At 39.5% G+C, this 139,761-nt stretch overlaps 1 protein-coding gene across 1 annotated transcript; it reads right to left on the bottom strand.

Moving 5' to 3' along the window:
* Positions 1-18,760: 18,760 nt before the first annotated feature.
* On the bottom strand, positions 18,761-114,263 carry LOC127192738 (E3 ubiquitin-protein ligase CBL-B). Its single transcript, XM_051150038.1, has 15 exons — positions 114,078-114,263; positions 96,951-97,107; positions 91,867-91,988; positions 88,232-88,369; positions 85,021-85,108; positions 82,457-82,588; positions 70,826-71,029; positions 58,372-58,557; positions 56,540-56,902; positions 49,639-49,733; positions 41,560-41,706; positions 39,068-39,165; positions 36,289-36,429; positions 30,376-30,498; positions 18,761-19,941 (listed from the first exon to the last, which is right to left on the bottom strand). The coding sequence occupies exons 1-15, from the start codon at positions 114,185-114,187 to the stop codon at positions 19,682-19,684; spliced, it is 2,364 nt and encodes a 787-aa protein (XP_051005995.1). The 5' UTR covers positions 114,188-114,263; the 3' UTR covers positions 18,761-19,681.
* Positions 114,264-139,761: the final 25,498 nt, after the last annotated feature.

The raw sequence follows: 139,761 nt of genomic DNA, 5'->3' as shown, positions 1-139,761 counted from the left end.
CTTAAACTGCCATCTTATGGGCAGGACCTGACTATTGTAGTCCTGACTCACAACAGCTGCTGTTGTTTGGGTAAGACTGGGGCAGTAAACACAGATATGGGAGAGAAGCTTAGGGTGTCTTGTTGTACCCGAGGAGGCTAATGTCACTTGAGGGCTCCTAGAGGAAAGGAAGTCATTGCCTTTAGTAAAGAGGCCACAGTGAGTTACTCTTGTTCTAGTAGACAGTCATTCCCATGTCAGGTGAAGAGTCTATAATAGTTAAAACGAATGGGTCACAAAGCAAACATAAAACAAAACAGACGTAAAAGTAGGGCAGGGACTTGTTGTGAGAAAGAATATGGATGGGAGGGTTGTGGTGGCAGGAAGACATACATGTATGAAATTGTCAAAGAATATATTAATAAAATAAAGAAATACAAAAACTTAGAAAAAGGAATTTGAATTTTTAGGAGAATAGAAAGATAGATGTCTTCTGTAAGTGAAATGAATCTGGTTACAAAGGAACCTGTAGACTTGGTGGTAAGTGGCCTAGTCAAGTAATCCATACCTAATCAGATAATTGGTCTGGAAGTAGTCTTGAGTGCCATGCTACTTGCACTGTCTTTCCACTGTGGATACACGTAGATCCTTCTTCATTTCAGTAGTCACTAAAATGTCACCCACCACAAAGGTCTCTGAGTACAGATTGCACATTTTTCCCCTCTCCAGAGACAAATCTATTATCCTCTACCCTACCATACTATTGTTCATATTTATTCTTTCAGGTATACCTTTCATCTAATTTGCTTATTTTGTTGTGTCACACAATTTCCCCTGAAATTCAATACCCAAAACAAGTGCATGGATTTTTGGTGCATCTTTAGCTTCTAGTTCAGTCCCTGATCTTAGGTATTCAATGAATATTGTAGAAGTATTGACCAAACCAAAGACCAAAACATTTATGAATAAATGAGTAGACAGTAGAGAGCATGAAATTGTGTTCTGCCTGAATTATTAGTGACTCGGGTCCTAGGGTTGTTGAAACCTTCATGTGGATAGCAACTTCAGATTCATCTTTGAAAAATGCTGGCATAGAACTTCAGGTAGGCATTACAGTTGAAATGTAATGATAATCAAATTCCATTGGCCATTTTTACCTGGTTATTATTATTTATCATTTTTATTGAATGGATGCAAACAATACAAGTTTCACATACAATATTATCTCATGTATTTACAAAAGTTTAATGAGATGATACTCATGTTCTATATTTCAAAAAATTGAGTCATATGCAAGTTGAGTCACAGTTCACAAAGTCATAGAACTGGCAGATAAAATAAACTTCAGAAATCTTAAAGGATACATGGCAGAATTGCTCAAGGAAAGAATATGGTATCTACAGAGTAATTGAGTCAGATTATCCAGAAACACTGAAAATAAGTCTCAAATCTACAAACTAAACTACTGAAGCCATTGAAATTCCTATGTTATCATATGAGGTGTAATTGTAGTACATATTCTCTAGCTTTTTGTGATAAAAAATCTTAATTTTAGGGGTAGAATTAATTGATACATGGTTAGGTTACTTCTCTGTACTTAAATTAACAAAATTAATGATTATTTTTTAAATCTCATTATTTTATTAACTACTAAGAAGTAACATAAGACTGCTATTTTCTCCCAGGGATGGTATTATTATTCAATCCCATCAGAAACGCAATGATTACTGGTTACTGAAATTTAATAACTTCCATTGTACTTTTTTGTTACACAGATCTCTTAGTTTCTTCTCTGTTTCAAGTGCAGATTCTGTCTATTGAAAAATAGTATGTTATTGAACGTGAGTAAAGCTTGTTTTCCATAGGTGAAAAGAATTTTAGTTATTAAAGCCCACACTTTATATATTTAATTTGCATTTTTGAAGTTAATTTGGGAAGTGCTACGATTAATACCTTAATGCCTTTAACCATTAGACAAGACCAACACATAATTTTTCTCCTCCTTAAAGCACGTGAATTCTTTGCAACCTTACAGATATTTTTAAATTTTTAAATTTTTTATAATTTATTCACATTACATCCTAATTGTAACCTCGTTTTTCATCTCCTCCAGTTCCCATCCTCCTTTCCTCTTCCTCCCATCTTCCTCCTTTAGCCCTCTGAAAGGAGGAGCCGTCCTTCCCCACCATCTGACCCCAGCCTATCAGATTTCATCTGGACTGCTTGCATCTTCTTCCTCTGTGGCCCAGCATGGTCACCCTGCCAGGGCTAAGTAATCAAATAGCAGGCACCAGAGTCCATGGCAGAGATAGCCTCTGCTCCCCTTACTAGGGGACCCACATGAAGATTGAGCTGGCCATCGGCTACATCTGAATAAAGGGTCTAGGTTCTCTCCTTGCATTGTCCTTGGTAGGTGAGTCAGTCTATGTCCAGATTTGTTGCCCTTGTTGGTTTCCTTGTAGAGCTCCTGTCCCCTCCTGGTCCTTCTGCTGATAGTGTTGGGGTTCTGCAAATGACCCCTTGAAAGGAACCGCTTTGGATTCCAAAGAGAGCAAGCAGGGAGTAGTAAGGTCAGTGAAGAGATTTCTCTGGAGTTCCCTGTCTTACTTAACTGACAGAACCTCCAGGCGGCATTCGGTTGTTCAGAATCTTTCCATGAGATCTTGTCAGTCAGGACAGACAGATGTAGTCGATAAGAAGGAACACTAGATTTGAGACCATTCCTAAGCCTAGGAAAACTACTATTCTTCATGATCATAAACCCTCACTAGAATACTCTACTTTTTCCACATCCCTCATTCCTGCAACGAAGGCATTTAAATTTCTGATGCGCTCATGGGTGCCCAATGTTCTTCACTGCTGCCGTGATGAGATGTTTGTATACTCTCCCCCCCCCCACACTTATAACCTGCTGTGAGTTTATTTTATAACAATCAGCAGATCTTTAAAAGGGAAAGGCGAGTTACTTTGTGCTAACGAAAGTAAAATATATTATGTTATAAAGCATAAATGAATGGGTATAAAATGAAATTTTACCATTTTAAAACTATTTTCTTTGTTAGCTATTACTCACCTGAGGTAGAAGGTGGAAAAACAGGTTAAAATCAGGTACTCAGTTATAGCAGACTATTTATTTGCTATGAATTATCAATTTTCATTCGCACAAATTTGTAAGAAATCTATGAGTTTTACCTTCAGCATTCTGTATTTCCAAGTTAAAACCATATTTGAAGCATGTGTTCCACCCTAGCATCTCCTGACCCTATCCTGTCCATGCCATATCCAACCTCCAGGCCCAGTCTCATCTGTGGTCTGTCACATCCCTGTAAGTCTATCCACTTGACTCCACTTTGCTTGTTCCCTCTCCAGTCCTCAGACCTAGCCCAAGTCCCACATCCAACACATGAATGTCATGGGGCAACGAACTGTTTTTCATTGGAGCCAAGGTCTATTCTTCAAGAAGGAATCTATGGAAGGTAGTGTGAGTCTGTGGAAATATCCATAGCTTGGACAAGTCATAGGCCCTACAAAGGAAGCAACCAATGTTGTTATGGTAATTGGATATGTTGTACTCATCAAGATGTCTTCTTAATATTTGATTTGTGCCCATGTTTTAGTGCTGCTGTCATGTGCACGTGTAAGCCCCCTTTCACACTTAGCCATGGTTATTGTAGAGATTTACATTTGGTAACAAGAATAAGTGAGTGTTGAATACTAAACCCTAAATGGGACATCAATGTCACTTCCTCCAAAGTTCAGAGAACATCATAGAAGAAGGGCCAATTAGAATGTATGAGCCAATGGACAGGAAAGAGAGTTTTGAAATGGTATTTTTTATGCATTATATTGTTGTTGTAGTAAAAACAAAACAAAACAAATAAACCAAAACAGCAGCTATGAAAATTTGCACAAAACTGGGTCTGTCAACATTCCATCATGAATGGGATGGATCCTAAAGGTTTCTACCCTTCCTGGAAGAGGTATTGGCACCTAATGGTTATTGGGGAAGAGGGAGGGATTTTCTTCAATGGTGTAACTGCCAAATTACACCTGGTAACTGGTAAGTTGTTTATCCTCTTTTTAACTACTCCCCAACGTACTCAGGTAAGTAATGTTAATAAAACTCATAGGCTCACAAGATGATCAACAGTAATAAGAACAAAAACCCACGGAAGTAGAAAGAAGACTAGTTGGAATGTGAAAGGACTAGCAGGAGGGATGGAGACAAGAGCAGAAATTAGGTGAGTAAACCTAAGCAGATATATTCTATGCTTATATGAAAAGGTCATATTGGACACTCAGTGTGTATAATTAGTACACACTAACAAAAGCATAATAAAAAGGAAATCTTATGATATGTGCTTACTATATAATTGTTCATTAATACTTAAAGGAAACTATTTCCAGGATCCTAGTGGATATAAAAATTCACACTTAAATTCTTTACATAAGAGTTCCCTGTGTATTTTAAGAAATGTCTCAATTGTTTGTAATGTAATGTTAATGCAAACTGAATACGTGTGTTGGATTGTTTAGGTCAAAGGGATAATTAAAATGCATGTTCAAGTTCAGTCCAGATGCAATTGAAAATTTTTAAAACAATATCTTCTATTCATAGTTGTTTGAATCTATGAGGGTGAAACCCAAGGAGCTAAAACAGTATTTTTATTCATTTCATCATTTATATATAACCAACTAAAATATAAGTGTCTTTGTTTTCTATGTTAGTGTCACATTACTGTGAAAACAACAGTTCAGAAGTAGTAGATATTCATTTTGGTTCATGGTTTCAAAGATTTATGCCCACAGTAGCTTATCCATTGTTATTGTGGACCTGGTATCAAGTAGGTGGTCATGGTGGGGGCTGTGGAACAGAGCACAGGTGCATATGGCATGGTGGGCAGGACACCAAGAAAGCCAGAGGAAAGGGATGGGATCCTACTATGCTTCCAAGGGCGCAGCTAGGGTGACCATCTTCTGACAACTAAACCTTACTTCTTAACATTTCTAACATTTCTCAATACATCATTAGTTCATGTATGGAAGTACATGAGCTGTGGGCTGTATTTAAGATCCAAGCTGTAGCAGACATTATGGTGCAGTTCAGTCACTTATGTAAGTGCTGTTTGTCTCCAAAGACTTGACATCCTACAGGACTTTAATTTGTTTTTTTGTTTGTTTGTTTGTTTTTAATCTGGCTGTTAGCTAGCAGAGAGCAATAATGTGGCAGATATTGAAAAAAAAAAACTCTTGCTGTAACACTAAAGAAGAGAAAATTCCAGAGTGTGAATTAATCCCAAAAGAGTATGTTTAAATATTGAGGGAATAGTCAACCAAAGACTGCTTCTACTTGAGACCTGTCCCATGGGAAAGAATCAATCCCTGACAATAATAATGTTATTCTTCTATGCTTGAAGACAGTAACCTAGCATAACTCCTCTGAGAGGTTTCACTCAGCAGCTGATGGGAACAGATACCAATACCCACAGGCAAACATCAGACAGAGCTCAGGGAGTCCTATGTAAGAGTTGGGGTAACGATTGAGGGAACAGGAGGGCTCAAGGACTCCACAAGAAGACCTACAGAGTCAACTAACCTGGCCCATGGGGGCTCACAGAGCCTGAACCACCAACCAAAGAGCACGCATGGACTTGTCCTTGGCCCTTGGCACATATGTAGCAGATGTGCAGCTTCGTCATCATGTGGATCCCCTCTCTGACTCTGATGCCACCCTTTGCATCTCGTTCCCCAAAATGGGCTGCCTTGTCTGACCTTGTGGGAGAGGATGCACATAGTTCTTCAGGCACTTAAAGTGCCAGGGTGAGTTGGTACTCATGTGGGACCCCTCCCCTTGGTACATTTACACTATGGAATACTACTCAGCTACTAAAAACAAGGAATTCCCGAAATTTGCGGACAAATGGATTGATCTAGAAATTATCATAATGCGTGAGTTCACCCAGAAGCAAAAAGAGACAAATGGTATATACTCACTTATATCAAAACACTAGTCCAAGGGATACGTACCATGAAAAACTTTACTTACCAAGAAAGTGGGTCAGAGGAGAGGACATCCTATTGAGACTTTAGGCGAGAGTAGCATGGAAGAATGGGGAAATAGTAGGATCCACAGGGTCCTGGAAACCTACAAGAAGAACTTTATGACGGGCAGATCTGGGTCCTGGGGTCCTCCTCAAACTAAGGCACCAGCCAAGGCAGTAAACTCCGAACCCTACCAAGACCTAGCTGACAAACATGATATTCTCCACCGTTGAGTGGAGAGTGAGATCTGACTCTCAGAGGAACTCTGGTGCCCCTTTTCTGACCACGCCCCCTGGATGGGGAGGCCTGGCGGCACTCAGAGGAAGGATAGCAAGTTACCAAGAAGAGACTTGATATTCTAAGAGCATATATGGGGGGGGGGGAGGTCTCCCTCAACCACAGACATAGGGGAAGGGAGAAGGGGGGAAGTGGGACGGAGGGAGGAATGGGAGGAAACAGGGGAAGGGCTAACAATCGAGATGTAATATGAATAAATTAATAAAAAATGTAAAAAAAAAAAAAGGAAGGAGAAGGGGAGATGGGGGAGGAGTATGCAAAGGGGGTTACTGGAAGAAGAGGAGGTGGGGCTGAAATCAGGATGTAAAGTGAATAAGTAAATAATTTCTTTTTTAAAAAGTACTTATAACTGGGCATGGTGGCACATGCCTTTAATCACAGCACTCAGGAGGCAGGGAGGCAGGAATATGGCTGTGAGTTCAAAGCCAGACTGGTCTACAAAGCGAGTCCAAGACAGCCAAGTCTACACAGTGAAACTTTGTCTTGGAAAAAAAGAAAGGTACTTCTCAGAGGATGTATGTGGCTGAGGAAGGGTAACTGAACAGCACCATCCTGTGTCAAATGTCAGCAATAAAAAGACTCTTCCCACTTATAAGTAGATACTTAAGTCCTCCCAGTAGAACTAGAAATGGCTGTTTCCCTAGTGATATGTTTAAACATGATTTATTCCCTCCAAAGTGCGTGTTAAAGTTGAATACTCACTTTGAGGCATTAGAACAGAAATATAATCTGACTACAGTGTTTAGAGATTCTGCCTTTTGGAATCTATTCATATTAGAAAAGTCTTGGAGGATGGAGAGCCTTTCCTCACTACGGATAGCTTAATAGAAGGGAAAAGACCTAAGGAGCCTTAGGTGAGCACCTTTTGAGATATTCCATGTGGTACCCTAAATTGCCTCATGATTCTACTGTAAGAAAGCCATACCCAAATGCTTCCTGCTGGTTTGCACTTCTTGGACCTGGGCCAGACTAAGCCACTCTACATTAAAACTTGCCAAGCCTTTGGTATTGTGTTATTGGCAATAACACATACCAAAGGAACTCAGTGGGAAGGTGGGCAGATCCTTGGTGCCTTTCCATTTCGTTCCTTCAAAGGAGACCTATGCTAGCTCACACAATGACTACCGAGTAGTGCAGATTAAATTACAGTCTCACATTCTGCCTCCCAATTTCTGTAGATTTCACTCATCAGTATTACCCAGATGAGTCACATTTGTGTCTCTTGAAATTAAAATTTGACCCTGGAGTGAATTTCTGGTGTTGGATTTGTTTCTGTCTTTTACATATCTTTCCTCTCCTCTGGAGCGTCATTTCATGTCTCTGTCTTGCGTGTCCCACCCCCTTCCTCTCGGTGCAGTTGTGTCCTTGTCTTTCCTTCTCTTTCCTCTGATTTACTTTCTTTCGGGGCTCTGTCAGCACTTTAGCATCTAGTGATGGATAATAATGTCTTGTTCTCCTGCTGTAATTGCTGCATCAAGACAGCGGGCACAGCAGGCTGCCACAGTTTAACAGTATTGAGGGAGCAGATTGCTGTGTGCTGATTAATTGACAAGGGGTGACTCAAATGAGGATGTGACTCTGTCCCAATGCCTCAGTTCCTGGGGTAGAAACAGACCCGACAACCCTACGCTGCTAAGATGACAATTCACAATGGACAAAACAAAGGCTCCACATCGCAGTGGTTCTCAACCTTCCTAATGCTATGACCCCCTATTATAGTTCCTCACGTTGTGGTGACCCAAAACTGTACAACTATTTTGTTGCTACTTCATAACTGTAATTTTAATACTGTTATGAATCATAATGTAAATATCTGACTGGCAAAAAAAGTTGTTAATGAAATGAATCCTAATGATAGTCTGTTATACTCACAGATCGGGGCCTAGCTCAGTTGTCACTAGAAAGGCTTCATCCAGCAACTGATGGAAACAGATGAAGAGACCCACAGCCAAACATTAGGTAGAGCTTGGGGAACCCCAAATAAGAGAGGGAGGAAGTATTGTAGGAGTCAGCTGGGTTAAGCATCTCACAAGAAAACAAACAGAATCAACTAACCTGAGCTCATTGGAGCTCACAGACTTAACCACCAACCAGGAAGCCTGCAGGGGGAGGCCCTCTATTCATATGTTATAGTTGTGAACCTTGATCTTCTTGTGGGACTCATAACAGTAGAAACAGGAACCCTCTCTGAATCTGTTGCCTGCCACTGTGACCCTTCCTCCTTACTGGCTTGCTTTATCTAGCCTTAATAGAAGAGGAGGTACCTAGTCTTTTTTTTTACATTTATTATAATTATTCATCTTTACAACCTGAATATTATCACCTTGCTTGTATCTTCCCATTCCCACCCTCCCTCCCTCTTCTGCTCTAAATTTCTGATACAAGCGGACCTCCTCCCCCACCATTTGGCCACGGCCTATCAAATCTCATCCTCATAGCCTGCTTCCCCTTCCTCTGTGAGCCACTGGGCTTCCCCACCAAAGGGAAGTATATAGTCTTATTGCAACCTGATTTACCATGTCTGGTTGATATCCACTGAGGCTGGCCTTAAAAAAAAAAAAGAAACAGAGTAGTGGGTGTTGGGAGAGGTAGGAGAGAGGAGGTAGTGCAAGGAGGAAATGAGAGGAGAAGGGAAACTGCTGTTAGGAAGTAAAAAAAAAATTAATAATAAATCTGATATTCAGGATCTTGCCACTCACACACTGAGAACCACTATCTTATAGTATTAGTTAGTTTTGAAGTGTTCTTTCCTAACTCTTCAAGGCAGTGCCTTGTGATTCCAAAGCTCCTTTAACTAAAAATCAGTTGTTTTTGTTTTGTTTTGTTTTGTTTTGTTTTACTTTGTTTACAGAGAGAAGACAGGTAATGGAGAGTTTGCTCTTCTTTCTCAGTCACTGTGAATAAGAAATACTGCAAGTAGACCAGGGTTACAGACCATCTTCCATTCAACCAGTTCACACGATGCATCCCATGTCATACACACTCATACCGTTAATACAGATATTTTCAAAGTTAGTTATATGAGAGTGATGACATTTCCGTTGGGCCCAAAACAGTATATGTTGCATGTACAAAAACCAAGTATGGAAGCAAAACGGTTACCACTAAGCTTACAGTTAAAATTTTAACACTACCTGGTACTATTTGGTTTATAGCTAGTTAGACTATCATCTATATCTATCTATCTATTATCTATCTATCTATCTATCATCTATCTATCTATCTATCTATCTATCTATCTATCTATCTATCTTTCTAACCTTGAGGAAACTTAACTGTGTCTAAACATTCAGTGGGGAACAGAATGTGAATGCTGGCTTGTCTCACAAGATGTCAATAATAAGCTGCAAATTTAATTTGTATAACTAAAAAAAAAAAAAATGCTGTAAGAACTCTATACTCCTCAGAAATCCAGGCATGCTTAGATCTGGGCAGAACTCGGTGCCTATCTTATCAAGACAAAACATCAATCAAGGAGAAGAGAAAGACTCCCTGAAGGCCTTTTAAGGCCTCTCTACCTATGAACATGTCTCCGTCTCCTCAATAATGCCCCGAATAAGTTCACACGTGGCACACAGAATCTACAGGCTTCTCCAACCAGGCAGATTTTGTAGCCTTAAGATAACAGGAGAGAGTGCAAAGCCAGAGGCAGTGGCTAATCTTTAGGTTTCCAGAATTTAACACTGAGGGATTTAGAGCAAACTGACTGCCTTGATGGAAATAAAAGGTCACTCATCTTGCTCAGAATGAAGCCAGTAAGTGCTTAAAGTTAATCTCCCTAATAACATGAAAGTCAGCAGTGTGTTTAGCTGAAAGTTGGTGCAAAAGTCTACAAGAAATTCTGCCTGAAGTTTTGCTAACTTCCAAATTCCTGCATTGCTGAAGTTTAGTTAAACGCATACTAAAGATTCTCATGTAGCTTTCTGAATCATTACTAGCTATCACGGACAGATTTAAGAGTCTCTGGCATATGGCTTGAGGTTACCCTAAAGTTTTAAAAAAATATATTTTATTAATTTATTCATATTACATCTCAATTGTTATCCAAGCCCTTGTATCCTCCCATTCCTCCCTCCCTCCCATTTTCCCCTTACTCCCCTCCCCTATGACTGTGACTGAGGGGGACCTCCTCCCCCTGTATATGCTCATAGGGTATCAAGTCTCTTCTTGGTAGCCTGCTATCCTTCCTCTGAGTGCCACCAAGTTTGTGGTCTTCACGACCACAGTTGAGCAATATTTTTATGTGTGACATTTTCCCCATCTAGATCTAGATTTGAAAAGGTGTAGGACATACCAGCCAAAAGTTCTGATATAGATATAGATGGGGCCTGGAGATTACGTTATTTGTCATTGCGGTTCACAAGTAAAATGTCAATCATCAATCAGATTTCTCTGAGTGAATATGTATGCTCTGGCTTTATGTGACAGCAAAACTAATAGCGGAATGGTGTTTCAGAAAAATTACAAAAAAAAAAAAAAAAAATCGATGGTGAGAAACTTAGTGTGAACTTTCCAACTCAGATAATTAAAGTCCTTTAAGAAGGCTCCCAGGATAGAATTAAATGTGGAAAGATGCAGTGTAATAACACGAGAACAAAACTGAATCCGTTATAAAGTTCTGTTTCTTGCTCCTTGAAAAATATTTAAAGGATGTCATAATATATTCTGTGTAATTATCAAGTATTTGCACATCCTTATTAGGTGCATTATGCTAACTCAATACTTATTTGCAACATGTAACACTCAAATCAGAGCAATACCCATTTCTGTTTTCAAACACGAATCGTCTTTTTGTGTTGGGAATATCATAGTTTTCTAACCATTTAGAGAAACATCACAGATCATTCTAACCTGTAATTTACTTCCTAGCCTGCAGGGGAGTGAGAAGTGACTCCTCTACTCTGTGTCAGTGGTCCCTTTGGAACTTGTCCCTATCGCCCGTCCCACTTCTCCTGCTCTGTCCATTGACTAGTATGCAACCCTGTTCTTCTCCATTATTATCTTACTAATTTCCATAAAGGAGTGAGATGATGTGGTATTTGTCATTCTCTGGCCAGCTTCTTTCACTTGACATAAAGTACCTGATAAGGATATGCACGCATTCTATCTTAATAATAACAGAAGGTATTGTTATGTCCACTAAACACAAGAGAGTCAGTATAGTTTGGTTATAATAATTTACCTCCTGTATTTTATATGCAATAGTTGAATTGTTGAGTTACATAGTAGCTATACTTTGTTCCTTTTGGAAACCTCTACTGTTTCATATACTGACTGCACCAGCTTAGGTTTCACCAATAGCTAATGTAAACAGGATGAGATGGCATGGCATCCTGGATATGATTGCTCTGATTAGTGAGTTCAGCAGTTTTAATAGACTTTAGCCATTTTTTTGACTATTTTTGAGGAGTGTGTGTTTCACTCTTTATTTACCCCGTGCCTTATTGGATTACCTATTTTTTCCCTATGTTTGTCTTTAGTTCTTTATGTACCTTGGTTGTCAATACCTTGTCAGATGAATCGATCAAATTATTTTTCCCATTTTGGACATGCGCACTGGGACATGCAGGCCCAGAGCAGGGAGGAAGCAATGTACCATTGCCAGTCTCAGGGCAGATTTTCTGGGTTTGGACACATATCAATCTCACTCTTACTCTGGAAAGGCTCCCTTGGTCATTCACATATATATATACATATATATATATGTATATGTTTGTATACATATACATGTGTAATATTTATATGTACACACACACGCATATATATATACATATTAACTTCACAAGACTGAGGAGTAACTGAGATGTACCAATGTCAGTTCCTCAATTATATAGTGTTGAGAAACCTCACATAGTTCTTGCAGACATACTAGTAAACCATAGCTCACTGCCACTGTAGACCCTTGTCCTCATGCAGCAGAATGTAGAGCATGCTCTCATCTTCCCAGCAAGGTCTTTGCCAGTCCAAGCCTTCTAATAGGATCATGTGATCTTTTGCTAGGCCCTATGCAGAAATTGTTTCTGGCAATGATTCTTAGAACATATTTGAGTTCCCTGAATGCAGCTGAGTGGTTATTTTTTTAGACTAGTCAGCTCCTCAAATGGGTGGCAAATGTTGACAGTACTATCGAAAACTCCTGCAGCTGAGCTGGCTAGTATATCCTTATGATCATGAGTGATAGACAGTTGCCCCCTGGAAGTCCTCTTGCCTCTTTATCTTAAGAATATTGTTCTTTTCAAAATGTGAAGAACTGTGGGCAAAGGCACACAATGTCACTTAAATTTATATGTCGATCGTCATAAGATGAAGGACTTGTGGTATCTGCTCATTTTTTTTTTCAGGTGAAACAATTTTTGTATCCATCACATCAAATCTGAGAATGTTAGACTTTAAAACTTAGCTGATGAACACACAGATTAACAAGAGCCCTCAGCAGTGTTGAGTCTGTTTTGCAATTCCATGTGTTTCCTGTAGTATATTTCAGCAAACATCTTGACAGTTCTTCTAAGCCAATGAAGCTTGAATGTCCCGACTTATATCTGGGCAGATTTTAATCAACAGTAGAGGGTTTGGTTACTTTTGAATTTTCCAGGTGGAAAGAATTTGTGTGATCTTTAAAAGGGAAGTAAGTGCTCTTGATACCATCTTCAACTCTGATTGAATTTAATCTAAGGGTTAATACCACAAAGGATTGATGAGTCATGAGCTGAAGTGGCAGTGGCCCTCAGAGATGGGAACAAGAACATTGGTCTTTTCAGAGTTCTGAAGTGACGGTGAGAGGCACAAGTGTCCTTATGTGTCATTAATGTGAAATGCAAACTGTATTCAAGCTGAATTTGCAGTGTTCTTACCGTGACAAGTTTATAGCCTCTTACCGATTAATAGCACAGCTGCCAAAAGTGCTTCTGTGCCTACATATTGAAGCTTCACAAATGAAACAGATGTTTTCCTATTTAACCTGTGAGAATACATATTTGTCCTCCTTTTCTTCTGTATTAGATTTTCACTGAATGAAGCCATTACGATTTTTGTTGTTATTGTTGTTTTGTTTTGTTTGTTTTCCTAAGAAACTGTAGGCTGAAGCATGTTTTTCCTTTTCTCCTCTTTAATGAACACACTAAATATGAATGTTAAAATTGGCATTTCTACATGCTCAAAATGGCTAGCTAGAAGACCAGTTTGATTAGCAAGATGCATGAATCATCCATTTTCAAGAACCTGAGCTCTTTACCACAATTGCTGTCTGCTCCTCTTCACCTGAGTCTGTTTTACCACCTGCTGACCAATTAACAAAAAAACTTGTGAAGAAATAGACTTTTTACTAAATAGATATGTATTTATCTTCTGAAGTCATATCTGCTGTGACATAGGTAAAGGTCACTCATTCTCACTTTCGTTTCTCGCCTATAAAGGGAGTGCTTAGAGCTTACATCATTTCTCTGGGTTTCACTCTCATGATTAATGTGTGGGATGAACTTAATGGTAGAGGATGATCTCCTCTTGTCTGTTTTCAGCATCTCATGAAAGGAGGTTGATGGTCTCTGGTTTACCCATTTTCTCTAAGTGCAAAGAGAAAGAATGACGAATACTGTGTCTGAATCACAGCTTCGAGCTTAAGAATTTTGAAAACAAAATACCAACTTTCCCAAGCCCCATCTGCTATATAAATGTTTAATTGTGTTAGTGCAAAGGAAAATGCCCAATAGACATACATTAGTCTTACTGTCAACCATTTTTTTCCTCCCTTATTTTCTTCGAAATTCCAGGTAAGTAGACATTCCACACTGCACCTGATTAAACATTTATATGAATAAATGCATTGGTACTGCTAGTTTTGATTCATGTCTAATAATAGCCTTGGGCCTAGGCACTTGTGATTAAGTTTAATTTTCTTTAAAAATATCTTGCTCTTACATTGGAATAGTTCTTTAGGGAAACAGGTTCCACTTGAGATTGATTGCAGGGTGCTCATTGGTGTTCTAGGTGAGCTGCTGCCAGCTGTTCCATTTCATGGACCCTATATTTATTTCATGAATAAGCTAACCAATAAAGCTGGGAGAGTTTACCGAGGAAGAAGAAACCACTGCAGAGAAGGGAGAAATGATGAGGTGAATGCTGTCCAGCTGCCTAACAAGAAAGGGATTCCTGAAGAGACTGGGAGGGATCAGCTAGGGTTTGCTCTCAAGGGCTGGGGAGAACTGAACTTTTCTGGGATAATATTTCCAGAGAAATCAAGTGGACCCCCCTCAATCTTAGCATCTTTCTGGGGGAAGTGTCTTCTTGGTTAACTCTTATACGATATGACTATCTCCAATGCCCATGTAAGCACAATGCCCATTATTTACTGAATGCTTTGGACATGATAGAGTACCAATGCGGTGAATAATATCTGTCTGTTCTCTAGTCTCTGATTTTGATCCTGTTGTTCCTTGCTTAGTCATAGATATTCTAAGTCAATCTATCCTGTCCACTCTTCCTCAGTTTCAGCCACTACTACTCCACCTTGGAATATAATGACCGAGTGAGATCTACCCCTTTCTCTCACAGTTTCTTCAGGTTTTGGAAAAGAGAAGAGGAGTTTCTCAAGGAGAGAAACATTCCTTCTTCACATGTACTACTCTAGTGGGAGCTTAATTTTTGAAATTTTCTAGGTAGTCTTCAATCATGGGCACTAAGTTCACATGCATGTTTGCCAGGAAGCCATTCATTGGCTTCTCGTCTAATGCATCACAGATCCACTGGCTTGACTCCCTTGCATCTTGTTCATTGACCCACATCCTGAAGCTCCTGGGGTAAGTGAGCCTGGCAGAGGGCCTTGCTCGGGCCTTATCAAGAAGGTTCCAAGCTCAGTGCCTTGACAAGAGTCCATGGCCTCCAGTGTGAAGACAATCAAGGCTTGCCCTTTAGTGGTGGGTAATACTTGCTAAATGACTTACTGCTGGTTCCTCTCTAATTTTATTTTGATTAAACACAGAAGGAATCCCAATATGTCAGAATGTTCTTAAATCTTAGTGTTTTGTGACTTTTTAATAGCTGTTAAATGATTTTTTTCCCTCTCTTTGTCTAGTGAAAGAAAACTAAGGCAGCTTGAGTAATCATGTTAATAGTTTTGTTCATGATGAACGAAAAAAACAGAATTAAAAGAAGGTCTTTCTACCCAGATGACCCCACATACAATTCAGAGCTGTTGTTCACGTACTGGGAACCCTTTACTTTGCTACATTCTCCACTTGCAATGAAACAAATGTGCTTCTTTATATGTGAAGAGTTACTCCATTGCTTTGTGATCACAGCCTTGGTATTGTATGAAACATAAGAGAAGGCATGCTCAAGTCAGCTCAGAGAAAAGGGCAGAACAGGCTCACAGAGGTAATACTTAGCTGTACTGGAAGAATTAGCCAAGCTAGCAAAATGGAAAGGAGACACACATTAGGAAGGATAGGCAAGAACAGACACGAACATTGTGTAGGCAACTGCAAGCTAAGCGGAAAAAGAGGGACCATTTCAGGAGAAAATAAAGAGGCATAAAGAGGCATACAGACAAGGAATAGCCAGTGAAAGAAGCTGTAAGGGACTGTATAGTAGTATCTCATCTCAATGTGTGAATTCAGGGGATACGAGTATTATGGTGCATGGGTTTTCACATGTCCAAGTTAATTTTGTAACATTTTGCTATGATTCTTGATATGGACTGAGTTCCCTGAGTAGGCTACCTCACGAAGGCAGCTGCCACTGATTATTTGCTAGCACTTGAATTCATTCATCTTCTTATCAAACATCTACTCTTTATATGGCTGCTCTTCCCACTTTAAGTCTCCATTGCTCTCTCCACGGTATATACTAGCCCGTATCCAGGAATTACAACTGTGAAGACTTTAAAGGATGGATGCTAATACCAACCAGGAAGTTCCCATTCATTATCCAGTGTAACCTTCCCCAAACTAAGCTTTCACTGATAATGGTCCTCATTACGTGTAACCGTAAATACTGACTTTCAGCTCTTTGGCACAACCGAAGTTTAGCATGCCTTTACATTACATGGGTGAGTTCGGTACCTGGGGACTAAGTCATTTTCTAGGGTGGATATGTCTGCTCACTATGCCCAAATAACTCTTTAATGTCATTTACATATCCTTTAGAAAAATAACAACAGAGATATGCTCTCAAAGAAATATTTGTGCTCACTTGAAAAATAACATACAAATTGCATTTGTTAACATTCATTTTATAAAATACCTTAAAAGAACAGATAAAGTACTTGAGGTTACATATCCAGAATTGAAAAAGAATGAATAAAATATAAATTAATTGGACACATAACTATTTTGCCACATTAGACAAGTTTTTAAAAAAAATGTATTTCAAAATAATAAAAAATGGGAACTGGGATGAAAATCTTTCTTTCTATTGCTGTCTTTCTCCAAAACATCTTCGAAGCTCTAACATTCCAGGTTTACAGGCAGTACCTGCATTGATATTTAAAATATATCATATTTTAATTCCAAGTCAGTCCATTTGAGACATTTTGAATCCAGATGAGATTAGTCAGTGCAAACTAAAGCTTCAAGTTGAAAACCCGAGAGGCAAAGTCACGTTCAAACTGCAGGAAATGCTTCTGGAACTGAACAATTAAGAAGTTCACATTATGAAGAAATCTTTGCGTGTGTCCTTGTTGTGGGAAATACTGAGTTAGCAACTAGACCTGTGGAGGTTGTAATTGGGGCTCTATTGTGCTGTGGGCAGAGGGAAAGTGGGAAAGGGCTAACAGCTGTAATTGTGGAAGCAAGTTCAAGTTAAGAATTAGAATGCCTGGATTTGGTTCTAGAAAAAGTGGCTGTGATATACCAGATACCAAGAGGTTGTGGTGGTGGTGGGGGCAAAGAAAGTCTCCCTCCCTGAATTCTGGAAATACAGTTACTGGAAAACCACTGGAGATGGATCCCAGGTAGGAGCTAAAATTGGCCAAGGTTTAATTGTATCTATTATATTAAACACTGGCTTAAGGGTGATTCTATTATCAAATCTTGGATATTGGGAGGAATATCTGATTTCTGGAGCAGGGGATCAAAGTACGGAGCATTTCAAACTATTAGCCAATAGACATTTAGACAATGAAAAACAATTTGAATTATTTTCCAAACAAATTCTGTGAGTTTTCATGTTTCCTGTCTGCACTGTCTTATGTGTGACTCTCTAGACTCAAGTTCCCTAATAAAAAAAAGTGGCACCTGTTACTGAGTAGAAGATTCAGAGATCTTGGTACAATCCAAAAAAATAATCACCCCTACCCGCCAACCTTAGGTACAAATAAACTGTGCCACCATATCTTCAGGTTTCAAACTCTTGTTGACATTTTCTTGTGATATCTAAAAGTGGATGAGAATACGCTGTGGCTCCCAGTGTCTTGTTTTACAACCACTCCCAATCTAATCAGGCTGTTCTAACAGTGTTAGGACAACAAAGGGGCAACTTTGGGTTTTAGGCTATGGTGATCCCTGGCAAGCTACATGACCGCCCAAAATATACAGCACTGTATCAATATCAATATGAAATCAGAATTTATAGAACAAGTCAAAATCACAAGCAGATTAATAAAACAACAGCCAATTGTAAAAAGTATTAAAAAAAAAAGTGTTCTCGCATTCATACCTCCTCACAAGAATAGGGTCGAAGGAAATTTAAAAATACCCCTCTGGTGGCAGAAGCAACAAAGGACCATCTGAACACATCGAAAATATGCAAACACTAGAAATTCTCAAGCCCCACGGCAAAAGATGGTGTTGGATCCCTTTCCTTCCTGGGCAAGCATGGCTTTGTGCGTAAGTCTTGTACAAGGCCAACCCTACCAGATCTATCTGAGGTTCTCTCTCGTTCTCCTTGGTCAGGATTTAGGCCTTGTCATGTGAGGCATCTCTGTGTGTCATGCTGGCTGTGGGGTAAAGGTTGGTAAGAAACATCTGTAAACCTACAACTAAGTCCATCTTTAGGAAGTATCAAAATGTGGCCCAAGCATTTTGCATTTTGATCCTTTTCTTCCAGTACAAGGGTCAAGAAAAACCCTGCAATGGCTGAGGAATTCTGAAGCCCTGACGTCAACTTTCTAGGCCTCTTTCATCAGATTAGAGACGTTTACCATCAAACACACACAAGTAACATGGCGGAGTCAGTCTGTGAGAGTTTATGCACACTGTAGATGGTCAATAAATGCTTTTAGATTAAAAAAAAATGTAACACCACAGCTTCATCTGACTGGATGAGGCAACACAGAGCGATCAATGAGAAAACTGACAGAGGGAACAGGAATTCTAATTTGCCTGGAGAAATGGTACTAAGAGTTTTGCAAATAACATGGCCCACAGTAGCAGTGACACATAACAGTCAGCAGGGCCCTGTTCCAGTTGGGAAAGGTATGCCCATAACCTGCTCTAAAGGTGTAGTAACATACTGTGAGGCAGCGGCCCCCCTTGCCCAGCTTTCCTCAAAGTGATGCAGGCATAAATATCAGGGGATCTCATTATGGCACGGTGCTACAGCACTGTCTCATGCAAGCATGTGTCCCTGCATCTGCAGTAGTCACTTTTACAGCATTGTGGCACTCCTGGGTCGACAGGAGGGAGAGCATGGAAAACTAAAGGTCACAGAACTTAAGCTAACAAGGGAAGCTCTTTTATATTAGAGAAAAACCCCTTACAAAAGGCAGTTTATTGACAAATAAATGCTTTTTACATTCAGGTTTTTCCGCCACCTCTCAACAGTGATGGTTCCTAAAGAAAAGACTCAGTAGTGAAGACAAGACCACACACATTTTTCTTTTTTCTTTCTGCATTAATTTAAAATGCTGAAAATTAGAACTTTTGGACCATGCTGTGTAAATGGGAGAAATGGAACTGGACTCGGGGACTTGAGGTGGGGCCTGGAGAGAGAGCAACACAAAGCAGTGACTCTGCTGCTGCTGGGGGCAGCAGGAGGTGGGCATGGAAAAGCATACAGCAGACCGGACCGACTCTGTAAAGGGCCTGTCAGGAACACAGTACATGAATCAAAAACAGACAAACTGCAATTCTGCTGACGTGTAAACAAGGAAAAGCATTTCACAGATTTCCAAGTTCAAGGGGGGAGTAAACGTCTTTAAATTATTTTATCAGTTCAACCCTGATTTAAAAGTATGGCTAGCACAAACACGGAAGCCGCAGCGTGGGCATCGTGAGGGAGCTGTGGTCTCCAGAGAAGCCGGACGCCAGGCTGCCCTTCTGGAGATGCAAAAAAGACACCGTGGCTCCTGCGTGCCCTCTCAGTCCTTCTGTCCCATCCTCCTGGAATATTTGTCAGCGGCTTTACCCTTTGGTGTTTGCAGTTCTGGCTGCTATAGATTTAGACGTGGGGAGACGGGAGGGGGGAAGGCAAATTCTCGAAGTATGCTCCTGGCCACTTCCACGTTATTCTGGGCAATCTCTAAGGCTCTCTTCACCTCTTCAAAGGCGTACCCCTCTCCCATGAGTTTCGCAATTTTTGCATCGACGTTTTCCATTGCTGCCTCGGGCCCATGGGCCTTTCTGTGATGGATTTCTGGTGCAGTCCTGCGGGGTCGTGGTTTGGGGGGTCTAGCTGGTGCTTGCGAACCATCTGTGGAGATTTTCAAAGACAGATACCATTGAAACAGTAAGATCAAAATGAACACGATAGAAGCCAATAGTGTTATCTCATTATTTTATGTTACATGCTATTTTTCTTTTTCTCTATAACTATTTTTATTTGTTGGCTATCATATTATAGGTAGTTTATTGTATTTATATGTAATTATATGAATGTATATGTAAAAAATTTTAAAAATGTTTAAAAAAGGATATATATCCTAGGACTAACAGATAGATATGATTCTATAGATATACAAGGTAAAATAGTTAAACAAGGTCTTCAAAAGCCTCAGAGACCTACAGAATATGGCATTTAAAGATACTTTTATTATTCTAAAGATTCTTTGACAATAGACAAGTTAACTCCTGGCAACACCCAGTCTGTCTCAAAGAAGACGATGAGCATCAAAGAACCTCCTTATGGAGTTGACTTCAAATGTGGCAAACAAGCCACTGGGCAAAATGTTCTCGTTTCTGTCACAGACAGAATTCTGCCTAAAAATGGGCAAGCTTGGATACAGGTATAGTCGTCGGCCAAACTCTGCCAAGACAGGGTGAGCAAGTCCTCAATAGCTCCTGCCTCACACATATGTCTGTCAGATATATTGGGCCAGAAGGCTGAAGATGATGCTCCAACGTTAGAGTTTTGGGTGACTGCTTAGGCAGCAAATTGTCTCTGTCATTTTTCTTTTCTTTTTTCTCATTTTGGAAGCTGCTAACCTGCACTTACGGTTCACTCAAGTAATTAAATTTCATTCCTTCTCAAGTCTCTCATGGGGTTGAAGACCAGATAGTTTAGTCTTAGAATTAACCTTAGCTATTTAGGAGTTAAGATGTTTTTAGGTCTAGATAGATGTTTTAATTTGACAGAGATGAGATATGATAGATATGTATTCTTATTCAGAATTTTAGAATCACCAAGATAGGAAAGATGTTTTCTATAAGGTTACCAAGTACAATTAGCCAAAATACCATGAATGTAACATTCATAGAATCCCTGATTGTTTTGTGGTTCTTCTTGCTGTATGTAATTTTTACTTACATGTAATAATATAAGTGCATATGCCAAAAAATATAATCTTTTGAAGAAAAAACATTCCCCAACAAAAGAATTTAAAAAAGAATGAATATAAGGACAACCCCCCCCAAAACAAAAACCCAATAAACACATGAGAGCTCCAAGAGTGTCAAAATAAACAGGTGAGTGAACTGAGGAAGATAATGTGGGCATATGGATAGGAAACCAAGCATATCTTAGACATGAAATGCTCGGAATGGAATTGTCAGCATCTGACAGAATCAAGGGGAAGGAACTTGAACTGGAAGACGTGTCTTTTGAAATACCCTGATTGGGCTAACAAGAAAAGAAGGATAAAAACGCAAGCTCTTTGGCATACCAGTAAATGAAGATAAAAAAACAACAACAAAACAAAAGAAATCCAAATCTACATTTTTGGAATACCCAAAGGCAAGGAGAAAAATTTTGTCAGGAGCAAAAAAATTCATTGACAACCTATGAATAACAGCAAAAGCTACCTTAATCTTAGAAGAGATACGGACATTTGGGTAGAGGGAGGATATAGCATCACAAATATGCATGATCAGAAAGGCTCATCATCAGAGTTTATTACAGTCAAACTGTCAAAGCTTTGTAACACAAAGAAACAGGTTTAAATCTTTCACTGAAAAAGGCCAAAGTCACATTTAAAGGCACCACATCAGAGTCACAGTGAATTTCTGAGCAGCAACTTTATAGGTCAGGAAAACATGAATTGAAAAACTCAGATTTTTGAAAAAAAAAAAATGCTTGCCACAATGACTATGCCAATCCAGGCAACCAAACCCCTCCAAGACAGGAATTATTGAGAAAATCTGTGATTACCAGAGAAGGCTTCCAGGCACGTATAAGAAGTCCTACATCCAGAATTGAAAGAAATATAATCACCATCATGAAAGCATGTAAAATGGGAAACTCCACTGAAAAAGACATACACCACAAAGCAATCGAGCCAACACAGTGAGTCAGTAAAAAAGGTAAAGTACAGAGGCCTGAGAACATTCAAAACACACACATGCATGCATGCAGGCACACAAACTCGATAGTAAAACAATTCCCAGCAACAGGTCACCAAGACTGTAGGAAGCTCGTGAAGTCCTCAGTGAATGTGTACTGTTTGATGTGGGCATGGCCATGTCAAGGACTCCAATGCCTCAGCCCCACAGGAGGGCAGTCTTTCCTAGTAAGGCTCAAAGGGATGAGAAAGCTTTCCTTGGGTCCAGATGGGAATGTTGACGAGTATGTGCAGAAAATGTTTACTGCAGCTTTCTCTCTCCAGGTGTAGACCGTCTGGAAGCTGCTCCCCTACAGAACTGCTCCTGTGGAAATCAGCTAAACCATCTGCTTGCTCAGCTTTATATAACAGGCCCCAGGCTTTGTCTGTGTGTCTTTAGTAACTCCACCTCCTTCTTCAACTGTATATAGTAAACACATGGAGAGTCTCAGCGCTGTGGCTTCTTCAGAGAGCTGAGGCCACCTGATCCCAGCCCTTCTGTGTATGTCTGTGTGTCTGTCATTTAGTCATTCTCTCACATCCCCATTTAAGTCACCTCCCGGAGTCATACAAACACAAACTCACCTCAATCAGGTTGAGGGAAAGGAAGGGTTAGTGATGTTCTAAACAGAAGCCTAAGACAGATAGTACTGGCTACATTTATATCTAAAAATGAACCCAAAGCGAAGAAGAAAATCACCTTATATTGAACAAAGGAGCCACTTAACACAGCAATATGGCTGAATCTATATGAGCTTAATATTAGAATACCCGATTTTATATAACAAAATTATTGGATATGGAAGGCCACACAGCTTTCAATATAGTGACGGTGACACGATTTCAACATCCTGCATCTGTGCAGATGATCCAGATAAAGACATTAATGAACACTAGAGCTCAGCTGTAATGGGAATAAATGAACTTAAAGGACACCCACAGAACATTCTATCCAACAGCTGCAGAACAGACATTTCATTTGCACACTAAATTCTCTCTAGAATGGTCCATGCTAGACCACAAGTCTTAACAAACTGAACATAGGTGAAGTGACACCCTGTATTCTTTCTGATCAAAATGGAATTAAAATTTGAGTTAACAAATGATTCCGAAAATTGTGAAAACTTAATAGAGACCAAAGGTTCTTTTCAACACCCAAGTGGGTCAGCAAGAAAGTTGGGAGCATTGTAAAATGTCTCAAAAGTAATTAAAAGGGGAACAAAATATAGAAAACACATGAAATGTAGCACAAGGCATCCCAAGGCCGAAGAACATGCTATGAGGACCCTCGCAGAACAAACAGCAAACAAACAAAAGTCCAAACCAAAACCACCCCACCGCAAAAAAAAAAAAAAAAAAAAAAAAAAAAATCCCTAAAATAAAATACCCACATAATCTCTAGAACTTAGAAAATCAAGAACAAACCTAAACCAAGTTTAGTCTAAGGAAGGAAACAACAAGGGCTCCAGCAGAAATAAGCACTGGAAAGGATCAACTGAATGAAGAATAGGTTCTTCAAAAACCCAAACCAACATTAACTTCCAGACAGGTTAATTGTGAAAACTGAAAGAAATCAAGGAGCTGCTGTCACCGATGGAAAACAAAGCATTGCAGCCTCAACCAGAGACATGCAATCACAGAGACTCCTACGAACCACCATATGCTAACAAACAGGGAACCTCAGAGATACAAATGTTCACACCTGTAAAACTAGACACTAGAAGTGAACATGGAAGACACAAGAAACGGAATAGAACAATGGTGGTAAGGAGAAAGATCAGCAATGAAGTCTCCCACCAAAGAAAAGCCCAAGATCAGTGAGTTTCACAAACTCTTTTCATTTGATTTTCACAATTTATCGGGTTTGGAACTCTTCCAAGAACCCAGCACTATCCAGATTCCAAAATCAGACAACTATGCAGCAACAGCAAACCTAAACCATTACATTTCTGCTGGACACAGACACAAATATTCCCAACCAAGTGCCATGGAGTCAAATAAACGAGCACGTCACAGAGATCACTCACTGCCATCACACGGGGATTCAAGTTTACTCACCATCATTCAAGTTCGTTGCATCCCTAGAACTAAGACAGTTCACCATATAGAAGTCAATACGCATATACTTACACCGACTGAACAAAGAATGAAAACTGAATGACCATGTTCTCAACAGATGCAGAAAAAGCATTTGATACCATTTAACAGTTCTTTATGACAAAAAGCCTCAACATGGTATGAATTAAACACAATAAATAACCTCTTGATGACATTGGTCTGAGAGGAGAGAAGTGGAAAGTATTTTCTCTGGTCAGGCAGAAGACCAAGGTGCCCACTGTCACCAACTTATACAGTGCAGAACCATAAATTTCAAACAAAATCTAAGCAAGAAACAAACAGAAAGCCATAAAAATAAAGATGGGAAGTAAAAATATCACTTTTTACAAATGATTTTTCTAGGTGCCTGATTTTGTACATAGAACCAATGAGTCCACCCAAAGAATATTAGTAAGCATGACTTCAACGGCGTGCCAGGATACAGAGCCTACAGTCAAGAATTAGTAGCTTTCCACACATAAGCAATTCAATGAAATAAAAAGCATAAAAGCTACAGATAAAATATTCAGGAATGAACTTAACTATGGAAGTAAAACAGTTCTACACTAAACTTATAAAACAATAATTGTAGAAACTGACAAAAAAAAAAAAAAAAAAAAAGAAAAAAAAAAAGTAAGAAAGCCCTCCATTTCCCTGGACTTGGAGACTGCTGTGAAAATGTCCGTAGTATTTAAATCATTCCATAGATTCAAATCAATCTGTAGATTCACATGCAGTCTCCATCAAAGCACCCACACCCTTTTCAGGGAATGGGGAAAAGACCTACTATTCGTATGGAAGCAAAGGCATCTCAAAGAGTCAGAGCAGCCGTGAACAGAAAGAAGAAAGCCAGAGCTTCACACACCAGACAGCAAGATTTATCGCAGAGCCGCAGCAACACAATAGACTTAGAGGCTTAGGGACCTGAGACTCAGAAGGTACACATCTGCTGCCAACCGGTTCTCACAAATTCACTCAAATCTCACACTAGAGAAAGGAAGGTATCTGAATGGTGCTAGGAAAATCAAATATCTACATGTAGCAGATTGAAATCGGATCCCTGTCTCTTACCACTTAACAAAAAGTCAGTGTATGGGAACACGCCAGTGCCACAGATCTCCTTTCTTACTGATGGTGACTGCATTGTGTTTTTCAGTGTATATGTCATCACAAAAACAACAAAATAGATGAGATTCCTTCTGCTATGTAGATGCAAGCTGCTCAGGAACTAAGACCGAGACTATGAGGGATTTCTGACATGAAAAAGGAACAGGGACCCAGCAAGGGGCTCTGCGGAGGTCATGGAGGTGTTTACTCCTTCCAGTATCTTTCATTCCTTTGTTCTCACTGTTGTTCGCTCATGACTGACCCTTTGTTTTATTATAAAGGAACCCCACGAGTGGGTGACAACCATGACATGAGGGTGTGATTTTTGATTATGTCCTACCTTGGTTTGGACTTGGCTACCCAGGGAATCATAACACAAACTTCATTAACAATAAAAGAACAAATGTTTGCATAGTTTACTAAAATTGTTAGAATTGACTTAAACTTTATTGGGCTGACACCTGTTCATGTGGAATCCTGGAGAGAATGATTAAAACATGCTGTTTTTCTTTATTCTATAAATTAGCTTATTTCAGAATTGTATGCATTAATTTATATTTATATATTATAACCATGTTTTAAAGTATAACAGCATATATATTACATAAAATATATTTTATGTCTCTACATAGAAAGAATTATGTATAATATACTTTGTATATTAAATGATCTATACGATCCTCATTTCTAGTTTATTATAATAGTTATAAGAATTTCGATCCTATAGTAAAATGTTTAAGAAATTACATATCATGTAACATTTATTATTCTTATCATTTGGGATATAGACTTTCAGTAATAAGTAAACAGGAACAGTTTTTGAAATAAGCCACAAAACTGTGACTAGTAATTTTCTTATGTTTAATAGTAGTTGATAATTAGGAGAAATAATATGCATTCAACTGAATAAGGAATAAACAGAATCTCAGAATATATTATAATCTTGTTATTCAAATATAAGTAGTTTAAATTAATTCTGGAGTCCATTACTGCTGTAATATTGAATTACTACAGTCTTAGACACTGTCTAATCAACAGACATGATTTCACATACGGTTTTTTAGTGAAACACAAACACACGAAAAATCTTCACATGATACACAGAAAACAGCATGAGAAACTGTTTTAGATCTTCTGGAAAAACACTTCAGCCCTTTAGTTTTAAAACTGAAGCTGCTACATATATGTAGGGAAGCTATGTTCAGCCCGTGCATGTGCTTTGGTTGGTGGTTTAGTCTTGTGAGGCCCTATGGGTGCAGGTTAGTTGGTTCTGTAGGTTTTCTTGTGGTGTCCTTGACCTCTCTACAGCAACTTGATATGCCAGCCACGATAGGTTGGAATCCATGGGAGGCCCCCCCTTCTCTGGGGAGAAAGGGAGGAAGGAGTGGGGAGAGGGAGGGAAAGGAAGCTGCGATCAAGAAGTAAAGTAAATGAATGACTTAGTTAATGAGGAAAAACCTGAAGTCGTGTCCCTGGAGGTTTCCAAGTGGCATCAATTATCAGATAAACTGGTAAAGATCAACCACGCTGAAATTCCACTGTGGAACCAAACCATAGTGTTAAACACAATTTCCCCTGTCACTGATGATCACTCACTGTGCATTTCTAGCCCTGTGTGAATTACAACCAGGATTTCCAGCTGAAATCTCCAAAAAGATTACTAACATAACAAACTGTTCAACAGTCCATCAATTTTCCATTAAGCTAATAAAAAAAATAAAGAAAAAGTATTGCAGTTCATCCCCTTTATAACAATATCTCCTTATTTTGTCAGTATATTTAGAAACAAGATCATTCCACTGACATCTTAGAATTGTTTTCAAGCCCTTGAAGTACCTTTTAACTACTAATAATATGAATTATCTCCTCCACGGGTAACTGCATATAAGAACAAGCATTATGGACTGCTTAAGGAATTCAAACTGCAGCTAAATATATATTATGACAAGAGAAAAGCAGCATCACAATTTTGTAAAGCTTACACATAGCTTTTAGAGATATCATCTACGTGTGAGTAATGTCCTCATATAAAGAATATGTCGATTACTGGCAAAAAGTTGCCCCAATCTAGAAGTATGATTTTAAAATAAGCCAGTGGAATTTTTAAATTTTATTTCTTGTAAATGCTTTGCATCACATAATCATTTCATGAAACACCAATAGTAACATTAGGCTTTCATTCTATAAAATATTTCCTTTGAGAGGAATGAACACACTTGAAGTGCCTTTTAGCTATATAGATGCACTTGATGTTTTTAAAAGGAGGCGTGGAAGATAATGTTGATAAAACTATTTCTGAATTCTTCAGAACTGTTCCTTTCACAGTTTGCTGATGAGTAAGCTATTATCAGGTATTTATACAGCTCTGAAAGATGATAGATATTCATTTTTTTTTCAAGTTAGGAACCACACCAGAATCCTTGTTAGGTCATTTAAAAGGAGCCTTGATAAGAATAAACTGTGAAGGCACACAGCATCCAGGTCAGGACTTACATGAGAACACAATGAAGAGGCAAGCACAGATGTGCAGGTGTGGAAAACTGGCAGGCTGCTTGCTGACAAACACAAGTCAGAAACACAGGGCATGATGGTTCCATGTGTTGCTAGTGTATGTAACACAGGGCATGATGGTTCTGTGCTTTGCTAGTGTGTGTAACACAGGGCATGACGCTTCCGTGCTTTGCTAGTGTTTGTATAGGTTTAGGAAGTCAAATGAAGTATCTGATGATACAGCTGTCTCTGCCTCTCAATATTCTTTATGTCTTAGGGGGCAACTAATTTAGTCTGGTTAAGTGGGAGTTTCTGTGTTTGCTACTCACAGAGCTCTTGAGATTTCTACTGTAATGATTACCTCAACCATACCACTTGAGATCCCACATGCAAGTGATGCTGTTGACTCTACAACACCAATATGTTACTGGGCCAACAACAAAGAAGCTGTGACAACAGGGATGGGCGATAATTCCTCTCACAGAGTGAATACTTCTACTTTAACCCTGAGTTGGAGGTGTTGAATATATTACTTCAAGTCAGACGTAGTGCTTCTGCTAAAGGTGTACTTTAACACTAGTTCAGTAACGGCTTTGCTTTTTATCGTTATTATGAGGCTGGCAGATATTTTCACTCCTTGATTTCCATGCTTTATCCGGCTGTGTTTTACTTGGAACTAGTCTACCCAGATGGATCCGAAAGCTCTGATTGGCTGGATGTGAACTGGCAGACAACATGGACCATAACTTGAAAAGGTTAAGAAGGTTTTCTGCGCTTTCCTAGCCCATACACAAGTGTTAACACCTTTAAGGTTTTTGAGAGAATTCTGCATTTCCTGTATGGCGCCATGGAGGAACTACACTGCTGATGATCCTCAGGGCTCAATAACCTTTATTCAGAGAGTCCCAGGTATGGGACTAGTATGTGTGACAAATCTTTTGTGGACTGATTTGAGTTTAAGAATAAAACTCAAAAATTCTGAAATCAAACAAAATCTACAGCGTTTAAAGCCTCCCGATGTTTGCAAAGAGGAACTGATGATGCTCTGGGACCCACTAGCAGCTTAGCCAAGGCATCCGTCACTAGGGGGCTCTTCCTTGTCCCCATCTACATACTTGTATATGCCGGGCATCCTTCGTGAGAGCTGGGGTGCAGCACTACTGTGGTCTCATGATGTCTCACTTAGATGGTTTCTTTGGAGACAGGGCTTCCCTATGTGGCCCACCCTGGTCTTGACTTTACTGTGCCACTATGCATCTCAGCGTGGGGTTAAACACACTGGAAGGCTCCTGCTTCAGCTTTTGAGTGCTGGGGTTATGGTGGTGTGGCCCTATGCCTTTCTCTTGCTCATGCTCTTCAGTGAGAAGGCCTTTGTGGTGGTGAAGCTGTGAGGGTGGAACTCTCAGGGAGGGATTAAACTCCATACAAAAAGGTACAGCTCTTCATCACGCCTGAATGGGAAGATGGGCACCTATGAAGAAGGAAGCAGGGTCTCATCAGATACCTGATGCCTGGCACAGTTTCTTGTCCTTCTTGGGCTTCAGAATGTAAGAAATGAATGTTGATTAGCATCTAGCCTGTGGCACTCAATGTAGCAACCTGAGGTGGCGCTAACATGCACATGAGACAGAGGGAGAGAGAGAGAGAGGGAGGGAGGGAGGGAGGGAGGGAGGGAGGGAGGGAGGGGGGGAGAGAGAGAGAGAGAGAGAGAGAGAGAGAGGGAGGGAGAGAGGGAGGGAGAGAGAGAGAGAGACAGAGAGAGAGAGGGAGAGAGGGAGGGAGGGAGGGAGAGAGAGAGAGAGAGAGAGAGGGAGAGAGGGAGGGAGGGAGGGAGGGAGGGAGGGAGGGAGGGAGGGAGGGGGGGAGAGAGAGAAAGACAGAGAGAGAGAGAGAGGGAGGGAGGGAGGGAGGGAGAGAGAGAGAGAGACAGAGAGAGAGAGGGAGAGAGGGAGGGAGGGAGGGAGAGAGAGAGAGAGAGAGAGAGGGAGAGAGGGAGGGAGAGAGGGAGGGAGAGAGAGAGAGAGAGAGGGAGAGAGGGAGGGAGGGAGGGAGAGAGAGAGAGAGAGAGAGAGAGAGAGAGAGAGAGAGAGAGACAGACAGACAGACAGAGAGATAGAAACGAGTCAAGCTAATGAATGAGTGATGGAATCTGGGGTAATGACAAATGTTAGAAAGAATTTCTGTCTACATGAGACCCTGCTTCAAAACCCAAACTAACACCAACCAAGCAAAATTCAGAAGCAGCAGCAGTAGCAGCAGCAACAACAACAACGACAATGAAACCCCACATTAAACAATTAATAGTAATATTAGTTTGGTACTAATAGTCTTCATGTGAAATGAACGAACACAGATAGCATGGGCAGCCGCACAAAGAGATTTTTCTGGATTTCTGAAATCTGATGACACAAAGTGGAAGTTAAAAGAAAAAATAATCCTGAAACAAAGACTACGCTGACTATATTTCACACAAAATATTAAGCCTCCTTTTTCTTTCCCTGAGGCAATTTTCTGGATGTTGCTTTCATAATGCACTTTAGAAGCCAAATACAAAGGCCATTAAGAATAAGTAAACGCTTAGGTATAGTGCAGTAAACTAAAGACAAAGGCTAAGAGGCAAAAATGCTGTATAAATATAGGACACAGGACATGGTTGATACTGTGGTCAGCCAACTCACCGGACGATGAAGGGAGCTGGTCGTAGTCCTGGGAGGCTCTGTTGGATTTGACGCTGCTGTCTCCTGGGGCTCTCCTGGCAGGAGGCAATGGAACCTGGCCACTTGCTGGGTCAAAAAAGGGATCTTGAAAATAAAGATAATTCTTTAATTACAAGGATGATCCCCACTGGTTGGCTGAAGGAAGAATTCTGGGACCTCTCTAAGGACTATAGATTTTGATAATGGCTTGAACAGCTAATTTTGAGGACAATGATAACCACTTGACTGTGCAGCTTTCTAATTCATTCATTTGTTCAGGTAAGCTATGCCCTTTTTATTTATCTTTTCACATCCTTATTTAGCCTCCTCTTTTTTTTTAATTTTTTATTATTAATTTATTCTTGTTATATCTCAATGGTTATCCCATCCCTTGTGTCCTCCCATTCTTCCCTCCCTCCCCTTTTCCCCTTATTCCCCTCGCCTATGACTGTTCCTGAGGGGGACCTCCTCCCCCTGTATATGCTCATAGGATATCAAGTCTCTTCTCGGTAACCTGCTGTCCTTCCTCTGAGTGCCACCAGGTCTCCCCCTCCAGGGAACATGGTCAAATGTGAGGCACCAGAGTACGTGAGAAAGTCATATCCCACTCTCCACTCAACTGTGGAGAATGTTCTGATCAGTGGCTAGATCTGGGAAGGGGTTTAAAGTTTACCGCCTGTATTGTCCTTGGCTGGTGCCTTAGTTTGAGTGGGACCCCTGGGCCCAAATCTGCCTATTATAATGTTCTACTTGTAGGTTTCTAGGACCCTCTAGATCCTTCTACTTTGCTATTCTCCCATGCTTCTCTCATCTAGAGTCCCAATAGGATGCCTTCCCCTCTGTCCCAGTTTCCTGGTAAGTGAAGGCTTTCATGGGACATGCCCCTTGGGCTAGTATGCAGATATAAGTGAGTATATACCATTTGATTCTTTCTGCTTCTGGGTTAACTCACTCATTATGATGATTTCTAGCTCAATCCATTTATCCACAAATTTCGGGAATTCCTTGTTTTTAAAAGCTGAGTAGTATTCCATAGTGTATATGTACCAGATCATGGAAACAGCCTAAGTGTCCCTCAGTAGAAGAATGGATAAAGAAACTGTGGTACATATACACTATGGAATCCTACTCAGCTATTTAGCCTCCTCTTAACTTAAATTTCCATCCCCTATTATGTGTTTCAATGAACAAAAGAAAGCTGCCAAGAAGGAAGCATGAAAAGAAGATGCTGCCCACTGCTGCAGCACTTGGGCTCCTCCATCCAGAAGTTAAGACAAACCTGCAAACAGACCTGAAGACTGGAATTTAAAAATGAATTAATGTGTATACAATAATCTGTACATATAAGGTATTTTTATTCATTGTATTGTATTGGAAGTTCCAAAATATGCTGAGACCCAGTCTTCAGGTTGACTCATTAAATAGCAAATCCACTGCAAAAACAAAACAAACAAACAAAAAAACCAAAAACAAACAAACAAGCAAACAAACAAAAAAAACCCACCTCACATCATTACTAAAAATAAAGTTTGTATACATAGTAGAAGTGTGCCATGTAAAATTGTGAGACATGACTTGTAGGCTGAAAAATCTTTTTACTACACATGATGGAGAGAACAGTAGGCTGAGCTGACAAAAGTCACTAGGACAAGAAGCCTGACAGCTTTTAAATCAGCAGTAGGTAGACTTACAGCCTTAGTGCGCACTTTCTTCTGAACAAAGAACACTATCTCTGACATAGTTCACAGACTGCCCCTCCATCCCCTTGTTTTCCTCATGTTAACCCTTGTTTCTGCTGGTAATGTCTCTGAAGTTATTCCAAGTTTCTGGCAGGGCAGGATTTTTCTCACTTACATGGCTTATGTCCTATCTCCTAACTCCAATACAGCAACAGACAAACTGCTCAGCAATTAGCTGTTCTTAATAAGTATTTTATCTACTAAAAATACGTCCATGCAGATGCAGACTTTCCATAAAGAAAGACGGACTATAAATATATACAGTAAGGCTACAGTTTAGTTCATTGGTTAGTCATTTGAAATTGGCCACAGTAATATTTAGACCCTGCTTTCAAACTGGCCTATTTTAAACTAATTTCTGCATAGAAAAGGTAAGCACTACTTAAAGCCATTAGCTAACTAGCATGGCATTTTCTCTTCCTGGGGCAATTGTCCTGGAGCACTGTCGCACCTTCATAGTCTCTACACTTGTTTATTATGTTAGAGGCAACTCCCAGGCTTACCAGCCATGCCTCTATTATTTCTAGACAATGACTGAAAACTTACAAAGTTAAAATATGGATATATTTTAGTGTTATAAATGAACTGCAAAATATACAATTGTAGTTTTAAATGTTTTTCCATTAAACCATTTTACCTAAAAGGGGACTGGATACATTAAATTATTACAACCAATAGCAAGAGTATCTAGGACCTGTCCCACCATGACATGTTCTTCCTTGTTTCCAGCTAAGTTGCTCCGGGTTCGGGACGGGCATGGGGGGTAGGGGGCGAGTGGAGGGGAAAGAGGAGATCCCTGCTGAAAGCTATGGAATTGGAAGTACTGTTTCATAGCGATTGGCACTATGTAGAATAATTACTACAGACACGTGTTATAATTACCAGCTGTCCTCTGATAAGGAAAATTTGAAAACCAATAAAGCTTTGCAGAAGTAAGCTAACTAAGTAAGGCTCATGGCTGTATTTATGATTAAAATACAAATTGAAAATGTGGCAGCCAATGTGTAATTATGAAGTCATATATATTTTTGAGCATGTAATATACACAATGTGACCAATTTGCTAAGAAGCAATGCAGGACTGAGTCTGACGTACAGCGTAGGGCGGTCCTGCCTGACTTCTTACAGCAACTCGCCAGAAGCTGCTGCTGAGCTGGAGAGAGAGGTTCAGGAGTGAGTGCTGCTCTTATCCCTCAACACCTCCCACGTGAACGTGGCGGCCTCTACAAGGGAAGGGCACTGCAGTGGACTGTACTCATCTGAATCCTCTGGCAACTTCCCAGAAGACACGGGCAGCCCGATTAGCCCCATCATGACAACGCTTCAATGGGCTTTGAGTAAATAACACCCACCTAGTCATTTCCCATGGCTGTTGTCAATTGCATGGCATTTCTTTGAGTTTTATTTATGCAGATGCACACATGTGTCAGAGTTAAAAAAAAATACTACCTTTATAACTACTAGATTTTAAATTTGAATTGGGCCTTTAAGATTGGCTATGGACTTCTAAAGAGATTCTAGGTTAGAAGAAAAGTGGGAGGAAGGTAAACTAAGGCTGCCACAGTGGTTCCGTCGTGTGCCCTTCACAAAGACATCCTTACGGGGCGCGATCAAGACTCGAGTGCTGCCCTTGCTTTGTTGCTTAAGCGCAGGCCCTGGCACGAAGCTGCGGATTGCCTATTTCAACCTCCCCGCACAAAGGAATGCGTCCTCTCTTGTTCTTTTTGCTTCACAGAGAGAAAGGCATGTGTGCCAGCCGTTGCCTTGGGTTTGGGGACAGGAAATCGTGGAGCTTTTGTTGAGGACTCTGGCTTTGTTAAGGTTTGATTGGCTTGTCCATAAAGGATGGCTCACGCACGGGAGTGGGAATTATAATTTTGCAAAAAGAAATCTTGTGTGAAAGCCCAAGATGGGAAACACAAAGGAAGAACGAAGCTGAGTCTCTGCATGGGCCCCCTTCCTCCATGCGACTGGAGTCATGAGGCGTCTTTGCAGAAAGGTGGCTCTGCAATCAGAAAACTGACCTACAGAGAAGTCACGGGGTGGTAAGGCTGGCACACTGCGCCAGACTCAGCTGTGCAGCCATAGAAGGTTGGCATAAAGAGCCAGGGATTTAATATAGTATTTTCAGAAAATGCGGTATCTTTTTGTAAGATATCTATCCTGTCTTTAAGTGGGGATATTTTCTCAAGGAACTCAAATCTCAACATGGCAGACAGTTTGAGTACACTCATTAAGAACACACTGGGCAGCAGGAAGACCACAGTAGGAAATACTGGAAGAGTGAGCTGGGCTACCACCTTTTCCCTAGTTTTTCAACTCTAAAAGGAGTGAAGTCAACTGTGCTCTAGTAAGCATGTCTTTCATGATGTGTTTTAGAGTAAAGGACTGTCATTAGCAATGGGTCATCGTATTTCTCTAGAAAAAATGATTAAACATTTCTGAAACATGTAACAAAATATTTTCTGCTACCTCTTGTAATCCTGACTTAGTTGGAAGAGAAGCCACTGTATTGAGGCTTCATGAGTCACGAATATGTTAGCTGTGCGAGAGGAATCCACCAGAAACTGCAAAACCTCAGCAGAAGAATTGTGGTTACATGATTGTCTCATTTTTCTGCTTGGAACAGATGACCTTAGGACACTAGACCTGAGGTAGCATCCTGGGAAACCCTGGGCAGCACGAAGGCACATGGTGTTAATAGTACACCATGAGGCAGAGGAGATGGCTGTCGCCATAAAAACCCAGAATTGGACATTATTCCTTTGATGTTCAGCCATTTGAGGCACAATGTGGCATGTCTTGTCATTCAATTATAGTTTGTGTTTCATAGAGTCTCTCCAAACTTCCTCTATTATTAAGCCATATGAGAGAGAAAACAGAGAAGGAGGGAGAGAGGGAGGGAAGGGGGAAAGGAGAGAGGGAGGGGGAGGGAGGGAGGGAGAGAAGACTAGTGCTAAAGGAGACTAACAGCTACATAGGTTCTCATCAGGGTACCAAGGAAGCAATAACAATCAAAACATTTAAAATACGTCTCATGATTTATCTTCTATAGAAATGTAAAGAAAACATTAAAAAGAGAATAACTTTTGGATTTTTGAAGGTCTCCTGGTGTATTCCAGGAGGACGTCAAACTCACAGTTCCCATGAGTCAGCTTTCAAACTGCTGGAGTATAGGCAGTACACCAGGTCCAACAGGCTGCTTTATCAAAACACATCCAGAAGGGAAGCCTGTCAGGGCACACAGCCCACACACCTCCACCAAGACAGAGTGGGGAGACTAAGGAAGCTGACCGGAAGAGCATGCTACCACATGTGAGCATGTTTTCCTTTGTTTGATAATTCTGCCCGACATAAGCAGAGAGTGTCCTTTAACCTCTTTGCTTTTGTATCTGTTCCACACATATAGAGAAAACTGTATTAGCTTTCCCTTGAAGACAATTACCTAAAACTAGTTAAGACCATATAAAAATTTAGAAGTTATCTTGTTAAGATCTAAAACGTTATGCTTTGAATAAAGTCAGGACATTTAGCACATCTTGAAAAATATTTAAAGTCCACTATTAGAAAAACATTCCACTGGAAATAGGGGACTGAGAACCTAAAGTCTGTGGGGTTCTATTAGCCCAGCATGCCATCATCTGTCCTCCATGGACTCCGCTGGCACCAGAAGGTGCTTGCATTACCTGACACGCAGAGTATGCTCCCTCTGTCTTCCCCTTCGCGTCTTTCTTTTTATTCAACAATTTCCTACATGTACACAATGTTTAATATACAGCCCAGTCTCAGCTCCCTCCCACCAAGCTCCAATCTCTGCCCCACCTACATATATCCAGTCCAACTTTATATCTCACTGTTTTAAAAATAAATACTCAATAACCCACTTAATTCAATTGGTGTTGCCCACATGCATATGGGTGTGGAGTCCTTCACTGGGTCACGGGCAGCCACTATGCTTCCTTATTGCCATCTTTGTGATGTTCTGTCACTAAATGTATCTGGTGTCAAGCAAAGCAGCCAAGCCCTGTTCTCATTACCCAGAAGTCTTTGTGCTAATGTGGCAGAGACTCAGGAAACACTCACAAGCATTTGGCAGCATGATCATAGATGTACTTTGCTTTAAGAAAATAATTCTTTGGCTTTTCACCTACTCCTACCTGAAGGAAGAAGGAAAAGGTCCTGTCCTGAGGAAGGCCGGCTGCTGGAGCCTGGAGGTTTTGAATGTTCAATGAGACTATGTCTTGCAGGAGGCAGGGGAGGAGGGAGGGCTGGAGGGAGGGCATCAAAAGCATCTTCACCTGCATTTACAGAAAAGTCATCATCAACAGTAGAACTTCATTAATCTAAACACACAGTATCAGGCAAAAGCCACGACTCATTTTCCTCTTGCTCCTTCTTAGTTAAAATGTAGGCTTTATTCAGCACTTCACTGACTTTCATAATAGGATTGATTATTTTGTGGGAGAGTGTGGACTGAAAATGTATACACACATGTGCACACACACGTGCACACACACACACACACACACACACACACACACACACACACACACACACCCCACTGAAACAACCCCACAAGAATGTTTTTGTTTCTGGGGCCTTCCTATAAAAAGCAGCATTTCAGGTCATAGATGGGCTCACCCTCATAGTATGAGCACACTAGAACTCCAGACTCAATGCTATCATCAGGGAAACCAGCAAAACAGACATCGCTGAGCAACAAGAGTTCGTGGCCTCACATGAGGAAAACTACACCATGCACAGATAATGCGATGTCACAGAACACTGCCATCCATCCCCTAACATTTCCTCCACTGGACTGTAATTTATTTATATTGGACCAAATGTTTGAGTTACTGTCAAAATATATAGCAAATGCACAAGTGTGTGAGAATGGACTGTTTACTTAGCTGCCATCTCCAGAAGGGAACACGTCAATGGAGATTCTCGTGTGTGCGTGTGTGTGTGTGTGTGTGTGTGTGTGTGTGTGTGTGTGTGTGTACCACACTTTGCTAGACCCCCTAGAGTTTTTTAGCTTGAATCTTTAAAAAAATAAAATGAAATGAATTTAGATTCCAAATATGTATATTAAATGTGCTGCGAGTGAGAGAGGCTATATGTAAACACCTTCACATTCTAATAATAAAAATTCCCATGTATTTAAGAAGAATGAATTAAACATAAATACTTTAAAGTGGATTTACTATTCAATGTGCTTCCCTTGCAAAAATATACAGAATACCTAATCTAATCATCATAAATATTTTTCTAATTTAAAGTATTTGGAGATACAAGAGAGATCTGTTATCACTCCAGGCTCTTGCTGTCATATAATTAAATTCAAGTCTTTTTTCAGCCCCAAAGTATCAGACACCATCTTAGGAATTAAGTGATATGAAGATCAAAACTTAAGGAGCTCAGATTTTATCAAAAGGAGCTAAAACACATTCACAAACATTTATGATTGACAAGTGAAAGTGTTTGATTGGTCTCATAAAGGAGAGTTTATGAGAAGAGAGAAAAAACTACAAGTGGTGTCTAGAGAGGTCCTGACAACCTGTGAAACACCAGAGGCTGGGAAACATATACTCAGGAAAGGGAAATAGTGAGTGTTCTTAGCTGTGCAAACAGGAAGTGAGAACCAGTGCACAGGCCAAGCTAGAGGAAGACCCAAGAGAAGAGACAGGCTGTAACTTCTACTGGAATAGCGAACAGCAAGGTCATCATCTACTTGTGGCTTGCATATTGAACAAAAAATTGCTCTGCTGGAGCAGATGCAAGAACACAAGTCCTTGACACCCGCACAAAGAACTCTATTAAACAATGTAACCTAGATCATAGAGACTTGAACAATGGATCAAGATCCAGTGTAGAGAAAAAGCAAGTAAGAAAACAAGACTGTAGACAGGAAGGTAGGAGGGTCTTAGAATTCAGGCATATGAGGAAAAACAGAACAGAACAAAAACCTCTGACCAATAAAACAGAAGTAAACATATTGTAATTGTACAGTTGAAAATATTGGTCAGTAATGTATATGAGGAAATGAAAAGTTCACTTAATAGTCTTATTGGCCTAGCAAACAATTCAGAAAAGCTTATACACAGACTAAACAGAACTTATTCTTGTTTCTAGAATGAAGTATATATTTTTCCATTAGTTCTGTTAACCTAAAAGGTTAACTGGCCATTTCTTGTTGAAGTAAAGTGTGTTTCATGTTTACTAAGAATTGGAAGGGACCTGGCTTACCACGTTGGGCCATCACTGGAAAGCCACTGAACATAGGCCAAGGGAGTGAGCAGCACTCTTGGGCCCTAAATCCTCATTGAAGGCTAATAGTTTCAGGTCATGATTTTGCTTTAGTTATGTAAGGATGATATAGTGGAAACAGAGCTTAAAGCAAACAAGGTTAAGTATTTTGCTCTGATTATAAAAGTAGTGCATTATTATAAAAAATCCAGACACATTAAAAAACACAGAAGATGCTGTGAAAACCACCTAAAATGCCACAGCTATTAGTTTATCTAGTAGAGTGATGGACACATGAACCCAGGAGCCACTATCACCTGGAGAACCATCTAAATTTAGGCCAGTCTCAACCAGAGTCTACATAATGCTGAAGCCTTCACTCTAATAATGTAGCTATGGAGAGCATGCAGAGTCTGCTTAAGGTGGTTTTAAAGTTTCACCCTAATGGAGGGGTGAGGAGATCATAGTCAGAGGGCATCCTGCTGAGTGAAAAGCCATGCTCTGAGTGGTCCAGGGGTGGAGGCCTGGCAGGTGGTAATGGCACTGGGTCAGAAGCTTAATCAAAAAACAACTCCTGGAGGACAACACAAAACCTTAATGTATTTTCAGTAGGAAAACAGAAGGGAACTTCTCCTTTAAGTTACGACCACTAGGATGTATATGGTGAGGGAAAGTACACTCCATACATACCCTTCAAATAGATGCCTAAATCTGGGATGTTTGATTTCTTCATCTCTGAAGGCGTACCATGAGTTCCGTTCAAGATACAGTGACCGTTATCACAAGACCTAATGTGGAGACCAGAGGGCAAGAATCATTTAAAAGTCATGGTGGGTGTGAGGTGAGGATCACAGAGGGGACAGCCATACCTACTAAGGTAATAAGACTATAAAACAAAACAAATCATCTTCTTTAGACAAAGTACTGGCAACAATATGCAGTTACTGGGACCCACACTTGAAAATCAGATGTAAATGTCTGAAGGTCTTCCTCCTTCTCCAACTGCAAGAGCTACTAAAACAGGTGAAAACCTAAACACATCTGTGCAAGATTTCAGTTGCACCTGACAGAAGCTCTGAAGTGACAGAGACAGATATGCCACATGAAACTACGTAAGGTCTAATGGCCTCAGTATTTGATGACACTGAATGGGTTTGTTTATTCAACTTTAGCATTCTTTGAAATGAAATCATACTAGGGCCTCAGAAGAGAGTAACCACTGTGAAGCATTCAGCAATCTCACTTAAGTTCTGCAGAAAACACTCAAAGTCCTGTAGCTTCTAAACCTATCTCATTTCTGTGAGGAGCAAACGCTGGCTCTTTGCTACCTTAGGGAAGTAATGCCAGCAAAGGCTTCAGGTACACATCAAGTGTTTTAATGCAGGTAAGTATTAATCAGTCAAAAGGCATAACCTTCATGTTGGCATCAATACTGGAGGAAGATGGGGCATGGGAGGGTGTAGCAGGGCCAGGGGACAAAGCACACTTGCTCTTTAGCATCTGAGCTAAGACAGTGAAGTCTTATACTTTCCTTTTGAATTGCTCTGATTTCTTGAGTAAAGTAAAAGTACACATAATGGAAAAGACAGTGGCTATTTCAATAGATACCGCAAGAGTGATTCATCTGAAATTCATTTCTCTTCTCTCTGGTGGCCACTTCTTTTTAACGGGCAAGTTATGGTTCATTTAAGAACAGTTACATATTGAATCTTCATAATGATGATGGATTTTGATGAAACTGAACTGAATTATTCATTTACTATTTCGCTTCCCACATGTTGACATTTTATTTTTCTTGATGTTCCAAAGGGGGAATGAGTGACATACAGGAAAAGGAAGTGCTACTCTGCGGATGACATGAGGTGACATCCATCCAGTGGCTTTCGAGAACAAATTAGATTTAAAAATTGATTACAATTAAACTTAGGGATTAGTAACATTCATTACTTCTTCATAACTGTGGGGAGATGGTTATGATGGATTTCATTCAAATTTAGTTTTAGTATCCAAGAGGTCAGCCACTGAAATATCATCCTCTGTGATGTGGTAATTAAAATTAGATGAATTAAAATTGTATCCTTTGGTCTTACAGTCATGAAAAGAATGAGAATCCCAAAGAAACAACAAAAGATCTTGTTCAATATCAGCTTTTAAAAATTACTACTCATTAGTAAGAGGCAAAGAAACTGGGGTTTGTTAGTGAAGGCATGACCTACCCTCTACTAGCTTAGTGAGTAAAAATGGGGCAGATGACTGGCAGGCTTACAGTCACCTCTCCCCCAGTCATCAGGAGGCCCCAGGCCACACCCACAGTGGCTAAGCAGAGCTGAGCCAAGAATGGATTCAGGAATATGCTGCAAGGGGAAACCTAAGTTCAGAAAATAGGTTTTAAAGCTAGGAATAGATTGCTACATACCTGATGTGTCAGTAAGATAAAAACTATATAAATGATATTATAATTAATTATATTAAATTTTATGCATGAAAGGCCATGATTCTGCTTAAAGACAAAATGATAGTTCAATATGTAAAAGCCACTATTAATAAGTCTTATAAAAGTCAATGCGGTGGACATGTCACAGACCAAGAATGTCTCCATTATAGCGAGGATAACAACAACAACAAAAATGAAAACAGAACTACTGTTTTTATATTCTTACACCATCCAAGAGAAGGTAAACAGTAGTTGGGCAAAAAAGAAGTTACGAGAAGGGACTTTCGGACTTCCCCCAACGGTCTTACGATTTTAGTAGAAGCACATTACATATCAAGAAAGGAAATGAATATAAATTATACTAGGCTTCACATTACGGAAAAAAATTCTAAAGAAGGTTGACCTAGCTCCTTAATATTGGTTTCTAAGGAATAACTTTTCTTCATGATATATATGCTTGGAGCTGATGAAATTCATTAAAATATCTTAGAGGAAATGCATGAATTAATCATCATTATGTATAATGTATAGCTACATTTTATTAAATTGTAATTTGGCTTTTTGGGCGGAGAAGGCAGCAAAATGTTTTATCTGAAATTAATGAAGAAATTATAGAGGAATGATAGGCTAGAAACAGGACTTTTAGCCCAACACATACTATCCAACGGCATACAAACAGCTCCCATGTTTGACAGTATGAAGATGCTGATGCAGATGCAGGATGATACAAGGATGCTCTTTTTCTTACCGAATAGGAAGTTTGACATTATGGCAATGAGATGGTTGTGAATTCAGAGAGACAGGATGGGATGACGGAATCTTGTACTCATCGTCATCTTCTTCTACCGTGTCTCTTGTTTTCTCTGAGAGACAATTTGCTAATGGACCAGTACACCTACCAACAGGGAAAAAAAATCCAAACCTGTTTTAAACATCATAAATATTCAGAGCAGGAAGGTCTGATGTAGCATACACAAATGGCAAAGCTACTCTTATATCAATGTAAATGGAAAGGCCTTAAAATATTAAGATCAATATTCATGCCTATGGTTTTAAAGGGTACAGTAAGAAAAAAGGTAAACTATTAAAAAAGAAAGGGATTTATAAATAAAGCTATAAGAGAAAACGTTCGCAATTATTCAAACCCAAGCAATTAAAGTGTTAGCTGTCCCCACCCATGTAGTGTAAATGGGTGAAGGTGGTAAGAATTAGCTCCACCCACTGGAAGCACGGAGTTCTTGAAAGGTTCGGCCTTGTCTGTGGTTAGTTCCTATAGTTTAAAAAAGCTATGAATGAAAAAACCTAACGCTCTTGTGCACTGATAATTCTAATGCTAGAGTTTCTCTCACAGCACTAAGAACTAAAAATGACCAGAATTAAAAGCAGATAATGAAAGAATTCATTAAACCTTTGCTTTTGAAATGCATCATTTTTATAACTTGCAATACCTAGTTGATACGAGCAGTTACAATGAATAAAATAATTATTTAATACCATGATGAAGTTCAGCTTTTTACTTGATGATATGGGTAAATATATAAAATTAAAGTGAAAAATACTCTACTTCCTGTGTGGAATTTAATTTAACCTTCCTACTGCCCAAGAAATATTTCGAAAGAAATATGTTCAAACACAACTTGACCAACTGGGAGACAGACAAATAGTTTGCAAGACACTAGAAAGACATGGATCCAAATTCATCTTACTTATCATGAACTTCATAGGAAGTGTTTAAAAAAGTGTAATGTTTCAGCACCTTCTGTAGAGGGCGCAAGAGGCCTTGGTACACGAGGCAATCACGCCCATGCATTTTTCATGTTCACTGCTTCTTGCCACTTGCCACAGGTTGAGTGTCTCAGTTTTTCATACTTTTTTTTTTCTTCAAATTTTGGAACATTTACATACTATCCCAGTTGCATATCCCTAATGCCATGGTCAAAAGGCTTTGAATTTTGGAGAACTTTCTATAATTATTTCACTTTCAGGCCAGTGAGGCTGAACAGTTGTTACAATGGAAAAATAATTTCAGAGGTGTTGTATGTGTGTGTGTGTGTGTGTGTCTATGTGTGTATTTGGAAAGATTATTTTGAAAACCCTAATGTTTTAAAATTTCAGCTGTATAGATAAATTTCTAGAGAGTTCAGAGATCAAAGAAAAGTTTTTTTTTTTTTTTTTAAGGAGGTCTCAAAAGCTACTATTTTAATTCTTCTTTGAAGTTTTAAAGATTGATTTTTAAAGCCATGCTTGTTAGAGATACTTTAGGATCCAAACCACAATTAACGGTGCCTGGAAATGTTGTAGCGACAGAAGGTCGGCCATGCGGCCCAGAACACAGGCCTCGCCATTCATTAATAAACCCTAATGTTACAGCTACCATGTTTCCTTGGAAGACACACTTTCCAACCTCAGGCATCAGGTATGGCTCAAAATGATGAAGACGTTTTACTAGAGTAAGAAACAATTGTATTGTGTTGCAAACTCTAAATCCTCCCAAACAGACATCAAGCTCACCAGCTACTGCAAGGACCAGGGTGTCTCCATTGACAGAGGAAAATGCCCCATTTGTATCTATCATTTGTCCCAACATACTTTCAGTCTCAATGCACTCCATACAACTCATGGAAGATACTGCAGAGACTTAAGAGAAGCTTTTACCTAATATTCAATAATGACATTAATGGCAGAAACTTTTATTATCTGTTATAGGTAACTCCAATGATTTAATACTTCCAAAGAAGCACTTCATTATAAAGAAAGAATAACCATTTTTAATTTGTATTACATTTATTATTTATTTATGTGTATGTCCTTGTGCCAAGGTGTGTGGGCAGGCCAGAGGACAACTTGTGGCAATCATTTCTTACTTTCTGCTGTCATCATGTGGTTCCCAGGGACTGGGCTCAGGTTGTCAGGTTTTGTTGCAAATGCCTCTATTCATTGGCCATCTTGTCAGTGCAAGAAATAAACATTTACAAAAATTACACCTGGTGTGGCTAATTCTAGATTTTACCTTCATTGAGAGAAGAAGTTCTTTGCTGGCTAAATGGCACTCGTTGTTTTGTCACACAACCGATGTAAATATGACAGGCAATAATTTTCTAATATTTTATCAAAAAATAAGGGTTCAGTGTTAGAAATCACTAGTTGGAGATTTTATTTGGTTAAATAGATTCTGGTGAGTTATAACTAGAATTGAAGAGAGCTATGTGTTATTTATAATGAAAAATACATCCTGGTAGTTCCTATGTATCATCATTTTAATAAAGTCCTTAAATAAGGTCCTCTACTTTCTCTTAAGTCTAAGGGTTTTAAAATTTTATTAAAACTTTATTTAAAGAACTTTTAAGTTAAAAAAAGTAAAATTATGCAGACCCAAAGTCTATACATTTTAACAAACTTTTGTATAGTGTGAGTGAAGAAGAGGCAGCATAAATGGACTAAGAATTACTGTTCATGTGTTATCTAGACAGTAGACTCAGGGGCGTGGCTACATCAGTCAGTCACTTATATACCTTGAATGACAGATATTATTTTATTTTATTCCTTCAGGACCTCAGTGGGATAAAGCAGGGCAAGCTATTTGGCTGGCTCCAAATTAAAGATACCACATCGTCATCTGGCCACTTATATCCATTACTTCAATAGCGATTTATTACTCTGCATTCTTGCCATGTCTTGAACTCACTCTGCTGCCATTTCTGAGTCATAACACACGCGAATACATTTTTCCAGGTTGCAAAACTATTATCCCCTTAACTTGAAAGCTATCTGAGCTTTCCTAAACACACACTGATTCACTGTCTTAATGTGTGTGCACATGCATGATGTTAAAAGAGGTCGATTTTCAGGCATCACAGTGATATTTTCTGAGGTACTTGGTGAGTATTTACACCTTTCAAATGCTGAAGGCTCACAAATGTATTCCTCCCCTAAACTGCATATTCCCAGAGTGATGTATATAGCCACAGGGCACACTGATTGTTCATGCTATTAGCACTCACCTTTATAACAGACCTCAAATATCACCCTCTCCAAGTGGGGTTCCTTCCTAAGCGGAGCAACCCTTGACACATCAGCTTTCTTTGAAAACAAAAAACAGACCCCTTCACATTTCTCATGTTTATAAAAATCCCCGTGAAACTGGCAACAAATTCAGTAATTTTCTTTGACCTTTTCTATTATATACACTTAGCATATGTCCTTTCATTGATGTGTTTACTATACTGTTATTTTCCTGTTTCTGTCTAGAATTGCAACATGTTTAAGGGAAGACCTTGAGTTCATCAAGGATTACCCTATTTTTGCACATAATTGAGCACTTACAAGCTTTTAGATAAAAATAATGAGGGGGTATTAGAGAAGAAAATGACCAAGCTGGGGGAAAAAAAAAAAGACAGAAAGAGCAACAATTTTCAGAACCTCTACAGACAGAAAAGCATTTCAAATAATATGCCATTTTACTTGTTTTCCATATGGAAGGTCTCTGTTCACTCACTAATGGCAGAAAGTAAAGGCATAAATGTTTTTATTAAAATAAAAGCTCAAGCTGCCATGTTTTACTTCATGATCCTTGCGCTAGACTGTTCTTATCTGAACAAGAAACATCTGTAATTCAGAGAAGCCAAAGCCCAGAGAACCAGCAAAGCAAAATGGTGACATTTGACAACCTTATTTTGTGTCTGCAGCACATAATATTGGCATGAGTTCTACAGTGATTTTGAGGGTCCTTTTACCCTATCGGGAAAAGGCGAGCATGCTGCACCCTCCAGCTTCAGACTAAGCTTTGACTGGCAGTGATGCCACAGATTTGCTTTTAACCTGAAGACAGAGCTGCAACAGCTGTATAGCTGTGCCCCAGGATCAGGCTTCTCACACAGACAACTGGGCTCTCTCCCTCGCTTCTCCTGTGTTTCTGCTTAAAGACACAGAGGCCTTTCCTCAGGACCACATCTAGAGTGACAGCCCGTGTATCATTAGACACCCTGTCCCACATTGGATTTTCCTCCCAGAGTTTAGCTCCAACTGACAACACCCAATGCTCAGACCTGCTTACTTTCTGCTTCCCTCACTAGAGCCCCATTCCCTACTTGCTGGGGCTTGGATCTCATTCTCCCCAGTCTCTGATGAGCACAGCAACAGAATACACATAAGACAACTGGGCACAAATCGGCCTTTCTTCTCAATGCACCTCCAAACTAGGACCTTATCTACTTACAAGATGTGTAAAAAGACCAAACATCATCACCTCCCACATGGTATGAACCCAGTAGTATTGGTTCCAAAGTATATGACAGCCTGTGATGAATATGCCAAAAGCTCAATGTCCACCTATAAACAGAGAAGCCTGGGCAACCGTTCTCTGAGAGCAGTGACATCCCTCAGCATTCTACTACACTGTTTCAGGTGAAAGTATGCCCTCCATTATCGTTTATAATATTGTGTGTGCTCATTTGACAGTACAGTGTGCCAAGGACAATAAACATTTGAACCATTTAGTCTTCTACTTGATTAAACTTAAAAATCAAATTAGTCAAATACAATTTAGTAAGCAAACGTATAATAATTTCCCACATTTATATATAATGTATATATTATACTATAATTTAAATATAAAGTAAAATAATCCACATGAAATTTTTGTCCTCTCTTTTATGAAGTTATAATAAATAGCAGTATCTCAAGCTTTTACTTAAAGCTTTATACTCATAGTTAACTGTCAGAAATATTAAGTAGAAACCATTTAGGAAAAAAAAATCAGAAAATGGATTACCTCTACAAACAATGACTATTTCTTTTCACTTTCACTTTACACTTCCATATTTTCAAAATGAGCTATAAATCACATAATAAGAGTCAAATAATCATCAAGATGAAGATTAGCCTGAGAAGAAATCTCACAGAATATTCTCTGCCCTCAAGAAAACAGGAATCGAGTACCACCATCAACTGCTTAATAATCATACCTTGATAGCTATTTCTAACAAAATAGTGGAAACTAAAGTGTAACTTCTAGCTTGGTAGTTTTATTTTAGCACTGTGGCTTTCAATATTTGTGAGAACTAGAAGTTCATTTTAGACAGTGATTTACAACTTTACTTTGCCTTGGTGTTTGAACATGGACCAAGACTCTAAGCTGGCAACAGGGATCTGAATGGCCAACAACCATATGTCAGTGAGTATATGTTGTTTCCCAAGACCTTTGCTCTACTATCCTCCAATGATGTATGCTCCTTAGACGTGGACCATACAGTGCAGTGGGTCAAAGTAGAGAAGTATTACTATAAGTTATGTGGATATTATCCAGTAGAACAATTTCATTATCAACATTATATCAGATATTATAATAATGTGAACAATATAATGGTTATACAAAAGTATCATAACCATTATAATATTATTAATACTAGTAAGGGCAGTAGTTCAACCCATACTGTCTTTTGCAATAGGATATGGCCAGCCAGCTATAGCAGAAAGCATTCAGGTCACCTAAACTTCCAACATCATTAGCACCACATAGTGAGTAACTGATAACAATTGCTGCAGAGAGTTGAAGCTCAAAGGAATTTAGGTAACATTTAAGTTAAACCTAGAAGTCCAGAAAGGGTATCTACTTCAAAACAGGGCAAGTAATTAATGCTGGAGTAAAGTGTGGACACAACTGCTGACTGCAGAATTTCATGACTTCATAGGAAAAACAGCTATGAGCTAGAGACGTACCGGTGAGTGCCCTTCACTATGATTTTGCTGTTTGTGATGACGTACAGAAGGCCCAAATATAAACAAAGGGAACACAACCCCTTCTCCAGTCATGCTTACACAGGGGAGGGGAGCTAATCAGGAACGGGGCCCATTGCAGCTATTGTTTTCCTAAAAGCCTGAAGTCAGAAGCTACAGACTTCACATGTCTTCCTGAGTGTGCACACGCTAGAATTTACATGGAACTAGACTGTCAAGTATGTTCTCACAAACACAGACTTTGTGACAGAATACTTGTAACTGCTTCTAACTGCTGTGTCTCCTGGACCTGGCCACTCCTGCAGGAAGGGGCTCAGCTTCTCTACTGTCCTCTCAATGGTCTCAAATTCCACTCTGGTGTCATCTCAGGCATCCTGGTGTCTGTGTCCATCCTTGGAGATTCATCCCATCTCATGTATGAACATGTCTCACTGGCACAGTCTGTGATGGCTTTCCTTAAAGAACTAGCTAATGAGCATTGCACTGTTTGGTGCAGTATTCTCTTGTGACTTCACAAATGGTAAAATATTGTTTTCTAGAGTGTATTAGATTTCTGGAAGCTGACATTTAGCATCTCCTTTTTCTTTTTTCTTTCTTTCTTTTTTTTTTTTTTAAACTAAATCTAATGGGTACTCAAGGACTAGAGCTCTGAGGCTTTTAATTATAAGAGAAGACCTTAGCCACGGTCAGCCGTGTGACTAAAAGATCGAGTTCTTGTCTAATATAGGCCGTCAAAACCAACGCATAGCCAAAAAACAAAGGAAAGAAATAAAAAACAGAAAAGAAAAAACCAAAACTTCACGGTTTTACTAGATAAAAACCAAACAATTAAAAAAAGTTTTTTGTTTTTGTTAATTTTCCCTGGGAGTATTCAAAAAGCATAAACCCAGTTTGGGACCTCTAAACCACCCAGTCGTTTGTTTTATAATTAGGCAAACACTATAGTAGAGCACATAATTATTTCTATACAAAACAATAACCTGCAACAGGAAGAATGCAAATCAGTCTTTACTACTATTTTTTAATATAGGGACTCTCTCTGTAGTGCAGGCTGCCCTGGAACTCATTGTTTATCTATCTGAACGTGGCATCAGAGTTATGGCAATCCTCCTGCCTCAGCCTACCAAGTGCTGTAATTACAGGTACACACTACCAGTCCTCCCATTGTCAGTCAGTATCAATTATTGAATGGAAGTTACATGAGTTTTTATAAAAGGGAGAGGCTGAGACATGAGGCTTGAGGAATAAGTGGAGCATGGTCAGTGGGGGTTTGCTTGCTGCATCCAAACCACCATGCAAGACAGGTGTGCATACAATTATAGGGAAAGCATCAGGAATAAGGCAGGAACTCTTCAGGTGGTTAAAAGTCTGTAGGATCTTACTGCTGGCAGAAGAGGACGGAGCGACGAAAGAGAAAGCAAAGCTGGCTTGGGAGCAGGAAGAGGGCTGGGAAAACCAGCAGGGAGGCGAATCAGCTTCAATGATGAGAGTATGTAAGAAGGAGAGTGGGGACTTGGCTAGACATCACCTCACTGCCCAGCATGCCATGTCCCCACTTCCCAGCTTTACATCCATCGATACCAACTGGAGGCAGATATGATGACATCCTGAAGGGTCTTTCAGAAGTCTAGCTGTGAGTCTGGGTTGGCCACGGGAATCTTAAGTGGATAGAAAAAACTCCATAAGGACTATCTACAGATCTTCGGTACTGAAGAGGTTTGAGAAGCAGGGGACTCGGGCTAACTTCACTGATGTCAAACTGGGTACTGGGATAAAGCCAAAAAGGAGGCAGCTGGAGGAGAGAGTTGGCTCTGCAGCTCTCCCCTCTCTGTGGATGGAGGATACACTAAGCTTCCTTGCCCTGTTGCTGTATTATTAGTCTTCTCAGGAGTTTAGTAAGGCTGTAAGAGCTATCATCCGAACTAGGAGGTCTTAAGATATGATACTTGGATTTATAAGTCTGACTAAACTCCTTTTGTCTTAACTGAATCCTTTCTATTCATCCTGCAGTTTATGTACTAAGAACCTCAAAACCATTCTTTTCCGTATCACCATATGTGTACACACAATCTCCAAATTCAGTGGAACTCACTTTATGCTAGGGAGAAGGGTAGTGACTGGAGGCGGAGGGGAAAGCCGAGGAGGAACATCGTATTCTTCACTGGCGAGATGTCCATTGGAAAAGACCTGAAAGTAAATCAAATGGGTTAGCTACTGGACTTTTAACTCCTGGCAAAGCCTAAAACCACAGAAGCTCTTAGAATTTCACATAGCTCATATAATTTTAGATTATTTAGACTAACGCACTATCATAGAGTTTATTCAGGAGTAAGCAGGATAAGTGATAACTTACCATAACTCACAAGATGTTACAATATGATTTTTAAACATAACTGAAAGGCAATGCTATAATTTATAGACATCAGATTGGGACGGCAGATTTTGTTGCAGTAGGGGTTGGTTAGAGAAAGAAGAAATGTGGGCACAGTTCCCATTTTACTCCCCCCAATGCAAACATCTTCCTAAGGCTACTAGGACCATTTTCAGTTTACTGATACCACAGTGTGTGAGTGGACTCAGGCAGGACAGTGTTATGCCCAGGCCAAGCTTCAGAGCCACTTTAGATGAGGAGACAATCGTCCTGGCTTTCCATGTGCGTGTCATCTCTAAATATACTTTTGGTTTGTAAAAACCACAAATAACGGTTCCCTTGTTAATAGGGTGCTATGCAAAGCCAACATTTCATCACTGGGGATCCGTAGCTTCTGGTTTCTGGGTGAAGCAGTAATGCTGGAGAAACTGCCTCAACAACGGGTCTCTGCCTCTCTGATGATCTGGACCTGAGGCAGCTCAACGATGCTAAAAATGGAATGGTGTCTTTGCAATGGCATACTCACAAGACCACAGGCCTTTTGGGGTTTGCAAGTAACCATTAGATATTTTTATCATTTGTTTCTTTTATAAACTCTTAATCCATCTTTAAATGGATGACTGGTAGCAGATCAAGATGGATGAGATGTAACTTCAGTTGGCTTGGCTGAGTAAGTGCAGATCCACTGTTTAACATCTCTTTGTCATACATATTAAACAGTGATGACTATCTAAAAATGCAAAGGACGTTGGGTACCCTACCTATCATCAGATTGAAAGATTACATCTGAGATATAGCGATGCGCCCATCTATTGTAAAAAATCCAATTTTATAGCATTAAAATTTCACTCTAAAACCTAGAGCCTATTTAAGTTCAAATTTTCTTTCCCCAGTCTCCCCTCATTAGATTCAACACTGCAGTTATGCCCTGATAAAACATATCTTTAAATGAAATGATTTTATCATGGGTTTTGACTGAGGACCATGTAACAGAACATGACAAAATTTTTTTGAACTTTGCTAGAGAGGAGAATTTTCCTAAGAGATATGAATCATTACAAAGTTCAATGAAATCCTTTAACATGAAAATGTCTTTTATCTGATGAATACATGCATCCAGCTACAGATGCCAATTATGATGTTGAGTATTTGAAACTAGTCTTCACCAAAATTCTTTGCATTGCTTGATCATACCTCGTCTAAGACTTTTGCAATAAAATCTAGTGATTTTGTCAAAATTACATTTAAAACTTGTGTAAAATGAAAGGTTTGCTGTTTTTTAACTGTGGACTGAGCTGTCCTTTTGGGTAATAATATCTATCATGTTGATACTTGACAAAAGTTTGGTAACAAAAGGGAGCTGTGGAAATAATTCACAGTATTGACTTTAGCTCGACAATAAGCCAACTATAATCTTATAATCAAAACATATGAACACACTTGAACAGGAATGCCAATACCCAAGCGTCTACTGATATGGATAAAAAAGCATGTTTCAAATTTGATAAAGGAGAACTATACACTGACGAGACAATTTACACAATAGTGTGTGTGATACTGAACTTCACAAAGGAAGTCTCCTGACACAACAGATGGCTCAGCTGCTAAAGTGTTTGCTACACAAGTAAGAGGTCCAGAGTTCCTATTTCCAGGCTCCATGTTACAGCTGTATGCATCTGTAACCCCAGCACTATGCTGACAGACCACAGGAGATCACCAGACGGTCCTAGTTTAGCAAATCAGTGATCTCTGCATTCAGCGAAAGGCCCTATAAAGCATCTGATAGACGTGCCAGGGAGATGGCTCAGTGATTAAGAGCACTTTCTACTCTTTTAGAGAACACACGCTCAATATCCAGCACCCATATGATGCCTCACAATTGTCTAACTGTATTATTCTGAGAGCAACCCATCTGATGCTCACTTCTGCCCTCTGCAGGCAACAGGCAAGTACATGATGCACAGACATACATTCAGGCAAAACACCCATAAACATAAAATCTAAACACACAAATACAAATTTAAAGTGGGAGAGTGTTAGAGGAAGATGGAGGCCAGGAGCCTCTGCACACATTTATACATTCATATACATGCATATACAAAAGAATGCCTGTATACATATAAAAACATACAAATACACACACACAAAGAAATAAAAGGATATCATACAGACAACAGAGTTATCATTGGGAAAACACAAAATCGATTACTAAGGTCTTACTCTCTGGAAGGGTAATAACTTACAGGAGTAAGTAACTTCTTCTTTACTTTGTAAAACAAATGACTACATTTCAAACTGTGAAATAGCATTTTATCTAATGGATTAAACAATTACTATTGATAGTAGCTTAAAGATTTCTCATGTCTCTTAAAATTTCAGAGTTTTTTCTTTAAGCGAACAATTTATTTGATGTCTGTACTGTAGCTATCTTTTGTGGAGAATTAATGCCACATCATACCTTTTGGTTTGAAAATATAGTCTTTTATATCTTTCTCATTTCATAGTAAACTCCCTTACACGCTCATGTGCATATAATGTTGGGGCCTCCATGAATGTTGAATGACAACGGCACAGGTGGCCTCAACAGTGGCAGCTCTGACCAGGGAAATTTCTTTGCTATCACTGGAAGAAACATTGGACTTTCTTGAAATACTCTTAGCAAATACACATCATTTGCTTAGTAGCTGGCCTTCCTGTAATCCGCTCTACACTATGTCCCGAGGGTTAAGCATATTCTTAATACCATATAGGAGATTCTCTATAGCTCTTTCTAATTAGGAGACTGGAATTATGCAAGCATGCAAACAGCCAAGGGCTTACATGTGCTGGGACTCCATCCTGTGACACTAATGTGATTGTTTCCAAAAGGTAATTGTTGGAGGATGAAATCTAACATGCAATTCTGAATTCCACGTTCAACCTTACCTATCTGATCAGACCAGAAGTTGTTGCCACTATCTGAGGGCTTGCCATATACCACAAGCATCTAGGTGAAAATAAATATCATTTGTTCTTTAGAAATCTGAAAGACCTGTTTGCAAATGGTGGAAACAAGAGGCTGCATCACTGAAGAAGCCCACGGTGAAGTCCCACCCACTCACTTGAAGGTGTGGTTTGTCTCTGGGCTCAGCCTCCTTCATGACTGTCATCTGTCCACCAGAAAGGTTAAGGATTTACACTTTTAAAGTCCGCATCATGGATTATCTTAGTCTGGAGATATGACTACTTTGAAAGCTCTTTCCTGCATAAAGAACTGAAAAAACTTCATACCGAAACTGGTTTCAACCTGTATTACCCAGGTTTACTGCACATGCCTTTACTCTGTATATACACAACTCTCCTTTCCAAATTAACCTACTATCACGGTCCACACTTCCTAGCTTGCCATATTCCTTCCGGTTATTCCAAGGAGGGAGGGGTGGTTCCCCTGTCTGTCTTCTCTGTCAGCCTCCAGCCAGGGGCCCCTCTTGCAGAAAACTTCATTCCCTTTCTGCTTTCCCTTGCAGGATTTCCTTTTCTTTCTCAGTAAGCTACATATATATGTGTGATTTTCATGCATTTTCTTATTAAGTTCATCACCGATCTGTCTCTTGGGCCGTAGACTGTGCTGCTTTTAGGCTGTAGTTCATTCACAACCCTCGCATTCCCATATTGTGGCCGAACTCAAGCTACACATGCAGCTGAGTGAGGATGACTAAAGAAGCACATTCCCGAAGGCTCAGCCGTGTGGAAGCTGTCCAATCTGGGCTGTGCAGTTTACTGTAAACCCGGCTACCCTAGACTGATTTCCCTGTGTCCCTCTGGGCACCATGTAATCTTAACCTGTATGCTTGGATCCTTTACTTGTGGCTCACAGATTGTCTAATATCAGAAGGACAAACATTTGAGACCCTTTAGCTGTACGGAAAAATATTATATGAAAAATCTGTTCATTGAAGAAGAGGATGCTTGTTTTAAAAACATATTTACCTGTTTGCTTTTATCTGATAGGTATTAGTGCTCACCTGAATGTATGTATGTGTGCCATGAGGGTGTCAAGATATTAATTTTTTATCGAACTACAAAGCAAATGTACTCCTTATTTTATGACTATAACGCCTCCACAATCTAAAGAGTACCTCCTCGTGCGTTCTCCAGCATCACACTGCAAATGAGACCTGTGGACGCAAGGCTCTCCTCTAGAAAACCAGCTCTTGGAACTCACAGATAAGTTTAAGATGATATGTATGAACACGTTCCTTCACCCAAAGTGCAAAAGTCATAATCACAAGAAGGGGATCATGTGACACCCGTATCTAGCGATACCTTCAAAAGATTATTAGACACAGGACCATCTGTAGAACAATGTCACTGCAAGGCACATGACAAGTTAGTGTTTATCACTAAGACCAGCTGGGTCCTCGGACTCTCAAAAGGAACCAGTAAGAATAGATGGGTACAATGTTAATGCCCAGAAGTAAGATCTTCAAGCTTGTATCATCTTAAAATAACTATTGCAAAGAGTTGGTTCAAGCAGCAGTTTTCTTACGACATGAAATAATCTTTTAGTACATAAGCATGGCAATAAAATACACACAATGTAGTTTAGACCTTAAAGAATCTTTTCTTCCCCCTCAGAAGAAGTCAATGATATGACAAAAATAAGGAATTAGGAGAAACGTCTATTCTTTTATTTCATGGTGAAATACTCATGGAGGGAGAGTGGGAAGGAGAGAGAGAGAGAGAGAGAGAGAGAGAGAGAGAGAGAGAGACATGTGAATGAAATCCAAGAATCTCCAAGAGGTTAATTAGAAACAAGATGAAAACCCAGCTCTCAGTGAGCTTCACTAACCGTAACAAGCCTCTATTAATATTTCAGAACTACGGCTAATATCACAAAGTACAAATCCACACCTACAAGAAATCTTCACCCCATTTTTATACTATAACATCTTAAAAATTAACAGCTGTGTTCTAGAAGGGCAGCTTTGTATTTACACTGACTTATTGTAAGGTAATATCTGACAGAACCCAGAAACAAGGGGTCTTCAAAGAATTGGATCTGGTGTTAACTATACTAAGCATTTCTGAAGTCATTCAGAAAACATGGTGTGCCCTGCCGCCTGAGGACAAACAGTCTGTTCAGATGAGAGCTTCTTCCAAGGCTCTTCTCAAGACAATTGTCACCATGCACAAATGAACAGAGGCTAAAGGAGAAACAAACAAAACCAACCCCCCCAAATTTTCTCCAGCCAGGACTCCAGGCTGTGGGAAAGTTCTTTGATGACAGGTTAATGACGTCTAGCTTTTCCTATGTGCTTTCTCCTTACACTTACATTATATTTAGTTAACCTTAAAGAAATCCTTAGGACTCTTCATAATTATAGGAGCTGAGAACAGTGCTATGGAAGGCCACTGGCAAGGCAATCCTGGTATGCAATCGATGCTCCTGTATTTAATATCTTGCCCCTGAGGGCTGACTCTTCTTACCACAGGATATTTCTGATAGACTTACTAGTATTATTAACTATTAGTGTTAATGATGTCACCACACAAAGTTTTCATCATCATGGTGCTTACACACACACAGTGCACAAACACGCACACACACATGCACATGCGCACACACATGCATGCACGTGCACACGCATATTGGAGTACATGACAGTGCATGGCTTCCTTTTTTCACATGAGACAGTGTCCTGCACTCCTGCTGGCCCTGAGTCCCTCTGTAACTGAGGATGATGCCCTTATGCTTCTCAGTCTCCTCCTGGGACTATGCATGCTGTTTCTCCCTGTTTCCCAAAATGTCAAATGGACACATTAAATTCAATCCATAATTTTGAAGAAATAGACAATAATAGCTCTTAAAAGAACATAAAGCTGGGGCCAACTCAGTATTAACTAAAGAGAAGAGATGCCACAGATCTGATCTCACAGCTATGGAGTAAAGCACCAGAAACGATTTCAGGATGGTTTCCTGGGAGACCACCCAGTCGCCGTGGCTGCTGCTGCTGCTCCTTCAGTTGCCTGCACACTTAGAGTCTTTCTTTTCTGAACACAGGTGACAAAGGGTGCTGTTTAAATGAGGACTTAGAAGTGTGGGGATCTCTGCTTTATAAGGAACAGCTTGCTTGGTGAGGAAGCGTGAAGTGGGCCATGTTTTACATGTTGGTGAGAGGTTCAATTCTCTGGGATGGATCAAGTATAGTGTCCTCCTAAACAACATCCCATCCCAAGAAGACTGATCTGTGATACGTGCAGTACACATCATTTCCAGTTCTGACTGAACAAGAAAACTTAGTACTGAACAGTATGATTCTAACAACACTGAGCTATTAGTGGGAGAAGCTCTCAGCAGGACAGTGAGGAAGGGGACCAAGCTCGGTCCAGCTGTCTCACAGGGGCATCGGCATCTTAACTTACTATGCACACAGTCTTTTCCTCATTTCTTTTGTGTTCAACTTTAAATAAGCATCTCACTGCTAAGAACCTGTAGATAATTAATGAGCATTGAGAAGTAGTGTGTTATCCAGTGAAAACAAAAACTAAGCACTGTCCTGCATTTCATACTGGGCACAGAACTTTCGCTGGAAAGCTTGCCAGGCTGCATCTCCAGCTTCTGTGGGGCCCATTTCCTTACCCTGGCTCCTTCTGAAGGCAAATCGTGACGTCTGTGTTTCCGCATAAGGACCTGGTCAGAGCCCATTCTACTGTGTCTTCCATTTAAGTTGGAATTTGCTGTGAGTCCGGGCTTTGGAGAGCCATCCCCGAGGATGCGACATCCCATGACCTGATTACTCCCGAAGGCATCCCGGGGGCACCAGGCTTCAAGAGGCATTGGCTGGTCCCTGGAAGGCACACTTTCACCATGGTGGAAGTGTCTGCTCAGTCTGTTGTCAGGTGGGATTGGGGGCGGCCTCTCTGGCGGGGGCGGGGGATCTCTGAGAGGAGGGGGTGGCGCTGGCAGGGGCTTGTCTTGTTTTCTCACCATGCAGGGAGAAGACTAAAGAGACACAAGAGACAAAACACAAAGCCAAGAAAGAACACCATTTGCACCATGCACTGAAAAGACTTTCAGACTCATATTATCATCGAATTTCATTTTAGTCACCATGTGATACTATTAAATTTCTAATAAGTTTCTACACGACATTTTATAAGTTTCTTTTATTACTAATGAAAAATTTAAAATTAATCAAAAACTTACGTCAAAATATCACATTAAAATTTTTAAACAAATGAGAACCTATATGTAAAAGTTCTAAAACTCATACAAGAAAGACACAGAAAGTTAAAATTATATGTTTTGGCTGCCATTACAGTATCTTGGAAATGATTATTTGTAAATTTCTGTGATTCAAGAGACAGAGGAAAGCCCAATAGCACTACTGTCACCGTTTCTTAACCTTTTAAGAGAGAAATGATTTCAAATATTTAAAGTTTTAAAAGTCCATTTTGCTTTCCTCCTCACAGTACAATGGAAGCCATATGGGCTGTTCGCTTTGGTTGTTTTCACAGTATCAACAGAACAGAGATGGTCTAAATGGCAAAGCACTAATTGATAGAACTGTGAATTTCTGGGTTCCTAACATGAAAAATGAAATTATCAGTCAGTCTAAGTGTGAGAGGAAGGTATATGCTCCCAATGCATGACTCTCAGAGCTTCAGTGTTTATTTATATGGCTAGTTAGTAAATGCTTTATGCTTTTTACATTAGGATATGCCAAGGAACAAGAATTTGCCATATGTCTACATAATTCAAAGTTCTACCCTAGTCAGGAATCACATGTGTTTAAAACCAGGTTTAAGGTAGTGTGAGAGAAGGAAAAAGCATTAAATGTATTGTACTCTTTAGGAATCCTGGACTGTAAGCATATTAGCAAATGGTATTTAAGTTTTTATAAATTTACATTTAATAAAGCAAAATACGCTCTTATTATTAAATTTTAAAAGAATCCACATAAAACTAAAATGAACTATAGGCTTAAGTTAAAATTATGCCTTTAATATTTAACAATAAAATAATTACTGTGCAAATATTGTAATTTGTTGTAATTAATTCCTGGGTTTAAGGAAAGTACATATGATTCTGTCTTCTAAAGTCACCTGAAGCATGGGTGATAGTGTATCACACCTCGAGCCCTTATGCAAATATACTCCCCTCACATTATTCTTGTCACGACATTATGAAAATAAGTGTAAAATACCATTTGATAACAGCATGCAAATTATTATAATGCATATGATGACCTTTTAAATCCATTTTACAGAATAATATACCTTACACTCCTATTTATTTTAGCAAATCATGGGTCTACAGACATGCTCTGAGTAATTATGTAACTTTTATAGTAATTTTATAGCAATAAAGCAAGGGATATGGCAGTAGGCTTGCCATAAACAAAACGAGAAACGTGCCTTAGTTGTTTCTAAACAGTTAAAAGTCTCAGAAAAATGATGGCACTGACTCACCTTCGGGGAGCCTGTGGGGCTGCCACAGGGAGAGCGCACGATGCCTTTCTGAATGAGATCCAGGCGAGGAGGCACTGGCGGCAGGCTGAGGTGGGGGATCTGCAGAGGGTCTGCCTGAGGCTTTCTTCTCTGGGCAAGGGGCGAGGATCCTGGGGATGTGACTGGTGAGTTCTGCCTATCAGTGCACTAGGAGAAAAGCAGAGAGGATGCTGGGTATCTGTGTGTAAAATAGATTACATCCTGACCTTGCTGAGGTATACAGTTGAGCTGGCTGCATGCACACTTGTTAAGACAAACGCTGAATAATAGATATGAAAGGAAAAGACAGAAAGTTTTTCCTCACACCTTGTAGGACGGGCCTCAGAGAAAGGCACACTAGAATGCAGCGCAAACCAATATAGGCTTTCTTCCAGGAATGGCTCTTTGTCCTGAGGAGACCAGAAACACACAGTGCAGCAGCGCTCATCCCTATGTCCTCCTATAACCTTTATAACCTTAAAGAACTATTTGTAAACAGAAGTTCTCTATTCTGAACACTACACTCACTATGTATCAGCCATGGAAAACCACGAAACAAGGTCAGCCTTAAAATAACTAGACATTTAAGACAAACACATTTAAACCAAGTGTTTTTCTTTTTCTTAAGCTTCTATATGGAAAAGAAATCCTCACGTCTTTAAAATTAGTTAAGCAACCCTCAGAAGGTCTGTACTAGTTCTGAAACAGTCAAGATTCTATGCTGCCATGGATAAAGAATGTGGAATATTATTCAGGCGTAAAGAAGAATGATTTATTTTATCTGTGGTGATATGCATGGAAACTCCTATGACCTAAGACAGGCAGCAAAAGACAGATGGTGTGTGTGCTCTATGTGAAAGTGAAAAAAGCTCATTTATGGGAGAGCAGAATAGTGATGGGCACTAGAAGATAGGAAGGGGACAGATGTGTGCTGGGTGATAGGGATGAAAATGCACCCAACAGTATGAACTAGTTCTAGTATTGCATAGGACAGGACATAGATAGGTGATAGGTACTGTCTAAAATGTTCTCACACTGACTTAAGAAAGCAGAGAGCTACAGGCTGCCCGCCAAGGAGATATCAGGAACTGGTGACACTTAAGGCTAGACAGTTAGAAATTCACACGCAAACCAAAGTTGTCACCCTGAGGACAATATGAAAGAGCAGTGTGTTAATTAAAAATAAACAGGAAGAAAAAGAAATCTGAATGCCACACCTCTGTGCATCTTTCTCCTACTGCTTATCTACAAAATTGCATCTACACCAAAATAATATAAACAAAACCCTACTCTTAATATAGGTTAATTAATAAAGTGTTTAAATAAGCACTCAGGGAGGCAGAGGCAGGTGGATCTCTGTGAGTTCAAAGCCAGCCTGGTCTATAAAGTCCAGGACAGCCAGGGCTACACAGAGAAACCCTGTCTCAAAACCTGCACCCCACAAAAATGTTCAAAGAACTTTAAATATTAAAAGAATAGATTAAAACTCTTCTATTAGACACATATGATAAAACGGAAACACTTGGTGGATTATTTGCTCTTACTAACACTGATTAAAACAAAACCATATTTAGAACTAAATTTTCTATGAGCATTTTGTTTCTAAGGAAGAATCTACAATACAGAAATCCCTAGCAACAATGTTAAAAGTAGTTTAGGCATTCACATTTAAAAGTAAGATCATTGTAATTAATAATAATGTTTTACTGGGCATGGTGCCAGCTTCCACATATCTTTTATTTCTCTGGTTAGCTCTCCAATGCAAATAATACACGGTCACTGTGAACACTTTTGGGTTAATCCTTACACATAGATGTTGATGCTTGTTACATACCCAAAGTGCAGTTTCATGCAGTTTTGAGTCTGCTCTGTACTGGTTAGCAATGTACCAAGAGAATGCAACTGCCATCAAATGCCACCCCAGAGCACAGTCCTGAAACTGCCTTTCACGGACATGCTGGCATTTATTAATCATATCCCTGAGGTGAGGACCTGTACTGAGCTCATTGTTTGCTGGTATAAAGTAGCCTAAACATTAGACTCTTTTTCTGTTTTGTTTTTTTGAGATAAGGTCTCTCTGTGTAGCACTGGCTGTCCTGCTTCTCAAGTGCTGAGACTAAAGGCATGCACCACCTCGCTAACATTAGACTTTTAAAGAAAGATAAAGCTTTTACATCACAGGAGAGTAATCAAACTCACTGAGAAATTAACTAATGTGTGTGACCCTAATACACAGAATTTATTGTACAATATCCATAACCATTCACACTGATGAGAATGAACCATTCTTTCAAGTTAAGGGAAGTGAGTAACATATCACTTGTGTATCTTTTTATTTTTTAAGTAATTTGTTCAGATTACATCTCAATTGTTATCCCTTTACTTGTATCTTCCTGATACCCCCTCCTCCTTCTTTCACCCTGTTCCCCTCCCCTAGGGCTGTGACAGAAGGGGACCTCTTCCCCTATGATATGATCACAGCCTATCAGGTCTAATCCTGGTAGCCTGCTTACCCTTCCTCTGAGTGCCACCAGGCCTCCCTACTATGGGGAAGTGGTCAAATACGGAGCACCAGAGTTCATGTCAGAGTCAGTCCTTGCTCTCCACACAACTGGGGCACATGTGCTGTCCATTGGCTAGATCTGAATAGGGGGTCTAGGGTTACTGCATGCATCATTGGTAGAGTAGTTTGAGTAGAGCCCCCTGGGTCCTGATCTTTCAGCCTTGATGGTCTTCTTGTAGGTTTCTAGGACCCTCTGGATCCTTCTATTTCCCCATTCTCCCATACCTCTCTCGACTGGAGTCCCAATAGGAAGTCCCGGCATCTATCCCAATCTCCTGCTAAGTGAAGACTTTCAGGGGACATCTATGTTGGGCTAGTGTCCAATTATAAGGGAGTATATACCATGTGTATCTTTTTGGGTCTGGGTTAACTCACTCAGGATGATCATTTCTAGTTCCATCCATTTGCCTGAAAACTTCAAGAATTCCTTGTTTTTAATAGCTGAGTAGTATTCCATAGTGTACCAGTTTCTTTATCCATTTTTCGACTGAGGGACATCTGGGTTATTTCCAGATTCTGGCTATTACGAATAAGGATCCTATGAACATGATTGAACATGTGTCCTTGTTGTGTGGTGGAACACCTTTTGGGTCTATTCCAAGGAGTGGAATAGCTGGGTCTTGAGGTAGGCCTATTCCCAGTTTTCTGAGAAAGCACCAGATTGATTAGGTCTGTGTTACCTTTAGTGCTGCCCTTGCCCTCAGAACATTGGGATAACCCATCCTTTTTGTTGCAGCTCCTTTCAGGAACCACAGGCCTTGATTTCTGTCTCTAGGATTCCCTTATTAGAAATATATGTCTAAACATGTCTCCTAAGTTCATTTAAAGGGGCAGTGGAGCCTACCTTCTGTGGGGAATGACTTGGGAACTCCAGCCACGTCAGAGCCACCATGGGCTTTTCATGTGTTTATACCTACCAAACTGTTGGCTAGTTATCTGCTTTAGCTACTCTATTTCTCTGACAAAATTCACACTGTGTTTTATTACTTAAGACACAATGCTAGTGACCACCATACAGACTGTAGGATCCACATTCGTGACTTTAATAGAATACCTTCATAGAACAACTTGAAGAAGCAAAGCCTTTAAATTTTCCTGCCTCTTGTTCAGCAATTGCTAATAATCAGGGGGCCTCATCCTATTCTAGTCACTTTTCATTTCATCCACACCTTTAAAGAAAGACTTTAGAAGAACTTTTAATAAGATCCATTATTATGGAAATGGCAAAACATCTGGTAAGGAGCTTCAAGTCCAGGCAGGTTATTATAAAAGTGGGCAGGAGAAAAGCTTCTGATAACTAATGAGAGTTCTAACAATGCAGAGATAATCAAAGTCGTCTTATGATATTTCTAGCAAGATCTCTACTTAATGAATTTTGTATTTGAACAAGGGAGATACTTGTATTATAATAAGGAAGATGAGAAGGACTCAGCGAGTCAATATTTTTCTCTAAATGCATGAAAATTAATGAACAGTGATAATTTTTTAACCACATGGAATAGAATAAAACATTCTAAGTGCATTTCCTTGCTTCCCATTATTATCTTGGTCCTTATTTATTATATTAATTTGTGAGCACACCAAATTAAAAACTGTTTAAAATAGCCTGTGTAGACTACTGTTCAGAAGTTACACACAATGGCAATGTTTACATCCACACTCAAACATTCACACATGGTTATGGTTGAAGCACAGATAGCTAATGTTTCTATTTTTTTTATTATCTCTAGCACTGGTGCCATGCCATTCAAATAATAAGCAAAAGGTTATGTGAAGTACATGGTGTAAACAGGTACAGTCATTTCCTTGTTCTCCACAGTCAAGCTCCAGAAGCCTCAACCTGTGGGCATTTGGAAGAACTCAAAATGAGACATGAAATGACCAGCAAGCATTCACACACTGCTTCTCAGGGAGAACAATGGGAGTGCTCTGCTCTCCCCTCTAGGATGGAAGTTAATCCACTGTGCAGTGAAGGAGAGCTGGTTTCTTGGATACTTCTCGACTGCTATGCTAGAGCACAACGAGCTTATAAAAAGAAGGCATTTCCTGTGGGCCTCGTGGTTTCAGAGGCCAGTACAGTCCATGACATGGCAGGGAGCATGGCAGCAGGTAGGCAGGCATGGCACTGGAGCAGTAGCTGAGAAGCCGAGAGCTTTACATCTTCATCCAAAGTGAGAGATGGGGAGAGACAGAGACTGACACAACACACACACACACACACACACACACACACACACACACACACACACACACACACAGAGAGAGAGAGAGAGAGAGAGAGAGAGAGACAGACAGACAGACAGACAGACAGACAGACAGACAGACAGACACAGAGATAGAGAGACACTGAGACTGGGCATGGTATGAGCTTTTGAAGCCTCAAAGCAACTTCAGTGAAACACCTTCTCGCATAAGGCCACATCTTCCTAAACAGTTCCACCAACTGAGGCCCATGCGGTTATAAACATACGTGCATACAGGAGTCATTTTTATTCAAACCACCACAGCTAGTCTCTATGTTCCACTGGTAACTTCTGGAAATTTTCAGATGTTAGAAATAATAAAGAGGAGGAAACAGGTTATAAACTTACACATGGAGAAACAGTTATGGGATGGATGACTTGACTTTACAGTCTGTCAGGGAAGCAGCCATCAAAATTTCCAGTAGGGTCTATTTTGCTGTAATCCAGAATGTGTCACACGTAGCTCTAACCCCAAGGGCACATCTCTATTAAAGTAATAAACTCTGCTATGCACGCAATGCGACACTGATTCTCCTTGCAGTGCCTCTTGTAGGAGGGTCATGAGTTCCTGGCATGTGAACAGCTGCTATCATCTTCAAATTTCTTTGAAGTTTTACATTTTCCCTCAAACATTTCTCTGAATTTCACAACCTGATGCGAGTATGTGTATGATTTTAATTTAAATTTGCTGTCCCTCCCCCTTCCTGATACGCATCCTTAACTCCTGTTGCAAAACGTAAGTTTCTAGAAATAAGCTGTGCTGAGCGCAGTGGCTTCATATGCCCTTTGGTTCACTCAGCTGCATAAGCAATTTTGAGAAGGCAGGGAAGGCTGACATAGGATTCAGAAATAGTTCCCTAGCAATGGCTAAGAAACAAGAACAGTCTGGGAATTAAAAGAATGTATTTCAGTCAGTGGGAAAACGCTTTCACATATTTCTCTCTGTATCAAGAACTTTAAAAACAACATGCAATTACTATTTTGGAGCCTGTTGTTCTCCAGCAGAGTGCAAAGAATTCTTTATTTTTTTAATTTACTTCCCATACAGACAGTAAGTGTATCATATACTTACCTAAATGACTTACTCCTTAACAGAGTATTTAGGCTACATCTCAGCAGCTTTGTATTTTATCTGAGTTTTAAAACATGAAACATGTTTGAGGAGTAAGTTATTCTAACGTAGTAGTGTACTGAAGGAAGAAGGTGGCATTATCAGGCAGGTGACAAGATAATACAGAATACAACCTGCTTCTTGCTAAATCAATATAATTATACCTTAAGTAAGATGATAAGTAGTAATATCTAAGAAAACTTATGGACATCTCAAGATACTAATATTTAATTCTCAGAGGGATAGCAATATTCTAAGGGGTTTTAACTTGCACTATACAAAATAATAATGTAACAATTGATGCTTAGCATTTGTCATGCATTGACACCATTCTACTGTCTTTAACCTGATCCTTAACACAGGGATACATACATACATACATACATACATACATACATACATACATACATACATACGTATCACAGTGTTCTATCTTCTGTGTGAGTGTGTATCACAGTGTTGCAGACTGTATATATACATGATATGTATATATATTATATTCTATAGCCAGACATGTGGCAATGTGACTCTGAATGATTCAGAGCAGTAGAGGTAAGAACAGCATCAGCAGGTCACTCAGCACAAAATCTTGCTCAAAAGTCCCTTATCAATTGGTCATAAACACCAGGAGTCCCTGAAAATGAGAAGAAGGAACAGTCTTGGCCCCTACGAAGCTCATATTCTGTTAGTCCAGGAGCCCCAGAGTTGAGTGTAAGTATCAAATGCTTGCCTTTCCCATTATGCTATATGTTCAAATAATGTTGCAGCAAAGTGCAGCAGTGCTTGCCAGGTTACCTCTATTGACACACACCATGATGGATGGAGGAGGGGTTCGTTGTTTATGAATACGAAAAGTGCTACTGCTCTGCATGGACAGCTTTAAGACAATCAGGCAACTAAACGTCTGACACGGAGCTTATATCTGAGAAGGGCCTGTTTCACCCATTACTTTACCTGTGGACTGGAGCAGGAGGGGTGGGACCACCCCATGGGCAGGGGAATAGTCTACTCAGTTCCGGCAGCATCCCCTACCCTCTGTCAGGACAGAAACCACAAATGACCCAAGAAGTGAAATTGCCTTGGGTAAGGTTGCATCTCGCCTTCTGGAGGTCTTCACGCCAGTTTTTGCATTATGGCTCCAGCATGAGATTGGGTCTCACTAAAACACTTAAGGGCCAAGTGCTTCCACATCCACTATGAAAACCCAGGAGCTGGACACACTAATCCTTTCTTGAGGATCAGGAAATTTACATAACCTTTTCCTGGTTTATCACCATGAGGGAAGGTAGTAGGTAAATAACATGGTTTTTAAGTGGCACTAATTTTTAATTGATGAGACAACAGTAGGGTTTACATTTTCCTTTAAACATTTCTCTGAATTTCACAACCTGATGCAAGTATGTATATGATTTTAATTCAAATTTGCTGTCCCTCCCTCTTCCTGATACACATCCTTAACTCCTGTTGCAAAATGTAAGTTTCTAGAAATAAGCTGTGCTGAGTGCATCCTAAATTTTGGTGTGGATACAAGCATAGATTCTTTCTGAATAATTGGGAAAATATTGCTGTATTTTCATGTTTCTTTCACTGTATTTATGCATTTTGGTATAGCTATTGTGCTAAGTTATTATAAAGGACTATGAGTTCCTAAAACCAGGCCATACCTCCTGATACAGCTATGTACTAATATTTTATTTTATTTCTTATGGAATTGGGATTGAAACTAGGACATCATGTATGCTAGGCAAGTATATAATAAAAGCTGTTTCTTCTTCTTTTTCTTCTTCTTCTTCTTCTTCTTCTTCTTCTTCTTCTTCTTCTTCTTCTTCTTCTTCTTCTTCTTCTTCCTCCTCCTCCTCTTCCTCCTCCACTTCTTCTTCTTCTTTGAAAATATAATGCTTAATGCCACAGAATTAATTCAGGTTTGTTTATAAGCTGAGTTTATCAACTGCTTCATTTTATATGTGCTTTGCCAATTCTTTTCTCAGATATTTTACATATTTGGTGAGTAATGTGCTACTCGCTTATTAATAATTTGCTGATATCTTTTCCAACATCAAGAAGATATCTGAATAGGAATGGCTATCTTAATTCTCACTGATCACACCTGTGCTAACTTTTGGGACCACGTTACATAGACCCAAAGACCTGGGAAAGATCACAGCTCAGAAATTCAAATAATGACACAGATTTGGAAAAAAAATCTTAAAGTGTGTTCCAGTGAAATCCTAAAATACCTTCCATCTCAGAAGGCAACCAACTCAGTGGTTTACAGAATTGTGGGCTCTTGCTGCTTACTGAAAACATCGCCATTACTAAATATACTTATGAAAGAATGAGAAGGAAGCAATTTGTATGAGCAACTTACAAATACCAGCTGTGAGAAATCTCCATGGTAATAGGAAAATACATTCGGCTTAGTTCTCTGTGGCATGGTGGAAGGATTATTAATTTAATGAAGGCAAAATGCATAAGATAGACAAGAACAATTGCACAATAAAGTCCTCAACCAGTGCATGAAAGGAGAGAAAGATGAGCAATTGAGATGGAGGATAAAAATTTGGATCTTTCTGCTGGGCAGTGATTGAAGTCACTCTTCAGTTGGGAAAACAAGACATTTAAAAAGAAAGAAAAGATGATGAGTCAATCATGATTATAACATGCGAAGAACGTGCATGAAGAGTGGCTTTGTGTAAAAGTTAGTCTTTGTTTATAACCTGTTTACTAACTCATCACTGCATAAAACCTACTGTATTTTTTAAAAAAGAAAATGGAGATAAAAAGATGGGGGGGGGAGAGAATTTGGTCAGGTAACTGCCCTCACAAAGCAGGTGCATGTGGATTTACTAGTTTACTTTAAACAGTTACTGAGTAGGCGTTGGTGAAAGAAACAGTAGGTATGGCTTGGTTTTAGGAACTCATAGTCCTTTATAATAACTTAGCACAATGGCTGTACTAAAATGCATAAATACAGCGAAAGAAACATGAAAATACAGCAATATTTTCCCAATTATTCAGAAAGAATCTATGCTTGTATCCACACCAAAATGTAGGATGCACTGAAAGTTAAATGGCAGAGGTTGGTGAAACGATGCAGAAGTCATGATCTTCTTAACTGCCTAGAGAGAGATTAGTAGACATAAGAGACATTTAAGTAAACCATGACATCAATTAAAACCAAAGAACTGTAGCGTAATTGCATTTCTAAAATATCTGACTGCTGCAAGGCAGAGGAACATTGAAGGTCACACAGACTTATTAAGGGACACAAACCAAGAAAGCCAGAGAATGTCCTCTTGGGGTTAACAACAGAAAGAATTACTGTGGAAATCTCTCATTTTCTCAACAGACACCTACGGGGTGCTAGAGGAAACAAATCAGGAGAGGCCGGAGAGGGTGCTAAGCAGGCCTGTCCCTCAACTTATACACTCTGTTCTCAGTTTGTGTCACTGAAGTCGTATGAGAAGAAGCCCCAGCTTCACTTTAACTCAGGTGAAGCAGCCATGGACTGCAGCTATTGACAAACTGATACAGAACAAGTGGTTTTTTTGTTTTGTTTCATTCTCTTAAGTAGCAAGGTACACAGAGTTCGCACGGAGCCACATTCACATCTCCACGTGGACACTGAAAGAAAACCCACTTAGTTAGGAATGCAGAGACGCCTTTTTCCTAGCTAGAAAGCTTTACCACAGAGGTTGCTTGAACCTCTCCAGCTGTTGCATGTTTCTCAAATACTTTCCTGCCATCCCAGGTAACCTAAGCACTCAAGAAACACTCCTTAAGTGCATCCTGAATCCTATACCTGGGCCAACAAGCTTTCTGAAAGGGCCAGGTAGGAACGATTTTAGGCTCTGAAGATGAAGAGGTAGGAATCAGAGCCTATGTAAGTGCTTCATTGTCACCTCAGTATATCTCACTTGAAGTACAGATTGTTACTTCAAGGGAGAAAGTGTCATCAATCAATACAGGCAGTGTTACAAGCATTCACTACTTTATCCTCACTGTCATTCTGCATCTTTCTTCTTGTTTCTGAATGAGTCTCACAGGACTTGAGATATGGCCAAGCTGGCAGAACAGTGAGCTAGGATGCAGATATCTTCTGGACGAGGCAAGTCTCATCTTCGTGTGCCAGGGTAGCTCTTTTTTACATACTTACGATGCAGGGATTTCTACTATTTGTATTGTGAAGTGTGTCATGGTCCATTCTTTATCTTAGTTAATACAGGTAATAAAATAACCAGTATTTGTGGTCTCATTGACCTGACAATGTGTTAGTCTTAAATCCGTGATCTCCATTGATCCTTTCAACAGATAATGTAGGAAACTGCAGTTGGTGTCCTGCTTTACAAGAAAAAGCCACAATGGGAGGAGTGTTATGTAATTTGCTTAAGAAAGTTCTAGTGCTATCCTGTAATAGAGCAGATATATGGCCCCTTCTCCTTGACGGAAGAATTTTAGTTGGTTGGACCCTCAAATCACAATACTCTTTGAGTCTTCTTACTTCCTTACTTAGCACTTAGAGTTACTGAGGAACAACAACTTCTTCTTGTGCCAAAGAGATCATGTAATTAAAAAACAAAACAAAATGAGATAAAACTCAACAGTTGTTATCACTGATAGACAACAGTCTCTGAGTTAGCCAATGGCAGCTCTGTAAATGTAAGTATGAAGGACCAACATCATTCCAGCCCAAAGCTGAATCGGAGAGTAGTAACACTGGTGATGTTAACAAACCTTCGTATGTAAAAAATCTTTCATGTAAAATCGAGAATGGAATGTATGAGGAATTCTGGGACGGGGAAAATGCAAGAATTTTCTTTCAGCAATCTCTGATACCGCTTTGAATAAGCCATAAAAACGGCCTCCTCTGCACTTTGCCCTAATTGTTTTCCTACTGCATAGCAATGGATGCACAGTGTGAATAGAGAGAAGTGGCTGCTGCAATCGAACAGCACTCCACCTCAGGGGCAAATGGTCCTCCTTAAGGCTATGTTGGAAAGCTTGTAGGCCAATCCGAACTCCAGAGGGATGAGTACTGGAGCTGATTAGTAATGTCTGCAGGAGCCAGGAGGAAGCTGGTTCCCTCATCAACAGATGCTCCCAGAGCAATCAATCCCACTTCTGACTTCCACAGCATAAAGCGTCTCAATATAATCCTAGTTTCATGGGCATTGCTATACAAACAGCACTCTGATAGCTAGGAATCTATGCACTATTTCTGGTTGCTGATTTATTCAACTGGCATGATGATTCTTTTGGAAAGTAAACACTGATGGGCAGTAGCATCCACTCTCAGTTCAATAGACCAGTTTTCTAAACACACAGGCAAGTCTCAAATCAGTAGTCACAGAGATGAATTTTATGTGACTTCTTATAAATTGAACACAAGGATGGCGTTTCTGTAAAGAAAATAAATCTATTGGATACTCTACACATAACAAGAAAGTTAATAAAATGCAATCTTACCATTTCAAATAAAACAACTTCCTTTCTTTAATTTGTCCTCATATTTGTTGGTCTCATTCCTGGAAATGTTCTCTCCTGCCTCTCACAAGGTTTAAAATCAGGTGGCAGCTACCTTAGTAGGTGCTGCTGCTTGATCTATCATTTTGTGATCTGATTGATACTTCCAGTAGTGTTTAAAATTATTTAAATATTTTTTGAGAATATATAATCACAGACTCTCTCCCCTTCTTCCTTCCACACCTTTCCAGAATACCCCTCCTTGCTTGCTTTCAAATTCCTGGCCTCTTTTCTTACTAATTGTTGTTAAATGTGTGTGTGTGTGTGTGTGTGTGTGTGTGTGTGTGTGTGTGTGTGTGTGTGTGTGTATACATATATTTCTAAATATAACTCACTCAGCCTGTATAATGTTACTTGTGTGCATATTTCCAGGGCTGACTGTTTGCTATTGGATATACTACTGGTGTGTTCTTCCCTGGGAATAACTATTTCTCCCACTCTTAGCGTTTCGTAGTTGTCTGTGGGTTTTTGTGGAGGGTTGAGGCTGCAGGGTCCTTTTCCTTTCCACTTTGTCATAGTTATTGTGGCTCTTGTGCAGCTCATGTTTAGGCTGTCAGGCTGGTGAGACTTTATGGAGGTAACTCTGAGATCACAGAAGACAGAGAAATTCCATAGTCCTCTGGCTCTTCCTCCCGAACCCACTTTCTACATGTTCTCTAAACCCTATCTTTTGGTTTACCTTTTGAGAGCACTTATCAGTCTGTTCATAAGCCTTAGATGAGGGGTATGCTGTGGATGTGGTCACTGGGACTAGCCTGCACAGCTCTACATTTCCTTTGGCTATGGTTTTTTTGTAGTGGTCTCTAGCTGTTAGAAAGGGAAATGTCCTTGATGAGGAATGGGGATTGTTTTTATTTGAATGGGAATAGTGCTTGATTTTAACCTTAGTGCTGAGTCAAGAATGCTTTCCTCATCCAGATACACACAAAGAGTACTTCAAACTAATTCAGCAGTCATCCCGCAGCATGCAGGCTACACGCACGCATTCTTGTTTACCTTTCGAACACTCGCCAGTCTGTTCATCATCAAAGATTCCTCTCGGTCATCATCATCGTCCAAGTCAAGCATGGGCATGCTGAAAGGGTCAATGATGCTGCAGCACCTGGAGCCTTCGTCTCTGGGATCAAAGGGGTCCACGATGATGGGTTCAGTGCCTTTTATCTCACAGCGACAGAAGGGGCAGCCTTGGCCATCAGACTCCTGAACAATAAAAACAAATTGACTGGCTCAAAACTGTCTGAAGAAGTCTCGAGGTTGTACATCTATAAGATGTGTCACAAGTTTGTGGGTCAAGGGTAGGGATGTCTTTAAAAAGCAGTTGAGTAAAATTGGTTATAAGACAACAAAACATATAATGAGACTTGGCATTAAATTAACCAAAAAGCAACACCCCCTGTGCCCCCGTAAAGCTTGATCTGCTAAAGGAGCTTAACTTAATTCTCACAAGTATTCATTTGTAATTCTAATGAACAAGGCTTTTTAGTCCTCAGATACTGAAAAATGAATTATGTCCCTCTTCAAAACAACAATGCTAATTAAATATTCCATAAAAAGAACATCTTGGCAAAATTAAAAATGAAGAAAGCAATAATAAATAGTAATCAAAGCAACCTATTTGAAGTCTACATTGAAAAAGTTCTTGTGCATATTAACTGTGGGTAAATATTTCTGCTCAAAGCCACTAGGGTTTGTTAAATCTTGATTAATAAGGAATGAGCCAGGGAAATAAAACAGTCTTGAGAAGTAACCATCTATGGTCTACATCTTACAAATTCCCTAAATGGCACATGCACTGGAGGCTCAGTTACAGTCTACAGTGTAGCCTTTGAGACAAGAGGTTTAGTGGAGAACAGTGAGAAATACTTGGCGGTCCCCATGAAGGTCTTGTTAGAACACTATCCCCTTCAGATCTTTTTCTCTGCTTTCTAAATGACAAGAGGTGTACAGCCTTGCTTTACCACTGGCCCAAAGCAGCGAAGCCAATCAGCCACAGCCTGAACCCTCGGAAGCCGTAAGCCAAAAGGAAGCTTTCATTTTTAAAGTTTATTTAGCTCACAAAGTTTTGACCCATCAGCAGGAAGTGACTGGTGCAGAGCCTGTTTTCTTGACTTGTTTATATGGAATCTAAGACTGTAAAATATGAAGTATCTCCCAGCTTGGCTTTCAAATCAGAGGTTACAAGAGATTTGTTCAAATGCTTTTGGGATAGAAATGCATTTTTTTTGGCGATCATTAGAGGTTTTGTTCAGCCTTCCAAACACATTTCTCTAAGCTCTACCAGACAAAATAAGATGCTCTCTTACCCTGTCTAGAGACAGGAGGTAACAGGTATTTACCACTCTGCATTTTAGTATTACACAATGAATTTAGTATTACATTTTAAAAAGTCATTTTTTTAAAAGTTCAATGGACAAACAGGATGAATAAGCAACATTTCTGCAGACAACTCTACAGAAGTCAGCCTGTACTTGGCTCAGGCCTATTGCACTAACCCTGTATCCACTTGGCCTGTGGGAAGTTGAGTCACCTGCCTTCAACACTGTGGCTTCACAAACCTTGTGAAAGATTGTCTTCCTCTCCTTTCACTGGACAGATGGTAGATGTCCACCTTGAGGAAGATACTGCTGACCTATAGCTTTCTTTAACGTTGCTTGGATTAACAAGGTGTGTACCTTCTTTGCAATGTATATTATCAAAGAAAAAGAAAGGAAAAAAGAAAGACAGCAAACACATCTTTGGATTGCTTAATGAAAAGAAGCTGCAATATCCCCTTATTTATATGCTTTTAAATAATTTTTAAAACTTGGAATAGTAAAACCGTGTGTGTGTGTGTGTGTGTGTACTTTTGAAGAGAAGAAGGTAGGAAAAAAAAGGGAAGGAGGGAGGAAGGGGAGAGAGGGGGGAGGGAGAGAACAAGAGAGAGAGCACATACCAGCTATGTTCAGAACTGAAGGGCATAAATGCTGTGACCCATAGCTTCACACGATAACAAGACTGAATTCTTCCATTTTCTGTAATCTCCTTACTTTGATATTTTTAACACTGAGAATCCTTTAAAAAAATCTAATCCTTCCTATTTTGATTTGGCGAAAAGAACCTAAACTTAAGGGAACAGTCAGTTCATGTTATCATCTGGATGAAATCTCCTTACTGTAAGGGTAAATGTGTACTATGTGTCAATCCTGGCATTTCTGTGTATGTCTTCATGAAATTGAGTCGCTCAAGAAAGCTAGCTCTCCAAGTGCAAGCTGAAAAGGAACTCATGCTTTCTGTAACAAGAATGTAGGGCAGATGAATAGAAAGCAGATTTCCGAGCGCTATGTGGACATCTCATTCATAATGCAATTTAAACATCCTGTAGCAAATTAAAACATAGAGAACAGTGAATCCGTGTATGCACTGCCCAACATGAACAACAATCAACTCATGCCTAGTGTGTTTCCTCTGTGCCTTCATGTCTCACCTGCCAATCATTCTGAAGCACATTCTATACATTATATAAATTAGTACACATATATTTTAGTATGGATACCAAAACACAATAAATCTCTTAAAGATCTAAGTGTAACTACTGTAGCTAAAAGTAGTTAATTCACATTGAAACACAGGGCCATATCGTTTGTTAGCATAGTGACTGGAAGGTGTAATACCTTTTATTATGTTCTTACTCCCAGGTCTGTCTACATGTAGCTCTGGCTAAGGATGGTCTGAACTTACTCTACCTCTTTTCTCCTAAGATTGACTGACTTTCCCTTGGAAAGAGGAGGAGGCGATAGGCAATGGCATCTTGATAAGAGGGGAAAGACTGGACATGATTCTTCTGAACCAGGAGTCTAGACATGATTCTTCTGAACCAGGAGTCAAGTTCTTCCTCTAACCTTCTTACCTAGCAGTTTAATTTTATGAAAATTGCTATTGTGTGCAAGATTGGAAAATTTGAAAGTACATATCTCAAAAGATCCCTTCCGATCACTGTGACCTGTTGCTGGTAGCTTAGATTACTCTTAAGTGGAGAAGAATACCAGTCAGTGGCTCTTTTATTTACTTATTACCAGTAAGTGACCTGAGCATATGCATACTTTGTGGATATTAAATGTTAACAGCTACACTGACCATCCACTGTGATAGACTAACAGTTCACACTGACTGTGGTACTTTAGTATAACTTCAGCCGTCACTCTGTTTCTTTAATTTAACTACTGTCGTATGGAAATGAGACATCACCATAAATTTTCAAATGCTACTTTGGTTCCTCTGCCCTAGTTTCTGTCATATGGTTGATTGAAGACAGATGAAGAATGTCTAGCACAGACATATAACTCATCAGGATTGCGCATCGATAATTAAAATAATGTTCCTGTCAACATATACTTAAGCCAAGATCAAAGAACATATGTCACTGCAGAAGAAAGAACAATAAATAATTCTGCTCTTAGTCCTTAAAATGTTCACAATTTGTGAATGCTAAGAGGAAGTACTTAAGATTCCTTCTATTCTAATGGACTCAGTAGCTTTCACTTCCCCAATGAAGAAATACGTCAAAATTAAAGGTGGAAGAAGTCACTAGTGACTTACATTACCTATGTAAGATACTCATGAAACAGCAATTCAGGTTTATGTGCCACCCATTGACACTATGAGTTACTATGTATAAAGCACAACTTTAGGAAACATCAATGAATTTCCAATGATAGAAAATAGGGAAAAAATAATGAGGAAAACAAATCGGCTGCACCATAAACACTCTTATATAAGAGCCCAAGTGAACACTGCAAATACCAACTTTTATCAGATTCACCCATCAGTAACTGTGCATATTAATAGCATATATTGCTCAAATATACACTATCTTATAAACATTTTATCTTAGGCATCTTAAGATAAGCATTGTACATACAACTAACATGCTTTCAGAATTATCAGAGACACACTTTGACTAACACCCAATCACTTTCTTTAGAGTGTGGTATATGTGGCATAGCTGTGTGTGTGTTCCCAAGACCTGTGTACATTTGACACGGGGTCTCTCAGGGAAGCTGCAGCTCACCATTGTGGTACACTTATGATCTGGAAGTCCTAGTGATCCTCCTGCCGCTGCCCATACCCCTTCCCAGAGTCTTCAAGTTACAGACATGTGCTGGGCTATTACAGCAATGCTAGGAAGCCAAACTCAGATCCTTGTGCCTGTGCAGCAAGCTTCTGTAGCACTGAAACACCTACTCAGCCCAGGACTGATCGCTTTCCATCTTCTCACAAACACAATATATGTGGCAGGCCCCAGGACATAAGTATCCTCATGGGGATCTCACTGTGGAACATGTTTCATGTTCTTTCCATGTGCCTAAGTGTTTTATCTCTACTAGTCATTTGCAATTTATATCATCTTTCTATATTTTATATAGTTTGAATCACCACAAATATTTTTATTAATATTGCTATGTGAAATAATTATATCAGAATAAATAGATGTAAGAGTGGGTCACATCTTTATTAAACATTTTCACATTACAAAGACGTTAATAATATTCTCTTGTTAAGAGTACTTGAAAGAGTGAATGAACAATGCATGTTCCATCATGAAGGAGACCTGAGTTTTGGTATTTTATAATGGATGAGGGGGAAGACACTGGTAACCTAAAATCTTACAGCCTTGATGCGGAAGATCTAGAGAATTATACAGTAAATCAGAATGTTCCAGGGCATTCAGAATTACAGCATCATGACTGGGCTCCTTACCTACCATATACTGGGCAGTAAATTGCCTTATTTGGTGGTATAAGGAGATAATGCACCATTTAGAGGGCACCATTTGATCTGAGTTAGTAATGACTAAGTGTGGTTAACTGGTTGAAATCTTAACAAAATACTGCACAAATTTCCCTTGCAAGTAAAATACCTTGGAAACCAAGCAGATGCAGGCACTGAGGGAAAGTAACAGCACCTGCAACAAAACAGTTCTGGAAGAATACCACCTTTTCCGGAAGTGAATATGACTCTGAAGGTGCAGAGTCATTAGTACACACTGCTTATCCTTAACTAGAAATAAGGGGAGTCTGCTAAATGAAGCTATCTAAATGGCTTTTATAAATGCATTTATATATTAACTCATTTGTCCTACCATACAGTCACAGTCTGCATTCTAATTTTCCCAGCAAGAAAGTTGAGGGTTTACACAATCTGATGAAGGCCCCACTTAGTTAAGCAATTGTGCAGGCCATCAAGGCAATGAGACCTGTTTCCAGAACCTACTCGTTTTGTTCTAAGACTTTAGCATAATAAGGTAATAACCGATCTCGGGTCATAGGCTAGGGAAAGTTTTACATAGGCTTCTGGTCATTACAAACAGGAAACACTTGTGTTCAACTGTTATGTTCAGGCTTCAAGTTTGAAAATGAAAGAAGCTATGACAGTCAATGAGTATTCTGTTCAAAGATTCAGTTTCCTCAAAGGATGGTGGACAGCTCATCTCAGCAATCACAGCGCTCAGTGGCACGACAGCAAGAGCTTCCACTCTAAAATCTGATGCTGAAGGCCAGGGCAGTGGTTCTCATGCTGTGAGGCCCCCTTTGGGAGTCGCATATCAGACACTTACATGATGATTCATAAGAGTAGCACAATTACAGTTATGAAGCAGCAAGGAAATAAGTTTATGGTTGGGAGTCACCACAGCAGGAAGAACTGTAGTCCAGGGTCCCAACCTTCAGAAGGTTGAGAACCACTGATCTAGAGTATCAGTCACACTGCCCTGAGTTTATAGTCACTAGACATTTAACTTAATGTTACCAAACTTCTACACGACCCAAACCAGATAGACCCATGAGGTAACAGAGACGGCTCTGAGGTTAAGGGTATGTATTGCTCTTATAGAGAAGCAGGGTTCAGTTCCTAGCATCCACATGGTGCTTCACACCTGCCTGGAACTCTAATTCTAGGGAATCTAGTGTCCTGTTCTGGCCTTCACAGGCACCAGGAGTAGCCGTGGAACATTGACATACATGCAGGCAAGCCATTCGTACACATAAAATCGAACCAATTCTTCAAAATGAAAGGCCCGCATTAGAGTGTTAGTATCAACTGAGAATGTTTCTAAATGTCCATTTATGTTGTCATCAGGATATTGTGAAATGGGGAGAATGCATCTATTTAGTTAGTAGACTTGGGCATTAGCATTTGTTCTCCAAGATCTTGTTTTCTCTGGAGTGGGTAAGATGGCTCAGCAGGTAAGGGCACGTTCCTTCAAGCCTGCAGACCTGGAATGGACACAGCTTGCTGAAGATAAGTGGCACTTATCTGTCATCCCAGCACTTCTGTGACAAAATGGGAGGACGAGACAGGGGACTAGCCAGGATCTCTAGGGCCTGCTAGACTGGAGTACTCAGCAGGGCACAGTCCCTTGGATAGACACCCTCTTCCTCACCCGTGCCCCATCTCTCGGGCCTCTGCAATCCTAGTCAAGCCTGCTCCATTACTCTTGCTCAGGGTGTCCCCGTAACATTTCTGGTCAGAACTCTTAGCTCCTCCAGGGTCAGAGAAGCTCCATGGTAAATATTCTTAAAGGCAAGCATTATTTATTTATTTAATTTTTACTTCTTGTTAAAAAGTTTCAGTAGAGGCAGAAATTTGGGTGTTGCTTTTAAAAGAAATCAGAAGAGTATCCCTCTTCTCTAAATGTAATCAATGAGCTCAATTCCTGCCCCTCCCTATAATGCTCTTTTTAATCACATGATATTAAAGCCACACTCATAGATTTGCATGTATTCACTCTTTTCTAAATTACCATTTTGGACATTGTAAAGTGTTTGAAGAAAAATACAGAAAAAAAAATCATGGGAGAAATTCATTTTTCTTTTAATTAAATTAAAGCTCTTGGCAGTAATTCAAACCACAGCTGCCTAGCATGGACAGAGGTAATCACAGTTACTTGGGACAGTTAACCTCAGTTTGGTGTCTTGTCATTTGAAACCTGAAGTCATTTAGCAGACTCTGTAACAACAGAGACAGAACTCCTTACTTTACACTCTATGCAATGGCCCTGCTGTATCACACCGAGGTTTATAGACCGTGCACGAAGAATGCAAGACTGTGAGGATAACTGTTTTCTCGGTGTCTTACTGAGATGTGAAAGTGAGAGGGGAGTCTGCAAGCTTTACTGACCAAGAGTGAAACAGAGAAGCCGCGCCCAGGGTAAACAGCTTCAAATGCTCTGGGAAGCTTATTATTTAACTTATTCGATATTTCATGCAAACTCTTCCACGGTCATTCAACTTAGTAAATAACACAGATGTTTCAAAAAAGTGGAAAAAACAGTCTGACACCTCTCTGGGGGCATGACTAATAGGCCATTATGACAGCAATTAAAGAGCAACCACCAACAGTCTATACGGCTACCACTACTGTGCTTTTGTTAGGTTTGTATTAATTACATCGAATTTCAGTCTCTAATGAGTTTGAATTCAACCAAAATAGGGCATCAAATGAAAGACACAACTTTGGTGAAGAATGACTTACTAAAAATGCACTTTCTTGAACACATTATGATGGCTCAATGTTCCCTGTTGGACTCTGACTGATTCATCCTAACTTCTTAGCAGGCATGTGTTTCCCTTACATCTTTTTCATATCAGCACACCCAGGCAAGGGACTGAAAAGTAAGAGGAAACTGTCTAATGTCCGTGAATAAACCTGCAGGAAAAGCAGATACTCATTTCAGGTAATTATCAGTGGCTATTCCATCTATAAAACTTCTAGAAGTGGTTTTAAAATAAAACTACATCTGAACTTTCTTTTAGCTGGGAGATCACTCTAGAGAAACTAGCTGCTCAAGCATACTCCTTGAAATCACAGTAAAAAAGAACAGGTTTGACATCATGGGGAGCGAATATCGAAGTGTCCAGTGTTGTTTCCATCAAAGAGTATTATTGTTGGGGAGCCCTAAGAATAGATTTTTGCTGTGCATGATTTACTTTAAAAGCTTAACTTTTTCTCTGGCAGTAAAAATCGTCAATGCCATGAAATGAAACCAACAGCTTTAAAGGAAAAAGAAAAAAAATGACTCTGTACTGCATCATGTTGGAACCCAGGCAACATAAAAGGACAGAGACATCTGTTACAAGCTGCATTTCATCTCAGAACTCCAACGCCCAGATATTGTCCAGTAAATCTGTAACCACAGACCCAAGGTTTGACAACGTTACAGAAGGAAAGGGATGTTTGGTTGCTGCGCTCTGCTCATGCACATAATATCAGTTCAAGCCGGTGAGCCTCCAATTGAGGCTCTAGACAGGAAGGAATTGAATGTTTTCAACTATGTTTTAATTTAAGTTATAAGACTTGTTTTTAATAAGAGAGACATTTTTAATAACATGTTGAAAGGGTCACAAAATACTGCTGTTAGTGCACTAACTGGAAAGCTTCGCACACAGAGCTCCTGGTCAGCAGGAGCATACTATGAGCCACCTGAAGTAATGTAAAAACGCTCTTCCCTGGAGTAGAAAGGTTCAGTAATTGATGTGTTTTCACTACTGAGATCCCACTGAGAAGCAGAGATTCCAGACTGCCACTTTAGGAATTTCAAGCCTTGTCTGAATGATAAGTAATTTAAGAACGAGGAAAATGTGTATCAGACATCTGCAAATATTTCTTGTGAGGGCACAGTCAGTAGAATCCAGGTGTTGTGGCTGTCCATGCCAGCAAGTCTAGCTAGCTGCAGGGGTAAATTATGGGATTCATTGGCTACAACACAGAACGCATGGATCAGTGGCTACAAGTTTTAAGATTCATTCTCAGGGAGAGAGCAGGCAAAGTCTCTGTAAGATCCGTCTCTCTAGAACACACATGCCCTGAGGCTTTCTACAGATGATTATAGCACCGTGCAGGTATAACAACCTCCTGCCTCAAACTTTCCTTCTTAGCACCTAATCTGAGAATCACGTATTGAATAGCCACCTACATGCACATACATTAAAAGGCAGGGGGACCCTAACATCACCATTCAATATTATAGGCAATAAATGGGTATATACGTAAATACAACCAGGAAAAAGCTCCTAGAGAATCACAAAAATTGAACCGGAGTATTTATTAAAACTCTATTTGTGTGAGGAGATAGATATCAAAGTTAACACTGAGATAAAAATTTGCCTCTGTTTCCTTAGTCGATATGTAAAATCCAACCATCAGTTTAAGGCAGCAGTACTCACTGGGGGTGTAAGTGTGATTTACTGGGATGCCTTCCAATTCCACAAACACCTTTGAAATAGTAATTTTAAAAATTTTACTTATGTTATTAATTACTAGTAATTTCTCATATAACTTCTACTACTTTCCCCTGACACTGTTTGCAGTACTTGATCATGTATGTACTTCCTCAATTTCTAAAAGTAAAACTGAGAAACATCAAAGGTTACTAATTTATGAATACTGTTGGACACATCTACATAAAAGGTCACTAACGTCAATATGAAAATGTATGCAAGGCATCCGGGAACTGATTATCAGCTAGAAAGAGGAACTATACACCCCCTGTGGAGAATTTCCAGTAATATACAGAAAAGCTGTGGTGATGTGAGGGGCAGAGCTTTGACAATATAGGAGCAAGAAGCCGGAAGTACTCCCATGTGTGTTTACACAACAGACTGAAATAAAGCTTTATAGAAAGCTGGGGGAAAAAAAAAAAAAAAAAAAAAAAAAACCTGATAAACAGTCCTTCTAGAAGTATACAGAATTAACACACCTTTTCTTGTTTTAACTCAGGCATACATTTTAAAACCCATCTTGGGCTACAACGGAACCCATCCTTGTGAAGTGCGTTAAACAACAGCTTCCATTTCAGTCAGGCCAATGGAACAGGGTTAACCTGCCTAGCTCCCGGAGAGTAAGCGCAGCATGTGATCAAACACGTGAATTCCCATAACATATGACATGGCCATATTGCAAATTTCAGGGCTGGAGCAGAGGTAGCTGTGCATGAGCCTAACTGTATGCATTCTTAAAATAAATAAATAAATAAATAAATAAATAAATAAATAAATAAGTAAACAAACAAAGCAAGCAAGCTTGTATTTTCTCTCAGGAACACATGAGAACTATAATACTAAACTGAATGCTCGAGTCATTACAGTGTGGGAAGGGATACAACTTGGCTTCTTCTTAGCTGAGTACCTGCCCTGTTGTGGTTTAGGAGAAGGAATTCTAAATACCCCTTCACAGGCAGGCAGTGGGGAGGTGAAAGGGCAGCAACACTTTGCACTGCTCCGTCTGAAATGCCCTAAGAATTTGATGACTCTGACTTCTACCAGTATATGAAAACTTATCGCAAGTCGTTTTCAAGAAGGCCTTGCTAAGTGTATGGAAGGATTGCCGTTAACAGAAAGAGCAAGCAAGTGCCCATCTGCGGGGAATCATTCTTGCTGATGCCACACCAAGTCCCTCCTTCCTCCAGCAATTCCCCGTACCCTGCGATTCATCATCAAAATGAATAGATAAGGACAAGAAGTAAGGGCAAGGACATCAAGAAAACTTAAGGTAACATATAAACCAAAAGCACACTGAAGGAGGCAGGGTTAGCGGTGCTAAAAAAATTCACAGTGATGCCTGTGAGCTCACAGTGTTATGAAAACCTAAATCAACTCTATTTCATTTCTAGTTCTTCCTCGTTTCCTTTCCTGTTCTTAATGTCTCCGCAGGGAGGGCAGGTCCTTCTAAAGACTATGAAATCGTGAGTTATTGTATTTTATTGTCACTCAAAGAGTTCAACAGGCACCACCATCACCCTCTGAGGTAGCTGGTCTCTTTTTATAAACCCACTGTTGCCATTGCCCCTAATATCAGACTTTCAGAGGGTTAGAAATTGAAATGTTTTGCGTTCCAAATTACATCAGCATACTGATAGTTTTAACAGGGCTACATTAAATAGCAAAACGCAAGATGGCTTAATCAAACAGTCTATCAATAGTTAAAACTGGAATTCTGTAAAAATACCCATTTTAAAGGCCCAACTTTTACAACATTTAAAGACCTACAAAAGTCACTGGGGGAAAATAGTTTTTCTGTGGCCTTATTCTAAAATATTAAATCATTTTGTATTTAGTGACCTCCTAACCACAAACAGGAAGGAAGTTAGTCTTTGATTAAGTTTCTCAAAATTAGAAATTGCCTGTTTGCATACGAACTGCTTCTGAGACATGTTTCTCTGAATCCTCTGTTTTGGGCTCACAAAAGCAAACCATAAACAAATGTGAAACACGAGCCATGGCTCAGGAGAAAAGAAATCTGATTGACAGCATCAGCATCAGATTCAGCTGTTCAGTGTGCTCCCAAATCTTCCCATGAGCACAGACTAAATGTGCTCACCTGGTAAATTAATACCTGTTGGTGCCCTCCTGAAATTAATGGCATGACAGCAGGAACTTAAGCTACACATGGAAAGAAACAAAATACAAAATGGAGCAAAAACATCATCTCTACACATTCGACATAATAAGCATTTTAAAAAAGTAAATTATTATTTCTGATAAAGCAGTTCTAAGTATTACTTCCTGAGTCATTAAGATGTAGAAACCAAGAGAGGAAGTGTGGATGGCATACAGAGAGGTGCCCCTGCTGCTGCTGCAGGGAATGCAGCCATACCTGCCATGCGGTAAGGCACGAGGTGCACATCAGATGCCCACAGGGTTCAATCTTCACGTCCTTGTCGTTCTCTGCACAGATCTTACAGAGCTGGAAAGTGGAGCCCATTTCACAATACAGTTCATATTGTTCCTGGAACATAGGGAAGATAGGTGACGGTTAATGGTTTTCTATCATGAGGCATTAATATTGGATTTTCTCAAGTACAGTGACTTACAGGAAGTATCCCACACTTGAACTTGTCAGAATTATGTTACCATTTAAGGACAAATCTTAAACTGATATTCACAATTTGGTCTACAAAATCAATTTTTACAACATCTGAGCTCTTGGCATCAATTTTTATGTAAGTTTTAAAAATTACTCTGGGTTATTTAATGTTTTATGCTATTACTTTTAAAAAGGACTTGCTTCGCCAGCCACAAACAATACCTACAGTTCTAGAATATAAATGACTTGGCCTTTCTTTTTCTTTTCTGTAAACACTGCCACTCATTTGACTTCACTGTCAAATTTAGCAAGTGTCATCTGGACATTACAGTTTATTTCTTTAGCATCTTTACAAATCTGATGATGAAAGATAAGCAACGTCTGTTTCTCTTCCGTGCATGCTGCCATAGTTATTGCAGTCTACAAGCACAAGCACAGCATACAGTGAAGAGAAACACACTTCAGTCACAGGGAGTCGCAGTTATTCCTCTCAAATTCAAGAGTAAGTTTCCATCTCTAAAGGACACAAGAAATAAGTGTCTTGGCAACAAACAAGCTGGCCGCGTCAAGTTTAAAATGGTTCACACAGTGAACCTCAGTGAACAAATACTGAAAGTTTGTGTGATAAAGAAAGCACTGACTGGTATACATAAAAAACAAACAAAAAGAAATATTCAAGAGGTGGTGTTTATGAGTTTGTAAAAATTAAGTCATAGTTTAGTGACATAAATGTATTCGAAATAACAATGCAGACATCTAATAAATAAATGGCAAGTTTTTACTATGTGACTATTAAAACACTGTAGTGCTTTTATTTGCACATAGATATGCATACGTATATAAATGCCTGCATGGATATATACAAATCTTATCCACCATATCTGTCTGCTATTTAGTAAACTAAACAAGGACAAGGAAAGAAAACAAAGTGAAAAAGAAAATAAGTTATTGATGAACTTGAGAAGCTCAGAGGAGCACTGAGATGACACGACTTGCCCTAGTCAGTGTCAAACCACAGTACGTTCAAATAAAGAGCAGGGAACTCACTGCATTCCAATGGATAAGACTATTTCATGTGAAACTTAAGTGACCACACTATAATTGAAGATGTACGTATAGTTTCATTAACTTATTTTTGTAGTACTGGGATTCAAACTAACATGTTCAGATATGTTTGGAAGATATTCTGCCACCGGAGGCCATGCTTAGCCCAAGCTTTAGTTTTAGAAAGAGGAATGACCTCTCATTAGTATCTCTTTGTACTTATTAGAAAACGCATGAGAAAACTGCTACATAATGCTATGAGTAGAAGTCATACATTAAATTTTAAACGTCTTCTACAAACAATACATAAACATGATGAGTGTCCCTCACAGTGCGGCACATCGAGACTATGGCCACTGAAACCAGTCAACAATTTCTTACCACCTTTGAGTGTTACTATGTGTCAGAGTATGAACATTTAAAATATAAAATATTATAAAAATAGACTTAGTGAAACCATGTTCAAGTCTCCCCTTCACGCTCTCTTGAATTACTCAACAATTCTTAAGATAAACATGTTTCTAGTTTGGCATCTTTGGGAATGCACACTCACACATTCATATAGTAGCTTGTTGTTAAACGGTGGACTTAGGCAATGTAAGTGTTAAAGGTGAAATATACACTTAAGTTCTCAACAAACAGAGATTCGTATAGGAAAAGATGCAGAAGTCACCTGTGAGAATACAGGGCTCCCACCCTCCTGTTATTCATCTCACACAAGCATTCTGAGCAGATACAGATGATTTCATCTACTACTGAACATTTTGGTATTTTGTAACCTGATGCTTTGTGAAAACATGACAGTAAACATGCTGGTATGTAAATTCTCCTGTGCCCACCCAGTATTTACTAGGAAAAAGATGTTTTTCCACTTAGATTTTGTCTTTACTGAAAAATACATAAAGACTTTACCAAGTTCTAATTCAGAGTCCATGAATTAGACTCTGGATTTATAAAGTTATAATCATTATTTTCAATGTTCTTCAACTATGTATTTGACTTTAAAAACTTTAACACGAAACTGATCATTCCTTATCCGTTTTGTTTTTAATTCAGTTCTCTCCTTCCATCTGTGCATCTGCATACTGATTTCTCCACCCCTGGATAAATGCCAATATTAGGCTGCAAGCATTACCATTAGCCGCATGAAATTTATCTGAGATCATAAAATTTCTTTGTATTCTCAGGATTTCTAATGTTATCATGTTAAACATTTGGGCATGCTTTTGACCACACTGTAGATAGAGGTTCAGATTTATTTCTGAGGTAGTTAGATATGTATTAATTATATACCCCAAAATTATTCTTACCTGCGTAACTTTGATATGATCATGAGGTGTAGGTTCACATAATCCGGTTAAATCAGGGTTATAACTTCGCCCATCAGGATAAAGATAACTGAATTTAAACAAAAAGTTTATTATTTTAAATATATGTGTCTTTACTGAAATTAAGTCTAATCAGAGTCTTCTATATTTAGACTCATGTTTTATTTGTCCCTTTTCTGTAAATCAATAGTGTACTCTTGCACTGTTTTTATCATAAGAACTGCTTAATATAAACTAATCCACTATCAATCATTTTCTATTAAAGTCTGTTAGTAATATATCCCTCATAAAGTTAACAGTTAATCTAGTAGTGAGCTATATCCCATTCTAAAACCACTTGAATATATTTCTACTTGCAGGTGTTGTATACTTTATTGGCAGCATCCTAAGTGCACCATATTTATGTCATGTTGAAATCACATGGAGAGAAAAAACAGAATTACGTCATAACTATGTCTTAAATAATCAAGCTCTTCCATAGTGCCCTTTCTTGCAGTCTCCTAATCCATCTCTCCCACTCTGTCTACTTCCACTAATACGCAGACACATGCACATTGCCCAAATGTGCACATTGTAAAACCTGCACATGCATGTCATGAAAGCTAGAAAATATGATCATTCCAGTTTTACTGACTTCAATAAAGTCACACAGATGGCATGCAGATACAAGGTTTCCGACTAAGAATAGAACTTCGATATAAAATTATAATAAGGGATCTTCTTGTGTTAAACAGTGCTTAATTGTTATTCAAAAATATACTGAAAATCAAGTTTATTGTTCTTAATTAGCATTTTAGCAAAACATGACTGTCATGCTATTTTTGGTACATGTAGCTCAATAAAAGTGATTAAAATCCATGAGTGATCCAGTTGAACATTTTTATGTCATAGAGCTTAATAAAAATTTAAAACTATGTGTTAGTGATTATTTCAATAATCCGCAAATTTTTGATAACAAAAGCTTTTAAATCTTAAACTTTTAAACGTTTTAAAATGTTAAAACATTTTTTAAAATCTTTAAGTGAAGTATCTACAAACATTAGAGTGACCAATATTAAAAAATTATGCTAGACAAATGGAAAACTGGAATTATAGGACAGAATATCCTCATACAGTAGGAGACAGGTCAGTGAGAGTTTTCATTGATGTAGGAAGGGGAGGGACGGACTCATCTCAACACAGATATTTAATTACTATGGAGCAAAGAATTCTTACAAATATTGAGCTAGGAATAATAAGCAAAACTGGGCACATTCTTCCTCATCTCATGACATCACTATTAAACATATTATTATTTAATACTGAACTCATCAAACCACATAGAGCTTCTAGGAAGAAGTCCGCCATGGAAAATTACAGAAATGAAAATGAAGATGCTGGAGAAAAGCGTACAAGGTCTACTTAGCCCATCCTAGGCATCTCAATGGCGTGTTTCTCAGGATGCCCAGGATGCCACATGGCTACTGAGCACGCCAGTGAGAAAGGGTGGCATCTTTGACCATTATCAACAGATACCTGTCATCATTGTCACAGTATGGTTCAACTGTAAGAGAAAACATCCAGCCTTGATGCCACCCTTTCCTTTAAGAAAATTCTCCAAAAATAATATATTTACTTTATCCCAACCTACTGTGGGAGTCAGATTCCACTCACCAATTTGACAAGACCTCTGATTGCATATGTGATTGTATGTGTATATGTACACATATTAAACGTTAATTTGCTTAGGAGTTCAGAAGGCTTGTTACATTTCAGGAAAAAAATCCTAGTAGTCACTTTTGTTTTTTTATTGACTTTTTGAAAAATAAAAGGAATAAAATACAAACAAAAACCAAAAGAACAAACACATAAAACAAAAACTACTCACACTGGACTATGTATAGTTTTGCCAAGTTTTTTTTTGTATAAGTTTATAAGTTCTTTATAAGTTTTTTAAAGCCTACACCAAGGTGAATCAAAAGTTCACATAGAAGTCATTAATGTATTAGAAGTAAAGCAGGAAAGAAGAACAACAGATTTGTGATGATCTAATGAAAAAAAAGAGAAATGCATATTGAGTACCACAAGCTGTCCTATCTTTCCCATATAACTGATTTCTTACAGCTGTGCATCCTGAAAAATAACAGTAACACATTCTTGATGGGACAGAGAGGTGTACACCTGGATCCCTGTAATTGCAGCACTCCCGAGGTTGAGGCAGAGGTTCAAGGCCAGCTTGGACTACGGAGTGCGCTTAAAGGACAGCATGGAAAATACAGCGAGGACCAGTCTCAAAGAGGCAAAGAGAAGATAATCAAACACTAACAGGAGAATTAACGTTCTTCACATGGGTAATGCCTCATTTTTCCTTCTGGTTTTGAAAACAGTCTTCCTTCCTTTCTTTGTCTGCCCTGTTCATTTCTGCGGCTTCATAAGTACTTTAGAAAAGGTAGCACCTAGATCATTTGCTACTTTCCTGTTCTGGTGGACTGTCTCCACCTACAGCCCTTCACAACCCTTCTTGCAAGCTACATCACATGAATCTGTGTTGCTGACCCAAAGGGAGAGTGAAAGAAACAGGCAGAGTGGTGTGGTAACACTGAGAATACAAGGAGAGGGGAAACACAACAGTAAATGACTAAAACTCATAAGAACGAGGTGTCCTGATTAGGAGGGCCTGACAGGTTGTCCAGAATTTGAGGCTGGAGAAATTCTAAGTGGAAAACTTAGTTACAGTAACAACTTAAGAACCATAGTTTGGCATGAACTCAATTTAGCTCCTAACATGCAATCATGGGATTAGAATCATTATCAAGGAGAATTAAAAGACATACAAATAAAAAGGAAAATGTAGAGGTAGACGATTAAAAGGAGAGAAAAATCTAGTATCCAGAACAAAAAGTAGCACTCAACTGAACTTTACATAAAATAAGAGAAATGAGTTACTCTAAAGTAGTAGTAGTAGTAGTACATACACACATTTTAAAAGTACTTCTATGTTTCAGCACTTTTTTCTATGATGCTGAAATGTGCTCTATATAATTATGGTGCCATAAAATGACAGCTTAGGCATGAATAGTAAGAAGGAAGAAATGCCTGCTTCTTAGTCTTAAGGTAAACCGCAAACTATGATATCAAGACTCACTCTCTGTCCTAGGCCTAGGCAGTCTCTAGACTTCAAATCTGTAGGTCGGAAGAATTATCTCATACTTACAAGCCTTCCCTGCTACCGTCAATCAGGGCTTGGAATAGGGGCTTGTTATGAGGTATGGTCTGTAGGATATTGCCGTCCCCAGTCACATAGCCAATGGCCCATTGTCCCAGCCGAGTACAGCTTAACCGGAAAATGTAGCTACGAAACATGAATAAAAAGGTCTGCATCCACACTCAAAAGGCATGCCAACCACTAAACAATTTGTTAATCTTTTCTCTTTTTGAGCATAAATATTTTGAGTTCCTGATAGAAATTTCTATCTTTTTCCATAACTGAACACTAGTGTGCCCCACTGTTATCAATCTGTGAAAGAAACACTAATAATAATTCTTCTTCAGTTAAGTATCTCTAGAGTTCCATTTAAAATAAATGAGGCTGGAAACTACCAAGAGATTTATCACCATCATCCTTAGGGATGTGTGGGAATGTGGCTGCTGTGATGCAGCTGCAACATAAATCATCTTTGCAGAAGGATAAAATGAAGCAAATAGCTAAATAAGTAATTTATCCACTGCAGAATCTGAACCAGGAATTCAATAGATTACTCCACCATTTACGCATTAAAATTTGGTCACAGACTTGCTTAATGTTTTCTTGCAAGCATTTCAGCGATTCATCTTTAAACAAATCTCAAAAGAGTTCAACTACATCAATTACAAAACAAACAATAAATTCATAGCTGCTACTCAACCTGCCAGTCAAATATTTTTTCCATTGGCAACCACTGTAATTCAAACACCGGTCATTCAGATGAGTGATAAATTTCTTAAATTAATTTCCACTAAAAGGGGATACTAAGGAGGCTTTAAATTCATCGTCATTTATTTATTCATTTCAGTACATTATTCTCTTTATAGAAGTGTATGCCACTCAATCTTGCAATCATGATTTCAGTATCTGGATTACACAGTCGGCCCATCTATCAGAACAAAAGTAAGTTATAAGCCTACTGGTTATATTTAAGTTGTTATATGCATATATTGCCTAATGGGAAAAATTAAGAACTGTCTCTCACATTTAGTTACTGATAAATAGAGTACAGTAAAAACTTCATTAGCTATAGTTTAGCATCAAGGATGAGGCCACTAGTTTAATAGTATACTTAGTAGTACAGTGACATTTCAACTTGTTCAAAGAGCTATCAGGAAGGGCATTTTCAAATTAGTCTAACCAGATTGTCCTAATAGACCCTAATGTTAAAGTATTGACCTATAAATTACTATTATTAATCAGAATCAGAAAAATATTTCCACTCAGATCAGACAAATGGTTATATTATTAAGATGGTTCTCAGATAATAGACAAATTAATTATCAGAAGATCATTTGCTATATTAAGAATTGCACATAAGGAGCTGGAGAAATAGCCCGGCTGCTAAGGACATTTGCTGTTCTTGCAGAAGACCTGGGTTTCATTCTCAGCACCAACACCAATTTTATATCACTGGTAACTTCTGTCTCATGAGATTGCATGCACACGGTGTACATACATACACTCAGTAAATAAATCTTTTTTGAAGAATGTTATGAAATAATGCATGTATTTTCAAATAAAGAGTAAACTGCAGAAATCTCAGAGACCGTGCCCTATGATTTCAGAAAACATGTAAAATGTGATGCTAAAATGAAACATACAATTGCAATATTGAATGGTTAATATTTTTAAATTAACTATTTATGCATCTTGAATATTTGTGAAATTGTTGGGTTTTAGTGAACACCTTTTTTCTGCACTGCTTTAGGATGGTGTTTCTACAATTTGTCATGACAGAGGTCCAAGCCCTCCATACACAGTGTGCTGTTAGTAACAACTTGTGAGAGCCACAGATGGCTATTAACACTTTGGTCCTCTCAGCCAGGCTCTTGCTTCTGTTCATTTGCTCAACACTTTTAAGTCATTTGCTGCAGATGCTTCTGGAAGTAGCTAGTCCTGCCTCCCTCTGGAAGGAATAACCTCACATGTTCAGCTTTAGTAACTTGTTCTCCAAATGCCATGGTAAACATAATCAGATAGAACTGTTGAACAGGACGGCTCATGATTGAGAGCCGCTCTTGACACTAAAAGGCATGTAGGAGATTAATTCCTTGGATTCTCAATTCTTTGGTGGGGAGCTGGGAACCAAATGCAAGGCCTTCTGCATGCTGAGTAAACATTCTTTCAAGGCAGGTGGTTAATGTTTTATTAATCTTTATCAGTTTTATATTTACTAAGGCAGATCAAGCAGCACTTAAGGAGTTCAAATGCCCTTGGAATGGACTTCTTATTGACTGTGAAGGCATAGAACAAATACTTTTTAAGAGAAAGGTATGATTAGATAGACATTTTACAAAGCAAGCAATTCAATGTTCATAAGTAGCTTTTGCAGACAGATTTCAAATGTTCAAATTACATGTTACATACTACATTTTACTATTCGGTATCGGCTTTATGGATTACTATGGAGAGTAAACCTTGAACAAAGCAAAATGATTCATCTAAACTTTGGTCAATATGCAAATTAGCTGACCACTGCTCTGGGCCAGAAAGGTCACCGCCTCCTTAGCATCTACAGAGAGGGCTTCCATAGGTCCCTAATTGCTTTTTATATCACCAGCTTCTTTGAATATGCCATGTTAAATCTTTAAAAACAAGAGCACTTTCATTATCAGAGAAGGAACAAGTCTCTTGGCTTTGACTTAAGAAGACGATATTAAAGGCCAAGCTCAATTACTCTGTCAGACGAAGCTGATCTTAGCAGCAAACAGAGACTTAAAAAGACAAAATGTTGTCATAAAAATAGAACAGTCTAATGGCACAATGACAAACATACTAAGATGTAAAGTCTTCCATCATAGGCCTCTGATGCCACAGACACTGTACCCAGGACTTTGCCTCCTATGGCTCAGATGCCATTGCCTAACGGCCTACTGCGTGCTTAATACACATCTCAGTGCCACACATGGGGAAAATCCTCTGAACTGGGGAAGGATAAATTTTCTGGTCTTTTATTTGCCACAGTGAGGGCTGATCTCTTGGCCAGTGTCCAAAGAACTGACTAGACACCAAGACCTATGACAGTCACTCAGATCAGTCATCTGCAAAGCAAAACATAAATTTTGAGGCTGCAAAGAAGAAGGTTATCAAGTAGTAAGGGCATGGGCTTGATTGGGGATATAACTATGAATGCATATTTTTATATACTTGTGTGCATATGTGTATGTTTATATTTATGAAAACATTATTCTATATTTAACCATTGATACTACCTGAAACTACTCAAAACTGTCCTAAAATAGTGCACACAAAGCTAAACTACTAAATTTTGTGTTCAGCACAATAGTCAAGTGTTCAAATATCCACATGTCAGTTTAAACAGGAACACTGCGTACACACACAACTGACATTAGAACAACCCACACTGATTGGAGAAAGAACTGAGGATTACACAATCTTTAAATTTATTAATGTCACTTTCCACTTAATGACAGTGTCAAAAGTCAGTACTGCAATTTAAGGACTCGATAAAACACATCCTTTCGGTCTTCCTGCTTTGTGAGAACACCTTGTCCTTTGATGCTATGGCCAATTTTCACAGACGGGAACCGCAGGGCATTGTCTCTTTAAGCGCATCGTCTGGTAAATTGCTTGACTCTTACCTCCCAGGCTTGGTGCTGTATTTCTGTAGCCGTGCTTTAACTTCATCATATGTGAGAAATGCCATGTATCCTGGATGTGTCACAGCTAAGAAATTCCAGTTCCGTAAGATGGAGCCCCAGGGCTAAACACATAAATAAATGGAAAGAGGTTACCCAGAGAACACACAGCAATGACACTGTTTCACACACTGAGGGAAAGAAAGTCTCCTCCATATTTTTAAGTTAATATCACACATAAGCCTTAGGTCAACCTTTGTCAACTAACAAAAAGTTGGCAATAGGTTTTTTTGTTGTTTTACAGAAATATGTTTAAGCAGAAAACATGGGTTTTAGAAAAGGGTGAAGGCAAAAGGAAAACCAAGTGTTCCCTACACAGTATATTCCCAGCAGGGAATTATGATCACTACGAAATGAAGTAATGACCAACTGGCCTTAAGTTTGGGTCCTTGGTTGCCTTTCTATAGTCACTGCTGTCACTCTGAATTTTTTTTTTTTTTTTTTTTTGTAGCCCTGCTGCCTTTTCCAAGAGGCTTAAATATAAAACCCCCTCCTACCTTAGAGCCTTTGAAGTTGCTGAATCTCAACCAGTCACGTGACTAGCCATCCCTTCCTCAGCAAGGCCCTCTAGGACCCTCCTACTTACAGCTGCTATCTCTTACCACAGTCTTCATCTTTCTCCTCTGTTTTGCCCACTGCTGCTTGGCCCTCAGATGCCTCAAAGAATAGCAAACCATGCTACAAAAGATAAGTGTCCTCGAAAAGGTTACACAATAACCACAAGCCAAGTAAGGCCAAAGAGCATCCCTGAGTGGGTGGGGCCTGGATCCCAGTCACTCAAGCAGCATCAGATACATCAGGCTGTGCTAGTTACACCTAGGCAGAGTTGCGTTAGAGGGGTGCTTCCTTCCAAGGCAACAGGCTCCGGTCCTCACACTTGCCTCATCGTAGCTGTTACCGACCTTGGAAAGGTTTAGGGCTAGACAACATGTTCAATGAGAAGTAAACTTTTCACAAAGACATGTGTTTCATATCAATGTCTCTTAATCTAATTAGGTGTCTCTCCAGGTATCATGGCAAGAGAAAAAAGGCAGCCACTAACAAGCAGCTTCGCTGCAGGCCATGGATGAATCATCTCTACAATACTTTCAAGGCTGCGGCCACATTTATTCCCAACAACTGGCAGCAACCTCCATCTGCTCTGCCAGATTCTTCACTTGAATCTTCTATGTTAAAAAAGGGGGGAGGTGTTTTTCATGTCACCAACTTCAAGCTGCTGAAACAGGCACCCCAGACTTGATTACTGTCAGAGAATTTTTTGCTTTCATTTGTTTTGAAACTTCTTGTTTCAAGCATATGAGGCAGAATTCTGCAAGGACGTTATCCCTTACAATGAGGATAACAAGAGAAAATAATTTAGTAATAAAGAGCTTTTTAGCCTTTTTGACTTCACAGGAAAAATCTTTAGGGAATTTCCTCATCACGCTGACACATGTAATTGGGTTAGAAAGGAGCTCGGAGAACTCAAGTGGCACAGATGCTGGCCCTGCACTTGAAAACTACAGCATGTTTTTAATTTTCTTCTTAAGGCTTGACTAAAATTGCATAAAACAATACTTGGGAAAACTACCAGCATATGTCAAAAAGGCAACTGAGAAATAACTGCCATGCTAGACATTTTGGTTTTCATTTTATTATTTTGTTCCACCATCCAAGAAGGACAAAGGCTAGAGGGAATAGCAAACAAATACTGGAGCTTCCTCCATTAATTTCCACACACATTCTTAAAATAATGTATCTTTTTAAATCTGAACCAATTAACAGATCAAAATACAACTCAAAACAAACAAACAAGATGAAATTAAAGGCTAAACCATCCCCAGAGATGGTAAGCCAGAGGGTAGATTCCTATTGCAGAAATGATTATGTGAGATGAGTCTGCGCTATTGTGAATGTCAACCCTTCACAGTCAGAAGACACTGGCAGCCGCCAACTTAAAGACAGAAAAGACAAATGCTTCAGAAAAATAATTCTTTAACTGATTATTTTATAACTCACTTGCTTTGATTGAAGGAGCTCTCTTCTTAACAGAACTACTACGAGGCTCTTAAACAACAGACTGTACTACGGTGAATTCAAAAGTAGAACCGACTCATGTAGGGGGAGCGGCCTTGGCCAGTCTACTCAGATCCTCTCTGGCAGCTTTGGTATTGCTGATGGCTTCCTTCCTCTAAGATGCTTCTCTCTTCTACCACTCCTTGATGTTTCACCATGACTAGAATGTTCTCCCAAAAGTTTCTTCCTTATTCAGTGCCCCTCACCCCCAAAACACTAATATAGTTATGTATATCTCAATGACCCAGGCTTCTCCAGGAGTAGGGGAAATGGGAGGAGAACCCAACTTGCAGCTTTGGGAAGGAAGGAAGGGAGGGAGGGAGGGAGGCAGGGAGGGAGGGAGAAAGGGAGGGAGGGAGAAAGGGAGGGAGGGAGGGAGGGAAAAGATCCTGAGATTCATTTTATGACTTTAGTATCTTCCTATTGCAGCCTCTCTAGGTGACCTGAAGAGGAGAAAAAGGACAAAGGCAAGGTGGCAGGAAGAGGATGTGAGGAGGTCCACAGCGCATAGCCACTTCCTTCCCAGGGCTTGCTTATATTCCATGTAGATGTGAGGACGAGGCTGGGAGAAAGCAAAGGCCTCTTGGTCCTTCATTCTGTGCCTTTCATCTCTTGGCTTTCCTTCACTGCTTTCTAAACAGCCACGCCACTCTCTCCCCTTAACACCTCATCTCAAGAGTACCTCGTCCACTTTCAGATGTTTGGGAAAACACTAAACCCCAATAACACAGGACTGTCAGACTTACTTACTAATGAACCACTATTTTTATGAAGGATGTGTAAATAGAAAATTTTAAGAATTAAAAAAACAATTTAAGAAAACACTCAACTTTTAATTGTATGTCAAAATAAAGATCAGTATATCATAGAACCAATTTCCTCATATTTGAAGCCAGGCGTGATGATTACGGTTGGAGTATTTAAACATGAGCACAGGGACCAGAGGGAGTGAAGAATCTCAGAAACTACAGGAGTAATCAGATCTGATGGGTTAGTGCTACAATTAACTGTTTCCAAACAATGGCTAACAACCTGACCAGGGGAAAGATTATCACAGCTGTCACCTCACCAATGCTTTCACTTTCTTTTTCACACCCCAGTGAATACATACCAGATAAGCAAACCTCAGAATATTAAGGCTACTTGGCCATTTTTAACTTAAACTACATAAAAAATGATGTGTGCAAATGTTAAGCAAGTAACTAAAATGAAGCTGCCCACACGCCTTAAAAGTGTAGCTGGGGCGTTACAGCCCTGGACATGCACACTGAAACAGCACTCATGGCGGCATCCAACTTCTCTGTCTCTGTCTCTGTGTCTGTCTGTCTGTCTCTCTCTCTCTCTGTCTTTCTGTCTGTCTCTGTCTCTCTCTTACACACACACATACACACACACACACACACTAAGCACAAGAAATAAAAACAGACTCTAAAGAGAAGTTAGGTTTCACAGTAAAAATTACTGAGGCTTTCTTCATCACAAGGTAAGAATCAAAACTGATCATTTAGAATCCTTGATTTCCATTAAAAATAAAGGCTTTGTTCTGTAAAACGATCAGAAACCTTAAGACTGGTGCATGGTAAGTTGTGAATGATTAGTTTCTTTGAAAGTGTTCATACTGTCTTGTAAAACTGCAGACTGTGGTTGTACTATAAAAATAATTTTAAAATGGGCTCACAGGATATATACATCAAGAGAGTACCCATTAAGCCGCTAGAACTTTAAAAGTAGCAAGCACATGCTTTCTACAGCACTTTATCTAACTTCTTACTTATCCACACACAATGTGGAGTTGTGATTTTTAAATTGTGATAAAGTAAAATCCACCCTGTGTTGCTGGCCAGAGTCTGTCACCCTCCTGTTACTGGGTTATGGTAAGTTGATCCCATGCAGCGTTTTCTGGTTACAGGAATCCGTCACCCAGACTTTCAAACTAGAGCTGAAGTCGAAACGCGAAGCCAGTGTCATGATCTAACATTTCATTTAATTATATTACAATCAGAATATATCATTCCAGTTTCAAATAGTACTTTTGAGATACAAATAACCTTGGTTTCTAATCAATTTTACCACACGTTGGATAATTATTACAACTAGAATTGTAAACATTTTAAAAGGATGATTTCATTTTGTAAGTGCTTGAATAGATAATATACATTTTAGTGGCAAAGCCAAACTCAAAACACAAATTTCAATTCTTTGCACTTGGAGGAATTTTATTTGGATATATATGAGAAGTTTAAAAAACTGTTTCAATTTTATGCCACTTGCTTTGGAGTATTTATATAAAAATAATTATGAATATTAAAAAGCAAAATAAATATCATAACATTATTATTCTAAAAAGCAGAAAGAAAAACAATTTCATAAAGTTTTATAAATTAACATTGACATAATGTTGTAATCAACTATTATACAAGAACTGAAAATTATATTGATGAAGAATAACTGTTGGCATGGAAAAATATTTGTTACAACTAATTGAGAGAAAAGCAATTTGTAAAGTGCTATAAGACCATAGTATGCTATAGATAGCTATAGATAGCAGTGGCCTATTTTTAACTTCACGGTTTATCTTCTGATCTGAAAAAAATGCCACAGCCTAAGAGAAGTTATGATACAGTTCTGGCTGACACCCACCTATAATGGTTTCAATGTTCCAGCCATTGGGCTAAAAGACCAACAAAGTGAAAAAAAGGAGTTAAAAAAAAAGTCATTTCCATGAATCAATAATGCTGGCAAGCAACCTGCCTGGATCACTGGACCTGATAGGCCAAGCTTGTACCATAGGACTCACTCTAAACTTGGAGAAATGACCAAGTGCTTCATATGAATGACTGGCTACCAAGACTGAGGCTGTTGTCCATATGTTCGTTTATACTGTATGCATGTGACAAAAAGAAATATACACAGATCTCTGGAGAAAGGAACAGAAGGAGAGGATAGATAGATTAAACAAGTATATCTCTTACCTGAAATAGTCTGGTAAAAATATCAAATTCAAACACTGAGATGTAATCATTGCAAGTTAAATCAATGGTTGACTTTAGAGCCATTGCCTCCAGGCCGGAGCTAATCTGATGGACTTCATGCAGGCACTGTCTGAAGATTTTCCATGGTACAATAGTTCTGTGCAAGGAGAAAAGGGGAGGCAATGAACCAAGTGCCAGGGAAGATATATTTTCCACTGAAGCAGCCCAAGTAAACCATAACATTAATAGTGCTATATTTGTAGTAGAGCAGTAGAAAATAACTGTCCATAATTCAGGCTCCATGTCATATGCTTACTTGGTTATTCTGTACTTGCTAAGAACCTGACCTTAGCTTTTCTTTCAATTCATGGATATCAAGAAATATCTTTGATGCATATCAAATAAAGGGCATTAGGACAAAGCATTAGGAGTCCTCACCTCTTTGTATACTCAAGGCAGGTGAACTATGGATCAGTCACCTATTACCTCTCAGATGCATTTTGCAAAGTTGAAAAATACATGTTCTCTGATCTTCCATATGATTGTCACTAGAAAGCTTCTTTCATAAATGCAACTGTCTTGTAGGAATTTGTTTATTCAATGTATACCAATTAATGAATTTGATTACGTATCACCTAGAAACAGTTTTAGTAAGTAACGCACTGACATGCTTCAGAAACTTGAAGGGCCAGTGAATGGATTCAGAGAAAGGCCTGTCTTGGCAATTTCCGACACTTGCGCATCCTCCTTTCCACCATGAAAACCTGTAACATCCATCATTCCGCTCCTTAGCAACCTTCCCTCCTTTCTCAATGCCAAGTTCCTACTCATGAGTAGATGGAAGGAAGAAACTGTTCCTATTCTAAACATTTATATTTCAGTCTTCAGAACAGGACACAGTGCTATATATGTGCTTGAGAAAGATAGCACATGTTTAAATCTTAGGGGTTTCTCTACCATTGTCTCTAGAGAAAATAAAGAGAAATGAGATAAAATTTCCCTGGCCTTACTCAATGCCAATTTTCTCAACGAAGATCACATAAAGTTATTAGTTAAATATTCTAAATTATTATTATCTACAGCAATCACACATTAGCATAGATTAGGTCATTTAAAGGGATTACTGACACAGAGAATTTGGGACCTGAGTTACTCTGTGGGCCAGGGGTGAGGGCTGAGAATGAGCCCAAATGGTTTTGACTCTGTTGGTCTCTCAGAGCCACTAGGATGGGTCATATCTACCAACTGGCAACATTGTCGAAGAAACTTTATTATGGAAAGGCCTAACATCAACTCTGGCTTTAAGAAGCATACACTTTAGAGGTAGGACTCGTAACACTGAGTGACACGGATGGGGAAAACAGAAAACCCTGCTCCTTGAACACACAACAAGAACTGGAAGGATTACCAGGAAGTGGGTAGGAAGCAGCCTGAAGAAAAGGGCAAGACCGGCCTACCGGAGTATACTGAACATGCAGAGAGAAGCTTAGGCATGATGTACCATTAAAGAAGAAAGCTAGCTAAGATGCGGAATACCTCAAAAGACTTTTCTCTATGTATGAAAAAAACAGGAAACCACAGAGAACTAAAAAGAGACACCACATCAGATGCCATTTAAGAGAAACACACGTCAGACTCTGATGGAGGTTAAGAAAATGTTCCTGCTGAAAAGAACAAGGAAAGCCGGGCGTGGTGGCGCACGCCTTTAATCCCAGCACTCGGGAGGCAGAGGCAGGCGGATCGCTGTGAGTTCGAGGCCAGCCTGGTCTACAAAGTGAGTCCAGGATGGCCAAGGCTACACAGAGAAACCCTGTCTCGAAAAACCAAAAAAAAAAAAAAAAAAAAAAAAAAAAAAAAAAAAAAAAAAAAAAGAAAAGAACAAGGAAAATGTTTGGTACTATTAGCAAGCTATTGATTCATACACAAGTGCAGAGATGCAGTCAGGCCAGCCACACTGCAGAGACCATGAAAGCACTGCTTAACAGTAACATACTCCTTATCCAAATTAAAGCTTCCAATACTTACCAGACACAAAGAGCAAAGGTCATAATATGGAGGGGAGAAAAGGTGGAACAAAGGTCCACCAATTTCAGAATGACATAGAGAGAATTTGTTTGTTTTTTTTTTTTTTTTTGAAAAGCAAAATGTAACTTTATTTAAAAAGCATAAACTATAATAAACTGGCCGAATGGAAAAGTTCAGTCTTTTGTGTGTGTAAAGTATAAAAGTCAAAACAAAAAGGGTTCAAATAAATATTTTTAAGATGTTATCTTAAAACTATCATATCCAATATTTAAAATTCATGCAGATTATAACCTATTTTGAATATCTCATCAAAGTATGGGTACTTCTAAAATGTTAGTGTAACATACAACTGCAGATCAATAATTGCCAATGTACAAAGACACATTTCCTCAGAAGTTGTGTAGTGAGATTTGGCCACAGTTCATTTGTGATAATGGTAAGCCTTAAGTACGTATTCATTAGAACCTTACTTAAAGCTGCTAAAAAAGAAGCTGAGAAGATAAAGCATTATGTGGCTAGTTTATCACAAAGAACAGTCGTTACTGTAACTATTCCTCCACTTCTGTGGACTCAGCAGAGACCCATGGAGGCATGGGGAAAGGAGTGGGGCAGGCTGGCTTCATGAAGGAAGAACAGAAGAAGAGAGCAAAGATGCCATTAGAAGCCAGAAAAAAAAAAAAAATACTGTGTTTGTATGCACTTGCACCTTGGGTCTACTTCACGTAGATGAGCATCAGTGGCCACAAGATGAAGCCAGAGGAAGATCACATTGATGGCAAAATGTTTCACAGAAGTGTGCAAGCTTGTGCGTCTTAGCAAGGACTGAAAGCAAAGAGGGAAAAGAGAAGCATAAAGGGGCCAAAGTAAGCTTCAGTATCTCACAGCACCAGAAAAGTTAATCTGTTCTATTTGCCTTGCTGCTCAAGATTACAAATCACATTAGCTGCAGGCAGAATGCCATCAAAGTATACTTGGAAATTATTTTCATTTTTATTACATGTATTTACTTCTGTGTATATGCCTCTGTGTGTGTGTGTGTGTGTGTGTGTGTGTAAGGAAGATGTCTAAGGCCAAAGTGTTGGAGTTGATTCTCTCTTCTCACAACGTTGGACATGGAGATTAACTCGGCTGATCAGGCTTGGCATTAAGTGCTTCTGTCTGAGATGCCATCTTACCAGACTAAACACAGGCTATGCTCAATATACAAGACACGCGAGAGAGACCAGGGAGTACCTATCCTGGCAATTACTTCAATAGTATGGTCTCAGAATCTTTAGAATTTCAGTAAAGGTAACAGCCACGACTCCTTCACAGCTTACCATTGCTCAGCTGAAACACAGAAATCTCTTAAGGATTTACCAAAAGGAAAAGTTGTTTCATATCATGTCCCAAGAGAAAAATAGCATGGTAAATAAGACTGTGCTATCATTATGTTATTAGATACCATATTTTAGTCTGTCCACAAAACAAACAAACAAACAAACAAATAACATTTGAGTAAGAATAAGAAAACAGGACCAATCAGATGCCAGAAAATAAAACAGGAAACGGGGTCAGTGGGTCAACAATCTAAAGACAGCTCAGTCATCTAGGTTGTCACCTGTGTGAAAGGGGAAGCTTGCATCAGCCTAACGTGAAAGCCTTGCAATTTTAAAGTAAAGGAAAAGGAGCTGGGCATAGTGGTGCATGTCTTTAATCCCAGCCTTGGGAGGCAGAGGCAGGCGGATAGCTGTGAGTTCCAGGCCAGCCTGGTCTACAAAGTGAGTCTAGGACAGCCAAGGCTATACAGAGAAACCCTGTCTCGATAACCCAAAAAACAAACAAACAAAGGAAAAGGAATGAAGGGTTGACATTAAGAAATCAGTTGGGGAGGTGAAGAAGAAGAAGAAACATTCTCATGAACCTTGTAGTTCATAGAAGGCTACCTGTTTTAAGTGCAACACTTGGAGGAAATACTACATAACCAAGTTGTGACTGTGAGCAAGGGCAATGGTGTCTGGAAACAGGAACTTGCACACACTTGTGGTAAGAGGAGAATTTACACAGCATTTCTAGAGGGCAGACTGATGAAGAGGTTCACAGCCTGTCAGCATGAGAGTCTACTTCCATAGGCTTCTCTCTAAGAAACACTGGTCTAAAAAGCATCTGACATGGAAGACTCGCCTGTCTCTTTATGGCAGCGCTGTGTGTAACACCCCCAAACCAAAAGCCAATAAATTAATGTTTAATGACAGAATGGAAGACTGTATTACAGCAACTGTGGTTGCACTGAACAATATTTACCAGGTAAAAATGTTCATGGCACATTATTAAAGAAGGTCATTTTTATTTAATTACTGGCATTAAGGGTCCAATTTTAACATCTTCATAATGCCTAGAAAGATCATCATAAATTTGACCTAGAATATAAAACTATAAAATTCTGAACGGCACCGTGGGATCTGAAAATACAAAACACAGGGGTGTGGGGCACTAACAGAAGATGAACAAGGTCAGCGCACATCCACAGACTCAGAAATAGAAAAGGCCTAAGGAGATACAGCCTCTCAGAGGCTGACAGGCTCGGTATTAGAAGGTTGTCACTTCTCCTTAAATTGATCTATAGATTTAATATAACCGCAGTCAAAACCCCAAGGAGGCATTGCTACATTAGGAACAGATTCTAAACCCCACAGCGAAATGCCAGTAACAAAGAGTAAATAAAACATCTTCAGAAGAACAGGAGCAAAGTCTCATCTTTCACAGTAGCCAACACTATGGTGATGAGACGCAGATAGACGAACAGAGGTGGGAAAGCTGCTATTCCAGAAGCAAACATACCCATTCACAGCAGCTTGCGAAATAAGCTCAAATATTTGTAAAATGGTGGTAAAATTAAGATGTTTTTCATAAATGCTGGTGGTCTCACAGAAACAAATGGGAGAAGGAATTGAACCTGGATTACTACACACCAGCATTCTTTTAGAAAATCAAATTGTGGTACATCTTAAACTGAAATATGAAACAGGGCTTTTTTGGAAGAGACACAGGAGGGTATGTACACACATTTGGAACAGGCATAAAATTTCAACAGGATCTACAACATTCGAAGCAGAAAGTCAACAGTGAACTGAAAGAAAAAAAGTGTTCATGAGAAGTGTATGTTTATTTATTGAATAAACATACAATTATAAGCTCTACTTCATTGATCATCAGGGAAAAGAAATTGTAAATACGATGAGATTTCACTCCTCCCCCCATAAAAAAGATATGAAAAAGATGAGTGACATTCGAAAGCACTGAAGGGGTGTAGAGCAAGTTAACCACCGCATGGTCGGAAGAGATTACAAGTGCTTCAGAAGTGCTGGGGAGCCTCCTAAAGATGAAGGCATGAACCCATACACATCTGTGAGAAATGTAGAAACATGTTTAAACAGTTCACTGTTGACAGTCACTCAAATGCCATGAACAATAGAGTGAATATTTACACAGAGGAGCAAGAGAAATGAACTAAGCGCTGTTGCAAGCAAGAATGGAGGCTTCCAAAGAGAGGAGCCAGTATCATTAAAATGAAATACATTGCATGCTGTTTAACTCTTAATGACACCAACACACTAGGAACTGAGACTTCCATGGGTGGGTGGTGACTATGTGGGACTCTGCAGGTGCGGGCTCTGGGCATCAGAGGGGCCTCTGATAAGCTGATACCTTATGCCTCTGACAAGATGATGCCTTATTGAGAATGCAAACTGTGAATGCCATTACCTAACACCATGCATGCTTCTATCCGTGAACATTAAACTTGAAAGTTAAAATCACTACTGAATATAAAAAAAAAAAAAAAAAAAAAAAGAACTTGGGAATTGGACAATGCAGTCTTTAGTAATAAAAATCAAGAAAACACTTTTGTTGTGTGACAGTCTTGTGGTGATGGCAGTTTATAAAAATTGATTCTAGTTCATTCGTATGCAATATCATTTTTGGCTTTGAAAAGAAAATCTGTCCTACCTGCACTAACCCATTTTTTATTTTAAATTTTGTGGTGAAGTTCTCAGTGTATTCACCTTAGCAAGCAGATAGCCAGTGTCTGTACCTCCAAATTGAAGGCTAGCTTTGCTCACAATGTAATAGGGTGTTCACAAGATGCATGATAACCTTATTTTCTTTTTTATTATGGATGCAAAACATTAGAACTCTGACTCCTAAGTCTGTTGACATTTTTGTAAATAGTTATTACTTAAATCCAATCTTTTTTGTAATGACTGCATTTCTTGAAGAATATGAAAATAGATTCTTATCAGGCTATCACTGCTCTGCTGCTCCATCAATAAAGGAAAAACAATTGTTTTCCAGCAGGGCTGAAGGAGCAAATCAGAATCCCTCTTGCCTTATAGATGCCTAGGACTATTCGTATTTCACAGGTCATAACCATGGTTACCAGAGATGTGCACAATTATATCTAACCACTTCTAAATGTACACTGAGAAAGTCACAGAAACCAATTGTGGAGGGGACAATTATCCCATTTCGTGTCTGAAATCAACATTCAGAAATTTATGTTTGCAGAAATAAATAAGGAAATGATTTCTTTATATTGTCCTTGATTTTCACAATAACATTATTCACATAACTCCTGCTCTTACATTCTTCTCCGCTCCTCTTTATTCTGGGGAGAACTTTTTCCTCTCTTAATAAGATACCTCTTTCTGTGAGGGACACTTTTCGCTCTCTCTGAGGCACTCACGGCCTGCCCCATTCCACTATGCAGCTACTTGCTGACCCATGGCTGAACATGCTTTCTTCCTTGGACCCTGACTTAGAAGGCATGGTTCTCTAAGCTTCCTCTCTGCAGCACTCACCTCCTGGCAGCTGCTGAGATTACCAGCTTGCCTGTTCTACTGTTCTTCTCTCATACAATGCTCTAATAAAATGCACATCATCTTTCAAGTTCACTTTTTAATTATTTTTATTAACTAGGGAAATAACTCACTAAAAGGAACCCCCAATCACCATTGTAACTCTTTAATTTTTGACTTTGTAAATCTAGTTAGCATTGGCAGAAAGGAATAGGCAGAGAAGCTATAAGTACACTTCATTTAAAATTGTATTATAATTCCTGTTGTAAGTTTTCCATTTCAAGTTATGGACCATAGGACAGCAGACTCTCTGCTTAAACTATCGAGTATTTGTTCATGTCTTCCTAAACTACAACTGTTCTTCATCCTATTTCCTCAGAAAGTTCATTAACACGTGGAAGGCGCATGTTGATTTTCAAAGCAAGCTGTACTTTTACACATTAAAAGTAGAAAATGATGCTCAGAAGTTTGAGTAAGGTTTTATAATTGTCTTCCATTCAACAATAAGAGCTCAGTGTTAAAAACACACAAAAAAGGCAATAATAAAAACAAAATACCTCTTAAATTTCTCAATACTGGCCAATTAAGTCAGGTAGCAATGAGTAAAGCCTGTTAGAACTCTTAAGAATAAAAGCCAAAGAAATAAGCTTTCAGCAATATTCTAAGACCCTGACTGGAGAAACTGTACAAACTTAGGTTTACTGAAAAGTCCTTCTACATTAAAAAGCTACAGAGAGCGGGGCCCCTCATATGCTATGCTACATCCTCAGCACTGTTTTTATTCCCTGTTTTCAGACAAGGTCTCATTAAGTTGCCTGGGCTGGACATGAACAGTCTATGTAGCCTTTAGTGTGTGAGTCCCTTGTCTTACTGTCTCAGGAGCTGGGATTACAGTCAGAGGTGCAGGCCAAGCTTTGTCTTCTGCATAATCACTATATTACTGAAGAGTAAAAAATATAGGAGCAAAACTAGAAGGAAGAAGGGAAAATGCATTACTGTTCTTCACAGTAATAAACAACAATCAAAGCATAAAATGAATATTTAGCAGTCGGTAATGAACCTTTAGCAGTCAGTAATACATTTCTGTATGTGGACTGTAAAAAAAAACAAAAAAATCACTTTGCTATTAAGTCAATTAGCTTTCCTACCAGCACAAAGTGATTCTAAAACGCCGCAGAGGCTGGGATGCCTACCTGACTACCAAGCTTCTAAGAAATTAGTTTTCAGTTTCGTGGATTCTGGGTCAACACAAAAATGAGTTTTCCTCACAGCAAGACAGTGACGGGAGCAACAGCTGTCTCTTCCACATCTTCCCTGAGCCCTAGTTCTATGAGGATGCCCAGTGGTACCCACACACACTGTGTGGCTCTCAGTGAAGTAGAACCTGGAACTTCAGGATCCCAGATCTTTCACAACGGCCAATGAACACATCTATCCAGTCATCTGCGGAATCCTGCCTGTGCATGGGAATGAAGCTACCAATCTCCTGCTTGCCTATTTTCCTCTCTCCCACTCCCCAACCAATGTCAAAACATCCAGAACAAAGGGGAAATGGCACAAACTTCCCAGAGTTTAGCAAACAGGATCTCTGAATCAAAAGAAAACACCTTTTCTAGGAATATTTTAATATGAGGTCTCCATTTAAGGTCACTGTAATGTATTTAAAATATTTTGAAATATGTTTAATATTATAAAGAGGCTATAAACTATTACAGAAAACACTTTAAAAATACTGGTATTCAAATTTTGTTAAGATTAACAATTCAAAAAGTAAAAACATACAAGAATTTCTGAGACTGCAAATACGCAAATCATAAACATTTTCCTTAATGAGTTAACTCCAAACTAATTAGCTGGCAAAAATTAAGGAGAAGAAAATTATGGCGTTTTGGGTTTTGCAGGAGGGAGTGTTTTGGGTTATTTAAAACTTTTTGAAAGTAAAACATAATTACATCATTTCTCTTTCTCTTTTGCGTTTTTTGTTTTAAACAGAAGTTATGCAAGGATTTTTCTGAATTATATTTCAAAAAACAGTTTAGAGACACAATTTGGGGAGTCTAAGTGATTAGCTTGATATCAAGAATTCATTTAGAAAACATTAAAGACCTCAAAAATGTCATGAGTGTAGTTTTCTCATTGAGCAACGCGCACACAGAAATGGGAAGATGGAGGGGAGGAAAGAGAAGGAGAGAAAGGGAAGTTAGGGAGGAAAGGGGGGGAGCAATGTGTGAAGGGAGATAGGGAGAGGAGATGAGAAAGGAAGGGAGGAGGGGGGAAGATGGGAAGGAAAGGGGACTTGAGTATGAACAATAATTCCTCAAGATTAAACAAAGAGTCAAAAGCTAGATAAATCACAGATGGCAGCTCAGGAGCAACCCTCTCCTCTCCTTTGTCTAGCCAATGAGCAGGCCCCAGTAATGTCACGTTTTACAATGGTAAAGATCGCAAACCACTTCTCCCACCTGGCCACAGTCTACTACTTCATTATATTCCCACTTTCCTCCTTATTTTTCATGGGGGGGAGGGAGGGAGGGAGGGAGGGAGGGGGGAGAAAGAGAGAGAGAGAGAGAGAGAGAGAGAGAGAGAGAGAGAGAGAGAGAGAGAGAGAGAGAGAGAGAGAGAGAGAGCAAGCGCACATGATGTGAAAGTAGAAGTGAGACTTGGGGGAACAGAGAGAGTACCAAGAGAGAAGTGGGAAACAGAGGGTAAGGGGGTAAATATGAACAAAGTATACAGTGGGCACACATGAAGAAGTTATTATGAGCCCTATTTACTATATTTACATAAAGTGCATGTGTAGGTGGTATTCATAGACACTAGAGGTTATACACAAATCATTTTTCCAGGATGTGAAGCAAATATCAACACTATTCTTATATATAGTTTTGAAATTTTGTATTATAGCTCATCATTTTATTTGTGCTATGCATACTGTGAATACACACATTAGTATTGTAATGGAGATATATCATTTATATAAACATGAATATAGACAAAAGATCAATTTATTGATAGGCTGTGCTGGAAAAAAACACTTGGTAATAATTTATTAGTGAAGAATACAACTAACGGTCGGGGCCCGTTGCTAAACTTTATTAGCTACAATAACATATTGTGATCTGCCTAGCACACAGACTGAACCCTTTTTCCTTTAAAACTTGTCAATGGATCCCAACTTTTCTTAGGGATCCAAAAACTTGTGCTTTAAGAGAATAGCTTTTCATAAGAAACAAGAACAACAGGCAGAGGCTAGAGAGGGGCAGTGGCCTAATAGGCTGGGCAGTGAGCCAGGAAGCCAGCCATAGATGGAGCAGAACACACACTCCTGTACTGGAGCTCCACACTCTCCAAGAATGTTCTGAGGATAATGTAGCTTGGCTGAACATTGGTCAATAATGCCACGAGCATCCTCTGCCTGACAGTGGCACTAGTAGGACCATTATTCTGTGTTGGTTGAATTTGTAATTTAGCTAACATGGATCTCCTCTTTAAATATGCTCATGTTATTAGTAAGATTGTGCTTAGTGACACTGAATAACAGAGAGGAGTTGATATATTTAGAAAATACTGAATTTACTATCCCCCTTTCTTTTGAACTAACCAGAGGCTGCACTAAGTCAGCTGCATTCATGGTACTCCCCATTAAGAGGCTGGCTGGGCCACAAACTCGCTACAGTGCACACTCTCCTGGAGGCGGAATGCTCCTCTCACACTTCCCTCAGTGGTCTCTGCTCAGGTAACCTACTGCTCATAGTAAGTAGGCACTTTCTCATGGTAATAAAACTTTAAGGACTGATCACCTTTTTAGATCCCATCTTTCTCAAATTGAACAGACCCTGCTTATAATGAATAAGTTACAATTTTATATTTTTGTCTTTTAAACAATGAGTCCAACAACAATAAAGGAATTCAGTTTCTATTTAAGTTACATTATTTTATTGAGGTAAAATAGTATAATTTGCTTAAGCAAACAATAATGGAAGTGAGTTCAATAGAGATTATTTTTGAGCCTATTTCACTTCTTATTTTTTCTAGTGAACCTGTTGTATAGTTTCACTGTAAGAATCCTCAGCATCAGCTATGTATGCCTTCTATTAATTACAGAGAATTAGACTGTCTTTTCTATAATGGGGAAACAGATCTAGTTAATAGCCTAGAAGAGCATGTATTTTACTCAATGGAGAAGAAAAGATATAATTTTCCTTGTTTCTTACTAAAAGTGAAAAGTAAATACAGGAAACCAAACAAAGTCCATACCACTTCCCCAGAAAATCAAAGGCAGAGGCAATAAAGTGAGCTCTAAAGAGGTCATTGTCCCCAGTGTAAGCAAGATCACTTACTTATCTTTAACTCACTTTTACAAGAGGATACACATGATCTTAGAACAATTCAAGTCTCACGTTTAATTCTTTTTCCTTTGCTTTAGATTGTCACATGTGGAAGTTCCATAAAGTCAAATATTAATAATATTAATTCTAGAAATAGCAGATATAAGGATGGTACTTGAAGTAAGATCAAAGACCAAAATCGTGTGATTACTTCAAGGCAGTTCTTAACCTGTTGAATGTCCCCAGCAGCACCACACAACAGGCACCATTGCTATTGCACATGCGCTTTAGACCAAAGAAAAGAAAAGGACGGTGGACAGACCAGGAGTGCACCAAGACAAAGCAAGGAAGCGCTACAGTAGGAAGGGAAATGCGCAGCAGAGCCTCACAGCTAAGCTACATTCCTCCCATTCAGGGTAACAAGCTGCTTGCCCACCTTTCTCTCAGGAAGGCCAAGCAGCTCCTCGACTTCTCCACTTCTATGAGGTAAATCTACAGTGTTCGTGAAAGCATACCTGGCGCACTCTGCTGGAGTGCCCACAGGACAAAGAATGAACCTGATTTCGTGAAGCATAGAAACTGCTGGAAAGGACTGTATTTATCCAGATGATTTTAATTAACTAAGAAAATGCAGGCGACCAGGAAGGGCTTCTTCAAAGTCAACAGACCTGATAGTAACAGGGAGGGGTAGGTGCTGAGAGGGGAAAACTGAAAAGAGTTACAAGACTTCCTGACAGAGACTCTTTAAGTGAAAGGTAGAACAAGAGTAAAGACATAGGAATCTAAAACTCATGCATATGGAAGAGTCTCCCGAGCACAGGTGACCAAGAGTGTCAGTCAAGAAAAAGAACTTATAGTACAAAAATGGTGTCGTATCTCATCCGCATGCTCAAGAATCACCAAGTGTCTCTCCAGTGTGCAGACCTAAAATTAACTTAACATAACCACTGAGAGAAAAGCTTGAAGATTTTATTGAAAATGCACATGTACAGGTACTTGAGTGGTTACGAGCAGTGGCTGCTCTTCCTGGGGACCCAGGTTTGATTCCCAGCACCACACACAACAGACTGTGACGCTGGTTACAGGGGATCCACTGTCCTCTTCTGGCCTCCAGCAGTACTACGTGCATCTGGAGCACATGGTTTCACATGCAGGAAAAGCACCCATACACACGAAATAAAGTGAAAACTCATTTTAACAATTAGAGTGAGAATGGAGCCAGAATTCAAAAAAGAAACAATCACAGATTTCGCCATAAGTGTTTTTAAAAAAGCAAGCAGGACAAACCTATGTATATACTCAATGGCTTATGCTCAGAAATATAGCAAGGCTCAGAGAATAGTGTAGTTAACTGTGTAGAAGCTCATAAATGACTGAGAAATAGCAAAAAAGGGGACTTCTGGGGTATATTTGTAGAAGTGTGTAAAATGTGTAAAAATTATAAAATAAAAAGAAACAAATGACAGACAGGGAAACTGTAGGAGTTATGCCCAACAGAGTAACTGGTGACAGAGTCATTAAAAACAGAGCAAAGAACAGACATTGTCCATCCAATTATGCATGCGGTCAGCTAATAAATATTACTGCCCACACATTCTAAGACATATGCCAGACCCTCCGAAACAAAGTTAAATAGAGAGTCCCTGTCTTCAAAGGCCTGTCCAGTCTCAGGGAAAAGCCTCACCTGGGGAAAAGGAATATATCACAGTTCTCTGTAGACTAGAAGAATGGAGGGGACCCTGGGCACTAGGTTTATAAGAATGTGGAAAACCACGTTAGACAGTCTGTCAGGAAAGCCTCCAATGTGGCTGGGCACAGTGTGGCTGACGAGGCACCCAAGCAGTGGCAGGAAAATTAACAAAGTGAAGCGTGAAAACAGAGAAGTGCTCAGGGGGAAGTAGTGGTAGATGCTTCTTGGCAGATGCCCTGGGTGTGGGGTTGGAGGTAGGTGAGGCAGGGAGAGGGAGAGGGAGAGGGAGAGAGAGAGGGAGAGATTGACCTTTCCTAAGGCCAGAAGCTTGGGGTATCAGAGCCAATATTCCTTACAGCAATTTGGAATGGTTGCTTCTGCTTCCCACAGGTCTCACTGCCCTCAGAAGCTCTGGCTGAAGGCAGAGGTTTCAATAAAAATGCTGTTGATGTCCAGCCAGGTGGAGCCTAAACTGAAATAAGGATGCAATAGGAGAGGGCACCCAAGAGAATTAGAAAACAGTCCATCACTTCTTGCTGATTAGTAATTTGCTTGAACACCATTGATGAAATCCCAATTGCTACTGGTCCTGCTGAGAAAAATACTTCCACAAAGTGTGGGCACTTCAGCCTCTTCATTCTTTCCCCAGGCCCTCCTATACCGTTCATCCCTCCACCCCTGCCCCTGCCTTATTTCCCCACCCCCCCCCCTCTGCCTTCTTTCCCCATCCCACCCCCTGACTTACTGCCCCAGCCCCACCCCCTTCTTTCTTTCCCCACCCCCACCCCGCCTTCTTTCCTAGGCAATTATATACTTGTGTGAGTTAAGAAATGTGCCAGAGTGAAAAATGTTTCTGCATTAACAGTGTGGGTTTTGTTTCCTGAGTTATAAAGATTATTCTAGAATATGAAGATTTGGTCTGATATTATCTCATTTTGTAAAATTTGACACATTCTCTCAATAATGTTCTATTATCTCCAGGTGAACAGAATAAAGAAGCAGAGGCAAGACTAAACTTTTGAAACACTAAATAATTTTTCTTTAAATATGACACATGCAGAATTTTCTATTCCCTTTCTCCTGCCGTTTTGTGCTGCTAAGGCTCTCAGCAGACAGAGCCTACTGGCTGAAATGCTGAGCCCAGGGCAGAGAGTAGCAATATAGTATTGAAAATTGTTTTTCTATTCCCTGTTTTCATAAGGTCTGACCCAAAATTATATTTATGAGTATCATAATGTCTTCTGAACATTGGTTTGTTTTCTATTTTACTTCGTTCTTAATGCTTTGTTACAGATGACTTTGTCCCTTCCGGGAAGTAAATCACAATAAGAGTCTTTAAGCAAAACAAAACAAAACAAAATTTATAAAATTATAATCTGGCAGTTTGTTGAGACAACCTCCTATGGGTCTGTTTTTGAAAACAATACTATTCTGAAGTGTAAAGTCACTGGTTAGATGAAAATGAAACCATTCTCACTCATCATCATTACAGGAGGTAAGCGACAGGAATTCCTTAAGACGAGAACCAAGTAAATACCAACTATTTGTAGCATGGGGAAGAGACAGAATACAACCCATAGGAAGTTCCACTATTCATGCACTGTTCATGAATTCAAACACCACAGGGAACTGCAGAACAAACACCAACAGAGATGAGGAGGTGGCTTCTCTAATGATCTTGCAAAGGTGTTCTCAGTTTACAACTCCAGTGCTATTTTTGTATTCATTCTGGAAGCACCCTGGAGTTGTATGCTCATTCTAAAAGGAAAAATGTTAAAGGCAATTTACAGCCTACCTAAGTCAGTAGACTCAGCAGGCAGTGGGAGGACGCGGGAGGTAGGAGAGCACCTGGCCTGTAGGTTACATGATTTCCTAACATAAATGTTCTACACGTGTGAAAGTCAGTCCCCACTCTCCACTCAACTGTGGAGAATGTCCTGTCCATTGGTCCATTGATCACGTCTCCTAGATGGGGAGGCCTGGTGGCACTCAGAGGAAGGATAGCAGGCTACCAAGAAGAGACCTGATACCCTATGAGCATATACAGGGGGAGGAGGTCCCGCTCAGTCACAGTCATAGGGGAGCGGAGTAAGGGGAAAATGGGAGGGAGGGAGGAATGGGAGCATACAAGGGATGGGATAACAACTTAGATGTAATATGAATAAATTAATAAAATATATTCTTAAAAAAGAAAAAAAACTAAGCCACAGAAAAGGAAAAAAAAAAGTTCTACACAGTAGCAGCCCCTTGACATTTGTGGCTAAGCAGAGAAAGCCAAGCTCTCTAAACTTCTTCATGCATTGTGCTGAGAGGTGTCAGCAAAGTAAATGTGACTCTTGAGAAGGTTGAGCAAAGTTGTCATTTCTTAGGAACCCCCTGACTGAGCAAAGTTGTCATTTCTTAGGAATCCCCTGACTGAGCACTTTATAGCAAAGCAGGATCTCAGTTTTCAGAATGAATGTCCATGAACAGCTTGCTCCATACATGTTCAGAAGCTGTGAGAGAAACATTATTTTGAAAGTTACCATGTATGCCCTGGGTTCTGAGTGTCAGTACAGGAGCTGCAGAAGCTGGCATTCCTTCAGAACACACCTCTCTGCTTTGCACCAGTCATACATATTTCATGAGTATACTCTCCGCTTCTGCAGTAGGCATTAGTGGATGAGGGTGCAACTATTAATCCCTCACTTATAAATGGATATAGAAATGTTATGAGTAGCTGGGTTTCTAGAATACAGAATATCCATACTACTGGAATAAAATGGTATTTTTCCCCTCTCATTTCAAAAAGTCCTTTTTAGTAGAGGAAGAGAAAAATCGGATTTAATTTTTATTTGAAGCCAAGTCAGGAGTGGTGGCACACACCTGCATGAGAAGCAGCCGGAGGATGACCTGACCTTAAATTTGAGGCTAGCCTAAGCGACACCCTTCTCAAACAGCAACCTTAGATGTACTTGTGGAATAAAAATACTGTATGTCAGTTAAAAATCACTGTCTATGCAAGTATAGACTGGTTGTGGTAGAAGCTCTATACACCAGTCATTTTGTGATAGAACGGAAAGGACAAAGATTAGTCAGCAGCCTGAGAGCACTGACCAGCTCAGTGCTCAGATCCTACGTCACACGTCTAACTTCATAATAACCTCATCAGCGTGGGTGCCACCAGCCTTCCCCCCACTGGGAGTACACTCTTACACTCAAGAGCATCTGAAGGCACTCTTTTGAAAGGAAGCTATGACGTCACTGAGGAAGCCATTGCCTCCTGTTGTTCACTTCTAAGGGATGTTCCACAGAGTTTACATAAATTATGACGAACTCGTACATTCAGTCTCCAACATTCCCCTGCTTGTGGACATTTGTATCTGAATGAGAAGTGTTTATTAGACACATCTTGACTTGATCTTCACTTGACAGGTCTGTGATAACACCAGCAACATAGCTTTTGTTCAAACATAGTGAGATTTTGTGTATTAGTATATGGAAAGAGTAGCTGGGTGAACTGGGGGTTTCTTGTGCTTCAGTTTTTTTCTTTAATGTTTTCTAAGCTCTACATTTAAGAAGTACTCTTTTGTGTGTGTGCAAAATATTATACATGATTTTCTACTAAGGATTATGTATCTTGATTTCTGTATAAACACATATCACACACATACATACTGGGATAGATACTGGGAATTCAGGATGTGGCTCCCTTACTTGTACAGCAAGTGCTTTTGACCAAGAGACCAAGTTAAGCTATCTCAGCAGATTTTTATGCTTTTCAAAATAACTATTCTCCTCTCTCCTCCCTCCCTCCCCCCTCTCTCTGTATGTAAATGATAAGAAATTATAGGCATAAATGATTTTATATGCCTTTGTTTCTCAGAGCTAAATGACTCAATAAATTCTTTCAGAATATATAACTCTGTCTCATCTGACATGTACTCTAACAACAAAATTTACATATTCCATTTTTAACATAGTTTTGTTGTTACAACAGGAGAGATTATCATTTTAAACACTTATCAAGGTCTTGGGGCATAGCTCAGTGGCAAACACTGAAGTAGTATACACAATGTCCTGACTCAATCCTCAACACTGAAGAAAAGCAACAAAAACAAACAAACAAACAAACAAACAAACCAAACCAAAACACCTTCCCAAAAATACCAAATACTGTCCCTATATACTCAGGAAATAAACTATCAACATAGATAACTAGGTCACTCTAGAAAGACAGACCCAGAGTATGAACACAGTTTCAACTTACTTGTCTCCAAAAAACTTCCTCCAGAATTCAGCAGCATCTGCTTTGGTGATGCGGAAGTTATCTCCCTGGAACTGGCCATTGGGAAAGATTGCCTTGATTTCTGCCAGCATGTGACTGAAGATCAGGGACAGTTTTGTGAGATTCCGTCTGTCAAGTACAGTGGAAAAAAGAAAGAGAGGTAAGTATATGCATGCAGCCTTTAATGGGAATATATATTAAGAAAGAGAAAACATTGTATATATCAAGCTGAGTCTTAGTAGTCAGTCATGACCAAAAAATAGGTTGATCTCCACCTGAGAACCCATCTAAAATAATGTTTACTATTCACTTTCCTTCCTAATAGGTTTCTATTTTATCCTTTATCTATGTGTTTATCTAACAGAAACATGAGCAAGGAAAATTATGTAATTTAATTCACTAAGCTTACAGCTTTATGAAAAAAAATAAACCCATGGAAAGCATAATCAAGTATAAATGCTAAAACCAAATGACAAAGACAGAGTCCTATTTCTACCCAGAAAAGTAAAGGAAAATTTAGCACTAGAGGAGGATCCAGGAAGATATGTAATTGCAAGGCACAGAGATGACCCGAGATAGAGAGAAGAGGCTGGGGGAGGAGAGAAAAGAGTCCTCAGAACAATAGAGGCAAGACTGCTCAAAGTATGGCCATCACTTTGGGTCACTGGAGCACAGCAGACAAAAGAAGATGTGGCAGGAAGCAGCATGAGAAGACAGTGTGGCACTGACATGACGAGAGAGTAAAACCAATGAGACAAGTGCTTCGCGAGTTCACTGGTCTCTTGTACGTACGAATGAAGTATCCTTGTGATAGTGTTTGAACACAAACATCTCCACTCTTTCCTGGGTCAGTCTAACATGTGTCCTTCACTAGGAGAACTGCTACATGGGAAGGGGAACCAAAATAGATTCCACCGAATGTCTCAAAAGGATGACATGACAACAGGATGAAAAACGATGGCTGTGACCATATCTTTATCTTCAAGGACAATAGAAAATAGTCCCACAATACACACTGTCTAAGAAATTTCACGTCTAGGGAGTCATAAGCTGGCGACCTGCGCATTCACTACCACTGTACACAAATAGCCCTTCATTTTCTGAACTACGTCCACGCTGGTGCTCAGCTCAACCTGATCCCAATGCAATGTGCCACTCAGTTGGCTCTGTAAGATTGCCCTGGCTTGTCCGTGCAGATTAAAATGGCAGCAGGTGTTGAAACGTGCATCCTAGGAAATGAAAAGCAAACTGTTCTGCTTTTTAAAAGCAACAAAGTGTGTTCACCCTCAACTGTAAAGGACCTTCCAGATCTGTGCTTAGACAAAACATAAAGTCACCTTCGAAAACCTGCAGTGAATTATGTCCTGTTATTAGGTGAGAGGGCTAGCTTTCTACCAAACTTCAATTGACAGGTAAGAAAGAAAAAGAAAAATGAGTATGGTTAGAATTAAGATAAAACAACTGTTCCTTATTTTCTAAAATGCTTGCCTCCATCCCCTTGTGTCTTTGTTCTTTAATCATATCCAACTGTTTCTCATTTTTCCTTGCTAGGTACACATCTGAAGCATAAAGTCAATGATGGCTAATCTTGGATATTTGAGCCACAGAAGATGAAAGATAATAGAATTAATTTACTTGTTCACTGGCTACTTAGACACTCAATTTTAAAACAGAAATATGAACATTTTTAAAATTTATAATTCAGAGGCTCTAACAGTTACTAACACATACATAAATAACCACTGGTTATTTCCTCATATGTACAGTTTTTTTACCTGGAAATTGAATATTACAATTTTATCTGACTTGCTTTACATGACCTGAGATAATGGAAAAATATATTTGACCTGTATTCTTTGAAAAAACTGAAACTCATGTTATTAAAAGTATTTGGACTGGGTGATGCAGTGCATGCCTTTAATCCCAGTTCTCAAGAGGCGAAGGCAGGCAGACCTCTGTGAGCGCAAGAACAGCTTGGTCTACAAAGGGAGTCCAGGACAGCTAAAGCCACATCGAGAAACCCTGTCTCAAAGAGCAAACAAACAAACAAAAAACAAATCAAAAAGTATTAGGAATAATTGATGTTATATTTCTTTTCACATAGGCCAGAATCTACAATTCTATTTAAACATATACAAACACACACACACACACACACACACACACACACACACACACACACACACACACACACACTGAGAGATACAGACGGGGGGGGGGGGAGAGGGAGAACATACCCTCATATATATGTAAATGACCATCCTGAAATGTCGTTACCAAATACACTGATTTACAAAGGTTATAATTCATATTAATATAGTAAAAAAAGCTATCTAACATCATATACATTTATTGGCACAATAAGCATGCTGTGACATTCCTGTATTTTTCTATGCAGTATATGCTTTATGTAATTCCTTAACATACTTTGTATTATAAACACCCAGATTTTAACAACATTCAACCATCTAAATAAAATACAAAGTTGCATTTATTTCTGCTCATTTAAATAGAGAGGAAGGGCAGAAGCTTTGCTGCGCGGGCTCTCTGAAGCAGCCACTTGTCCCTGTCATACAGCCATTCCATAGTGAAACAGCTTTTCCTAAAGCCGCCTGATTCTCCACCGCATGATCAGAAATTATGACTAATTAACAAGAGGTTTCATGATTACTAATTGCTAGTTTCTATCACCGAAACTCTCCTACCCCACCACAACTTAAAAAAAAAAAAATTCTGTTCACAAAGACTCAACAATCTTACAAATAAAATTCTAAGTACATTTGTAAAAATTCAGCACTATGAATTCTTTCTTGTTATGAATTCTTTCATTTACAAGAAAAAGTCTCTATTACTATTCATCTTCCATTAAGCATCACAAGTTGAGCCATTTTAAAATTTGTTTTGTGGGAAACTTTGTTTATAAAAAAATCTTTCAAAGTAAAGTTATTTTGAACACCAGCCAATCAGAAAGCAATGTCAATATTGAATAAATAGAACTATTGAAGATATCAACATTGCAGGAACTAGAAGGGAGAGAAGGAGACACAAAAATAAACAAGCAAACAAGAGAGGAAAGATAAAGCCAGGTTTCTTGTTCTCTAAAAAAAAAAAAAAAAATGTGTCCAATGCATCCATAACATCAGGGCCGTCACTGACACTGCAGGACGCTCCTCTGTCCTGGGTAGTGTCTAACGCTGTATCCTCTTTCAATGGTGTGAATCAGCTTCTCTGAAACTCAGGCAAAGATGTGAAATGTGCAATAAAACATGTGGCTGAACAAGAATGAATAAATGATTTAAAATGATGGCGCTTCATGGTTTACAAGCAAGTCCAATTAGTTTAGGTGGCTCTAGCCAACACCATAAAGGACAAAGAATAAATACAGTTCGATACAGGGATACTTAATGCTACTACTCTTAGTGAACTTTGGCACAAAAAGACATGAAGAACACATTACAGTAAACACAATAGAGGTGGTAAACCCAAATTATGATCATATGAATTAATGTTAAAAATGAATTAGTAACACCAAATTTTCATTGGAAGCATTGACTAAACATGAGAGGTGCAGAAGGTATGTAATCTAATGAAATTGCTTGTTGCTGGTTTGCTCCATTGGAGAAAATAAAAAGAAAATAAAAAGCCAGAAATACTGAATTAGGATAAAATTTTGAAAAGGCATTTAATTAGTGAGATCCAAACTTTATGAGAATGTGCTGCTTTGGGTAGAAGACACAGAGGACATATTAACAAAAACTATTAATTAATTTGTTCCTCACGTTTAGAAGCTAGAGCACATGCTTCTAGCTCTTTACAACGTAAAACAAATCTAATAGGAAATCAAAGAAGCATATAAAGTACATATAAACAGAGGCCCTTAAAAGGAAATTCATGTCCAGTTAAAAAACAATTTCTCGTGCCGTTGTGACATAGTGCCTCCAAGACAGGCTTAGACTTGGCTCAAACTGTTGTTCACCTTGGGCGTTCTCATTCCTAGGGGAGTGAGGAGACATGGCTGATGTAAGCCGTGCCTTTCCTTTCTCCCTCCTGAGAGGAGTCTATTATTAACAAAAGGCCTGACAGTCTTAAATAAAAGGGATTATTATTACTCACTCCCTGTGTCCAAATACTAAGAGCTGTCAAGACCTCCAGGGGAACTGACAAAGATGTATTCTCAAAGTCCAATACCAGCTGCAAGTGCAGCCTGGTGGCTTGGTTCTAGTCACAGCATCAGAAGAAAAGGTCCAGCAACTATTCACTACAGAAGCCTTGATATTTACTTCAAGCCACAAGAACCAGGTCAGGAGTGTGCCAGGAAACAGACTGGAAAAGAGGCATCAGGACCATCTTCAACCTACCCATACCAACTAGTTTCCTGAAAACTGTGCAATGATGGTTAGGGGTGAGAAAGGACCATCAAGAGGGGGGCGAGGATACAGGGAAGAGTGGAAATAAAAACAAGTGGAGCGATAAATAAGAAAATGCTACAATTGGTTTTGTTGTTTTTGGAGACTAGTTAAAATATTAATAAATTAAGCATGAAAACTGATTATATACTTTAAAAAGAAACTAATATCTAAATCAATCCAGAAGACTGGTAAAACAAAACCCAAGCTCCAATTCCTAACCTGAAGTAGAGATGCGCTGGGCATTCTTTGATCCCTAGATAGCATCTTCTTGCAGGTACTATATATACAAGTTTCCATTAGGGCAAAAGCTATCAAAGTAAGGATTCTGCTCAGGAGGGAAACAGATGGGTCAATAACAACTGGCTACAAATGGACACTTAACAATCACATACTTAAGAACACTCAAATATGAAATCATGTTGCTATGTTCAATCTAACATAGAGTTTTGAAAAAATACTCAAATTCATGTGGTATACATTAAAGAGTTGAGCTCTGCAGTCTGTTTATATCCTTACTCTGGGTTTCTATCCTTACTCTGTTGTTATTCTTAAGTTACTAAGCCTTTGGAATCAGTTTCCTCCTTCTGGAGAGTTACATAAAATGGCTGCTCCACTGCGATCTTTTAAGGAGTAAGTGATGTATGGACCACAGGGACAATGAGAAGGTGCACTCAATCAATAAATAAAATTCACATCTTCGAGGGGAATTTTATCCCCTTTTTAATACAAATTTCCCCTATGCAACTGATAGCCACGGAATATTGTCCACACCTTAGGAAGGCTGTAGTAGTCACTCCATACTCAGAAACAGCTGGCAAGCAGCTTACACATCCAGTCAATCATTGACTCTACAGATCTTGAGTGTCTATCGCATGCCAGGCTTGGTCTAAGGACTACAGGCACAAAGAGACCAGATCACTACACCTAAAAAGGATCAGGGACTTCCAAAAAAAGAAAGGAAGGGAGGAAGGGAAAAATACAGTGAAATGAACCCCCATGAGAGCAATCACTTGAGAGAAAGACTGAAGATTCCCAGGGTGACAGTTCTAAAGAGAATGCTGCCTGTGCTGAGGAGCTCCTGGAGGAAGGTGGGCTAGGCTGGGTGTGAGAGATCTGAGGTTGAACAGGGTTGTTCGTAGGCTTTCCAGGATTACATCAGCACTGTCCAGGAAGAGAACTGTAATGAATTATACCTTACATATTCCATAAAGTCTGAAATATTTCTTTAATGCTGGCCATTTTCACTTTGCAGCAATGCCAAAGCAGACTTAAGAACATATCTTTGCTGATTGCCAGAAATGATTTTATCTGGAAAAATTTCCATGAAAATCTACTAAAGCACTATATGATCATTCCCACTTTTATCTGGATGAAAGGCTTTAAAAACCCTACCTCAATAGCATAAATAATCCTTTTCTTTAGTATTGGGCCTCTGTTGATGAAATCCCACCCATGACAATACCCTTTTGTATCTTTAAAATGTGGACCAGACTACTAATTATTGCAGGAAAAAACAAAGAGAACACATTTCTTTCTTTCTCTTAACATAAAAGATAAAGCACAATGAAAGGTCTATAAACTACATGGGAAGTTGTGACTATGATGGGACCCAGACAGAAATGATGAGAACGTGACTTATTTTGGTTCTTTTTTCAAGAGAAGGAAACGTTAGGAGCTCAAGTACATGCTCCTGACCTGAGGTAAGGTAACATTAACCAAAACAAAATTGACTTTGAAGAGAAACAGTTAATATAGTTAGAAAATAGTGAAACTGGACGAGCGATGGCTACGCAGGTAAACGTGCTTGCAGCCAAGCCTGACAGCTTGAGCTTAACACCCTGCTCCCATATGGCAGAAGAAGAGAACCAATTCCCAATTCCCGTCAGTTACTCACTAGCCTTATAGACATGGCATGTGTGTGCACACTCTCACACACACAATAAAAACGAAATAGAGATTTTAAGAAATATATTTTCTGTGTATTTACAACCTACCATTAAAAATCCAAGACAAAAGTCAAACATGTGGTACCTATCCAAACAATGCCTATTTGTTTTATTGCTTTGAATCCACTTTAATTTTTAAAACATAAAGAGTAATAATACAAAGGTATTTCATCACATTACAAAGCCTTATTACAAACACATCAGAACAAAAAAAAAATCTGTTTCCTTTTACTAGAAACATTCATGAGGCTACCAGTTTATTTATTTATTTATTTATTTTACGTCATTTTTGGCCCTGTCAAGAATGGTTTTCATTTTGTTGCTACTCAATTAAATATACTCTACAATATTTTAGTATTGTCAGAGCATCTACTGACCCCAGGGCCAGCTGCCTTTCCTTCTTTGTCTCGCCACATTTCTTGAGCTTGTCCAAGGCCTTCTGCGCTCCCTTTGACACAATCTCCCTATTCCTCATTCTACTTATCTGAAGTAGTTTTGTATCAAAATATGCCCATGTCACCTTCCCCCCAATCTTCCTCCTTGTGACCAACTTGCTGTTAAATGCTCCATTTCCCCTGCCCCCAAATGGGATTTCCCTGAAGGATAATGAAATGTCACCTTATAATCATAACTGCAGTGGATCATTTTTTATCACATTATAAGTTTTTGTTAGCAAAGAAGTTTTATACTTGTAACAGCTTCTTACACATGGTCTATATCCCATAGATATTTGACTATGAAGAGATGACAAAATATTTTAAAAGTGTAAGATTTCCTACCACCCAAAACAGTACCAAAGAACAAATAGATAGAAGCGATGTATATGATCACACACACACACAGAAAGAGAGAGAGAGAGAGAGAGAGAGAGAGAGAGAGAGAGAGAGAGAGAGAGAGACAGACAGAGACAGACAGAGACAGACAGAGAGGAGGGAGAGAGACAGAGACAGACAGACAGAAATTTTATAAATCTACTTCCAAAGCTTGGTAAAAATTCTTTGAAATTATCAAAAATTGTTTTAATAAAATCAAAATAATATAGGGTTCAATCCTAGAACTAAATCAGAAAAAATAAATAAATTGCTCTGTGAGCTGAGTGGTCTATTATTTTCCCATTATGATTCCTTTCTTCATGAATGCCAAGACAGACAGACTGTCACTGAGTCAAGGGAAGGCAATGCTGCCACTCTCACATGCAGTCTGCGTGGACAGAGCAAGTGGAACATCTGCCCTGCTTCCTGGGGAAGCATTCAAAGTTCCCCATCATACTAACTGTTCCTCAGAGCCTTCTTCCCATTTGGGAATCTGGAAAATTTCCTTAGATAGCCCTGTGTCTCACTCCCACATTGTTCTCCTAGAATGGCGCGAGGAAGGACAGATGGCAGGCAGAAGTGGAAAGATCCAGCTCACCTCCATTGCTGCTGTGGGGCAACATTGACAAACGGAAAGACATCACAAGCTGCATGCCATTCCCCAAGGACTAAGCCAAGGCTGCCCTGTCTGTAACAATCAAAGTGACCCTAACTCATCACACACTCCCAGGCCTATGCAGAGGAGGCGCAGCCTGGGATGCATGTCACAGATGGGGCAATGGAAGAACAGAAAGTGTGAGATGATAAAATCCAAACAAACAAAAACCCAAAAATCCAGTATGTCCAGTCAGTACAACCACATCAAAAACCCTCAAGTTCGCCCAAGAGCCTCATATTCGAGATAAATTATAAATAGAGAAGATGGAGGACATAAGACAACATTGGAAGCACTGATCTCTGAGAAGCTCAAGAGTGATGCTTTTTTACTTCTTCGTATTCTTGAAATTGTCTTATTTTTACCAAGGAACAAAACATCATTGAAAAGCCATTGCATTGATTTCTTTTCAGGACAAGGGTGGAATATGCTTGTAAAAGAATGGGTCTATTTCCAGACCCAGCACAGGCCCACCATCTGAAGGGTCCCACTGGCAACACCTGCTTTGCTTTTCACATCAAAAGGCTTTTCTGCTGCACTCGCCGCCGTAAATCACCCAGAGGAACACTCGTTGACGAATTCCTGAAAAGGGCTGCATTCATCTCTCCCCTCTCAAGGTTCCACAAATCCCACACGTATATTTTCCTAAATCCTTACCTCCAAAGAAGGTATATTCATACTCTTAAATTAAAAAAGCACAAAATATAGTGGAGACACACTTACTTATTCCCGTATCTAAAAAAGGACAAAGAAAGAATGGGTCCCTTAGTCTCTTTGATAACTTTACCTCCTACTTTTATAACAAGCTCTAAAAAGTTTAACCAAAAATACTCTCAGAAACTTTTGAGAAAGCCCCCTGACTTTTACCAAGTTTGCCAAATTAGTACATCACAATGCACTTAGCATATATTAATAAAAAAAGAGATAGCTACTTGAGATCAGAGGACACCACCAACCATAGTTTTTTTTCTTGCATTGACAACATATATAATAAAACAGTTCACAGAGAAATGCTGTGAGGATTTGCCAGCCCATTATTCCTGTACCAGGGGAAAATAAAAGTGTAAAGACATCTTTGGAAAGCAGATGCAATAATACCCCAGTTCTTAGGAGAGAAGCCCTCTGGACAGAGAAAGAAGTTGCAAACCTTATGAGTACAACATACACATTTTTTAAACATGGAGGATATTTGGGTATAACTCCTCCTACATTGAGTGGTAAGACCGCTCCTTAGATATGTAGAATCTATGTCTCAAAGACCATGGTCAGTTAAAGAAATACCAGTGTATAGTGGGGGACGCATAGTGCTGGCAGCTGTTGGTTCTAGATATGGGTGCTCTACGAAACGTCTGTTCTGCAAACATCTGTGAGATGAGGTGGATGTGGGACATACTCCAAGGCGCCAGGACATGCAGTGGAAGGTTAGCATTCCATTGTGGTGAAAAGGAGGCCTTGGACAGTTCTGCACTGAAGAACAGGAGGCCCTGGACGGTCCTGCACTGAAAAGCCACGTTGTTACAGAAAACATTGGGAGTGAGGCACTTTACAAACTGTGCTAAAGTCAAAGTACGATGTTGTATCTTGTTTTCAGCTTACAGACTCACCCTAATATGTCTGTATTAAAGACAAAAGTCCTCAAGCAAGGACATCAAGAACCGAACAAAGAAACTGACGTTACAGCAAGCACAAAAACTGTCATCAGCTCATCTCGGGCCATTCATTGTTCTCTACAGTCCCTGCCATCTCTGACTTTTCTTCCTTTTTCAGCAAAAGAAAGTCCCGGAATAATGTCTGCTTTCAAAACAATGAAAACCACAAAGCAAAGCAACAGGAAAAAAAGGGCCAATTTAAATTTTCTGTGTTTCATGTTAATGAATAGGAAACATTAGAATATTGAAACCATATGAAAACTGCCAGCTATAGCAGAACAGAGTGTGCCCACTGGGAACATACAGGTTCAAAAGCTCTATTTGTTCTTGGTAAAGAAATATACTAACGTATGTAGTGAGGGCAGGGCAGTATCAGAATGTTGCCACGCACCTTCCCCAACAACTAAGAAATATCCATATCTGGAGAGAATTCTCTTTTCAGGCAGCACAGGGAGTACATGACAGCTATTCACCATTGTGATCCAAAGGCATTACACCTCTAGTCTGATTGAAAATGGGCTAGTTCATCACATCAATAAAGCCACCCTCAGGTATTGGCTGTGGAAAATAAGGAAGGATCCAGGTAGCGTGCCTCTGGCAGAAGAGAGGGCACACCACAGTGCTTTAAAGCACTCTGGAGGGCATCAAAGAGACACCTGGGATAAAGCTTAAACCACTTAGGAACTGTACAGTCCCAGGTGCTTCCATAACCTCTATCAGTTGTAGTTTCCTCATCTTTCATCCACACAATGTAAGAGGACTTAACTAAAAGATCTGCGGAGGTTAGAGATGGCCAAAGATTATTTTGTCATTCGTCTCATCACGGGGTACAAACCACTTCCCTCCCTTTCTATCTAGAACAGCTTGTGGCCTGCTTCGCTTATCAGAAAGCTATAGAATGGCCCCAGCGGCAAGGTAGCACTTCATCTTATGCATAACTGGCCAGTGGATCTTCCAGCTGAACTAGGGCCCGAACCAGCATGACATGGAGAAACCATCCGGTCCACACAGTTATCTGCATATAACTGAGGTTAAGTCACACCACTGAGTTTGGAATGGTTTGCTGAGCAGTGTACTCTGAGTGAATTAGGGAAGTGATACACAGTAAGTCTTCGACATCCTCTGCTCATGATGCTTATGACCAGAGTGTTTCAGATCTGTAATTTGGTGGGGAGATTTGCATATATGAATATGGTGAGGTACCTTGGGAATAAGGCTCAGTTCTACACTGCATAGCACTTAAAGATAAGCTTAAATTTTAAATAATTTACATAGTGGGGAATTTTCCATGGGTACCATGATGTCACCACTCATAATTCTTCAGATGTTCGTGATTCAGGGTTGTCAATTTTATATTATGCGTGGACGACTCATGCTGATAAGCACTAACAATTTACAAGGACTTCAATAGTCCTTCCTTATTTACAGAGTGGCACAGCCCCAGGGTTCCCATTGGGTACCTAAAGCTACAAACAGCATGGACCCTTATAGATACTGGCTTTTCCTATGTGAACAACTTTTACCTTTTCACTTACGGGGGTCCCTTTACACTGTCTCTTTCCATATCCACATTGCTACTCTTGGACTTCTGGGCCACTAGTAAGTAAAACAACGGTGCCAAGGACAGTAATGTATATTGTTGCTTTGACACCTGAAGCAACTCGTAAAGAACTACAGGGCAGGAGACATTCATACTTTGTGTGTGAACATGATGCATGTCCTGAGATGGAGGGAAAAGGACAATGCAAGACATTTACCATGCTATACAGGAAGTCAATTTGAAATGTGTTTCTCTGGGGGTTCTGCATTTAATATTTTCAGGCTGCAGTTGGCTCTGAGTAACTGACATCAGAGAGTGACTCCAGGAATAAAAAGTGACTAACAGATAACTCTCTATAAATGTCTTTTTGAAATCTGTCACCAGAGTCAACAACACCAGTTAGAAAGTCAAGGCCCATTTCTTGCAACAAAAATAAATAAATAAATAAAACAAGGCAATGTATCAAGTACATTATTTTAAATGTCTGCCCTTATTGAAAAATATTATTTCATCAGAAATTATAAATGTTACATTTGGCTACTTTCTGATACTAAAACAACCAGTCAAAAGAAATTTACAAAGACTTCTGGAATATCATGACTGGAAGGAAGGCAGTCTGTCCAGATCTGAGCCAGAATAAATCAGTGTGTTCATTTCTGAAACAGATTTACTTAAGCCCCTGTGAAAATATTGTTAAGCGACACTTAGGCTGTTTCCATGTTCTGGCTATTATGAATAAGGCTGCTATGAACATGGTTGAGCAAATTTTCTTGTTGTGTGCTGGAGCATCTTCTGGGTATATTCCAAGGAGTGGAATAGCTGGGTCTTGAGGAAGCCCTATTCCCATTTTTCTGAGATAGCACCAGATAGATTTCCAAAGTGGCTGTACTAGTTTGCATTCCCACCAGCAATGAAGGAGTGTTCCTCTCTCCCCACATCCTCGCCAGCATGTGGTGTCGCTTGAATTTTTGATCTTAGCCATTCTGATGGGTGTAAGATGGAATCTCAGAGTTGTTTTGATTTGCATTTCCCTGATGACTAAGGAGGTTGAGCATTTCTTTAAGTGTTTCTCAGCCATTTGATACTCCTCTGTTGAGAATTCTCTGTTTAGTTCCAAGCCCCATTTCTCCATTGGGTTATTCGGTTTGGTGGTGTTTAATTTCTTGAGTTCTTTATATATTTTGGATATTAGACCTTTGTCAGATGTAGGGTTGGTTGAAGATTTTTCCCAGTCTGTAGGCTGTCGCTTTGTTCTCTTGACAGTGTCTCCTGCCTTACAGAAGCTTCTCAGCCTCATGAGGTCCCATTTATTAATGGTTGACATTAAGGCCTGGGCCGTTGGTGTTCTGTTCAGGAAGTTGTCTCCTGTGCCAATATGTTCCAGGCTCTTTCCCACTTTTTCTTCTAAGTGGCTTAGTGTCTCTGGTTTTATGTTGAGGTCTTTAATCCACTTGGATTTGAGTTTTGTGCAAGGTGACAAATATGGGTCCAGTTTCATTTTTTTACACATAGACCTCCAGTTAGACCAGCACCCTTTTGTTGAAGATGCTATCCTTTTCCATTGAATAGATTTGGCTTCTTTGTCAAAAATCAAGTGACCATATGTGTGTGGATTCATATCGGGGTCTTCGATTCGATTCCACTGATCAACCAGCCTGTTGCTGTGCCAGTACCATGCTGTTTTTAAGTACTATTGCTTTATAGTACAGTTTGAGATCAGGTATGGAGATTCCTCCGGAGCATCTTTTATTGTACAAGATTGTTTTAGCTATTCTGGGTTTTTTGTTTTTCCATATGAAGTTCAGAATTGAACTTTCAATGTCTTTAAAAAATTGTGTAGTTATTTTGATAGGGATTGCATTGAATCTGTAGATTGCTTTTGGTAGGATGGCCATTTTTACTATGTTAATTCTCCCGATCCATGAGCAAGGAAGATCACGCCATCTTCTCAGAAGAGTGGATAAAGAAACTGTGGTACATATACACTATGGAATACTACTCAGCTATTAAAAACAAGGAATTCCCGAAATTTGTGGATAAATGGATTGAGCTAGAAATGATCATAATGAGTGAGTTAACCCAGAAGCAGAAAGAATCAAATGGTATATACTCACTTATATCTGCATACTAGCCCAAGGGGCATGTCCCACGAAAGCCTTCACTTACCAGGAAACTGGGACAGAGGGGAAGGCATCCTATTGGGACTCTAAATGAGAGGACGCATGGGAAGAACAGCAAAATAAAAGGATCCAGAGGGTCCTAGAAATCTACAAGTAGAACAATATGATAGGCAGATTTGGGCCCAGGGGTCCCGCTCAAACTAAGGCAACAGCCAAGGACAATACAGGAGGTAAACTTTAAACCCCTTCCCAGATCTAGCCAATGGTCAGAATATTCTCCACAGTTGAGTGGAGAGTGTGATATGACTTTCTCACGTACTCTGGTGCCTCACATTTGACCATGTCCCCTGGAGGGGGAGACCTGGTGGCACTCAAAGGAAGGACAGCAAGTAGCCAAGAAGAGACTTGATACCCTATGAGAATATATAGGGGACGTTAATCCCCTCAGGAACAGTCATAGGGAGGGGAATAATGGGAAAATGGGGGGGGGGAGGAATGGGAAGATACAAGGGATGGGATAAACATTGAGATGTAACAAGAATAAATTAATTAAAAAAATAAAAATTAAAAAAAAAAATAAAAATAAAAATAAAAAAAATAAAAAAAAAAAAGAAAATATTGTTAAGCTAAGGCACTGACTTACACTGACCAAAAAATGGGTTTATTTCTACAAGCCTTAAGCACTTGAGCAAAGCAGAGAACCTCCAGACATTCACTAAAAGGTAAGCAGGGACATGCCATGTATATAGATTTCACAGGAGTCCTATAGCTGAGCTGCCATTTAAACCAGTCTCCGGAAGGCAAGTTAACATAATCATATCTGACATATGTCTAGATAAGAAATCAGCCTAGATGTTGGCTTGCCTAGGTGTGTTCACTTGGTTTAAGAGTCAAGCTTACTCACACTAAAGACACACTTCTCAAACATTACTTCTTTTAGACCTCAACTGTGTCCAAACTATACACCAACAATTTCAAAACATTTAACCACGTTGCTAAACAAACCGCTGCTCCTGTCTACCCCATGGAGATGAGTTTAATGAGATGACTAGTCCATGGCAAGACTTGATGCATTTAATTCATGTCCAAAGCGGCAGAATCGGCCACTACCTCTCTCCCCTGGAGCTCCCCTTTTAAAATTTAGTAAAAACAAGAAAAACAGTTTATTTGAAAAAAAAAAAAAAGAGGAATTTTAATATTTCCATCAAACTTTAGAAAGGTAAGATTGTATACAAATTCATACAAAATACATTTTTTGGGTAGGTATGCCGAGTCATTTCTTATGGAATTCAATGCTAAAAGAAAGAAGCAAGGCTACAAGTAATTTACAAAGATCAGAGGTAACACAGTAAAACTAGTTTATCTTTTTATATCCTCCATCTCTGACTCTAAACAAAGGCTTCAGCGTCTTTACAAAACTGTCAGTTCTCTGTACTTTCCGAATGGTGTAACACGCATACAAATTGTGATCTATATACATGGACTGTCACAGATCTTAGATATGTTAAATCTCTCAGTGAATATTCCTTGAGAACTTGCCGTAACCTGCCACTATTCTACACCACGAAAGCTAGTAGATTGCCTGCTGACTGGTCTACAGCCTGGTGATTACAAAGAGAGCAAACCCCACAACTCTGATTCAGGGAGCTGCTCTTAAAGGCGCTTCTGAATGACAGGAGGTGAGCAGAGACCGCTCCACTCAAAGCCCCTGACAGGGTTAAGAGGGGCAGAGCAGAGGAGGAACAGGACAAAAAGAAGCTGCCAGTGCAGCAAAGCAAAGCATGAAGGAGTAGGTGAGGGTGACAGCACAGCAGGGTGTGGGACAAAAGGGACAGACATGAAGGGACAAGGCTGTAAGACCACATCACAGAAGTGAAATCACTTCCCCATCCCAGCTTGTCCATCTTCTCAGTTGAGAGTAGGCTGGAAGCTTATCTGCCAATGTTACCGTGATTGCAACAGCGAGGCACACATGGTCAGGAGGGGGCTGAGAAAGGCTTTGAACAAAACCACTTCCCATCCAATGTTTCCCAAGGTAGAACTTACTGGCTAGGAACCCTTGGGTCTTTGTGCACACCTACAAACTTTTGCTGAAGACTCTTTCGACATTCTTTTTTTTTTATCATAAAGGGATTTGGAGGGAAAAACAAAACAAACCTCCATGTCTCTGCTAGAACACACTCTATATTTAACAAACTAGGAAAACAAGCAGATGAAAGCAGTAACACAGAGAGAGGCATGCAGAAGCAGGTTAGATCTTCCAAGCAGAGGATCTGCCTTGGAAGACTCTTGGCCCCTGGAGTATTATCATCAGAAACAGCCGGAGGCAACACTGCAGATACACTTCTGAAAAGAAAGGTGTGTCTCCATTTCAGATACCACAGTAATTCTCTCACTTCCAGTTATGAGTCACCACGTAAATATCTAGTGTGGTGAAGAAATCCTTTTTTTCATGACTGAAAATAGAATACTCAGCTGAACAGGGCCAATTCCAAACACACAAGAACAGCCAATCACATGCCATGCACGTGAACAGCGAATCACATATAATGCTCCTGAACAGCCAGTCATATACAGTACACATGAACAGCCAATCGTATGCCATGCCATCATCTAAGGTTCCCTTGACTAATCTCGCAGGAGGGAAAGTTTTCCAAACTCTCAAGTATATACCTGACCTGATTCTGTGGGCTACACTGTAGTTTGTTCCTTAAAAGCTGACTGTGCTTTTGTGGCTTCTAGATACAGTTCCTGCGTCACTACATAGCACAAAACTCTGCTTTCCAAACTGCCCAGTTTCTAGAACAGAAGAACAGTACTGCATGAGTCTACAAATGCCAGCACTTGGTTTCAGACCAGAATTGTTGCTTGTAGTTTGTCCTCACCAATGTCTATTTTCATCACTATTTTTCCAATAGCACAACTAATATTTACCATGGAGAATGAAATATTTCTTCATTTAGGCAGCATTGTATATAGAGGCAGAACAAAGGGAAACATAACACTGGGGTATGGATATTACTTCAATAAATGTCTAAACAAACGATGCTACTCAATATTTGCTTCTCAGGCCAGCAACATCAACAGCAGCAGCTCGGAGCCTTAACCGTGCAGTCTGTGGATCCACCTCAAAACTGCTATACCATGCATTTAATAGGATAAGGTGGTTCCTGTGTAACTCTGACACCTGAAAATCACTCCTTAACTGGAAGCCAAAAGAAGTGCAAAAAATAAATCTTTTATTTTCTAATCATTTTTTCTTGCAAGGCAGCATATAAAGTACCCTTGGATCTAAGCACTCTTTAAAGATCTGTGGCAAACTTCATTTAGTTGCCCCACACTCCAGAACTATCAGTCTCTTGGTGACGCTGCTAGTGTGCCAAAAGCTTGCTCAAATCACCAGTGGGAGGTAACATTGTTGTCCTACAGTGTGTTGGCTTCTTCCAACTTGGACTTCAAGGGCAAGGCTTACCGGATTTTCATTTGTCATCCCTCTTGCTTCATCACTCAAGAGACTCACCACAGCCCTTAAGGCCTTGTCCTGGGACAGGCTGTACTTTTGACTTCTGTAAATACCAGCATCAGATGGCTGGTCCCCAAGTTAACCACACCCAAGTTTAATCCTGTAAGTCTCCTCTGGTTGATAAATCAGAGCCTTTTGGTAGAATGAGTATTGTGGGGACCCCTTGCTTCCTTCCTATAGACAGAACACATATATCTCTGGTTTAGGGAACCCTACAGCTGTGCTCACCTACAGCTATTTTAAGAAAGGACCAAATTCTCAATAATCTCCATCACTTTGCATTAAGCCTAAGTGAAAGTGATCCACCTAATATGGCTGGTTCTAACTTTAGCATCACTAAAGAAGGAAAATAGGTAACATGTGCCAGCAATACATGAAAATTCACAACTCCTTTTCCCCCAGACTTGACTGTTCCCACTGTATATATCTCCTAAATTAGTAATCCAGAGAAATCGGAGAAGGGTCCCTGCTTATCCCTTAAAATAAATGTATTTTGGAAAAATGTCAATCAAGGTTTGCTATCTTACTTTGTCCTGAGGACAACAAATCAGAGAGAAAGCCTTTAGTGCAACCTATAGTGAGGTGAGTGACACACAATTATCTCTGGGTCAAAGGAGGCAAGAGGGTAGCAGAAGTTGAAGCCAGCTGCTATAAAATCCTGAGTGAGATGCCAGTCCATTCTACAACTGAGAAAAAGAGAAAGGCAGAAAGAAACTCTTAGCAGAGCTATCTTAGAGCAATAAATCAAGGGTAAAATTAACTAAGACTCTGCCAATGTGCCTTGCCGAAAGCATGGCTATCAATACAAAGCAATTGATGAAGACTGTTTTATAAAGCACTAGGTCCAGACACTTGTGTTTATAGGACTCCAAATGCTCAACAACAAAAATAAGGGAAAGTGACACAGGAGTCCTATTTATTTCACCAGTAAATGCATTAACATGAAACCTGTAATCTGTTTGTCACTACACAATGCTTTCATCCTGCAAGAACAAGGTTAAAGATCTCAGGGAAAAGAATCCGTTCCTTTACTGGGATGGGTTTAGCCTCACAGAAGACTCGCTAATGCGTGTTCTAGCCTCCAGTCCCAGGCACAGAGGAACCCTGGGAGGAAGAGTCAGGCAGAGCTCTGCCCTGTCATAGAACCCAGTTAGGTACAAACTGTAAAGTTTTTAGAAAGAGGTGAAAGAAAAAGCCAAAGTTGGCACCACCAAACCTGATAGCAACTACTTACAATTTCCCTGATACAGCAGCTCATGACCTTTCAACTTGGAAGGTGACCTGTTAGAAGTCAGTAAAGGTCACAATGGGGAGAGGATGGTGAAACCTGTGAAGGAGACAGGTGGCAAATCTCCTGTCGAACTCACTAGACACTTAACACCAAACACTAAATTTGGGGGAGACTAAATTTTAAGTTGTCACACTATTTGGATTTACTGCCTTTGTTGCTTTCAGCTCATTTTGAGTATTATGTTAAATTTCTAGCAACGTTAGTAGAACAATCCTTACTTTAACAGGGTGCCGTGTCAACTAACTTGTCACGAGAAGTCAGATTTGCTAAGGGAAAACCTCAAATAAATGTCAGCATAGCCGCATACACAGTCTACCACATATCAGCCTTGCTGAGAAGCTGGGTTCCTTCAGAGTTAGCAGATATTTACAAGTCAAGAATTTTGCCACCATCCATCACAGGACATTTTTAATGGCAAAGTTGTAGACAGAAGAAGCAATCTCAGAAATAACTTGTTTCTGTTTTCACATTTGCAGGAGTACAGCTATCAACTCAGCTGAAGACTAGCAGCGTGCAGATGAACGGCCGGGTGCACATATTCTATCACAGTTTCTTGGTATTGTGCAATGCCTTCTTGTGGGCTAGCCAATTGGGAAGACACAACTCATGTGTAAACGCTCAAATTGCCAAGAGCAGGCATGATGTAAATACATGAAGATGTATTTAAAATATGTGTGTATGTTCTATTGAATAAGAACGCATACATATCCCACAGCCCAGCAATTGTTGGGGATGATAGGCCATATGGCCAATGTTCAGCCATCTAGTCCAAGTCTGCACCTTTAGGTCTCTGTCTTTCCCAGAACTTACCTTTCACCAGAAACTAGCTGACCCTCTTGTGAGTTAGCAGTTAAACTAAAGACAGATAGGGATGGAGCGACCCTTTTGTGAGTCAACAGTTAGACTAAAGCTAGACAAAGACAAAGCAAGATACCCTGTGTGGCAGGACATTATGACCCTGCCTGGAATTCCCTATGTTTTGAGAAAAGCCTGCAGCTGGGTTCCTATAGTGATATGCTTCCCTGCCTTCTGAACTATAAAAGCTGTTGCCTGACTAATAAAGATTGAGAGTTTGATCAATCAGACTTGCTCTCCTTCCTTGTGTCTTGCATTTTTCAACAGGTGACCTCCCTCCCGAGTTTTAGTCGAACCCCGCAGGTCGGGACAAGCAATCTTACTCAAGATATATTTCCATCAGAAGTATATGTATGTGTTCACCCAAAAAAAAAAAAAGTACAAGAACATTTATGACTCTGCTAAGACAAACTATGACATATTAGGAAATTACATAGTAATAAAGACAAACAAATTGCAACCAATAACATGTTGCAGTGAAGAATGCATCTCATTATCAACACCGAGCAAAACAGTTCAGAATGGGGCAAGGCAGAGATGGGGAGATTGATCTGTTTTCCCTGTTCACCAGGGAAGGAAGGAAAGGGAGACTTCGGATGCCTTCTTTATTAACTCCTACAAACACACCTTGTGAGGTGAGACTCTCTTCCCTACTGGCCACTTTCCCATCAGTCTTGCACCCAGAGCTAAACAAAGAGGAAGTTTACACCCGGACAAAGTCCATGAACTGAGGCTGTTAATTCAAAGAAAGTTGGTTCAATGTGCTGCTGTTGTTGTTCCATTTTTGTGGTGACTACCTTAACACTACAAGATGTTTTCTTAATTCATCTTCCTTCCCTTGGCAAATTCAATGACACGATTTATAAAGTCTGATTTTCATAAAAAATTTACTATCCCACATAAAACACATGGGCACAAGTACACCTGGTTTAACCTTGTAACTTAAGTCAACTTTTAATGTGATTCCGACCCTGGTAGCACCTCATTTTATCAGTACAAATCCCTCTTGCATAGTAGACATTCCCAATTTCTCTCATGAATTCAGGGGTATTCCCGTTTCATGAGTCTTATAAGGCTGAGGAGAAGGGTGTTTTCCTGGTACATATGCATTGGGGTGGCAGCAGTGGCCTTTAATCCCTGAGCTCCCTTGGGTGCTCAGCACAGACCTGGTCCATGCGAACTCCTGCTTGCTCCAGTTTTCAGGTGGGCAAGCTTTTAACTTTGAGAAGAGGTTTTACACTAGCACAGTCTCAGCAAATTACAAAGAGCTTGTTTTTCAAATGATACTACTTCATTTTTACTTACAATGAACTGAGAAATAAGGCCCCATTTAGTATTTTTCAAAATATGGGATTATAAAAAATCACATAGGTATCACACCACTCTGACTTCTAGTCTTATGTATTTATTATTTAGACAAAGGTAAATGGGCTACAGTTTTAAGTAGATGAATGAACAACTGTTTCTGGGTGTCTTGTTTTACCACTGAAGCAACATAGAAGCACAGTGGATTCGATAATCATTTCTTGCCTTTGGGGTTCATTTAAAAATGACTAAATCTAACCCTATCTAGAGATTTGAAATGTTGGTATGTGGCGTTGTAACTGCTTAGAAAGCCGAAAGGAATTACTACAACTTCCTCATCTCCTGACCAACTATTAACAAAATCATCTGACCCACAAACCACAAGAAAAACAGAGATCAAACTGTTTGGGATAAGAGCAGGATAAATGGAGATGTGTCTGCTCTTCCTCCTCCATCTGTAGTCAGAACCAGACGTTACAGATTGAGGTTAGGTGTGGGAGAAGGAGAGTTCCCCTTTTAAAACTGATAAATGATCCTCTTTCCCCCTTTACAGCTCCTTTTTAGTGGCAAGAGTTTATGTAAACACGATTTCCAATGAGAAACTGCAGCTTGATATGACAGCCCCTCGCTACTTGCCAGTGTTTATGTAGTGTATGTGTGTGTATGTGTGTGCACACGCGTGCACGCACACATGTGCACCAGGCATCACCCCACAGAGGACACGATGCCCTTCCTATGATTCTCACCTTGTACCTTAAGGCCATTGCTATTCAATGAAGGAACCCAAATTGTAATCCATCTGCAAATGTATGGAATAAGTCACAAAGTAGTGACAAGCTTCTCTCTAACCTATGTATACTTTTTTGCTTCTTCTATATAGAGAAAAGGACTACTGCTTTAACCTTGAATCAAGACATGGTCAGATTACTAATTTAGGCCAAAGAGCCTGATAGCAATTACAACAGAAACAGAGATTGTGAAAGTCCTATGTGTTGATGGCTCTCCTTCTCTGCTGTCAGGAAGTCCTTGGCAATCACATGAATGTGCTAAGCCATATTTATTGAGGGAACCAACACATAGACATCCATCTGACTCCTGGCTCCTGACATCCATCTCAGTCTGCAGACACAGTGAGGCCACTTAATGCCATCCACCCAGAGTTAAGCATTACAGACCACAGAACCCACTTAGTCAATCTAGAGTCAGGAAAATAGAAGTTTTCTTGAAGGTGACTAGATTCGCTGCACAACCAGAAAAGGGCCTGAAAGAAAGTGATGGCTGTAAATGCTCCTAGTGTAGTATCTAGCATATGGTTATGTTATTTTTAACCATCTTAATTTAGTTTATGCTTTCAGAGAACAACATATTTGATGATTCTCCCCTCATGCAAGTGAGCATCACAAATCATGGAGGTCTTCAGAAAACCTCCTTTGTACTGTGTTTCTGACTTGGTAACTTTTGGGTGGTCTTGTCCGGCAAGTTCCCCAGAGCTGTCACCTCTGATAATTCTGCTGGTCTATTGTTCGCATTCTATAAACTACTGCTGTAGGTCCACAGTATAGTTACTGTATATGGCTAATACTTTTTCATCGCAGCCTATGTCCATGGGTACAGGAAGCTGAAGTTGAAACCAAAGTAAGGACTGTTGAGTATCTATGTGTTTGGTAAGTAATGAGAAGTAGAAAAGGTCAAAAGCACTGTGCACCCGTCTTCTCACTTAATAACCAAAATATACCTCTTTCTAGCTATATGGGCTTTATAGTTAATCTACACTTCTCTCTCTCTCTCTCTCTCTCTCTCTCTCTCTCTCTCTCTCTCTCTCTCTCTCTCTCTCTCTCTCTCTCTCTCTCTCTCTCTCTCTCTCTCTCTCTCTCTCTCTCTCTCTCTCTCTCTTTCTCTCTCTTTCTCTCTCCTCCCCCCCATAACTCTGAAAACTCCATTACTAAAATGCCAGTCCAGTCCTTGCAATTCTCTTACTGATACGAGCTTGGCTTAGTTGTCATGTGCGGTAGAGCAGTAACCCTAACCACAGGAATATGGCACTTTATCCCTCAAAATGACTCACGTCATAACAAGAGCAATACAGTTCTGTTATGGAATTACTAACATGCCAATCTGGCCTAACACAATCTCAGTTACCTTATTCTTTTGCTTGATTTTCTTTCAGACAATATGGGCAAGTTATAGAATGTGTGAATATTGCTAAATATACCTTCTAATTTCCTGCATTCATATCTAAGGTGAAGAGTATATACTTTGCTATGAATGTTCATGTTTCATTTCCTGTGTTAAAATAAATTTTAAAAAATGCTTGTCATTTTCCTGGAATAAGCCAAGAAGTCCTGCAATTTCATGAGTTCCTCAGAAACAGCAAAGCACATATTTTTGTTTTCGAAAAGCTTAAGGTGTCTTTATTTAAAAAGAAGCAATATAAAGATTACAGTCTACGTTCTAAGGTCTGCAGCACATTACTTACTAACTTCGATTAGGCCTCAGATTCCTTATCTGCTAAAAAGAAAAGTGGTAGCAATAGTCATAAATGCTGCTTGCATGTTAGAATCACCAACCATTTCACATCAGCAAAAACCTGCCCTGCACATAAGTAAAGGCTCCTGCAGAAAGGGCTCAAATGTAAGCTTCCCTCAAGGAAACATCCTGGGGAATTCCATCTTGCAGCCAAGGATGGAAATCACTCAGGAGGGTTCTCCGCACACTGACACCCCTCGAACGTCAAGGTGTGCAGCACGGAGATATCACCTGAGGGGCTGGGAGACACTTACTGATAAGAAGACCTAACCTCAGCCCCATTTGCTGGAGCTTCAGAAGATACCAAAGTTCTGGTGTGACTTTAAACATTACCCTATGATGAGTAAGTTTGATCATGACTGAAGATCACTGTCAAGACTGACAGGTTTGGCAGAAAAAAATTATTTCAGGTTTTTTTTTACATCAAAGCAATGCCTCCCTCAAAAAAAAAAAAAAAAAAAAAACCTTCTTTAAAAAAGCACATAAAACCACCAGTGTCAATTAGTTAGCCAAGCAACAGTTGACGATGAATCCTTATTGCTGTTGCTGACAGTCTTTCTAGGAAATAGCAGAAAAGTAAAACAGAAAAAAAAAAAAAGCCTAAAAACAAATATAAAGTACACATTAGTGAATTACTACACTAAATAAATGCAACAGCAACTTAAGAGAATTAATTAAAAAAAAAAAAAACTATTCACAGCCATTTTTGTCCCCAGAATGTTATTTTTACCCCAAATGTTATTTTTGATCCATTGGGTTTGTGTAATAATTTTAAAGATTAATAGAGAAGAAAAGAACACTACATCAGCAAATTAAAGCAAAATCCCAGGTGAGGAGAGGAGAGGTGGCTCAGCTGTGAAGAGCACTTGTTGTTCAGAGGTCGCCGGTTCATTTTCCAGCACTCACATGGCATCCATCACTTTGGTTCAAGGGGATCTGAAACTCTCCTTTGACCTACACCAGCACCAGCACACACTTGTGATGTACACACACAAGTGCAGGAAAATAGTTATACACATAAATTAATTTGAAATTAAGAAATTAAAATCCTGGACACGGCCTTTGAGCACATTTCTTAAATATTTAACTGACAAACTTTTACCCATACACACCCCCCCCATACACACACACACACAATTTTTCAAAGCATTCGTGACTTGGGCTGGTTAAAAGACAAACTTCAGAAAGGGCCCAGCCTTTATTGGAGGCAGAAATGTTGGCTTAATAATAAGAATAACCTTTAGAACACTTGGGAAACCAGCACAAAAGGAAGAAGCAGCAGCTATTATGAACAGATAAATGGTCTATAACTTTAATTGCTGGCAAAACACAGGTATGGGACACTAAAATAACAATTAGCCACTGTGTTAAATACCACACTTATGAAAGTGATAAAAGACAGAAATTTTAATGAAAAACGCACACCATATTTTTAATATTTCAAAGCATTAAAGAATATTTTAATGTGTCCAGCTATTAAAGTATAATGAATTCAAAGCTTAAAATGAGTAATCTTCTAACAAGTGGCTAGTCAAATTAGTCACTGAGCCTTTTAAGTAAGCATTAGGGCAGGTTTGAAAGACTTTTTTTTGTTTTAGAAGAACTCTGAAATGTGTCACCACATGACTACATTCATTTGAAATGGTCTGCCCTCTGTGTTGTACAGGAACCAGTCAGGGGGTCTCATAACACGCTTGCCCTACCTGTTGTCCTCTTTGGCACTCCACAGCTAATCTGTCATCACATTTGCCAAAAGCGTATTCTACACTAACTTGTCTCGAACAACAGCAGAGGAACACCAGTTAAAAGGTCTTGGTGGAAGGGTCCAGGTTATAGAAATCTACCCAACTACATGCCTCAGAAAAGCACCGTGGCTACGACTCCACCTGCACTAACAGTCACCTAGAACCCGAGCCTAGGTTCTCACGGATCCAAGGGATGTTGGCGGAAGAAAAGGAAGGTGTTTTGAGTATATGTGTGAAACTGTATGAACTTGGGCAAGAAATAAAGAACACCAAGTCATCAAAAATAGCTTAACTACCTTAATAATTTTAAGAGCCTCATAGCAGGTCACTAATGTGATACAACTCTGAAATAACCAGAGAAACTTGCATACCCACTTAAGCCCACATCACACTTGATGGCAGTTTCCTCTCCTCCTCATTGTTGGGGCCCGGCCTCCAGCACAGCACCCCACTTCCCGGCTACAAGGTTCCCACCCAAGCTCTGCAGTCTGAACACTGGTGCTGCAGCACAGGAGTCTCTTCCCACATCTGGTTATAACCAGCTGGAGCAGCCCACCCTTTGCTTCTTAATTTCAAAAGGCCCTTCTTGCCCTTAGGCGAAATTACTCATGCCTATCTTTCTGGTAGAAAAATCCCATAGATCCCATCCCACACTTGGGATCAAAACAAAAACAGGTTTATCTCCCCTACAGTCTCTAGCAGACTCTTTAAGTATCTGAATGAAAGGAGGCTGAGCAGCAGCCTGGGCTGTCAACGAAAATCTAAGTCAAAGCTCCATGAGTGACAAGGGCCAAATTAAAGCCCAGACATGAATGTTAAGTTCAATGGAAGTCCCATAAGGAGTCCAAAGGGATGCACAGAAAGACTAAATTGATTTTTCTTAAAAAGTTCAAACCTAAAAGCATCTACACATAAAAATCGTTCATGTGTCCCTACCTTTGGGAGGGAATCAGACGATGGACAACTGGCCCTCTAGGTCCAGCCTCAAGTGCTGTAACCAGATGTAACCAGATGTAACCAGCTCAGACATTTAGTGGTGCGGCTGGACAAATATCACTCAGTAACATGGAAAATTAATTTTGCAAGAACACTAAGAATGAAGTTAATTCTGTCACTAGACAGACAGATATACATATACAGTTTGATATACTACTTCATTTCACCGTTACATTTTCACTGCTTCATTTAAGGATAGGATAACTCCTTGACTGAGGCAGGTACCACTGAAACCCGCAGTGTTGATGGAGATTCAATTAGAGAAATCGGTAAAGTCTTTTACGCCAGCCAGTG

This window comes from Acomys russatus, chromosome 8, assembly GCF_903995435.1.
Source record: "Acomys russatus chromosome 8, mAcoRus1.1, whole genome shotgun sequence".
Lineage (NCBI taxonomy): Eukaryota > Metazoa > Chordata > Mammalia > Rodentia > Muridae > Acomys > Acomys russatus.
This window is presented reverse-complemented; position numbering and strand designations above follow the sequence as displayed.

What these genes read in the sequence shown, in the direction of transcription:
- LOC127192738 (XM_051150038.1), bottom strand. Translation starts at nt 114,187, where the DNA reads ATGCTGGCAGAAATCAAGGCAATCTTTCCCAATGGCCAGTTCCAGGGA. An exon ending in GACGGTAGCAGGGAAGGCTT is followed by an intron (nt 85,109 to 88,231) that starts GTAAGTATGAGA and finishes GTTTAAATTCAG; the next exon opens with TTATCTTTATCCTGATGGGC. An exon ending in CGTGCCTTACCGCATGGCAG is followed by an intron (nt 71,030 to 82,456) that starts GTATGGCTGCAT and finishes TTTATTGTTCAG; the next exon opens with GAGTCTGATGGCCAAGGCTG.